Source organism: Lates calcarifer, linkage group LG10 (genome assembly GCF_001640805.2).
Source record: "Lates calcarifer isolate ASB-BC8 linkage group LG10, TLL_Latcal_v3, whole genome shotgun sequence".
In the NCBI taxonomy this organism is placed as follows: Eukaryota; Metazoa; Chordata; class Actinopteri; family Centropomidae; genus Lates; species Lates calcarifer.
The window spans coordinates 10,435,602-10,578,288 of NC_066842.1; the positions used below are offsets into that span (position 1 = coordinate 10,435,602).

The window sequence follows — 142,687 nt, forward strand, 5'->3', positions numbered from 1 at the left end:
GTGACATGGAAGGAAAAGCAGTTAGAAGCAGTTAGAGGTGAGGGCTGAGCAGCAGTGGCAGTAAACAGTTATAAAGTAGTGGGAAAATCCTACAAAACTCAAATAGCAGGTTTTGTCATAGAAACACAATCTTTTTAACAATATGTTACATGAAGACTCTCTGGCAAGAAGGTTTGTGGTTTGTGATAATAGTGGGGGAGAAAAAAAGAAAACAATTTCTGCTCTCTGCTGTGCTCCAGTTTGTTCCATAAGCAGATTTAGTTCAACTTGGATAGTCATGAAGATGATATCAGTTATAGGCCCAGAGGCTGCCTGTCTGCCATTTTACATTGTTACAGAAACAAATATGAAGAGACCAAATATGATTTAAAAGATACAATCCATGATTTATTACAGAAAAGAGTGATATCCAAATTATTTTATGTTATATTGTTTTTATACATTTCAATATGTTTTTTACATGTAAACAGGAACGAAGTAAACAATGTTATTGATACACTTCATGTCACGACTGATACCATCCTATTGTACAGTTAAATCTATGGTCTAATGCCACTGCGCTTCCACGTCAAGTACATCACTTGCTCAAAGCACAATCCTATTAGGAGGCATAGCATAGAACAGAAAGCTTAATCCCCTCTAGACTGCTATGTTTTCGGAGATGTGCAAGGTCATGCCATTATTACTTATTATACAATACCCATATTGTGCTATTGCCAACAGTAGAAGGCATGAGAAACACCTTTCCACCACTGTGCAACATTTGTATTAGTGAGAAGATAACAGGAGAGAGATCCATCCGGACACGATTACTAGCTGGGCAAGTCAAACATCCAAGGTCATGTAATTATTCATAAAATTATCCCTATCCCATTAGGTTAAACACTAAAGCTGCTAGAGGATAAACATAATTCAAATTCCAAATTCAAATTGAGTGTTTAAACAAAACAAGTCTGAGTTTTGTTTTATCAGACTCTCCTTGAAATTCAGTCCAGGACAGATTATATTAATCAGTCTGGAGTCTAAGCTATTATTTAGAAAATACTCTAACAGTAGAAAATTCTGCCACATCAAGAAACATATGTCTTGTCCCGACCTGCAAAAATGATCAACACTGAAAAAGGGAGGTGATATGTTTAAGACGCCGTTAACAACTTTACAGACGTTAGCACTGCCCAAAGCAGGTTTTAGGTCATGCATACTCTACAGTACAAATGTACCAGTACGTTTACATCTGCATCTGCTCAAAAGAAATGTAGCACTCGAGGATAACAACATGCATAGATTTTTCAATGTTCACATAGCAGGGAAGATATTCTGAAAACCTGGACTTGTTTTCTTAACATTGGAATGAGATTCAAAAACAACAATCTTTCTCTCATGAATGAAATGATTATGAATCACTGGGTTGAACATTATGACCTGAAAGCATCAGTATGTTTTAGCCAACAGCCTGCATCATCAACAACTGTATGATTGTATTCCATCATCTCCAATCTGCTCTACTGTGATTATGCAAAAAGAAAACCAAACATGCTTTTAATCGTGAGTGTGCATCATAGTCATGCAATGCACTGCAGTGCAAAAATATATATCTAAAAAAGCTGGGTACCTTTGATCGCATCTTATAAAATATGATAAAAAGTTGATCATCTGCAAACATTCAGAGGACACCTGAGAAATGTGGACGTTACTTTGTCTATCTGGGGGTGGAAACAGGTGAACTCATACTGGTAGCTCAAAATAAATAGTATAAAAACATTACATACATCATAAAATGTATATACAAAGAACAGCAAATTAAATAAATGAACAAATCTGAATCATGTATAGTTCTAGCAAAATGAGGAATAAGTTTCTCAGTGTTGTACAATGCATTCAGGGTAGTGATATTATTTACTTTCAGCTGTTACACTGGTGTAACTTTCACTCTTCCTGTGCATAATGTGGTTAACTCTCAATCTTTACCATCACTTTTACCACCACATGATCAACATGGCCTATATTGGGTCAGTGTTTGGGCCAAGCTTTCACCACCAACCAAGTACAACTCCTTCATTAATACTTCACTTTACACACTCCATAACTTTCCATCTCAGCATGAATGAAGCAGGAAATGATTATGATTCTGACTCAGCCTCACAGACGGATGTGTCGCTCATGCTGCCTATTTTCCTGAGTTCCCGTTGGGTGAAAAACATGCTGCTCTAATCCATGACATCAGAACTCACCACAATAAAAGGCAGTGTCATGACTCTGCATTTAACAAAACACTAATTTCTCAGTTTCATGTTGATTAAGGTCAGAGATCAGCTGAAACCGCTTCCGACCGTGTGCTTGATAAAAGATTAGGAGTGGAGCATGTTAGCATACTTTGTGAGTGAGGAGTGGACGGATGTTCTTTGCAAACCGAACATCCAAGCCACAGGTATGCCTAAGAAATCCAAGTTTCAACCACGCTTCAGGGTTTCCAACAGCAAATGAAAAACAGGCTGTGAGCGCAGGACGGAAGAGCAGATTTGTAGCTCCTGCATGCGAGTGTATACATTGTTCATGGTGGGAGTCGTGTTACAACGTACACCATCGATGCATCTCGGGGCCATTAGCTGAGACCCCAAGTAGGTACTGTGGTGTGACTCACATCCAAAACAAATCCTTACAGGAGAGTTCAGAGAGTTTACAGCAGATCAGACGACAGAATGTGGAGAGAGAATATTTCTTGCACTTGAAAAAGCACGTGCAGCACAAACAGGCACACGTGATGTTGGTGACACAATTGTGGTGCGCACAACTGTAGGCACAATCAAATCGCACGAAGTTCACATTTCCTCAACTCAGGACAGTCAAGCTCAGCGGTTGCACAGACAGAGATTAACACACCGAGTACAGACACATGTGAACCAGGCATCAAGACAGGGACTTCGTCTATCAAAAAGGTACAAAACAATATTACCATGCACTTTATATGATTTCATAGAGAATTCTTTGTCAAATGTACTGAATGGATGTTAACATTCTCAATTATGAGTGCTGTTGCTTTTAGGTTTGTTATTTTTTCCTTTGCAGTTTAACAAAATGGCAGCAAATATTAATCAGCATGCTTCAAGGGCAATATACAGTCGCTTTGCAAGAACAGTGTCTGTTTTATTTGGTAGCCACATCACCAGAATCACTTTTGCAACAAGAAAATGCTTAGTGCCACAGTAACTCTGTCACATAACTGGTAGAGGAGTGGCTCTGCTGACGCTCATGGGAGGAGTATACGGCCAAGCTGCGGGCTGCACCGCACTGCAGAGTTGAAGCGAAGTGCTAGCTGCCACACAGAGAGAGTGCAGGACGGAAGCCAAAAGTGAACAGTAGTGATCTGCAGCCCTTGATCTGCATAGTAAACATTACAATTGCACAGGTTTTCCCAGTGAAGCCATGACACAGCACAGACCCAAGGGCGACCTGCTGGATGAAACCAGGTGAGGGATCGGGGGCGGGGCTGGGCGGAGGCAGGAGCAGAGGGGGGTCAGAGCCAGAAACCAAGAGCTGCGCCAAACACTGGACGTGGAGCAGATGGCGAGGGAAGGGTCAGGATCGGAGCTCGGCTTGAAGCCAAACAGGCTCGGAGGGGAGGATCTGGTCACTGAAGAGGGCGTCTTTGGTGTACAGAATCAGCTGAGTGAAGCTAGACTCTAAAAGCTAAAATACATAAATAAGCAGGCAGGGAGGGGGGAGAGGTTGTGCCTGTGAGTTGAGGGCAGTGTGGCGTGTAGTGGAGACGTGGGGGTAAAGCTAAGGCCACTCGTGGTGATAACGCCGTCCATTCTTCTTCCTCTCCTTCTGCAGGTGCTCCAGTTCTGCTTCGTACATCATCTCCTGCATCAGGTACTTTTCCCTCCTCATGCGGTCGCAGAGATCCTTCGGCATGTCCGGAATGAGGTATGCTATGAAGGACTTGATCCCAAACACCAGGTGCTGAGGGAAGCATTAATCATTTATGAGTTACCTTCCACAGAACTCATACACTTTAGTTGCCAGTATTTGCTGAATAATTCATGGAGCATGCCAAGGTAAACACGGGTGGACCACAATAAAGAATTTTACATGCCCTATAATGGTTTATACGAGTATAACATGCCACTTTTTCCTCTGCAGAAATCAAAGCACAGGGCAACATTGTCAGAAGACAATCTTGTCAACCTTGTCAAAGAGGAAGAAACATGGTGCTTTTCTTTTAGCTGCTCCACCTTGTAATTTAGGTTTTACTCTATGGGTTTTCAGTGAAATTTCTCAAACTACTGCAGCAGCAAGATTAAATTAAAGCATGGAAATTGCCTAATGTGGGCCTGTGAGGTTTTCATTTTACAGTGATAGCACATAAATGAATAAAAGTAAAAAATAAAAAAAAACAAATCTACAAAAAATTCTGCAGTTACACAAACCTGTGGAGACATAAGGGGATTTAGTTTTAGTTGTCTGCCCTGCTGGTAGACAGACAAAAAAGAAACAGGGAGTGCTGACAGACCTCGAAGACGATGATGAAGGCCAGCCTGGCAGCCAAGACGTGCCAGAACTGCAGGGTGAATTCGTACGGCACTGGGCTCCAGGGCGGCGCTCTGTAGTCTCTGTACCTGCAGTATCTAGGCTGGCTGCTGTTCTTCAGCTCACTCATGTCAAACACAGACAGGCTGCTGTTCATGTAGCCTCGCAAACACCTGAGAGCAAAAAGTAGAAGCTATCATACCTTAAGAGAAGTCACTCCACGGGATGCGTATTTGCCTATGTGTTATTTTGAAAGCTTACTCGTCCTCGTGGTGGTGTCCCTTGTCCATGCATGGGCCATATTTGAAGGCGTAAACAAAGCGGGGGATGTAGTCTGAGGTGATGGCAATGACGAAGGCGTTGGTGATGACTGCCAGCACGCCGATACCTTCGAGAATCCCATGCCAGATACCTGACAGACAAGTCAGAGGCGAAAAAAAAAACATTTTCTAATAATGTTTCCAGCGTAAAGAAAGAGTTAGGAAAATGGCTGATCCATATGGTGATCTGAGTAAGTGAGAAATTATAAATAACAACAGAAAAGGAAAGTCATTTTCATACATCTACGAACCACTCATTTGTGAAGTCTTGTAATTTAACCTCTATGTACACTTTCCTTCATCATGCTTCATTTACTTCTCCCCAGTTAATAATATACAAGAGTGAGATTCTACAGCCTTCTGAGATGGTTCAAGGACAAAACTGTTTTCTATAAACATGTCCAGGTATGTGATCAAATAGTGTGTGAATTGTGTTACTCAAAATACAGCATTTTTCTTGGTGGCATTACAATTAAGTCTATAAAGGCTACTGTCAGTGGAGGAAAATCATCTGTCTGTCATTTTCTTGTCAGCTTAAACCTACAAAGGAGCTTTGCTCTTTGATTCTGTGTGACTGACACATAATGTGTTTATTATAGCGGAGGAATTTCTAAATGTTTCAGGGTGAATTCTTCCTTTAATTACAGGGCAATGTGCCACAAGAAGCATTTGGTCATTTATTATATGCCAGTTGGAGGGTGGTGTTTGTAATTCTATCGGGGGGGTTTGGTTGGTGGGAGGGCATGTGCAGCGTATGGCAGTACAGACACAGGATATGGAAACATATCTATCTCCATTAGATGGAAAATATTTGGTTCCCACAATGTTCTACTGTTGAAGAAAATGCCTCAGATCCAAAAATAAAACAGAGTCTGTGTGAGAAACACTGTGTGGGTGAAGGGTGAGGACAGTCTGAGATCACGCTGACCTATGTCAGTGGCTCGGGCGGGCATGGGTCTCCTCCACTGAGTGACAAACTTGTAGGCGTCAAGACGAATCTCAATGATGTTGTTGAGCAGGGCCAGGAGAGGAGCCAGCGGGAACGCCGCTACAAAGATGGTGGTGAAGCCAAACTGGAGAACTGCAGAGGAAAGAACCGTTTGGATGAACTTCTGAGGATGTCTGTCTCAACACTGGCATAGGCACATTTTGCATGGATTCCTTCCCTCTTTAGACAAAGTCTAATTTAACACTTCAAAAGGACTGTAACGTTTTACCCATTTCAAGGTACTCATCGACCAGTCCATGGGCGTTCATCGGCTGTAGATTCCAGTCTTTGTCCCACTGCGGAAGCTGGGCTTTATTCTCTACATTCTGCCTTCCTCCACCTCCTTTCTTTATCTTCCTACGAGACCACCAGTTCTGCAGCAAGCTGAAAATGTAGCAAGTAGCTAACTGTCAACTCAAAGCAATTATTTCTGACAATGCACCAAGCACTGCAGGAACCCTTTTACTAAGCCCCACACAAGAGGATTTGATGTGTTTCTGCAGGAGAAAAGCCTTTTCATATGCTAATGAGCTCAAGGATAAAGAAATCTATACAGAAATTACATAAGGTGTGTCACTTGAGGATTAAATATGGCATTTTTAATGGTTCATAGAGAGAGGCACGTGATTATAATAACACATTACTTACGGATAACCGAGCTCCATGAAGTTGTTCCAGATTTGTTTGAAGAACATGATGACTCCCATTTGCAGGCACAGATCAATCAAACAGCCGCTCGGGTGACACTGAGAAAAACACATTTGAATAAAAAACTGTGACATCCATATTTCATGCCAGATAATTCAAAGCCGTGAGTGAATCCTGGGACACACTTCATCCCATTCTGTTTTTTGATTGTCTGAATTGAAAATCCCAGTAATTACGTGGGAGCTTAATGGTTCACATAGTATTATATAGACGGATCATTAGAAAGATTAATTACTTGAAAATTCTAAATATATCCTTAAACAGAAGGCAATAATCAGCCCAGTCACTGCTGAAATAATCACCCACTTATGGTGATGCCTAATTGCGCTCACCTCCTCCAGTCTCCATCGATTAAAGAGTTTATTGTATTTTCCGGGTCTGCCAGCAAACCTGAACAGAATGAAATTGAGATTGGCAATATTAGCTGCGAAATTCAATCAGAGAAAAACCCGGAGCAGAAAAAAAGACACTTAAAGCTGCTTATTATGTTTGATAAACCACAGCTTAGTCATGTTTCTAGGCAGGGCAGTGTTTTGCAAATGCTGAAATAAGGTCCAGAAGAAACTATACAGTGAAGAGGGAAAGGGAGGGAGTCTTGGCAGATGTCATGACATGGGAGTTTGAAACAAACCATCTTTGCACAATTACTCATTAAATTCACCGATAAACAGGAACTGTAGATTTTCATGGTAGCCGGCCTACCTTCCAAGGAAGAAAGCAATGTAAAACGTGGAGCTGTTCAAATTTACAAACTGGAACAGAAACATCTTCAGAGCGAAACTGTTCTCCCACTCAGACTCTGTTCGTGGGTGCTCTACAGTGGGGAGAAACAGAGGTTGTGGGGTGGACAGGGGGGGGAGAAAAATCAATGCCTGCCAACCTTCTGGGGAGTGAGAGATAATGAAGGTATAAATGCATGCAGCATGTGGACAACACTCACCTAAATTAGTCAGCAGATAGGCCACCTTTTCATATACCTGACAAGATGATAATACTCATAAGCATCAACAGGAAAAGGGGTGAGGAGGGTAAAGATCATGAGAAAGAGGAATCTCAGCAAAGAAAAAGGAAAAAAGAAAAAGAAAAAAAAGGAAAACATCTTTCTGGCTGTGGATGTGATAGTTCCTGGAACAAAGTTCTAAATAAATGTTTCATGAAACATTTGTTGGACAGGATATAAACGTGCCAGATGAAGCTTGTCCAGACACCCACCACATTGAGAGACATGATGATCATAAAGTTGATGCAGACTCCGGTGCCAGAGGTGGCAAACTGCCAGTTCTTTTTCACAAACTTCCAGTTGAAGGAAGCAAACTTCTCCATCACAATCAGACGGAAAACCACCACGGCAAACACGGCTGTCAGAACCAGGGAAATCTGAGCAGAGAGGAGGCAGAGATGAGGGTATGATGAATGAGTTTGCTTCAGCCGAGATGAACACTTTAGTTGGGCTTTATTATAAGAAAACCTACTGATTAAGAAACAATTAACTATTCAGATACAACATCACCATTCATATGTAATGAGTAAACAAGAGAAATTAGGCCATCAGAAAGGCTAAATCCACAATTTCCTCTAGATACATTCTTTGTCCAGCAGGGGGAGATGTTATGCCACTACCGGCACATCACACTGCTCCAAAGGTGGCACACAAAATAATGGTGAGCTCATTTTGAGCCTGAATCCCAGAAGGGCAGATTATTCAAAGATCAAAGGGTTTACCATGAAGAATATTCCGGACACAGACACCATGAGCCGGCTGAGTTTGTCTGAGAAGGGCTGGAAAGGCTCGGGCTTGCCAGAAATGGGGTTGACTCTCTCCACCCTGGAGTACTTGGCTTCGAACTGAGGCCTCAGCTCCTCCTGATTAATGACAAATATTCCAGAATGAACTACTGAACTGCAGCTGTATCTCGCTCTTCTCATCATATCATGTAAGCAGTGTCAAATTTAGATAGAAGATATACTGCGTGATCGCAGGCTAAAAATTGTGAGGTAATCAAATGATATTGGACCCTTTGAGGATATTGCTGACGTACCTCTTCCTCCTCCCAATCAATGAGATCCCAGTCATAAGTCAGCTCTGCCCTCCTCCTTTTCCAGAACTCCAGAAATACTGTGGCTGCAGAGGGGACCAGGAATCAATCACATTATCGGTCAACTCTGATATGTAACATAGGGTATAATTGATAATCATGTGGGCCATTCACTGTGGAGACAATGCAGAATCAAACACCAGATACCCTGAGTGAAACATGGGCTGCAGTGACGTATGTGGCCCATTATGGAAATTGATTACAGCCATCAGTTCACACGCTGCTTCGTTTTGTGGTGAACTTAAGGAAAAGTGGCAACGGCAAATAGGCTTTACTTGTACAATGTTTCACCCCCACATCGTGGCTTTGTCAGGCGAGATCCATTTTATCTTGAAAGACTTCAAAAGTAAAGCCTCTGTGGGCAGAATTCAGTCTAGAGGCATTGTTTCCTTTGTGTCAGACTCCATTGTGACTTGAGCTGCTACACACAACACCAGATATGATGTTAGCAATCTTTTCTCTGTCAAGCCTTTTCATGTATTCTGGTTTATTACAGATACATAACACTAGAAAACAAGGCTTTTATAAAGGCTGCATGGCATGCACACTTCAGAATCAATTTTTATTTGGTTCAGTACATGTGGAAGAATTTGTATTAGTGCAAAAAGAGTGATGAATGGACCTCAGAGTCAGTGGAAAAGAACAGTGCATTTGTGTATTATCTATGATGGACAGCACGTGTAACACAAAACTACCTGACTCAGCTCACTTGTCAGCTTTCATTAGACATACGTACATATAACGCACGCAGAGGGATGGACTTCTAATGAGAACTGATGAGGATTTGATCAGTGCTATGTAGCCTTAACATAGCTCTTATTTTTCCATTGTGAATGTTTTATACATTTGAACATAATACATACAGAGGAAGTCAAGATTAGTCGATTAATCAATAAATCAATATCAATCAAATACATTCCTTAGATCCAGTTACTCAAGTATAAGAACTGGCTGCTTTTCTTCATCAGAGTATGAAACCAAATATTTTCGTTTAGTTCTGACAAAACGAGTGATTCAATGACATGACCTTCTCTTTTCAGCAATGGTGATGGACATTTTTTTCCTACTTTCTTGCATTTTTAGATAAAAAGATTGATAAAGAAAGTAATCATTTTGCATTTGCAGTTTTATGCTAATATGTTGAAAGAAAAACAATACACTGCTGGTGGTAAAGAAGAAATGAATTGTGGCCTTAAAAAGCATCAGCACTTGAATCCTCAGTCAGAACAAGTTTGACTGCTGTTAAAGATGTTGAAGTTTATTATAGCATGACCCACTTTTGTTTAAAGAAAGAGAAAAGCAGCCTTTTCAGATGCCTACATCTTGTCCCTTGGGCGAACCAATTTTTCATCTCTATCTTGTGCACACACACACTCACATACTAGACCTGGAGTGCACTCACTCAGTGGCGCAGTGCTGCTACTTTGGTCCACATTGCCAAAAGACTTCATGCAGGATTCAGAGCTACAGACCTCAGTCAGCGAGGCTGCCTGGACCTCCCTCGGCTCTCCAGCTCTCCTTGGCCTTCATTTAGCCCAAACACAGAACACAATGTGCCAAGTGTTCCCTCAGGGCACAGGTGATTATTTACCACGATGGCAGATAGATGGATCTGGGCCAGATGCTGAACAGTAACGCTCACACTCAACATTACAATGATATTATAGCTGTGGGTAACATAGCCACAATATATGGCTATTATGGTGCAATTCTACAATCCTGACAGCCAAATGATACCATCTCCCTCTGGAGAAATGTTTAATTATCCGACTAATTACATCAGGACAGCACTATAAGTGTAAGTGCAGACACCCAGTCAGAGAAACCTGACCATGATTTATTGACTGACAAATGTATTACAGAGTGAAGATCTCCTGTATTTGCACTGCAAAGTGTTTATATATTGAATTCTCAGTTGAAAAGCTTAATGTGTTTGGAGGAGTTGAGTGGAGAGTGGAAGCATGAGCACTGACACACTACTGTATAAATAGATTTGAATTCCAGAGGGGTTTGTATCAAGCAGAGAGCACAGTTGGTGTAAAACAATAAGATTTCTCAAAATCAGGAAAATGGACCAAAACAAAACAAACAAACAAACAAACAAAAAAAACAGCCTCCACCTACCCCAAATAGCCATGAAGATAGCAAAGAACACAGTGCCGCCATTGTCAAACAGATGGGTCACCTAGAAACACAAGCACATGAAGGGCTGCTCTGAGAAGAAGAGGACTGCTTTCTGAAACAAGGGATTTACCCGTTAAACACAATTATGACTGATATATTTTCAGTTTCAGCAGCTTTATGAAAATCTGCAGTTTACTTCCTTGAGTTCAGTGCCTCACATGGGAAGGTTTTTAAAAGAATTGTTGACAATTTGGGAAACATGCTCATTTGCTCTTGTCTAGAGATGGATGAGAGGACTGATATCACTCTCATATCCAGCTGTTAAATATGAAGCAATGCCAAGATGCCTGGTTCTGCCAAAAGTGTAAAAATGGTTTTACCTTTGGACAGAGCCAGGCTAGCTGTTTCCTTCTGTTTCCAGTGTTTGTGCTAAGCTAAGCTAACAGGTTGCTGGTTGTAGCTTCATATTTAATACACAGGCATGAGAGTGGTGTTGATCTTCTCATCTATGGCAAAAATTTCCAGAAATGGCAAACCAACCCCTTGAAACATTGATTTTTATTTATGTGTCTTCTACAAAACCTGAATTCAACAGACCTTAAAAACATAATTATTCCAAGAGATTTGCAGTTCCCTTGGAACAAAAATGATACAGAAGGCTAAGGAACTCAAACATCCTGAAATATTGTGATGAATATCAAAGCTGCACTGACCTTTGCATAGACGCAACTGTCACTCAGTGTCCACGGATCACAGGTCTCCTCACACATGGGACACATGATGGTAGTGTTGGCTTCACATATCTCTTTACTGGTGAGACAATGAATTAACAATGAAAATTATACATGTTTTAAATGACGATCTACATTAATGAACTCTGAGTAGGTGCAGAATCTTAAATGGTACACTAGCTGTGTAAACTGACCTGACTTGGCTGGAGTCCATAGTGAACAGACCATAGAGGAAGACAAAAACACCAACCAGGGCGGCAGGAATTAACATGCCGGTGTACCAGCCCAACCACGCAAAATAAAGGCCGATTTTCTCACCAAAGTAACGCCTGGGAGAGAGACAGAGAAACAGAGTGGTCAAAACTCACCACAAAACTGTGCTGACTGTTAATTAAAGCTGGCAGTGTTCATTTATGGTGCAGATGTGGGTGGACCGTGACGTGGTTGCAGAGGCCTAATGGATAGAGAGGCTGCTGGACTTAACAGTCACACAGTACAACACTGTGGTGAGAAACAAATCAGAAACTGTATCTGCTTCCCAAACCACAGCTGTTAAGGTGCCGTTGAGCAAGACACTGATTTCACAACTACTCCAGCAAAGCAGCTCAGTGGTAATTAACTGTATCAAGGTTTTAAGGTAAACGGTGATTTGAAAAAGTAAAGATTTCAAACCACTAATATTTTCCGTCATACCGTTCCTGCAATATAAGTGTTGTTTTTCTTACCAGGCATTTCAAAATAACTCATTTTAATCACAATACCACTAAACTCTGATATTTTTGCTTAACGTTATCATACTGTCAGAATCTCATACCGACCCATGCCTAGTTGTATCTCGGCCCATGCCTAGTTGTATCTCATTTGTATAATCCTCACAAAACCAGAAATGTAAAAATGACTTATTCTGGTGTAACCACCTCTCCCTGCTTCCAGTCTTTATGCTAAGATGCAAGAAGCAGTATTGATCTTCTTATCTAACTCTTGGCAAGAAAGTGAATATATTTCCCAAAATGTCTAAAGTGGGTTTCATCCTCAGCTCCTCAACAACTCCATCAGTTCGGATCAGACATACTAGGATGTCGGAGACTGATAAACAAGTGCGCTGAGACAGCAGACGGGGTAACTTAATAAACATGCAGTGTACGCATCAAGATAAACAACTGGGTGTCTTTTGTTCTATTCAAGCATCCTGGAAGAGGTTCATAATCAGGGCACTAGAGGTCAGGTAAATGTCCAAACACAGCTCATGATGCTGTGTCATCTGCTTCAAAGCTGATTACCTGATGAGGTCCAGAGGCTGGTATTTGTACCAGATGCCCCAACGGGCCCAGCGCTCATATAGAAGATGCCTGTGGTTCTGGGCGCCATGTGTCTTAATTGGATGTCTGCTCTTGTAACCACCCTGATGAGACAAAGAGGAAGAAAATCCACATTGCAAGAGGAATTTCCCAGTTTGACAATTTGTGAACCTCTTCAGCAAAAATAAAAGTTGTCTCACCTCATGAGGAGGAAATGCAGCCTCATATGTGTTGTTGCCCAATAACCGGTTGATCCCTACATATATAATAAAACATGTCATGTCAAAGAATAACACAAGGACACCACATGAAAAATTCAGTACCAGACATAACTGAGAGAGGGGTCCAGTGAGAGATTTTATTTAAACTCACTCTTCCACGGTCACAACAATTTACTCTATTATGTAACGGACAAGCTGCATTAGACAAGCACATTAGAGGCTTAAAACACTCAGGTTGGAATTTCAAATAGCTGCAAGCACTTCAAAACAACATTTTTCATTGTTGCTGAGCCATAAGCACTTGGTGTCAATACCATCATTGACGGAGGTTGTAAAATACTGTCTCAATCACAGTAAACTAACTGAACTGCATAAATCATGTGCATTGTCATCCCCTGACTGAAAGTGTAGATAGTGAGAGCAGCAGCAGGAAGGGGTGGATTTGAAAAGGATTTTCCACTCTTATGGTGGAGCTGATCTTATTTGTTGGAAAGTAGAGTGGTCAACGGTATTACAATATTAATGTGAAATCCGTTTCCAGCCCTTCAAGGCCAAACTTTAATCAGCTAAACATGTCAGCAGTAGTAAGACAAGATAGTAGAGTAGGAGTCAACGGACAGTTTAGTAACTGCAGATACCAAAAAAGAAAAACAACAGCCAGAAGGAGAGGAGGGATCAGCCACAAGTGGGATGATACCAGCAGCTCAGCAGCAGCAGCAGCAGCAGCCCACATTTTAATCATCCCACAGCAAAACAACAAACAGGCATAACTCCCTCCCCCACACTCTCTGAAGTCAAATTAGCGGCAAAAATCTGAACTAACGTAAAAAAAAAAACGCAAAGACAGAAATGAAGACAGGATTGTCGTGTTTTAGTGGATTTCCTGTTTGTCTTTTGTTCCTTTGCCAGTAATTAGAAATAATTATCTATGAATGAATGAATGAACTTTAATTATATAGCACCTTTCATACGCAGAATGCAGCTCACAGTGTTTTACAGCTCAGCAGGAAAAACAACAACACAACAAGTTTAAAAGCATACTCAAGGAGGCTTTGTGTGTGTGCATGGTACTATTTATAAAAGAGCATTACTATTTATAAAACACCATTGACACAGTTTCTTTAGGGGGATTAAAACAGACAGATGTTTGTTATAGGCTATATTAATATCCTATAATGCCTGATTCTAAGTCCAATCCTACATTTTCAGATGAACAAAGCTGCAAATTCAACAGGGAGGGAGGAAAAAAGAAAAACTTTTCCCCTTGAATATTTAGACTCTGCCCAGGTCTATATGTATATTATTCTATATAAGTAAGCATTAGAAGCCACTAATGTGACACTGTGAGTAATACATATTGTTCAGTATGTGAGGGGTAAGAAGAGAAAGAGGGGAGTGTGGTGTCTTACCCATCTTCGATTTTCCATCCTCGTACTTGGTGCGCTGCAGGACATGATGGACTATTCTGCTCCTGGTGGAATTGGAGAAGAAGGTCTCTCTGTTGTTGATAGTGAAGCTGGCAGGAAAATGAAAGCACATTCGTTTAGTTATTCATCATGTAACAGTATATCAATATCATCCAGGCAACGTCTTTAATGAAAGCTGAGGCAACAACAATGGCAAGTTCATCAAAACTCAATACGTGCTGTAAAGTTTATGCTCACTTCAGCATCATTATTTCCCAAAAAATGTCAAGGCTGACAAGCAAAGGAAAAGTGGAGATGATTCACTGACAACTGAGATTAGATGATGCCTTTCATCAAACAGAAGCTTTGAGAATAAAAAATAAATAAATAGAAAGAAATGAGGAGAAATCTAATCATGTCATGGACATCTACTGCTGTATTTCGATATCTTATATTTATAATCAAACCGATATTATCGTTCTGGCTTGTTGGTTCGTGCTTAAACTTCTTAGTACAAACTTCATCTCCTGGTTTCTAAATTTAACATCCAGAGCTCAGGATGTGAATGAATGTGAAGGATGAGAGAGAAACTGGGGATACAGAGCATGACTAACACCCCTGATACAGACACTGCTATTATGCGACACTTTGATCATGAGCGTGAGTTGCTCTGGTGCCATGGTACAACTTAATATGTACAGATCCTAGCCTACTTACTGATGCATGCGTGCTCTGCTGAAGGGAGCTGTGTAGCAGTCGGTCTCCTCTAGGTCAGGCAAGGCCTCTTTGTCCAGCTTCATGGGATTTCTGGGAAGCCAGCTTTTTATCTGACGACATCTCAGATGAAACCTGCTGCGCCGACACAGAGAGAGAGAGAGAGAGAAACGGGATTAACGGCACAGATTAACATGAAGATTGTTTTCTTTGATGTGGCTCTTAACCTTTTCCCTTAACGCAACCCTGACAACCTCGCACCACCTCCTCCTCACTAAAGACACATAAACACACACATATTAGCAGGCATCACAATATTTTTTTCATTTTCACTTTGCTTATGACTTACGAATCTACGAGTCACTGATCCTGGATAACAGCTTGCTGAAATTAATAATGTTAGATGCTCTGTGAGGCTGTATTCAGCACAGCTGGACTTTTAGCTAAATTATAACACATGCTGACATTTGCTAATTAGCATGAAACATAAAGTAAAGCTGAGGCTGACGGTAATGTACTGGCATTAATCTGCAGGTATTTGGACATGAACCAATATATGGGATAAACTGAAATTTTGATCTCATGGCGGTGCTACATGAAATGTTAAGGGATCAGCAAAGATATTACAAATCATTCTCTGGGTACCATAGATGTCTGTACCAAATGTCCTGGCTCTCCATCCAATAGTTTTTGAGAGATTTCAGTCTGGACCAAAGTGTTGGACCCAATGACAAACTGTCACTTTCATCCCCAGAGCCATGCTGCTAGCATGGCTAAAAATCAATTGGCTTGGTAATATTTATTTATTGCTCACTGCTTCTCCAGATTTCCTGGAGAGGTCTTTGACTAAATTGTGAGGCTCCTTCTCTGATATGGATAGAATGAACATAAATGTGGATTCTAGGGTGGAAACACACACTCACACAGAAATAATACCAGAGAGCATGTTATGAATGTTGTTGTGAAGAGGACAGGTACTGTACAGAAAGTAATGATATCAAAACAGCAAGCTGTCACCACCTGCACACGGCCCATTTGTTCAGCTTTACAGGGACATGAGTTAGTGACAGAGCATTAGCAAACACATAAAGCCTTATTTACTACTTGGGTAGATTTTTCTTTTAAAACAACAACAGCTTAGTGAAAGACTGCAGGGGCTCTGAGGAAAAGATAATGGTCCTCATTCTTCACAATGACTAAGATCACTCTCACATTAGATTTAAAAGTGCTTTGTTCTCAGTTGGACAGGTGGGCGAGTGATTGTTGTTGCATGATGTTGTCTGCTCTGTGTGTGTAGGTGTGTGTGTGTGTGCCCTCCAAGCATGACCATTAATGTGGTCCTAGTATGTCATTTGTAAAATGTAACAAAATAAACCTTCAATACGGTCAGCTCCCTCAATAGATCTACTATTGATTTCAGTATGTTTATGAATAATGTATTTATTGACACAGTAAATCAATCTCTGTGGTATCATAAAAGACTAAAACAGACACATTTTTTGCAGTTAGTCTGTCAGGTCTCACTTATCCTGGCTGACTGTGTCGATAAGCTCTGTCTGAGTCAGAGCCAGACGATGGAAGCAACAAGAGTCGTATCGTGTTTGCAGTTAAATGGATTGAAACCAGCAATCCTTCAAAACCAGTAATATCACACTTCACTGACTGTTGTATATTGAAAGTTTTACAAGGGCTCATTCAAAGATTATATGCAAACTTCTGCCATTTTTGCTGTGGTTTAAACATCATTTCAAATAGCTGTCATCAGCAGAAATTTATGAACATCAGACATAAAAACTATGTATTTATCTATAGCAATAAAATTAATGTCTAAAAAAAGCAACACTTGTAAAAAAGTTTGTAAAAAAATCATCTTTTGAAGTTAAGCAGTCAAAAACTCATCTGTGTGGGTGTGGTTTTGTTAGACTTGATTGTTAGTGGATTGGTGACATAAAAAACAACTGTCATCAGATTTGGATTCAAATGTTGCTAAATCCTGACTGGTGCATGGAAATACATGACATCACCTTTTTCCTGCCCACTTCAAGCTTGTAAGAAAGCAAATGAAAAACCAAAAATTCAGACATTTGTATTGTAGAAAATGGAATATTCTATGACAGAAAATGTTGAAGTCGTGTGTCATGGATGAGACAGACAATATCTCACTTGAGAATATAGGTTTAAAGTCTTTAACCAAAAGAGGGTTTGCAGACTTTATAGAATTAAAATGTACATGTCTTCAAAACAAAAGATGCTGATGTACATTTATTTCAGTGAATGTTCGTTGGGCTGTTTCTATCTGCCCTCCAGTGAGATGAAGAGATGGAAATTTGGAGTCCTATGCAGAGCATGGACAACACTTGAACATCACATCAAAGCACAAGTGTATCTCTCTAAAAATAGTATGCAAATAAGCCAATGCAGCTCCATTTATTTGACTGAAAAATTACAAGTATTTTGGAGAAGAGCTCTGTCAGTGCTGGATGCTGCACTTTTTGAAAAGGCTGGAAAGTTTAAATAAATATGGTCATTTTAACGGACATAACAATGCTCACACTTGTAAATCCTGGCAAAATTAAGTACTGCACTTAATCACTGACTTTCAGAAACCTTCCTTTCCAATGATTTAAATTAGTGCGACTTATCCTTAGCTGTACACAGGGGTTGGTTTTCCAATTTAAAATTCTAATCCCAGACTTTGTAAACACTGTATATTTACACACAGTCTGTAGATAGACACGTCATTAATTCTGGAAATTTTCTCTGTCTTTGTTCTTCACCGAGGTGACTCATATCTTAATTCTTAAAACACCATCCACAGCTCAAATTTCTGCTGAAACCTTGCAGCGGTGCCGCTCATGAATTTCATCAGAAACACTGAAGCATCTAGTATCCTGCCTCCAGACAGCAACAGAGGAAAAATAATCCCATACTTTAAATCTTCTTACCTGCCCAAGGTTTTGCTCTTCCAGTCCGTGAAGTAACATTTTTTCCTTAAAAAGAAAAAATATATATAAGTTAGAGAAACTGGATGAAGCTGCCAACCAATGAAAAAACTGACCATCACTTTCCAGAGTTAAAGGTTCAATCTTTTCCTCTAACTAGAGTTACCTGAAAGGCATTCGGATATTCATCTGCTCTGCGTATTTGCAAAGAGTATCCCAAGGAGCATGGACCTTCACAAACATGATATCGTTGTTTGTCAAGGAGGGCTTTGAGGGTAAAAAGAAATACAGATATGTGAGAAATATGTTGAGAAATTGAGGTACTCTAAGTTATCCTCTATTCTAAAAACCAGTGACAGACATTTGTACCTCTTTCTCCAGCATCAGGCCTTCAGCACGCAAATTCTTCTCAAATGTGCACCTCTTCTCCACCTGTGGACTGGACTTCTTGTACACCAGGATGTAGTCAATGCGCTTTTTCCCATCTCGGAAAAAGAGCCCAGAGGAGTCAGCTCGATTCTTTCCCTGTGGGAACAATGATTCACCTCTGAGTTTTAGATATGCCAAATGCAAAACTGCTAAAGCCTGAAGCTTCCCAGGGTTCAGTGACAAAATAACAACAGTGCAACACTGTGAACATTCATGGCAGTAATTGTGGATTCCTGGGAGTGTGGTACCTGAAGTGAATCTGTGCGGGCCTCTAATTTAGCACGAGTGGCAGGCTTTTGTAGCAGAAATGACTCGTCTGCCCTTGTTTCACATGTAGTCACCTCTGACTCCTCCACGTAATGATCCTTGCCATCCTCTGCTGCACACAGACACAGCACAATCAAAGAGACAGTCATTGAGCCGGTAGGAAACCACAAGAACAACCCTATCTGCATTACGTCTTTTGCTGTTGTTCAAGTCAATATTTTCCTTAATCTGATAGCCAACACTGAAATTAGATCTGAGCTAAATATAAATCCAAGTTATTTGAACGTGGTGCAGCTGAGAGCAACGCTTCGATGCAATTTAACAGATCCATACACCAATGTTGAATGAATGCCAAGCATCTTTCCTTCCTTCCGTCTCATCCCACTGATGTGCACAAACAAAATAAAGTTTTGTTAAACCCACACTGTGAAGAAAGACAAGCACTGCAGATTCTACCAAGAATTCTAACAGTTCCAGAGGCTCAGTGCTTTGAAACTTCTTACCTCTCCTTGCCTTCCTCCATGTAAGAAATTAGTATTATTTTTTAATTATCTTTATTATTTGGAAATACACATGGGACAAAAACAAACTGCATTTTGGAGCCAACCAAAAAACTCTTTCTAAAGCACTTCATTTAAATCTTCATGGCATCAAGACTTAACAACTTCATTAAGTAACTGAAGTTAAATTAGAGTCTCTAGCTGCCAATGTGTTTTACTGTGTGTTAGCACATTATTGGGCCGTGGGTTGGAAGAAGTTAGTCTTAATGCAGAATCACTAGCTGTGACAGTTTTCCCCCTGTGTTTCCTTTGTATTTTAATCAGTCTCCTCCCTGATCCCGTCTGGGACTGTGGAGAAAACTGTCCTCTCTATTTAACTCTTCTTTGGTTCATTTTAAGATCAAACTGAGCAGCATGATGATTTTTAGAATCACTACATCTCTGGAGAACAGTGAAAAAGAAGTCATAGCTGCTTGTTATTGATTTCACTGGAGTAATAAGTGGAAGAATATATCTATTACTCACCACAACATTCTTAAATATCACAATGAACAGTAAAAACTATCACATTCCCTATATGTAATTATATTAGTAGAGTAGACAGAGAGTAGACACATCTAGTCCAGAAAGTTGCAGTGATATGTTGGCTTTCTGTACAGACATTACTATTTTACATTACTATACTATTACTGAAATTCCTTCACACTGAAAGACAATACAGTTCTATTCGATTTGGAGATGAAAGTGTTAACTGTGCTGAGAAATGACTCACAAGTGCTGAAAAGCAAAAGCATACTGAATTTATTCTGGACCATGTTGTATTATACACACGTGAAGTATAAAAGGGATAACAACAAGAAAGAAGTCCTAAATCCCAGGAGGAAAAAAAACAAAAAAAAAAGTAAAAAAAAACTAGAAAAAAATTTAATAATGAAGCTGAGCATTTACACAGTAACCTTAAGAGGCCTGCATGAGTAAGGTTAGTTACTCTCTTTACCATTACGGTGTTTCTAACAAGAGTCTTTTCAATTTAAGGTGCTGCATTACTCCATTTATCATCATTCTGTATGAAACTTGTCATCGTTTGATCCTCACGTCATGTTTTTGGTGCATAATTCAAGTAATAACTATAATGTGCAATAAACAACAATAGTAAAACATTAACGTGTGTAATATCCAACTTGACCTGAGTGAACACATCTGACAGTGTTCACAGGTGGGAAGCTGGTGTGGGGTCGTGTCCTTGTTCATCAACCTCTGCTGGTTATTCTGCCTTCCCTCTCTCCTGCTGTCTACACCCTCCTCGGGTTCAGAGAAGACAGACCTGTTCCTCAGATGTCTATTCTCAGCACAACGTCAAAGAGACAGTTCTCACCAAAATAGCAACACCTCACCTTGTGCTGGCTCATCTGCATTAAACTCCCATTTCTCCTCCTGCTTTTGCCCACAGCGCTTAGCACCGAAATACCAAAGGGTCGAGAAAAGGGTGTTTCAAGGTCAGGAGAATACCAAGTGCTGCATGAGTTAGTCATTGTGCTGTGACAAAAATAGACTTGTCGCTGTCAATGGCCTCTGAATATTCTTGAAGATGTTAATAGAATGAAATAATTTCCCCCTCCAACAGGCATTTTCATTTTACCAGTCCATACAATGATGTATTGTTTTCATTGCAACAGCATTTTCCCACAGTATCTCGCTCCCTCTGAAAAGCAAACCAGATGCATCTGACTGTTTCTAAATGTCCTGCAGCATTAACACAATCTGCACAATCAATTTCATGCACATGCCTTAAATGTCACCGACGTTTTAAAACTCTGTATATCGACTAACTCTGCTCCTGCTGAGCATAACATAAGATATACAGAAAGAAACTTAATTGTACTAGAAAACCTTCACAGAATAACAGTAATAGTTCACGTCACAGACATGATGTGGATTTGCTGTGACAGGCTTCCTTGTGGGTATTTAGAGAGAGTAGAAAAATAACAAACACATCATGAAGAAGAATTTCAACCACATGAATGCTCATATGAAGTTCAATGATATTACGCCATAAGATGCCATATTGACCAAATCTGTGCAAAACTTGCAGGTAAGTAGGGTGAAAAACCGCTGCAAAATAACTTACTTTTAAATTTTTGTACTAAGCTGTGTCAAATCTTTACACCTGCAACTAAACTTTGAAACCAATATACATCAGTGGTGCCACTCTGTCGTGACTCAAGCACCACATTCACTAATGGGTTTAGGAGAACATCTGTTAAGTTCCTCCCAGGAGACTGACCTGTCTGCGGGGGGAGGAGGCTGCAGGAGGTGCTGATGCTCTGACTCAGACCCTCGACTTCTGGTTTGGGCTCTGGGCTCAGAGGCACAGACAGGAAGTGGTTGAGGTTGATTGGATGAGTCTGACTCTGGGCCAGACAGGGCAGGCTGCGGCGAGACGGCTTCAGGCTCTTCTCCTTCAGGATCTCGCTGATGCTGGTGTGCATGCCTGAGGACAAGACGGACAGAGGAAGAGAGGATTCTTCTTACATATTTATTCATTTATTTCATGTTTACATATGCATGCTTACACTGATAAATAAAATATATGTTTTAATCAGAGACACATGCAGTAAAGGGTGGATTGGATTAGGTTGTTCATTGATGAAGCGCTAAAAGAAACTGAGTAGCCACAACAAAGATTCTTCTGGGCGAACACACACATCACATTTTATCTTACAGAGGGAGACAATACTAAAGATGAGGAGGAGGTTGGGCTGGTAACACGAGCCACAGAATCAAATGGCATTGCAATGTAGTCAGGGAGACATAACTGTTAATAATCAATTTCTTTGGATTTATTTACACATTAGGGTCTATTTGACTTGACACTGCTAAGCAGTAGCATGTTTTTATAAAATTATTATGTCATGTTTTATTATGTCATTTATTTGTTGGCTATTTTTCACCTTGACATTTCTATATAATATCTTGTCTTGCAAAATATAACAACAAACAGCAGTCACTGCCTTGCATGAACGTCCAACGACAAAAAGAAACCAAACCCAACAGGGTAAGAAAAATCTATTTACAGTACTTAACAGATCTAGTGCACTAACTGAAATCAGGGGAGTGAGTGGAAAAAAGGGAGGGAGGGAGACATCATCAGTCATGAGCTCGTCCATCCTTTTATGGGCTACAGTGGTGGTGATGATAATGTCCGTCCTTCAGAGAGGAGTGCATTAAAAACCATCAGCACTCCCCCTCCATCAAAGCTCCTGACATATTTATTCGTGAAATGAAGGTGCTCTCTCTCCCTTTCAAATGAGAACGTGACTTACTTTTCCCCACAGTAAGGAATTCTCTCAGCGACCCTCCTGAAACGTTCATATGCATTGATAATTCAAACTCCCTCCATCCTGAGGGCGACGCGCTGCAAGCTGCGCAATAACTCATTCTCATGACATCGATCTCAGTGGGATCTCCCAGTGCTGTTGGGTGAGAATGGAGCCAGTTAAAGATGTGAGCTTGTGGGCCCAAGGGAGCCACTAATCATGCAGTTTATTCCTTGTGCAGCCCCACAGATATGAAATGAATGAAAGCTGTGAGCTTAAACTAAAAGCTAAACAATGAATAATTGAGAAAGTATTACACAGAAAATTTGGATGTGCATTAAAGCAAAGTTCAGCCCGAAGCTAGATTTCACTCTACTCAAGAGACAGATTTTTTGAAATAGTTTAAAATAAGTCATTCAAATATAAAAGTGTGATTACTCAGCACAAAATACAACACAAGTTAATTTTAAACAAATCTATTTGTCCTTGTCAGAAAGTTAATTTCTTTTCAAGCTAATAACAAAGCTTGATTTCCCACTGCTTTAATTATGTCTACAGTGAACACCAACATTCGTTTTCAAATCAATACGGAGCTGCAGGTTGTTAAGCTAAGTTATTCTGTAAAGAGATCATATTGTGCCAATTATATCTGCAATGACATTTTAGAATCCAGAAATTTTATGGTCCAGCAAGCAATAAGGTTTGTTTCTCTAAGCGGCAAACGCAGCAACAACACACTTTATGGTTAGACCGTAAATTTAGTGTGAGCTGTGAGCTTCCACTCAAGAACCAAAGGCCTAAACTGCCATTATTTCCCAGTCTCTGTGGATCAGTGTAAAGACTGGATGCATTCTTAGTCAATATAACTGCCAGTTAGAAGACCCTGCCCATTCTCTCTCTGTTATAATGATCCATAGACAGAAAATGTTTACTACGTAGAGGCTGCATACATATTGTCAAAAAGGTACATTTACTGGACTCTAGGTGCTCTGGATAAAAACGTTGACAAGGCTCAACATGTCTGAGATGATACGTCAGAACAGAGTGAGCTAATGGGCCTGTAAGGGTGAGGCTCTGTGGTCCCAAAGGACTCTCAAAGTTTAAAATAGACCCACAAATTGGACAGGGCTGGTGTTGTGTGAAATTGCCTCCATGGAAATTTCAGAGCATGTGTAGATGGAAAAAAAAAAAATAGTTGGTCAAATCTCTCAGCCTCCGTGGATATTAAAGATATAATAATGATAATTTGACAGCCATTGCCCCGTTCCAAAGCATTGGCTTCATTTTCCCATTGCGGGCAGACTCTGAGAACTCTGTCCCACTGTCAGAGCAGTTGTGGAGTACATTCTGAAGACAGTGCATTGTGTAAGTCTATATAAATATATAAAGGGTTCATCTAATGTGAAATCCTGTGTTTAATCTCGCTGTGCACTGGCTAAAACTGGTTTATCAGGAGAAAGTTAATCCTGTGTGTGTGTGCATGGACTGTACATGCGTGTGTGTGCATGAGAGTTTGTGGGTTGTAACTGAGTGTCTGTGAGTCCCGCACTAGGAGGAGGAATGACAACAGAGGAGTAACAAATAAAAAAGAAGGATCAAGAGGCCCGGGGAGCGGACGCTCGCTGTCAGATGACACAGGGGGAAAAGAAAAACATCTCCAAACTTTCTTTGAACCAGTGTGACACAGGGCCTTGATGACAATCCTGTGTGAGCTCTCACAAACATCCACTCAGGCTCAGCCGGGGGGGGGGGGGGGGGGGGGCTGGATGGGCTGGACGAGCTTCAGGCAAGGTCGTGATCCAGGATTTGGATCTCTCCTGTGCAGCTTGTCCATGACGGTCTTGCAATGTGAGATTAAAAGGATTTTTTTTGTTCTGAGCATGTGTATTGGTATGATATTGTGTATATACCATTGTGACTGTATACCTCTCCTGATATTTCTGCTTATGACAAACATAAAAATCAAGAATTAAGGTTGTGTTTAGCGGTTTGCTATGCTCCTCTTGATTATTTCTGTGTGTCTGTTTGCTTCTCCAGCCAATCCTCTCTGAGCCAGCTGGAAGAACATTTAATTTGAAAAATGTCAAGGATTTTATGATCAATTACAAGCTGTCAGATAGCAGAAGAAGCAAAACAATGCTGTGAAAATGAGCTAAAACCATCCAAGATGTGTAAGAAGAAATATGAGTTACATTTTTCCAACGATCATTGTGAGAGACCTTAGCAGAAACTGAAGCATCCGTCATTACATTATCTGCAAGGATGTTGCACAAAGTACCAAACAGAGAATTCAGGTCAGTGGGCTGTTTTCCATCATGCCTCTATGTTTTCTCATTCTATACCTTCAATTATTCATCCATGTTCAGCCCATAGCACTTTGAGCTTCACAGCTTTTCACTGAGGAACATTCTGCATCAAGACGTTTTTAAGCACAACACACATCATTATAGCTTTCTCCTTGAAGAGTGCATGTTAGGGGATCCCTGCTTTAAAACAGTAGGCAAAGAAGTTAAAAATAACACACACGCTCAGAGTTCAAAACACTACTGCGGCGCGTTTAAAAAAATTATCACGTGGAGGCAGGACTGAGGCGAGGCCGGCAGCCTCTCCTACAGAAACGTTCTCCAAGCAATTAGTGTGTGTTTCATCCTCCGCCTGGCACCATATCAAAGAACACATAGACAGAGCCGAGTTCACGGAGAGGATTTAGAATGGTATCATTATCAGCCACTGAATATTCACTCATATCTTATGTTGGAAGTGGTTAGTACTCGAGGGACACCAACAATTCCTGCTGACCAAGGACAAATATGAGTACGAAGTGATGATCTCAGGTATGGATTGCACCAGCGTTTCTCTAAATAATTTTGAATTTTCTAATTAATCCTGGCAATAAAGTCTGAATGTAAACCACAGAATGTTAAAAATTGAAGCACTGTGTTCATCTGACAAAATCTTACTTGGACTGATTCAAACAGATGATGAATTAAATATGTTCACTAATATTGTGACTGTAGGTTTGTATGGAGCATATCAAGAATCTTGAGTTTCTCTTTACAGCAGGAAAAAGTAAAGAATCGGTTCTTCCTGTATGTAGAAGTTTCACGCTACACATTAATATTTAAAGCCGCTACACTTAAAATTTGAGGATGTCTGACTTTTGCACAGCCAGCAGTTGTGTTAAAAAAAGATACCGTGCCAGACACGTTGACTGCACCAAATTTTCACATTGATTGTCTCACTGTTCAAACAAAAACTACAAAACTTATGAAATCAAACAAATAAGCAATAAAAACTAGATATTGTTACATAGTGGTTCAAAAATGTTCTTTTCACTCTCCCAATATTTCAGGATGTTGTTGATGGAATATTTGATAGAAACAGTTTATTCACTCAAATACAAATAACTGATATAAGTAAGTAATGGCTGCTCATTCATTCATGTAAATCAAATAAATTATGGTTAGCTATTCAAATCTGATATATTCTGTAGATTGTAGACTGACTTTGTTACAGAAGCTATTGACTTAACTGACTATAATGACTTACAGTATATTGCAGCTAATGAATGCAGTGCTCATTTCTCACAAACCAGCTTACTGACTTATATAAATATATGCATGATTAATACATGAAGCATCTAATTACAGTGTATAGGAGATGACAATTTGTAATCTCCAGTGAAGAAAATGTGCAGTGATTACAATAAAAACTGCCCATTTAGATCCTCATGTTTTGTTTTAAACAACACTGAATCACATGAGATATAATTCCAAATTTTGGACACTGATCAACTAAAAAAAAAAAATACTGTCAAAGTAGTCTAAAAAAGAAAATTTGCTCCACAGACACTGTCTGTTGTTGTCTGTCTGTCTGTCGGTCTGTCACGTGCGGCCAAGCCTGTCAGCCTGACCGTGAACACACCTCAGAGCAGATGGCATTTTTTACCCACGGTTTAAACCGTTCAGGACGCTGTTATACAATCCTGGCACAACCTCTGTGTTGCATCATTTGAGCAGATTAAACATCTTCCTTTTCTCTCAATCCCTATATTTGCCCTTCCCCTTAACGTCACACTATCTTCTTATGCCCCCTGATTGCTTGTGATTTCTACTACGTCACGGGATTTTCTCCAAAGCCTCTGCTGTGTCCGTTGGTACACACCTCATGTGGGAATGCCTGTGAACTGCACTGTCCTCAGTAAACAACACTGAGTGTAAATTTCACAGAGGAACATTTTGGTTCCATAATGCCGCCTTTGTCACCAGAATCTGTGGGCTTTGTAGACGTGATCAAACTGCAGAACAAGTTTGGGCTCCAGCAGAACTTCTGCCTGTAATGTTCTTATAACCTAGCAACAAAACAACCACTGACTATTTAAAGACTGTGAAAGTGTTAAAGCTGCTAACTGCCAGACTATACACACACATGCAGAACAAAACAGCCTCTTTGTTTTGTGTTACTGTGAACTGTTTGTCTACCTTGCATGCCACAAATTGATAAAAGGCACTTTTTAAACTAATCTTACATAAAACTAATGTTTGTCTAATATTCTACAGTAGCCTGTTTAACTCTGAGATGATGCTGCATACTTTATGTGCTTTCCCCAAATCTGCCCTGAAATTAATGTCTGTATCTATAAAACCATCTGCCTGATTGCATAAGAAGACAGGTGGCCTGCTTAGGAGTGTGCAACCAAAGGTTTACACATGAACACACACACACACACAGAGTTAACACGTATTTACAGTATATGCACAGTTAAAAAGTGTAGTGTGACAGAAGACAGTAGTCCCAGTCCTTCAGCAGCCACTGAACCAACCCATCGACAAAACAACACACTCACTTTTCATTAGAAAAAAAAAAAGAATCATAAATCCATAAACTATTTCCATGAGGAAGAGCAGGATATTGCTTGATATAGAATATTGATTCTTTTGTAAGAGAAGTTGGTTGTTAGTACTACAAACACTTCTCATAATACAATATAGGGCTGTTATTAACAATTGTTGCCATTACCAAGTATTCTGGCAATTATTTTCTCCATTAATCAATTAATTGTTTGTTCTATAAAACACAAGAAAACAGTGACCAGTGCCAGTCACTGTTTCTACAGCACAGTCCAACACCCAAATATTCAGTCACTATCACGTAAGACAAGAAGTGAATTCTCAGATTTGAGATGGATCAACTTAATTTAATTAATTTAAACAAAGAACCGGGTTACATTTAAATCCTAACATGCTTTAAGCAAATACATCCTGGTAGATATTGAGTCAATAAGTTTCATCAACATGCTGCTGATAAATCAGAGATTACAGTTCGTCTGCCAAAAAATTTGAAATCACTCAAATCCTGGAAAGTAATATTAGACGGCTGTGAATCATTTTTATTTAGAAGTCCAAATGTAGCCATGTTTTCTAGTTTCTATCAAATGAGTGATTAAGGCTGGAAGAAAAAAGCTAATTTTCTCTTGTTTATTTTCATAATCAATCCCTTTTTCTAACTTCTAACTCTATGTCTTTGATCAAGAATATTTTCTCACCTGAAACACAGCTGAGAACTTTCTATGGGAAACTTGGAGAGAGATTTATAAACCACCTCCTATTGGCTTCCAATTGATTCAGAATCAGTTTCCAGATTGTACTGATTACCTATAAAGCAGTAACGACTTGGCCCCAGAAACACTAAGAAAGCTTTTCACCTCAAACACACAGCTCCATTCGGCTTCCAAATGGTGAACAAGCATTTTCAGCTCAAAGCTCTTTTATGCTCTCACACAGTGTTGATGATTGTGTTTGAGGAAGTGAAGTATAATTTCTGAATATTGCTTAGCAAGACTTTGCGAGCAAACAATTCACCCTCTTTCGCCTTCAATTTAATGGTGCACTTAGCAGTCACTGACATACTGAGTGGGCCCTCAAGCCTGTAGTCAGATTTTTACATAAATCAGAAATCATCTTGCGCTTCCTGTTGGCTGGATTGAAGCCAGGAAGTGGTTCAGTCTGTACTAAAATAGGATTTTCTCTGAAACAGCAACATAGGAAGAAATAATGGAACACAATTCATATGATAAAACAGAATCTAATAGGTAGATTTAGATCATCATAAAATTTACAAACAAACCCTAAACCCATGATGGACTCAAATACCCTGCTTTTTCCAGTTATATCTTTTTGTTATCACACTCAGACCCATCAAATGGGAGCTGGAGCAGATAAGCTAACCCCTTCTTCAGCGGGGCATCCCTCAGTTATGAGATCTCTGACTGCTCAGCTCAGCATCCTCTCGTCAGAAGCCAGGGGACAGACCCTTTCATCCTCCTGAGCCATGTATACAACCACAGAGGGTTGTCTCTTCTCATTTATGAGCCTGTGTCAGCATGAAAACAAGAACTTTCTTTGCTGTTTTTCTAAATTTAGACAGGCGGCGCATGTATAATTAACACTAAGTGTTAAAGAACCACTAATGTTCTCCAAAGAGTCCTACTTAGGGTCTAAAAATCAATACTGCTGCACCGGTGTAATCTAGTTGAAATGGAAGACACAGATTAATGACTTGATAGATATTTACTTATAGATTTGATGAAATTTACTCCAACGTTTGGAGACTGATTATCTCTCTTTCACTGTACAGTCTGTTACATTATCTATGTTGAGTTACTGCTGGTCCAGAAGGCAAAGATGCCAAATGGACTGCAAGATCAGCTGGCGTCTGATGTCTCAGATTACTTTTTCAATAACTTGCTGAGTGGAGATGTATTTTCCACCTGACTGCATGGCAGGAACTTTTAACAGCCTCAAATCATTTTTTTATTACTTTCAAAACCACAAAGCCTGAGTGCAGCTATTCTTGACAGGTGTGGGACTCAAAGAAGCTACTTTGCCTTCAGTACAAACTATTCTGCATGATCCTGAACAGATCAGAGTGGAGCAGCTTGTATCTTTCCTCAAAGCATACACCCAATAATATAACATTATTGATGCCTAGACTAGCCTGTATTCTACTGTTGTTGTACTGTGAATGACTGAATGTCATAAGGACATGACTGAGTGCAGTTCAAATCACTAGATGACCAAAACAGCCTTTCAAAGATCTGCATTGCTTGAATCATGTGGAAAGGTCATTTCTCCATGCAGCATTACAACTGGCCTTCCACTGTATTATAACAAATGTCATTTAAATAGCCTAGTGTTTCTAAATATGAACAATCCCTGATAAATGTAGTCATGTGTGAGGTGTTCCTTAGATACATCTGCTGTTATCTTGTCTCTGTAGCCTACTTCGAAACAATAACGACTTATTACAGTCACTGTAACACAAAGAAGTGGATAAATATCAAAGCGCACGAGATTCAAAAACAGGCTTCATCCCTGGAGGAGGAAGAGGATGCAAGACCCCCAACTCTGCGTCCCTCTTAGAGCAAGTGGGGAGTCCGATACCTGTGAGTACCATTACACCTCACCAAACTATTAAACTAGAGAGGAAAGTCACCACACATCCCGCTCAGCCCAAAAATACATCACTACCGGACGCGGAATTCTCACATTAGCGACCAACCTTTCTGCTGCTTGAAGGACTGGATTGAGCCCGAGTGGTGCACCATTGCGACGTTCAGTTGGTTTCCAGCGGTAACAATTAAATCCCGTATTTCGAAAAGCAAAATTGCAGAATACATGGGAAACTGTGTTGGGGTTGCGTAGGTGTTCTCTCGGCTCCCATGCTGCCAAACGATCTCACGGGCGATGCGCAAACCCCCAGCAACACCTGTCTAAGCTCCGCATGCTCCCCCCACCACCACTCCACCCGCTCCGCTTCCCCAACCACCACCATCCACGGCTGTTGTCATGGTGACGGGCGGTAGGGGAGGTCCTGCGATGGACACGTCCCCCCCCCGCTCCGGCCTGATTTACTGAGTCCAAATAAACTGCGGGAAATTACCGGACCGACAAGGGCATGTATTGATTCATTCATCAATCATCTGGTTTTTACCCGCGCTGAAAGCTACTCGTGAGCTACCCTTGGGCATCTCATAGTATAATAAACTATTATGTACGAAATATAGCCAATCAAAATATGAGGCAGTCGGTGTTGATTGAAAAAAAAATCTGAAAATTATGTAACAGCACCTTCAATTAGCGTATTTTTAGGTCACATAATTTCAAACCTAAGACATTAAGACAAGCACCTTTGGGGTATTTCTCTCAGGCCATTTTGCTGCCTTTAAGTAGAAACTGAAACTTCACTAATGGATGCATGAATTACTACAGAATATCAAGATAGGATTTCACATTCACAAGGGCCATCAGATTGTCTAAACCCACTGAACATCAGGTAATCCTCAGGTGACAATACCTATTCAGTTTGTTGGCCAACAGTGACACTCAGGTGTAAATGATACTTTATTCTAAACAAAAATGAGACCAAAACATCAATAAAAGGAATATGAGCCATGTGGCCTTTTTTTTTAAGGCAGAACAGTTGGCTTTGGCAGGCAAAGGCTGTGAGAAAAACTCAGACAAATCAATACTATAGTATAGTTTACTGCTACAGGGCTCACAGAATCAGCTGTGCAGACACACACACACACACACACACACACACACACTGCTGCAGTAGAGGCAGGGGATCCCTTGTTTGAGAGCAAATGTAAAATCAGTCATGAAAACTGGGCAAGGTGGTAAAAATGACCACAGTATAGTTTAACAGCCTGACATTAAAACTGGCAGTGTATTTATTCTGCTGGATTTACTGGCACTCAGCTAAAATGATGAAGAAACTGAACTGAAACTGAGAGTTTTGTGTGAGGTGCAGAATACAGTGCATTTCATTTCATTATTAATATTCATTGCTTATTGAAAATAAGATATTTCTATGTTGCTGTACTACTCTGCATTGTGACCTTGTTTTCATTTGTCAGTTTGACTTTATGGTTTCTTTGTTATTTTATTGATGTTGTTAACTCTAGCACCTTGATGTGCTTCTGTTATCACAGGCACATTTTATTGTGTTTTTGACAGCTTTTAACAATTTATATGTGGCATGAAAAATTGAACAGGAGAAATGTTATCAATCACATAGTCAATTTATGTGATGGAAAGACCTGTATCTTTGAATGAATATGAGGACAAACTATACAATATTGTCTCTGTATCACTTTGCCTTAGATCTTCAACTGCATATATGAACCAGATGGAGACCTTATTGTGGTTTATCTACAAGGTCACTGGTCACATCTCAATGTCAGCCACACTGAGCAGCCCGGCAGACCTCCAATCAGGATCTGAAACCCATGGGGGTGAAACCCTGTGTTGCTCATGCTGTTTCTATGTGAGCACACAATGTACTGACTACTGTGATGTGGGCCGTCTTCACTGGGTCACAATAACACAGGTTGCAGTTTGGTCTGTGGTCCTACTTTTGTGTATCAATCTGTCTGCGATGGTATTCTGTCGGGTAGTCTGGCATCTGTCATAGATGCAAATACCATCTGCTTTCTTGCGGCTCAGCAAGCCTCTCCTACTCCCACTGTTCTGCTGTTTACTGAGCACCCATGGTGGAGCTGTGCATGTCAAGTCCTATAACATGCTATCGAACTACCTGGCTTCCTTCCATCAAGCCAGTAAATAAATAAATAAATAAATAAGCAGCTCTTTATAGGGTCAGTGCCATTTAAAAATTTTACCTCTTCCATTCCTGCCTTTTAGTTTAGAGATGTAGGTCAGATGACAGCTCTGCAGAGGCAACAAGGTTTTAGACACATGAAATGCTGCCACCCTGTGGTTAAAACTAACTGAGTTGTCAGCATTATGCTCCAAGACCCACAAAGGGTTTTTGCTTTATTCACTGCAGGGTTTACATGTAAAAATACAATCATAGAGTGTCTCACTGACAAAATGGCACCGAAAATAATTGATATGCATTCGATTTGAGGAAGCAAAATGAAAACATTTTTTTTGTCCATCAGTAAGAAGTGGTCAAAATTATATTACTGCAAAATAAGTGCAGTTAGTTTATAGTGGTAAAAGGCTTCTTTAAATTAGCAACAGCAGCATGTCCCTTAATATTCAACACATCTGTGTTGTCATAATGTTCAAAGAATTCTCTCCACTTGCTCACCCTGAATGACAATGACATCTAACATCAAGACACCCGACTAAATTACTACTGAGGGATCTGCTGATGAAGCTATTATGAAAGGTCAGAGCAGATAATTCGACTGAGGGTTTGAATTTTTCCTCTTCACACTGTTGTAAACACAGCCAGTCATGACTGTGTGGTTGAGTGTATTTGATGTCCAGTGGCCACAGTACAAAGACTACAGTGATTGATGGCCTCTTTAAAACTCATGACACCAGAATCAGTAAGCTATCCAAAGGGTAAGGCACGTCCATTGTTATTCAGGAGGCAGCTTTAATTTTATATTAATCTAATATTTTATATGGACATTAAGCTATGCAGCAATACACCCAACAAGCAGGAGCAGTGTTTTCAGCTTGATTCACAAGTGCTGTTGGCAAACTCACTGGAGTGCTGGTCGGTCTCTGTCTCTGTGCCTCCAGAGTGGAAACTGTTGGCAAGCGAGGAGCTCCAGGATGCTGAGTGGCTGATGGTGGGATTGATGGGAACATGCCTGTCGCCTCCAGAGGATCTGGACGTCTGACTCTCCAGCAGGGGCACGAACATACAGTTGTCCTGATGACATGATTCTGCAAAACACAGACACAACAGATGATCAGAGTATGTTAATAAAGTATTGCTATTGTTACTTTTAATCTTATATACAAAACATTAATACCAGTTGCTTGAGATATATCAGTGGGACAGTGTAACAGTTTGTATGTTCCAGTCTGTAAAATTTCTAGGTGATGACAGCAGTCCAGCTGTCTACTTATTATCCCTCTCCTGTTACTGCATTCATACATTTTTAAACAGTTTTTTAGAAGGCCTTTTAGCCTCTGTGACTTGACACCAATGGGGAACATTAAGACTTTCCAAAACCAACTGTGTAACTCATCTGATCAGCTTAGATAAAACCATTAAAATGCTTAAACTGACAGATATGTCTCATAATGTCAGAGTACAAACTAATTACACATAATTGACTTACTGAGTTAAGCTGCTGAGGGATCAATGATTTCTGGAATAAACATTTGTCTAAATTATAGCCTTGTTACCATGGAGTTCGTCTTCCATCAAAATGTAAACTGTTTTTCTTCTTCTTTTTTTTTTATTTTTTTTTAGTAAAAGTAGAATGATGAAAATTGTCACAGAGACTTAACTGACTCAATAATGTCTTACACACTGAGGCCTACATGATTATGTAACATTACTCTCTTCAACTACACATATCTGATATGAATTCATGTCAATTATCAGAACTATATTAATAAACTGTTCATTCTCTAAATCATTTCTGTACGTGTCAACATGTCATCCAACACAGTATTATATAATAAATGTCAGCTCTTCTGAGAATGTGGATGTTTAGAGGGGGATTAATCAGCACAATAAGACTAGAAATGGCTAAATGCACATTATATGTCAAAGTTCAGCCTTTTTGCATGTAGCTACTGAGCCATTATTTTGTAGTGACTGTCTTATTACATAATGCAGAAGCGACCACTCTGAATCCCACATAGGTCACCGCTGAGGTTAGTACACAATAATGCATTTTAATTTGTTTACAATGGACAAACAACATACATATTCTACAGTCAGAGATTTTCATTCATTGTGTGCTCATGTGTGCTCACTCCCTCATTTGCGCATTCAGCTTCACTAAGACCAATAGGAAGAGCCGCGGGGGTGCATTCGGAGTCCAAACAACATGACTCACCATCATTCAGAGGTACTTTTACATCTCAGAAATTATTCTCTACTATAGGTTCAACAGCGACATCTCCCTTCAGCATCTCTTCACAAAGGAGGAGACGAGAGAACAACACATGGCTGCCAGACATGCTGGTGCGTGCATTATGTTATTGTGATGCTAAATATCAAAAGGGCTTTTATACTCCAAACCCACAAGAATGGAGGAGTGGTGTACAGTTGAAAATACAGGAGTAGGTGTTTGAGTGATTCCACAGTAGAGCAACTTCTCATCTCCCAGTGGTGTTTCACTGACAGACACAAAGACTGCCATTAAAAAGTTTCCTTGAAGGGAAGATCAAGATCATGATACCGAGATGGAAACTGCTGCATCTAGGTCACCAGAACTCAGGACAACTGGTCAGAGAAGAAAATCACTTTCCCTTAAAATGAGCTTTGTCCATTAAAGCTGTGTAGTCTAAGCGCAGTAATATACTGTCCTTAAGTTTTCAAAAGTATAGAGACATTAGATAGATCGATTGATGAGCAGGTACTTCCTGTATGAACTTCCTGGCACATTGATTATTTATTTAAACAAATACATTTCAAAGCTGAGGGTCACTAGACTCCACTCTCAAGTAACCGTGAATCTATGATGAGATGTTGAGGAAAGTGTGACTCCATTAACCATGTAGGAGTATAACCTATCCAAACATTTTAGCACCACAGCCAGTCCATCTGGCAAATACTATTACTATGACTACTTTGCATTAAATATCACAAACTCATCTTAGGCTTACTGATAAGCATGGCATAACATAATTAGTGTGTGTGCAAAAACACTTTATAACATGGAAATGTCAGCTGCTGATAAAACAAATATAATTTAGTCTGAGTGCAGCCTGCAGGTGGATGTCTTTGCCAGCAACTTGTTAATTGAATAAAAGGACATCAGTGTTTATGACCTTAATACCTTTAAGCTGAAGGGGGTATATATCACGTCTGGTGGGCATTTATACAGCAGTATTTCCATTACATGATGGCAATTCCAAGCTGGTCTGTTTGTCTTATGTCTTTTAAACAGCTTACATTAGTCAGTAGTGATCACTTAAGGCAACAAATATTTCCGTAAAATCATAACACTACTGAGCTGCCTCCATACTTCCAGTGAGTGCAGATAAAACACTGGGCTCCCTCAGATGAAGCATTAAGTAACAACAATTAGAGCCTGTAAACATTTTAAAGAATGAACATGGTTGTAAATAAAATGTAAACTAAAAGAAACCCTCTGAAATAGGATCTTGATGTTCAGCAGAGTGATGCAGATTCCCCTGGCTCTGGCAAATAAGTGAAACCTATGGTAGCGATTTAGTGTGGAATATAAGACCATAGAAGTTACCCGTGAACACAGCTAATACATTTCACTTTGTTTTTTAGTTCTATAATATTATTCCATGAGCCATCAATGCTCAGAAAGTAGACAAATACAATATTCTGCAAATTTGCTCATAAAAAGACTGATGTAGAATTTTTAAAATCTGATTTTAATAATTTTCCTCCATGGGAGTTTTTTTTTTTTTTTTGCACACAACTCCCCTATTAGTCCTGGGGAGAAGCACTCTCTCTTTGAAAAAGGCAGACATTCGACATTTCCGCTCTGTGTACACAAGTCATTAGTGAGGGGTGACCAAAAACATGAGGTGAGGGGGGTACACACTGAAGGACCTGAACCAGCTTCAAACGCTTGATGATTTATACAGTGGTAAACACTTCACCCAGCTTCCAGCAGAACCACCACGTCACAATTTGCCCCCGTGCCCCCCTCAGAGTCTCTGCACACCCATGAACATTATCCACATGGCTCAACACAGATGAAAACACTGTCCTATTAGCTATTAGGAAATAAATAACAGTTTTGCCATTTTCATCTTTGCCTGGGGCAGCGATGATTCAGAACTACTAATAAAAGCCACAGCATTCATGCAGTAGATAGCTCATTAAACTGAATGACACAGGGCATGTTTGCTAGATTTCCCTAGAAGACAGTCACGCTCTCCTTGTCTCCAGACTGTGGCTGACCACAGATGTTTCAGCTTTCCTGAGTGCTGTCCAAACATGTAAGCAATAAAAATGAACATCATACACCAAAGTTCTCTACATAATCATTATTATATTTAATGTACAGAAATGAGAATTTAATCTATTTCTCATTAACTGAAAATGACAGATCATCCATGTGCACTCATCCACATGCACTCTTCTTAGAAAACAATCATTGGGTAATGTGCCTTCACTAACTTCCCTGTTCATTCATTCATTCATTCATTCAATATCCCACTTCATAAATAAATCAGCCCTAAAGCATCAGATTTCATCATATAGTTTCAGCTACACCCACCACTACATAGTTGTTTTTGTTGCAACAATCTTTACAATAACAGACGAAGCATTGTAATGGTTAACTGTTAAACATCAGTGCAGTTTTACTCCACTCTACTGCATGACAGAAGAAGTCAGAGAGCCAACACGTAAGGTGAATATTTTCACAAGAGTCTAAACAGCTTATTGAAATATCGTATTTCAATAAATGTGTATGAACATTTAGTAACAAACCATTTAACACATGCATCTGGGCAAATAAGATATCAAATTCAGTATTCAATACCTGTGGAATCATTTTTAGTTTTACTATAACTCAGTGTGCCTGCTTCAGAAGTGAGTCAAACCTACCTGAGGAGATGCCAAGAGCCTGTGACACCTTCACTTCCATTGCATGCACTTGTGCCTTCAGTAGAAATCCCCCATCAATAATTCCCTGACTGACAACTTGTCTACAACTACAAAAGCTGTGGAGTCTCATGAACCTGTCATTCCCACAGTGCAGTACCTTTGAGCTGTGAAATAGCCCGAGCGGTGCAGCGAAGATGGATGGGTGGAGTTTAAAGTGTTGTCGGGTTATACAACATTAAACTCCCAGGCTATTGATTGTAGAATATTGATTGGACGGAACTGCTGTATAGAGCATCACTCACTTCACGAGGGGCTTTTCTCATTAGTCTCCGTGACTGACAACAAATTATGACAAGAGGATATCCACTCTGGTAAAAGGAGGTTTGACTTAAATTTGAAGGCTTACACAGGTGTAATCTGTCACCATGTAGGTAAATTACACATGTGACAGATTCGCTTTTTCTAATTGTTATTATTTTAAATACATAAATAAAAAATACACACCAAAAAAAAAGCAAACAAAAAAATAAAACAAACAAAAAAAACAAAAAGCTACAATAAGACAACACGAGCGCGATATTAGTATATTCACAAATAAATGGACAAATCATCAACGCCATCGTAATGTCTTCCAGAGCAACCATTTCCTGTCATTTGAAATCATAAATACAGAGACATTTCCCCAATTATGTTATCTTGTTATTATGTGTGATAGATTTTCGGGGATTTACATTTACAAAAGCAGTCATAAACAAAGTTAATGAGGGTTTTGAGCCTTTCCACCGTGATATAAATATGGCATTTGCCTATAATGCTAAGTAGATTAACCAAATCAGATATATGGGATGGGAGAGAAGTTCCCAAAAAAAAGTTACTTGTACAACATGTAGGGGAGAAAAATAAGTTCTAAGGCTGCTGTTTCTAATGTACTAAAAGAGCACATTTCATATTCAGTATGTTTTTGTAACATAATCGTCGTGGGGTAAATGGATACTAGAACGTGCGAGTCCGGATTTTAGCCTTAGGCTATATTAAGAGAAATGTTCTACCTGATCAGTCTATTATCATTTATAGCATATCATTTTCTCTGGACCCCGAAGGCAGGTGAGGAATTGGGTCTGTCATAATACTTTAAAGTGTTCTGTATTAAACGTAGAGGAACGAGAGGAATGGCTCCCATATTATACCTTATTATAGTCTATTTTTGAAGATTTAACAGTCACATCCAATAAACCTGTTGTAAAGTTGTATGACTGCAGTTGTATACAGTAGCCATGGACGTATTATTACTATTATTACTAATAGTAGTTGTAGTAGTAGTTGCAATAGTAGTAGTAGGAATAGTAGTATTAGCATTATGACTACCATGGTGATTTTTATGTTGGTTTCGTCCCTGGCCACACGGTGGCGCTGTTGGACCAGCTAGCAGATGTGTTGTATCCACCCTTAACACTGAGCTATGTTCAAAATAACACAACACAAACTAGAACTACAATGAACAGATTTTAACGCAGTGAGGCTAGTCACACTACTACTTACGATTCATTAATTGTGGGGGGACGATCAGGAGGATCAGTAGTGGCCTCGTATTGTTCTGAATGGTGACATGGCAGGTTACTACTAGGTTACTTTTGTGTCTCCAGCAAGCTAGCAGAAACCGTCGAGGTTGTTCATTAATTTTAACGCTATTGAACACACCCTGGCCAGATTTGTCAGCCAGTTGAACTCAGACCAAAACAAACTCAGAGGGAAAAATATTTGGCCCAGACGTCTGACTCTCAAACAGCTATTTTCCAAATGCCGATGCGATTAAACAAGAGGTGTGAGGAGAAACAGTTTATTAGGCGGCTTGCAGTAGAAGCTGTGCTTGTGGTTTAGCGGTTACTAGCTGTTAGCTAGGATGCTAACGTTACCGTAGCCAAGAGAGGCTACCGTTAGCTAACGGTAACGTAATGCTAGACGACCCAACAATAGCCATAGGGAGTAGAAGCCGCTGCTTCTGTTGCCTTAACTATCAGCCCAGCAGTTTTAAACGGGCTTACCACCTAGTCAGGTAGCTGTCTAGGCTAAAACAAGACACTTATAACTCTTTCAAACGTTGCCTTTTTTGCTGCCTGGGATAACAACTGAAGTATGGGGATGTGCTTACCGTGCCTTGGCGGAGCGGCGGACGACGTTGTTGTCACTCCAGATCCTGTGAGTTAATTTACTACAGCTTTTATAATCAGGTGTGTCACTAAAAGAGTTATAATGCTTCGCTTGTAACCAGTCTCACATTTAAAACCACGCACATTATTGGCACCTGCTTGAATTTGGTCAGTCACCAGTGGGTCAACAATAGGCCGTACTTGGTAATGTTTAGGAGGTGTTGACTGTGTTTAGCCTCGGTAAATATTGGCATGTCAAGTATGCTCCAGGCCCAACACGTTTAACTGAGCGAGGGCAGCCTGCACACAGTGTTAGCTTAAGTTCTCTATGTTTCTAACAGGAGACGAGGAGGCAACAATTAGCTGAGGCCGCTGAGAAGAGACAAAAAGAGGTAAGTTTTAAATGGTTGGTTTGTCTGTGTGTCTATGTGTGAAGTGCTCAATACTTTCATGTAGCTAAAACTAATGTATTCAAGCACGGGAGCCATAAATCCTATCGTTATAAAGATTGTATTTATTGCAGGCTGTAGTTTATGATGTTGTTGAATTGTATTGTGTTATAAATTAATTAAACACACTTCTCAGCACAACACAATACAACATCAGGACACATAACAATAGTCTAAAAATGACCAAAAAATCTCAACGCTTTCATCAAAGACTGAACATTATAATCTTTATAAAGATAGGATTTTTTGTGGGGTTGTTGTTCTAGACTACATTAGTTTTATCTAGATGTATCTAATACTCTGGTAACTGAGTGTAGTGTAACTACAATAAATACATACACCCCATTCAAGGTAGATGCACTTGACAGTGTGGTGAGTAACTTTTTATTGTACAGAAAAGCCACTTGCACACCCGTAAGAGCCATGCTAAAGTTGTATCAAGGTAAGTAGATACAGACCAGAATGAATCCTCTTCTTGGCCAGGAGACACTTTTGGATTAACCACCACATATTTCTGCTCTAAGTCACAGTTTTTTTTTGTCTTTAAATTGACACCCTGACAGTTCACCCCTTTACTACCACAGATGAAAGTCCTGAGCCCTAATACACAGTCACGGTACCAGTGTAGCACCACCCAAGCAGCAGTTGAATGCTCTTTTACTAGTTGCCTTGTGCTTTCTGAAAAGGTTGTGGTAATACAATTTATTAAAAAATGCTTTTGAAACACATGCATGTATTTAAAAGGCTGCTTGTATAGAATTTAAACATACAAACAATGAATAAACCTGTTTTTAATGAAGCTATTGCCTTTTAGCATTTACTCATTCTCCACTGTGTTTTCAGACAGCATACAGGGGTGTTAAAAATCCAGAAGCTGTCGAAAGGAAAAGGAAAAAACAGGAAGAGACAGAGAAACAGGAGATGAGCACCTCTGTGTCCGGTGGCGGCGGGTTGAAGGTAGGCTTTGTGTGTGTGTGTGTGTGTGTGTGTGTGTGTGTGTGTGTGTGTGTGTGTGTGAGAAAACTTCATTTCTTGAAAACTGAACATTTGTGTTTCCTGTAGTGGCAGGTAGGATGAGGGTAAAAAGCCCGAAGTCTTGACCCTGGAGTCCAAAATAACATGAAGTATTGCCGCAAGATGACTTGAAAGATGTCCGAACTGCTGTCCATTGTTCAGCTTTTTTTTTTTCTTTTTTGCTTATTTTGTTGTAATGTAAAAACAGCTACAGTTGTTCATCTTTGTGCAGAACAATCTGAAGTGCATACAGACAGAACAGCAGGATTAACCCATTTTGTTGCCAAGTTACACAAACCTGTTTGGACCTTTAGACAAGGATAGTAAACAGTAATGTGCAAACAAGTATATACTGCATTAGTTTTATCGGACAGTTGATTAGACAAAGTCTTAAAGTGACTTACACTACATAACATTAATATAATAGTAAAGTTAAGTTGTATCTCTGGTGACTGTTGTCATATCAAGACGAGCTGTTGTTAGCACACTAGTAACTTAAGCTTCATTACTGCACTTTTCTTGTTGGTTTCCACAGTCAAGAATTAATATTCACTGTATATCCGTCAATGGCCACATTACTTTTTGTATGACTTCTTTAAAAACCCATTATGCAAAATGACACATTTCACAAGTTGAACACAGTTAATGTTTACGAAGAAATTTAAGTGTGCTTATCGTAGTATTAGTGTACAGTAATAAACATCCAGTTACCACCTATTTCACCTTGTTCAGGGCTCTATTTGTTGGAAACACAAAGGCTAGTGCAAACAGTGCTACAGTGCTTCATTTTCACCTGTTTCTGGGGCCTTGTCTTGTGCATCTCACACAGGAGTCCCTTGTTGACATTGTGCTGAGAATATATGTTTGATAACTGGGTGGGCACAGTGTTGTTTAGTTGCTAATTTGGTGATTCATTCAGTAAGCACAAACTACAGGCTAATGCAGCAGCTACAAGATAATGCAAAATAATGTAAAACAACACATTCTTCAGTCAGTAAAAGTCAAAATTAGTAAATGCACCTTTAATGACCACCGCACATGACCTATTACACTTTGCACTGACCTTTGACATTGCTCCTTTAATAGAGCCTTTTTTGTTTTTTCTCTGCACAATTTAAGTTTGTTGTATTGAATTCTAATGTATGCAAAACACTAATGTATTGCCTGCTTAATTTAAATGAGATATGAAATGCGTTTAAGACTTGCCATATGACAAACAGAAGCTTTTGTTAGAGATCTATTTGCACAGGGTTTGTCAACATTTGGTAAACAGCGAAAAGGCTTGCTTACATTCTATGTTGGGAGAGCTTCATGTCAACCACAATGGAAATGTGAAGAAACTGAAGGAAAGAATAAGTGAAGTGTGTATGTTGTGAGATCTATACTTTGACTTGCTTAATTGAGTGCATTTCTTATAGCCTTCACTTGATCCTTAAATGCTTCCGGTGCTCTCGCCGTTTTGTAGAACAGGAAAGCCAATGTTATTTGCTACAATAAATCACGTTTCTGCTACTCTTTGTGTGTGGGTTTCATGTGTGGAATTACAGTTTAATGGAAAGATGATCCAAGTTTAGGTAAGATTTTGATTTGCTTAAAATGATCAGTGATAACATTTGCAACAACCTGAAACAACTGAAGACTGTAAATGTGTAAATATATATTAGTAAACTTTAATTTTAACTGCAGTGTGTTGCAAATTTTATCAAGTATATAAAACAGAATGGGTACATACATGTGATGTCTTTGTATTTAAACTAATTTTTTGGTAAAGGCAAGATAAAAAGCTGAGCCAGTTTATAATATCATGAAAAGAAAAATGTATTTCAAGTTTTAAAGATTCAAGTTTTGAGAATTTATTTAAATTTTACATCTTAAAAAAGAGAACTGGACTCATTTACTGCACATACAAGCCTGTGGGTTACATTGCATAGCTACTGATCTCAGAACAGTCCCACATTCATTTCCCAAAGAAGAAGTTGGAGAAATTAACATACTGAATGATAATATTGTGAATTACGTCTCTTCGATGCAAGAAACTAAACCTTAGGAAACATATTGCTCCTCAGATTTCAGCTACTGTACTGCCTCTAGAGGTCAGTAACATACAACCGATTAAAGAACTGCAGAGCCTCAAATGAGTATATCTACTGTACTATTATCAGTGAGGTTAAATATAACTATATACTGCATTTTGTACAGGTGATTGTCCATGTTCTTACAATAGAAATTATACAAAACAGAAGCTACGCTACTGATGAATAACTATTAAAAGTGAAAATAGTATAAAAATGCATTGCATAGAATAGTTATTCAACATGTAAACAATCTAAGCACTGCATCATTGTGTTAGCCTAATAGGAAATACTGTATAAAGAAAAAAGCTATAACATTTTATATGAGCAATGTTTGGTTTCTAGGAGAGTTTTTTTCCACAAGAATACAGTGGACTATCATGTAAATATTAGATTAATTGCATTATATTGGATTGTAAGAGTTCCACTTCTAATAGTTAATGATGAACTTCCCATTAGAACCACCCATATATTCAATGTACTGTGCTGTAAGGCATTTAGAACAACAATATGACAACCAATTGACAAGTTTAAAAAAGAAGGAGAAACAACACAAAACCTTGATGGAAAATGTCCACTTTCTGTCCACCATCACACACACACACACACACACACACACACACACACACACACACACACAAATCAAGGAATCCAATCCAGGTTGCCAAGGAATACTTGCTTCCTGAAGCTCCTAAAACATCCACCACTTACTTAACTTCATTCAGAAAAGTTCTGTTTTTAACGTATGCAAATGCAGACAGGTACCATAAGCCTGTGAACTAAAACGGTAAATATTCTACCTACTGATACTGGATATCACTTAAAATACAATAAGTGACCAAAGAAAAAAAAAAAAACTCTCAACAAAAATGTACAGCACTACTTGTACCCAGTTAACTCATTATATTGTAATGATTAACATGTTTCAAACCTTTAGTGTTGCAGTGCTGTAAAACTAAATAAGACACCATGTTAAGGGCCTACTTGTGTGACTCTATAGGCTTTGTCTGATCACAAACATCCATCTGATTGAATTCTCTTTAACCGAGAAAACAAAACCAAGCATCACTATTACACAAGTGAGCTTTCTGTGAATGCAGTTGTGTCTGTAGCCACAATATTTATGAAAAGAGGCATATGTTAGGATGCCATGTCCGTTACGTACGGAGGAAACAACAGGGAGAAGTCATCCTCTGTGTCCTTTTAATAATGGCACTGTTCATTCTCCTATCTTCACTTTTTGCTGCGGTAGTGTGCTGCCACCACTAGGTAGCTGTCAGGGGTGAGGTCCTTGATATTGGGGGACTTGGTGCTGACAGGGGACGTCTTGCCCTCCACGCGGGAGATTTGGAGCATGCGGCACGGGTCGTGTTTCAGCAGGTAGCTCTCAAAGGTCTCCCAGCCTCCACCGACACGCACCATCACATGCTTGTTGTGCAGCATCTGCAGGGAGAAATAGGATTACAGTGTCTCTTCTGATGTCAGAGTGTGTCAAAGGAGAGCTTTAAAACTGTTGTAGCTGAGCCATCTCCTCTGCAGGACTTATGTCATTTCCCTAATTGAGGCTTTAGGTTAAAGTTGAATCAACAGTTGAGTGTGGCTTTGATGCCAAAGCTTGCTGATTGATGAGAAGGCCCTCGGATTGGATGATGTCCCTGGAGGTCGGGGTCCCTGGAGGGAGGCTTTCTCCACCTCCCACTGGCCTAATGCCTTGTTGAGCAGGCTACTGACAAACACGAGACCTCAGATATCACTGATATCTGGAATTACATAATAAACAATGATCTGATCTGATGATGGTGAGATTAATGAATCAACAAATTTATTCTAGTTCATCCTGAGAGGGATGTGAATGTTTGTACCAAATGTTATGGCAATACATCCAGAAGTTCTCATGGTAGTGCTGGAAACAAAGTCAGGGGATTGCCAAAGTCATTATGTGTGAGTGAATGAAGACTTTTGACTGAGAAACAAAAATGTCTAAATCAGGAGGGTTCATCTGGGAACCATGAATGTCTCTACAAAATGTTATGACAGTCCAGCCAGTAGTTATTGAAATAACACTCAGCCAATGGCAATTTCATCACTAAAAAGCCCAAAAATGAAATGCTGCGCTCTGCTTAACTAAGGAATTATATGCAGTATTTTTTTTCATTGTTAAATCTGCCATATTTGCTTCATGATGATGCCACCTGCCGCACCAGGGCACATTCTCAAGGTTGGCTGCCATGGCAACATCAGCCGTTATAATAAAGAGAAGAAGAAATAAAAGGCTCTGGTATATTGGATGCTCAGACGCTTGCATTCCCCAGAGGCCGTGCACATAAAACATGTCCACCTCACTGTGGAGCCTTATCACCCCCTACCTCATTAACACATCATTACACCTCTACTAAAACAAGCTTGTTTACCGAACACCTTTCCTAGAAGCAGAGTACATAAAGAGGTTATTATAAAGGATGCTAGGATGTTGTATTTGTCTTTAAAAACACAATCAGTAGGATGATGATTCAGACAAATACCAAACTGAATCATCTGATAAAAGGGGTAAACTACTTCATGAGATTGTCACCTCCACCTCACTCTGGCCAGATATGAGGCGTCCTGCCCTCCAGCACCATAACATGCAACATTTATAAGCCTCTTAAAAGAATCAATCTACAGGGCAGTGGTGGGGGCAGTGCTTCCAATCACCAGGACCAGGCCTTCAGGCTTTGTGACTGTGGATTTAATGGACCTGTGCGGCGCAGAGCGGTTTCAATCACGCTGCTCTGGGATGAGGGCCCTTGCTGGAGCCGAGTCTCTCCTCAGCAAACCCAGGGAAGTGCAGAGGCCCGCGGGCTGAGCTGGGACAGGCACTTTTGACAAACACTGAGACGTTACTCTGCCCCCTTGTTGATGCTACAACCACCATTTATTCCAGGACCTGAGAAGGTCAGCCTCTCAGGCTGTTCAGATTATTGTGAAGGAGAGTCTCAGTTGTGCTGCATGCCACTGTTGTCCTCACTCTGCGGCTGCCTACAGATGGTGACTGGCCTTCGTGTATTCATGGCTTTTCAGTGGAAGCAGCTGCTGGAGGGAGGGTAAAACGATTTGAGGAATTTTAATTAAAGAATCTTCTCCATGAAGAGTGCTGGCTGGGAGACAGAGGAATGGAGGTTTAACACTTGCTTAGGCTTGATCAAATGATGTATGTACATGTGATGACATCTGGTAATACACATAATTCTCTGCATATGACATTTATTGCGTGTCTGTCCCTAATCTGCCGCTCCTCTTTATGTTTCCTCCCTTTTTTGGGGGGGGTTTCTAATTTAGGGTCATATCAAGTTTTTTCCTTGTCTGAAATGGAGGGTGTACAGCCCTTTATAGCTTCATAGCATTTGTGATTTTGTTCTATATAAATAAAACTGACTTGACATGCTAAAGTAGTGTAGCCTACACACTGTACAACAGACTGCACTGGACCAGCACTGTGAGCTTCTCACCATTTGTCCTTGGTTGCTCAGCAACACAATAAAGACTGAAGCGTTCAGTTATTAAAAAGGCACAAATAATGATAAATATTCAGAATTACAAAGTTTATCATGTTAGTCTAGCAGGAAATACTTTTATCTTACAAATTAGAGTCTTGTTATCCTCACTAATATTTCAAAACAGCTTCGTTCATCCAAATCTCACAGCGACTGAAATTTGGTTTGGTTGAAATTTAACATTAGCAGCTGCAATATAATGTGCTGACAGCAGAGGACATCCAAGAGTAAACTCCCGTTTGCACGTCTGCACATCCTAAACATACCATCGGCATGAATCACATTCTTAAAGGTGTGAATCCTGGTTGCAGGTTGCCAAGTAACCAAGATCCCACGAGGACCTATGCGACTTCTCTAATCCGTGTTAGTCCTTCATTCATCTCTCTGCAATACCCTTTTCATCCCCCCACTCCAAAGTCGAGTAACATTTCCTGGGCTGATAGATTCACTGTGATTATAAGATGTAATTAAAAGCAACAGCCAGTATCAGGCGATACAGCTTATAAATATTTTCCTAGTAATAACTCGGTCATCAGATCATATGGAAATGTGTGGCTTTTATTTCCCCCTTTATAGCCAGTGAGCCACATTATGTTTGGCTGAGGATGGACATTGTCGGAATACCATTACCAGTAAATGAGACCTCCCAGCGAAGGCGGGCTCTTCAGACACAATGGATGACTTTCATCCCAGAGCCAGCCCCAAGTATCAACATACTGCCATATGCTGTGTGAATGGAGAGGAGTTTGCACTGCAGTGTGAGACCTTTTTGTTATCAGCCTTAAAATGATATGAAGAACTGATGAAATCAGATGAGGAAAAATCAAACTTTAGATTTTCTGTGTCCCTATGATCTGCAAAAATCTACTAATTCTGTAAAGCAATTGGAGTAATTCTCCACAGTTAATGTAGACTCTTATTATGATATTTTCACTCCCTGCCCTGACATGTTTATAGAATAGACTTGTAGTAGAAGCAGATTTTATCATACACTTCAGTTAACAGATACTGGGACTTTTGATTCTTTTTAGACTTTGTATGTTTTTATTTGACTACATTTATGCTGCATTTACTCACCCGGATAAAGAGCATCTTCTCCCCAACACGGTATCGACCCTGCGATTGTCTCTCTACGCAGAATTTATTGGGACACCTGCAGGGGGGGTCATCAGCGATATGTCTCACCTGCAACACACAAAAAGATAAAGTCATTATACATGTTTCCTCTCTGATGTTAAAAATAAAAACCCAACCAGGAGCTTGAAATACGCTGACTTACAGCGTCATCCAACAGCTTCCCTGTACTTTTCTTGCTGGAAGTCACTTTGGGAGGAGTTGGGGATGGGGTGGGAGATGGGGAAGGAGACGAAGCAGGAGATGGAGGGAGGGGCTGAGCTGGAGATACAGGTGATATAGGAGGTAGAGGTGCTTTCTCTTCTTGTTCGATCTCTTTCTCCAGTTTTATAAGGCCAGGAGGCTCCACATTGTACCTGTACGCCAAGGAAACAAAGAGTAATATCATTCCATATGTCTGTCTGAAATAGATGAAGAAAAAATATGAAACGGTAAGACCGTACCGTGACGCTATCCGTCCCAGCTCTAACAAACAGAGGCACACTTCTCGTGGCTGCTTGTGAAGAACTACAGGAAGAGATAGAGTTTTAACATTGGGTATTTACAGTATATAGATACTGTATGGCATCTCTCACAAGGCAATGAATGAGAATGAGTGGCTGTGTGATGGAAAAGACAATGGTAAAATGCAGAAAAAACAAGCTCATGAACTTCATGCATTCAAATGTTCATCTCCTCTGCAGTCCTGTTTATCCCAAATCAAATGAAAATAGGTATTGTTCAAGCTCTGGATGTATGCACGACCTTTAGGTGTTTACTTTAACCTCAGTGAGTGTAAGACCAGACTGTGAGAGTGGACACAAGATGTAAAGATAACATGTGACACACCATACCATGCATCATAGACAGAATATCCACTGCATGACAGCAAACCTGGTGTTGTTACATCTACTGCTGAACTGATAAATCCACCCAGAGAAAGAAAGGAAGGAAGAGAGACAAAGAAAGATACCAGATGTCAGCTGTTACTGTCTCCTAGTGTTTTCACAACATTTTTATATGAGAATTACATGTCCACTGCATTTGGAGGAGCAGTCTTGAGAAATTACTTCGTGTATCCTTCAGAAATGATTTGCATAGTTTAAATTGCTTAGCCATGGTCGAACAGTCATTAGTCAGAACACACAGGAATGTATGAATATTTCAGGTATTTCTGTTGCAGGCAGGATCACATATTGTGCGTCTGATTATCAGCCCAGACATATCTTAACTCCAAATGTATTTCAGTGACATAACATGTGAGAAATCCTTGCAATAGCTTAGAGAGACACAGATAACATACTGAGTGCATGAATGAGGAAGAGAGCAAAATACCCCTACAACTGTATGAGCTGAGGAAAACATTTGCATAGTGTTGGCCTACTTTCCCACTAACTCACACCCTTCTGTCTGTGCTGCCTTTGTTTTACTCCAGACATTTTGTGCATGAGCACAGTACTCAGGATCCGCATGTCCCTATCGTCAGGTAGAGCTGCTCCCGTCACTGCGCTCCCAGTAGACTGTGGCCCCCGTGAGCTTTGTGTGGATGTCAATGGAGTCGAAGCCGAGCCTGGAGATGTGGGTCCACAGAGGGGAGGAGAGGGAAGCAGCTCGACCTGTGTGATACTCTACCTGCACAATCAGGCCATTCACAGGAGATAGAAATCTGAGTCTAATGCCCAGGCAGTGCCAGTGACAAAAGTGCAAAAGTGTTGTGTCTCAATGAGAACTGAAGTCTGTTTATGGATCCTGTTTGTCCTACATTCTCATTTTGTAGTGTTCTCAGGTTTATGGCAGTAAAAAGCAAACTCACCTAAATCCTCTGACTCAAACAGACATGTTTCTCCAACTCCAACCTCACGACACCAGGTCAGGAAGTTAGCTGTGTTGTCCCGGGCAAAGAAAGAGCCGGAGGGAGCGCTCTGCCGACATGGTATCCTCCGATAGGGAACACTCCGCTACAGACAGAGAGGTTAGAAGATGTGCTCATGTATGTTACTCAAAAACGGACCTAAGATGGAGAGTGTCCCCTAACATTCATTGATGAATAGTGCTTGGACTCTGAACTGGACATGAGCTTTTACTTTGTGTTTGACAAAGAGAAAACAAAGGTCCACCAGGGTGACTTGTCCGGCCCAACCCCCAGAGTTTCCATCAAAACATAGAGCCACACACTCTCTATCTGCGCCGATTTCTTCTCCATCTGCTGAGGCTCTGGTTTCAGATCAGGATGAAGGACCTTTTTTTTCAACACAGATCAATATGGGAGTTGGCAGGTTAAAAAACCAGGGCTACTTCACCAGGCCCTCTATGATTTGGGATCAAATGACATGCTTATGGGTTTCAGCCCCCACACGGTCTGTTCGGAGAGATTTATGCGCCTTCCTGTGGTTTTATACAGGATATGTGCGTCTGTGCTATGAGAAAGGTGCAATGAGCTCATGCTGGAAATATGCAGGCTTTTGTGGGTATTTTTCTTTTCTTTCCAGGCTCTCCTTTTGACTTTTTCTGGGATCCTTTCTGTTGTTAAATTGCTTCGCATTCCTGGAGAAATAATCTCGACCACATTGGCAGTGCCGTTTGATCTAACATTCAGAAGGACATGTTATTATTTCTGGGGTGGCTCGCCGAATTATCTGCACCTTTACATGTCTAATAATTGTAAAGAACTTTTGGAGGACATTATGTTTAAATGGATGGGAACTAATAATGAGGATAAAGAAGTACTTTGCTTGAAAGTTAGTAAGTTAGTCATGTTATTTTCTTTCACTCAGAAAGATTATTATCATCTATGTACACCTGCAGCATGTTCTCATCACCTCAGCTGTGCCTGCACACTTTAAAGGAATAGTACAACATTTTGGGAAATATTAGGTGGATTTTTAAACCATCTGGACAGAACCAGGCTAGCTTTCCCCCCTGTATCCATTCTTAGTGCTAAACTAGGCTAACTGCTTTGCTAGCTGTAGCTTCACATTTAGAGAGTGGTATCAATCTTCTCATCTAACTCTCTGCCTGAAAGCAAATAAGTGTAATAATGCTTCAAACTTTTGTAGGATGGCAATAAATTTCAGCTAACGAGATAGTTGTATTGAACTTCCCACATGGTAGTAATATGACAAGAAAGAAATGTCATCCTCATTCATCTGTAGCTGATATTGATTGATGTAAACACATGGGAAGATGTGCAAGAGACAGCATCTATGTGATTTATTGTTTCTCTCGGCTGGAATCACTTAGTCCCACTCTGCACACCACATCAACTTATAATGGGACTTGGACACAGATGGAAGTTCTCTTTTAAAGTGGTAAAATGTAACAGTAAACAATTACAGCCAGTAAGGGCCGCCATAAAGCTGATAAAGCAACAGTTATTTTACAAAAAAATGTAAACCTGACATGTCATGTGATGAGATACAATGAATGAGAACATTATTAATCTTTCATAGCTCATTAAAGTGAAAGCACTTAATGTGAGTTCTATAAAGCTATAACATGGGCAAACAGCGATAAATCACACCCACTATAAAACATCATAACGCCGCTTTGTTTGATTTCAAAGCCTAAGTTGCCTGTCTGTCTCAGGACTCCTCTGCTCTCTGTCGAGTCTCTACAATCAATAGGATCCTCTATTTCAGTAGCTCCTCTGTCGTCCCACAGTCATTGACCTCAAGTATTTCCTCACATCTGTGCTGCTGCGCTCACACTGAGATCAGGAGACCCGCCGTCATCAGCGCAGTAATGCCTCAGTGCAAACATCAACAACTCTCGCTGATGAGCCAACAAAAGAGTCTTTTGCTTCTTCTCCTGAACAGAAACATGATCTAATCAAACATATAATCCTGCTGAGCACCAGACGTCAGCTCAATGCGTAAGTAAGTAGTTGTCTATAGTAACTGCTGATATTTGTGTCTGCGACAGATATTAAGACAATGTAAAGTCAAAGTCAAACAAACACAAGTAGAAATATATGAAAATTTTTTCCTTTGATTGGTCAGTAATTTGCTGTAGACCTCAAAATTGTTTTGCAGTAGCCCTAAAGCTGATAAAGTCTAAAGGTTTGCACGGCAATTGTTTGTTTTCTTGGCCACTGACCCAGTAAAATATAGGTTTGCACTGATTACTTGGGTTAAATTACAGATAACCACTTGCAAAGTTATCCTTTTAATCTTTTCAATTCAATAAACCCTCACTCAACATTTAACGTAGCTCTGCCAATTCTCACAGGGAATGTGGGGCCCCATTGGTTAATGTTGTCCTTGCCAGCCCTTATTTTTTCATTTTTACCCTGCTGAAGGCTGCCGGCCCCCATCCCCCCATCCCCCACTTTTGTGCGCCTACTCTCTGAAAATTGTGGAGGTCCTTGCAAAGCAGGGATTTACGGTCGCTGCTGGACTGACAAAACCAATCAATGAGTAAGATGTGAGACACAGGGTGGAAAACAAAATGCTGTTTTTTTTTACTGTGAGGTTATGTTATTGACATTTCTTTAAGATGAGTATAGCTTTTATTGATGTTGTTGATGGAAACCTAGGGTATATCTGTTTCCTGGCTCAGTGACAGTCAATAAAACTTCAATACTGTTGCCCTTAAGCCTTCCAGCCCCAATAAGTAATGCAAAAAAACAAGATTTCAAGGGTTCACTTATGTGGCAGTACAAAAAAATGATTCTAAATATGGATTTGAGTTCACAACAGTCACAAAAACTGTATTACTTAGTATGTCTGGATTTCACATTTTTTATAATCAGGCAGGGGAGTTGTTAAAATAGCTGAGACTAAAGTGATTGTCAGTCTGATCCAATCTTTCAATGCTGCCTGACTGATGTTTCCCCTCTCAGAAACAATTTTCTGTCAAATCATTCAAGCTGAAAGTTAGTTTAGGAAATCTTTCAGCCAAGATTTGGCTCCCAGATTAGTGTTTTCACTGTATCTGTTATCGTGCCAGACTACTGTAATCCTCAGGTTTCTCTGTACCTTACTGTTGCCAAGGGCAGGCAGGTCCCCATTACTTTGCCTGAACTTCTCCTGTAGCGTCTCAGCCAGCTGGCACAACAGGAAGCCATTGTCTAAGCGATCCATGAAGCTCTCAGCGGTGATTTCCAGACCTGACCAGGGGACACATAAAGAGAGCAGAGTCCGGCACCATAAATTCAACATAAAAGTGCTCATTTAAGAATATATACTGTATAAGGAAATAAAATCTAATCTCCAGTCCATTCCTGGCTGAAGCTCAATCTGATGCGATGTTGTTGACTCTCAGAAACCGCTCGGGCTGATTGAGTTTGGCCCGCACCACGAGATTTAGGCAGCTCTGCAGAAGCCAAATGTTCAAATATTACAACATGATTTGGGGGAATCTGGGGGGGTGGGGTGGGGGTTGTCTACGAAAACACCAGCGGGGTGGCGTTGACAGCTTCATATGAAAAGGTAGCATCTGATTGTACATAGCAGTGCTTCATTACCCTGCACAGTTGCAGAGATAGATTGGTGATCAACATGTGGTGTCCAGTTGACTGACTTCCAGAGGACCATTCTTTCTTAGTTAGATCATTGTGAAATAGGAGGTGGTGGCAGGGGGGTGTCTGTGGAAAGAAACTGGAGAGATTTTTTTTTTTTATCCCTTTTCTGTTTCTTATAGGAGGAGGGGTCTGAGAGGGGGTTCGATGTTTAATGAGTTCCAAATGTTGTAATTGAGCCCAGAAAAGAGAGATTGAAATCTTGAGAAATACTCAGTGAGCTCCCGTCTTAAATGCTCATTCTCTCCCTCGCTCCTCGCTGTTAGAGAAAAATATATTCCAGAAGGCTCTCAGGGAAATATTTAAACTCATATACTCAGTCCTATAAATTGCTCAGTTCCTCCAACTTCTCTTCTCAACAACAATATGACTCATCAGTATAACCGAGCATCCACCTCCCACTCAACCAGTGGACTCATCCTTATACCACGCCGCTCCTCCCACCTGAATCTGTGAACCCTGCTCAGCATATCAGCGCCTTTTCCCTCAGATTTTAAGGGTACTGAGCCAACCCGACACAGTTAAACCAACAAACTGGTTCAACACTGTGTATTTACTGGTAACACACAGATGCCTGTGCTTCTGAAGCCTTGATATCTTTGATTCCTCACCACAGCAGACCAGAGGTTTCTAGCTCAGCTGGTTCCAGTGCAAACACGCTGACCGCCAGAGATAACAGTGAAGACACTCATGTTGTTTTAAGCTGTTCGCACATAGGCAGGAGTCAGTTTCAGGAACTTAGCTGGCTTCGAGTCAGTCTGACAAATGTCTGTTGGACCACATAAAGTCTGCAGGATGTCCAATAACTCACAGTCATATGGTGAACCTTTTCAAACCATATTAAATACAGCCATACATAGGTCGAATTTTGGAGAAAAACCTCAAATAATGAGGTAGTAGCACTGCCTCCCCCCGTGACGTCTACACAGTCTTTAACAAATCTTAAAATGCTGACAAAATATTGTCACTTTACCTCTTGGAAATTCAGCAAACAATTGCTTAATTCTTACATTGTAACCTACTCTGTTGGAGGAATCCCAAGAATTTTTGTTTTGCTAACAAGAACATTTTTGTGTTGACAGTGGTGGGTCTGTGGTGCCACAGTTAAACCTGCCAATCAGCATCTTTTAGAGCAGTGGATTGTTAGGAAGCAAAGACTACTTCTTACCCCCAGTCACAGGGTGGATCCCTATGAGTTGTAAGTGGTTCAGTCAAAGAGTTGTGTTAAACTAGACTTTCTAAATTCAGATCAGATCCACAGACTGCTCCATGCATTTGTTTTCTGACTACACAGGCTGAAGAAATACACTACACAGGGTGATTTATTATGCAGTAGCAACCTTGCACAAAGTGTCTACTGATGCTCCCTCCGCTGCTTATTCTCCACCACTGGCTGTGCATTATATCAGAGCTGTTAATGATCCCCATTATTCAATTAAGGCAAATTTATGGGTGAACATGGCAGCAGGCTCACACATTCTGGTGCTTTAACACAGTTTGTAATGAGGTTCAGATTCTGATTCCAGTCCCCTGCAGAGGTGTTTACATCAGCAGTACCAGTTCAATTACTGTTAAAGATAAGGAAATTTGCAGGATTTTTAAAAGCCAAGCTATTTTTAAGACAGTGTTTCAAATAAATCAGCAACAACACCAGCAAAATTAAAGCAAAAATATGAACTTAATCTACTTGATTTGTTTGTGTATTTGTTAATTTCTTCAAATCCAGCTGATTGTGTTTAACTATAACAAATAGCAACAGATTAAAGTTAACATTTCAACAACATGTAGACCCAGTTTGGCTCAGTAAATTAGCTCTGTATTACTAAGTGGACGACACAGACAAAAAATGTCTCATAAACTACCACATAACCCTGATGCTGACCTATCCTCAGAAATATAATGAGCCTGGTGTTGGTTTTATGTGCTGGAGCATCGTTTACCGAGAATATTAGTGAGCCACAGGGCGAGGTCCTCCTTCATGGGCAGCAGGCTGGCTTCGTGCCGACTGGCCAGCCACTGGTGATACTGTTGCATGTCTGTGAGGCCAGGGCCACTGGGCTGTTTGGGGCTCAGGGAGCTGCACATGGTTCCCTATGGACGGCCTGAGGAAGGAGAGGAGGAAGACACAGAGTCTGCTTAGACAGTTGCACAATGTAAACCCTCAGTACATTTACTCAAGTACCGCATATAAGTACAGTGTTCAAGTACTTTACTATACTTTATACTTCCACTCCTATATATTTCATCCATATATTGTACTTTTCACTTCACTACATTAATTTGCAGACTCAGATTGTTCATACAAAACCTTTAATTAGCTCATAAAACATGATGTATTGTTATAGATAAAACTATACAACAGTGTGTAAAGTTAGCTCAACTTCAAGCAGCTATGACATTAGCATTGTTCATTGTTTACACAATGATGCTTGGGAATGCTGATAAATTAATATATGATGAAATAAACATGTCTCAATAAAATATCACTGACATATCAGTCATTTTACTGCACAACAAGTGCCTTCTCTTTTAATACTGTAAGGACATTTAGCCAATAATACTTATGTGCCTTCTCTTAAGTAAGGTTCTGAATGCAGGTGTTGTAGTATTTGTTATAGAATACTTATATACTAAAAAGACTTCTACTCTAATTAACAATCTAAATTAATCTACATGACAATATTCTTCAATAACGGCTGACATTCAGGCCCGTTATTCCCAAAAAGAGCAGAGGAGGATCAAATGAATATAAGAGAAGAGAGATCTGTGTGCTTTTGTCCTCTTGGCCAAATCCTGGTGTGGTTTACAGTCCACCTGATGACATGAGACGTTCTCATGGGCCCTGACAGCACAGTTCCTGTCTGCCTCTTCACCTGGACAAGAGAAACCTTTTATACCAGCCAGACTCACACAGCAAGACTCTTATTCAACAAACACCAGATACAAACAAAGAGCTCCTTCAGATTTACTCTGACATCTATGATGCAGACTATCATACAGTCTAAATCAATCTGCTGCAGAAGGAGGTCTTACATTATGGCCTGATGGAGAGACTGCGACTGACATCAATATTCTGAGCAAGATGTAACAGCTACTCACCGCCTCTAGAGTGAAGTCATTGAATAAGTGAAACATTTCTCGCTGTCTTTTCCAATACCATGCTACAGTATGGCAAGCATGAGCTTTAACGTGAAAATCTATTACATTTCAGTCCAGCATCACTCCATTAATGGATTTGCCGCCGAGACAAGAGTGTTTGATTGGCAACTGGGCACCACATGTTAGACCTGAGCAGGGTAACAACACACATCAACAGCTCAGCGGTTAATATTCACAGACTGAAAGTAGGGGTGCTGTGATGACTGTGTCCACACTCATGGTATTGAAGGACTATGTGATGCAGACGGAAGAGACCACTTCAAGGCTTAGGGATGGTGGCATCATAAGGATACTGAGGACTTTTTTCCTCAAGGCTTGCATTACTTCTAGTCTGGCTGGTGTAATCGTGTACTGAAGGGACTCAAAAGATTAAGGAGAAGAAAAGGTGTAAAATGGGCAAAGACCATTTCAGAGGTTTCAAATATATGGTTCTTCTAAAAAGAAAAAAAGCACCAGACTGCAGCCTTAACTTTCCTATTATCAAACATCATTTAAGAATGACTAATGCATTTATGTTCTACTGCTTCCATCCTGAATGTTTGTCATTGCCACATTCTGTGTTTACGCTGCATTAAAAAAACAGGGGGGAATGAATTTTAGCTTTTGCATTTAAACATTGTAACCCCCAGCCTGGACACAAGCACAAACACCTTATATTCCCAATGGTAGGCAAATAGCAACAGGATGTTCGATGCAAATAATAAGAAGAGCTTATTCAAACAAGGAAGCGAAGCTGCCATGAACAATTAGTCCATAGTGTGTGATGGCTAAATTTTTTCCTTTGGATACCGAGGGAGTGTAACACAATGTGAGGAATCTGACCTTTAAAAACTGTGTAACATTTCAAGGTCCCACTGGAGTTGGCTGTAACCAAATCACACAGTGGTGTGACACTGGACATCAGGGACCTTGATGTCCGACCAAGGTCATCTTATCTTCCTGAAGACAAGAGGTCCTCGTTGCACAAACACACACTAAACTCTGGAGCTCAGCACTCACACACAGGTGCTACATTCCCATGTCCACTGTGGTGGAGGCTGACAGACAGAACAAGGGCACTGGGACAAATTCTCATGTCTCAGAGTACAAGACCCATTCATACAAGCCCTCTCACAGGTGTTATGTGTGAATAAAAACATGGGTATTTGTCATAATATACTGTATATTTTAAAGCACCAGCACTGTCTTTTCAAGTTCTACTTTCTGGGTTGAAGAAATTCTCCCACATTTTAAGCTTAACAAATAAGTTAAAAACCATTTGAATTAGCTGAAAAATCACAAGTCACAAATCTGAAAACAGAACTTTTTTTAATCATCTGTCAATACTTTGACTTTCTAGCATGGTGAAAATGGAATCTGAAGTATTTTCATTCATTGTTTTAATATACATTTTACATATCTACATATTATCTTCTGCTGAGCTGACTAACTTTTAGGGATTTTATCATTTATCTTGGTATAAATGTAAATCTTAGTTCAAAAGATGTATTCTTCTCGACACGACCCTGATCAAACTTCCTGCTGTGATTCCCCTACATTTTCCCAGGAAAGAGAAACAACCAGCTGTTATTAAACATACCTGGTTCCTCTCACCACACTGTAGCCTGACCTCTTTAACTTCAGGCCAAAAACACAGCTAGCGTCACCGCTCTGCCTGGCTTTATGTTGCATATACCATCTGCTGAACTTGCTGCTTCATTTCCTTATGTTATTTTCAGATTCAGACTCATAATCTGACTTTAAAGTCTGGATTAGAATCAGAAGCAGATAACCCTCGCAGCTCAAAGATATGCAAATATACAGAGATATCCAAATATACATTCTCTCAGTCTGAGAGGCCTCATGACTTCAGTAAATCCACCATAACGTGCAACAGTTGGCTGCAGATTGCTCCAGGAAAGGCATATGGATGGGAATTTTGCCTGCTGAATCACATCAATTAGAAAAAAACAAGAGTGGCTCTGTCCTCCTAACCCTCGCCGCCCTTCATGCCTTTCGCCTCTACAACAGTAAACTGATCTGGAGGCTGATTTGTCAATTTAAAAAAGGGGATCTCAGCATGTTTCTACAGCAGATAAGAACTGGATGTGTTGTGAGTGAGTGTTGCGTTCGGGTATCAGAGTGTATCAGCAGCTGTGCAGTGTCTCCAGCAGTGAATGTCTACAAAGGCAGAATACTATCCTCACACAAATATAAATACAAAACCGACTACAAACCTACAGCAGAAATCTTGTTTATATGTATATATTATAATATTATATATCCACAATATCACACATTCCAATAACCCCACTCTTGTGTTTATCAATTCCCCACATATATGACTGTCATGAGTATCATAAATCCTCAGCTGTGATATTACACTGATTTATTCAAGATTTAATCATTTTCAATTTTTTCATCTAATAGGCTGCCTCAGGCCATCATTTAAAGGCCCCTGTGTTGCAAATCTTTGCACCATCAACAAACAGCATTTCAGGCAGACGTTTTGTCAGGAGAACTGATATAGATATACAGGCTTATTCGTGTGATATGCACACATTTTGTCGCTATGTCTGAACTTAGTGCCATAACATGACTTTGTTGCCTCTGAAAAACACTCAGCAACACATTTCATTTACAGCTGCAATAAGATTTTAAAGCTGTCTCCTCCTTTACAAGTGTCACAAATAAAAAAAGCCACAACAGACATTTCAACACTCTGGAAATAGGATCAAGGGAGGATGCCTGATGAGTTATGACTGAAATCCAGCTGAGCACACACTAATTAAAACCAGTGAAATGAGCTGCAACTGAAGGAAATATGTTAGAGTCTTGGTAATTAAAGATGCTTTGAATTAATTTTGAAATACAAAAAACAAGAGTTAACAGCTTTAACTGTCAAGAAGCAAGAATTCACTGAGCCCTAACTTTTAAACAAGCTACAGAGGATGACATTATTCTGAACCCTCCTCTGGTAGAAAAGGTAATGGATATAAAGTAAAAGTTACACCCCCAAACCTAGAATTCAATATGCATTAAGACATTCAAAACTCTGGTATTCATTTGGCAGTGAGAAAGCAGCGAAAATGTGTTGCATGAGTCCACAAAAAGCTTCATATCTGTGCTCACCCTGAGGTTTCAGCTCGTTGGTGCGCACCTTCCTCTCACTCGTCCTCTGAACTGCTGGATCCCACTTTTCATGCTTTTCACAGCGGTGCATCGACCCACAGGTTAGGCTCCAAAACACTGAAGCAGTGTGGACCGGGGAGGTCTCTCTCACTGCGCATTTGCACAAGGATTGACCGCACGCACGCACGCACACATATACACTCACAGCACAGCACAGCACAGCACGCTGCTGCTGTTGCTGCTGATGGGAGGGAAGTTTGATCCTGCTGGCAGTGCCTCCCTCCTCTCTACTCTTTGTGTTGCCTCAATGTGACATTTCTGGACTGAATTCAGCAGGTCAGCCCGAGAAATTCTACTCACTTTGATTTAATGGATTTCTTTTTTCTTCTACTTCTTTGTATGCCCGTGTAATCTGATCCAACTGGCAGACCTTAACTGTGTCAAATCTGGTACACTTATACTTGCTGCTGTGATAAATTTGAATGGCACCGTTTTGTAGTTGTAAATAAATGTAAATAAATAAAGTAATTCATGATCATCATTATTATTATCATGAATTGCTCTGTTTACAGAAAATCACGGATGGATGTTTTTTTTAAATACAAATTAAAAATCTGTATATGAGCCAGAGAATAAATGTAAAAACAAATTTAGACATTAAGTGTGTGTATACTGAGTTAGTTTAGCTTCATACCTCAGTTGTGCGGTGTGGTAATAACTTACCCGCTGGCTTTTATTTTGAAGGAAAATAGCTAGTCAGTTTTGCATTCATGAGCGCATGCGCAGTAGTAAGCGCGGCATGCATTGCAGCTGGACAAGAGAAAATCAAGATAAAAGACAACAGTAAGTGAGTTTGCTCAACAACAGCAGCTATGTTTGTTTCCACTAAATGTTATAAACATGTCATGTATTCACATTGGTGTGTAACGCTTGCTAATCGCCGGGTTTTGTTTTGAAACGTGCAACAGGAAGTCTTTTTTAACGTTAGCTACAGTTTGTTTTGCTAACGGACCTGTAGCTAACTCGCTAGCTCCATAAAGTTAGTTACACCAGTTCTTCGGTGGCAGGCTGTAGTTTGGGTGAGAGTTTAGGCTGTATCTGTCTTCCACAGTGGTTGTCCACGGCTCAGAGGCTGAACTGTGAACGCAGAGAGCGCCACATGGAGGCGGTGCTGAAAAACTTGGCGAGCACGGCGGAGCTGCTGGCGGCGGCGGCGCAGACCGGTGTGGTGGAGCACTGGGATAAACAAACTCTGTCCAGAGCTTTTCACTGGGCCCAGTACTGCGAACACCTCTTCTCCAGGTTTCACGATAACCCCCCGGTAAGGAGAGCTATGGAGAAGCAGCTCCAGCTCACAAATCAAAGTTTGCAGGCCGCCCTCCCTGGATACTCAGGAGTCTCCTTCTCGGACCTCTCCCGGTGCCAGCACCAGTTGCTCGTTGGGCTGTTGAACAACCCTAATCTTCCCACCTCCGTCATGAAAATACTCTTTGACAGCAGTCCTGTGGACACCCAGCACAGTAAGTATCAGAATGTCACTGGTCTCTGCAGCCACAGTCATTCAGTGCAGATCTGTGTGTAAAGTCCTGAGTCCTCTCACAGACTCGTCAGCTGTTGGTGCTGATGCTGAGGTGCAGGGGGTCATGCTGATGGAGAGGCTTGGTGCTGTAATGAGCCAGGACAGTGAAGCTTGCAGGGCAGAGCACTTTTTAGACTCTGTCCTCCAGGGATGTGAAGGAGAAGCAAAACATTTCTGTCTGGTCATCGCTGCAGCTCTGCTGACAATGGAAAACGCAGCTGCAGAAACTGCTTCACAGGATTTTCTCTTGGAATGGCTGCAGAAAAAACACAGCGTGCTGGAGCACATGTGCTCTGCACTACCTACTGCACTTCTTATGGACCTGGCCAAAGAACATGTGAAATTTAGAGATGCATACTGTGACGTACTGAAAAACTGGGCCTCTGATATGGAGTACAGCATAAATGACGGTGAATGGGTTCAAACCAGCACAAACCCCACAGTGTCCTTCCAGAAACTGACTGAGCACTTTCTGGCCTTGTTTGAGGCTTGTCCCTCTCTGAGGGACGATGTAGAAAAAGAGCTAAATGCTTTGAAGATTTCTGATGGAGACTTTGATGTCAGAGGTCTGAGTGTGTGGGGAGACCTCTTGTCAGCATTAAACAAGTGACTGTCAGTCTTGGAGTTTCTTTTGAGCTGGAAAAGCCAAAATAAAGCCAAATGTATACGTCTAGTTATATCTTGATGCAGTGTTTGACTAGGGCTGGGTATTAAACCTCAGTGTGTCCATAGCACTGATGATTGAAAGCTGTCAGTGACTGCCTAAATTTGTGTTCCTCCTTACCTCTGACCAGACAATAGCTATCATAATTTTATGCATAAGTTTAGCAGCTACAGCTTTTTTGTTTAGACAGCATTTAATATTTAGGAACATTTGGTTTCTTTTATTAAATGAAAAAATGTTCTTGTAGAAAAACATGTTAATATTCTAACAGGGAAAGGTTAGAATAAAAAAAATCAAATGCTTTTGAGGATCTGATGGACCTGAAAGTACATAACACTAGCCTGATTCTCACATTCTAAATTTTAACCATGTGCCTTGTGATAATCAAAGTAATTGATTTTCTTTTCTTAGTCAATACAATTGAATATTCAATTTCACAGGGTTTGGACAGATGGTAGCATCGCATGCTGCCTTGTAATCAGCAGCAGCATGTGACTGAATTAAATTGAAAGTAATTGTCAGGCATAAATAGTTTACACTTTATAAACTGGTCTCTGGAGATTCAAGGCCACGTCGAGCATCATAAAATCCACCTTACTACCAAATAAATATAGATGTGCTGTTTTAAACACAGTGTACAGACCTACTGAGAGAGATTTTAAAGGACAACAGGCTATATAAATGGCAATAAGGCAGGCAAAGGCATTGTGTAATTTACCCTTTTCTGTTTGTACACACCTAAAATGATTTTCAGTTTCTCACACACCATCTGTCAGTGTCGCCTCCTCGCCACAGAGCTGCATTTGGTCTGAATCAAAAAATTTTGATTGGCTTGATGCCAGTCATGTGACCAGACTGCCTATTCGCACATCTCCGCCGCGGCCCATGTGTCAGAGCACCTCTGCGGCGAGGGATCAATTAGTCAGATCGGGCGTCCTCAATCAAACCCTGCACAATGGCTGGTGTGTGACATAACTCTGGCAGACAGCGGATTAGAGCCCCGGCCACAGTGCGGAGGGAAACACCAACACGGCCACGGCTCGTTTAACACACCATGAAAGCAATTCACGTAGAGACAGACAAGGGTCACTGAGTCAGGGGCAGCATGTACACAACCAATTTATTTCCAACCAATGAAGAACATATGCATCTGGCTGGATGGAAACCAACTGTGATTGCAGGGATCTCATCTGCTCCCATGTTGTAAACACATGCAAATTCATTCATTCACCATATTTAATGTGGATCACATTTCAGCCAGTCAGGTATTTTAAGAAAATAATTCAGTGCTGTTTTATTTAAGAACTAACACAGAGACATTTTTAAAAGTTTTATTCAGCAAAGTAACGAGAATCTTCGACCTCAGTGTCTTTATCAGACATACATTATCATTTAGCCTCTGGGATTTGACAGATTTCTTTTTAGATTTTGTGTTTCTCACTCTTTCTTCACAGCCTTACACATTTGTGGCAGAGCCAGTGAGCAGCCATGGTGATGATTCAGACGTCTGACTCCAAATGAGACAAGCTTTAAAGAAGAGTAAACCACAATTTAGTGTGACGCCTGTATCTATCTGTCTTTACTGAAAATCTGTTAGCAATTATTTTTATAGGATAAGTACCCACATGTGTGACAGTTGATAATAAAAAAGGGAAACCCCATTATTGTCAGTCTTGCCCCCTGCTCTTAACCTGCAGGTAAAATTACAGGCTTGTGTTGTTGTGTCACTTCAAACAGCAGGAGGTTGATGTGGCCCCTTAATATCTGTAAACCAGCCCATCTAAATGTGTGACACTGTTCATTGAATTAGAGGCTACATTACAAAACAGAATTTAGTGTTTGTGGGAACATAGTGTGCAGCATTTCTGTTCTCTTTTATAAAAAACACTCCTACAATAAAAGAAAAAAGGCAGATGTGAATTTACAACTGGCACATGCTGTATTTCCTCCTCTCACATCTCATCTATCCACTCGTGTTTATTCTGTCCCGTGTAATATTGTAGCACCGGGCAGCAAACTGCAGCGAGACGTGCTGAGGGCGACTGTTGTTCTGCAGCTTCTAAAGAGGCCTGAAGGATAGCATTCATTAAAACTCACATCCAGCCCCCATCTGGTGGTGTGAATAGGGAGTCCTCGGAGGGGCGGGGTGGTGGTGGAGGAGGGAGGGAGAGGGTGAGGTGGGGGGTGGTAGAGCCCTCCCTCGGCACGTGCCTATAAGCCGATCCAGGCTGGTCCCCCCTTGTCTGGCCCTCTGTTTGACAGGATCACACGGAGGAGCAGCAGGAGGAGGGCCTCCGCCACACACCTGTGTCCCACTCTGAGGATGCTGATGATGATGATCAGTGGCCACCATCATCAGGCACGTACCGAGGCACGGGCAGCATAATTTAATTTCATCTTGTGTGTATGAAGCTGTGAGGGAAAGATTGCTTTAACGTGTGTGTGTCAATTTTTTTTACAGAGAAATATCAAGTATGGGTGCAGCTTGTGAAGAAAAAGATGGCAGATATTCACCTTGACCTCTGCCTGAAAAAACTGCACTGTCAGACACTCCAGTGAGGTGCTGTGGCTGCAGAAACATTTCTGTATTTTGGCACAGGAGAGGAAGGACAGCCAGCGACTACATGTTGGTAAAACTACAAAGAGCAAAAGAAAGTAGAGCCATAACAGTTAAAAAACAAGATGCTTGTTTTGTTCATCCTTGGGCTCTAGGAAGTTGTGATGAGCATTTTCTGATGTTATACAGGCCAAACGATTATTGATTAATTGAGAAAATAATCAGCAGACTGCTTGATTATGAAAACAATCATTAGTTGCAGCCCTGACAAAAAGGTTACAGTTAGTTTTAAATAATTTATGGTCACCGAAATGTCAGTTTATCTGCTTATTCTGTCATCATTTTATCCAGATTCCTCTTAGTGCTGGCAGCACTTTGCCAGCACTTAGAATATCATGTGAAATCTTATCAGCCTCTCATCCTTTGTCTGCGTGTGATACTATATGAGCGTGCTGTAGACAGGAGGCTATGAAGCCGTCAACATAATGTGATATGGGGGGAGGGGAGCTGGAAGGACCTGTGATAGATCACCTCACATGCAACTGTAGGAAAACCAGTTCTGTGGAGGAAAAACAATTGGATGTAGCAATCTCCCTCCTCTGATGGTGGAAGATGCAATTCTCACTCCACAGATGGCAGGTCTGAAAATATTACCCTTTCTATGGCGTCACCGTTTTCCCTGCCTGATATAAAATTTAGTTTGCTGCTAATAAATGCTTCAGTGCAAGTAGGAAGTATAAGCACAGATGAAACTAATGATTGTAGCTCTTGTTGAGAGGTTTTACAGTGGACGCCATTTGCATATCACAAAAGGCGGGGATTATTTTCTGTGCTCACACTGAGCATTTTAAGCAGAAGCTCAATGCAAAAACGAGAGATTTAAAAATTGTTTAGGGAAGGTTCGGAAATCAGTTTGGAAACACAGCAATCATTTCTAGAATATGCGTTGCAGTGGGTGGAGAGCAGAGACATATAACATGTTATTTCATGTGAGACAGACTGATCTGGGGAGGGAGGGGGGCAAGCTCTCCATTAGTAAAGCAATTAGCAAGAGAGGAAAGGGAGGTGTGTGGAAATTCAGTTGCCTGAGGTGGTGTAATGTCGTGCTGGAGGGTGTCATAAAAGAGTAATTACTTCAATACTGCTTTGAGATTTTTGGTTATAATTACTGGATCTTTTAGCATCTGAGGGAGTTGATTTCTAGATTGTAAATGAAAGGATATTCAGACAGCAGTGTGGAGAGAGAGTGCTGTGTCCATTCTGGGGGGCAGACTAGCGAGGAAAGAAGGGATCAGGAGGATAATTGCATGCAGGCAGAGTCCCAGGGGAGGAGTGCAACCCCGTCATCAAACACTCATTCTGGCTGGCCCTCATCCCATTACAGTCCCCCAGGAGCCAAACTGCACCTGCCCCACAGACTGACAACTACTCAGTCCCCCTTCACTCACCCCTCAGCACCAACAACATCACAATGACTAAGCATTCAAAAATATGGTTAGTCAAGGTTACAGTCAGGTGAATGCTGGGAGAGTTTTCCACCTGTGAATGAAATGTTGACATCAGATTTTGTCCAATTACCATGCGCCCAAACAAGCACATCACCCGGTGCAACAGCCATGACCACTCTGGCTGGTTAGGCATGAGAAAACATGTTCCACATGGCTGGCAACACAATTGTGTTTTCTGTCAAATTAACGTGAGCTGAGGAGCAGGCAGCGGCGAGCGTTAATGGTTTCCCTTCTCAGTTGGGCAGATAATCGGAGGATAAACTGAGATTTATTGTAATTGCTGCCACTGCTGCTGCTGGAAGCGTTTCGGACATGGGGCTGCTTCCTGTGATCGAAGCATCAGTCAAGACGACTGTAGTCTCATCGCTACCACTGCACTGTTCATCATGTGTTAACAGCTTAACCCCCGCCCCCCACAGACTTCATACCTGTCTATCATTTCCTCTCAGGTGAGATGGGTGAGTTTCAAAGGCTTCATTTGCAAGAGGCCACAGAGGTTTTTCCTGCACACATTCACCCTGTACAGTCAGAGGGAGGAGGAAAAGCTTGAAAAAGCTGATCACACCTCTGATGATGGACTCACACATTAGAAAATGTTGCTTTGATATTTTTTATCGGCTTCCCACCTGCAGAGGCTGAGAGTGATTCAGACATGGTTAGAATCAGGGTGTTTGATATATCCAGAGTCTTACACACCATCGAGCCCTACCTGCTCTAGGGAGAGACTCAGAGTGATGCATGTGAATGTGCGGACGCCATGTTTTCTTGAATTATTAACCACCTCGCTGATGAGCTACACTTTGTCGGCCTTCAGAGCCGTGTGTTGGACATACTGCAGAGCGGCATAGAGGTGCCACAGAAAGTGATATCGCCTTTCGTGTTCACTCTCCACACCTCTAACTTATGATGTAACTGAATGTGAGATAAAACAGTGATGTGTATCTAGAACTTTGGAAACAATCAAAGCTCTCTTCAACAGAACTAACATACTATAACTGTGTGTAAACTACGGCTACAAGTAATGATTATTATCATAATCGATTAATGGTTTTATCTAATCAAAAGTCAGAATACAATCAGAATATCCTGAAGCCCAAGCTGAAATATTCAGTTTGTTTTGTCCAACAAAGCCAGAAATCCAGTAATCCATCTTAAATATTCACATTTGTGTTTAAAAATGACTTAAACAATTGATCAGTACTTTTAAAAATGTTCTTTTGTACTTTTCTGTCAATAGGCCAATTGATTTGTCGACTAATCATTTCAGCTCTGGTTCAAACTAATATACAGTGTCCTCTGTACATATGGGATGGAGATCAATATCACACCATAATATATGGAAATGTATGTTTCTATAAAGATTCACATTTCATACTGCAGTTGTTTTCATATTGCACTATTATATCATATACTATAAAGCACTATTTGCTTTGTTTTCGGTGTCAGTACATAGTTCTTGTCAGAATCTGTTCTTGTCTTTCTGTCCAAGTCAGGTCAAAGTCAAAAGATTATTTTTTATTTTTATTTATTTTTTCTAACTTTTGTGCAGTCAGAAAAGCTAAACAAAGTGACCCTTTGCATTTCTTGCTAATGGTTGCTGTTGCCCTCATTATAAGTTACTTAAAGTATTTGATTAAAATGTGAATTAACTGTGTGCTCAGTCTAATGATCTTTGATTTCTTATATGCTATGTGTTATAATTCAGTGTTCATTTCTTTTCTAGTGAATATAAAATACTAATAACCATAAAGGCAGTGTGACCCTTCTTGTCACCAATATTAATTCTGAATTCAAACTTTCATCAGAAGCATTTTAGAGTTTAACAGTATTGATTTGTCACGTGATTAGATTTAATGCAGGAGCCAGGTCAATACTTGAATGCGTCAACACATACAACACCATTGACCTCAGGTGTGTAAAAACAGAGGAGAACACACTGAGCGAAAGCAGTGTGTATTGTAAGTATAATACACCACATTATGCACTTTACATTCTCACAATGTGTTTTCTTTTCAGTTAACCCCCTTAGGATATTTCCTCTCACCTGCACAAGTCAGAGAAGTGTGAGATGCTGCTGAGAGATTTAATGGGTTCATCACATTTTTCCCTGCACCTACATGACACCTCAGCGGCAGATTTTTTTACACTGCATATTAAAGTCAGGACTCTTCGGGAAGACAGACAGTAGTACTGGTTGTGTAGGGATGTAAGCTCTTGTAATAACGTTAACATTGCTTGTCCCTCTCTCTTTTTTACCAATTACCAGGCTACAGTGTCCAATACTCTCCCCTGGACTCCAGAGACCTCCACCATTGATTTACTAATGAGAAACATGGAGAGAATAGGTGATGCACGACACTGATTGGAGAAGGTGGGTAACTTGTTAGGTAGTCTGCCTCTAGTCTCTGAGGACCTCTAACCTTCAGGATATAATTGGAGAAAACATTTCCTTGTGTACCACAGCGTAACACATCAACACACACGATGAAACAATGACCACAAAAACATGACTTTTGGTTGTTTTGTTTTTTTTTTTTATAAAATGATATGATCATTTTTATAACACTTTTTGACATCAACATACCTCTTCATTAAACACAATATTAGAAGCCATAAAATCACATTTATCTGTTTAAATGTTTAAACTTCAGGCACAAAGCCGTTAGAGCATCTTTTGGTCATCTTAAACATTCTTAAATATTCATATATTTTTAACATCCTTGCAGATTTCCATACAGCAAATGAAGAAAAGTGTTCAAAGAGCAAATAAAGTCAGGTGGAAGAGCCATCTATTAATTCATGTGGTCCACTCAAACGCGACAATATCAAAGTGTCCATGAAAGTACTTTTGGTGACAAATGAGAACAACCAAGAAAACACCAAGAGATCACAAAACCTGGTTGTTCATATACAGTACTGCATTCCTCGCTGTCAAAATGCAACAACATGTCCTGCATCATGAGCACTAAAGCTGGATTCTCCAGACACTAGTAATTTGTTAAAACACACACCTTAGTGTTGATCATCACATGACTCCAAAACAATTACAGTTAGATACAGCAAGCCAAGTGTCACATTACAAAACAGGATGTGATGGGGTGGCGGCTGGTACACAGAATTTATTGCAGTGCACACCGAACATCAATAAACAATGTCTTCTGAGCAGTCGCCCCTCGAAAAAACTTTTTTGATTTGTCTCACACCACGGCCAGAACCTGATCATGAAAAGTTTGTTTTTATTATTCATTATGGCAGAAGACACTTAATCTAAGAACAAAGCAGGAGGCTGAATGAGGACTATCGGTGACTGTGAGGCGGCTGCATCTGAGAACATTGATCTGAGCAAAATTCATGCAACAAACACACACTAAAACTCTACGGTTCAACTTCACTCACGCTATTTTTGTCTTATAGTGTATTATAGGCCTCGCTCAAGAAGAAGAAGACCTTTTTTGCAAGCAGACATCTCCCTGAAAAGGTTACTGTCCATGAAAAATATGGCCTTTTATAGTAATGTTAAACACAGATCAACGACCCAAAATCCACAAGTCTCACAGAAACAGTATACAGGTATATACAGTACATAAAACACATTTGAGAAACAGAATAAGAGTCTTGTTTTTAGAATACTTATAGTTTCAGTGCAATTGGAGTGGTATTTCAGAGAAAGACCCTATATGATGGTCAACTGCAGTGTCATCTGGCTCATGTTGTTCAAGTAGATTGATGAGGTTTGGATGCCTAAGAAGAAGTACAACATAGGCCTGCAGTTTTCTTTGCAACCTCTATTGGTATAGTGAAGCTCTACAGTGATGAGAAACATGAGAATCTAATGAGGATTGTTCTGCATTGCAATTAACTATTTCTTTACATTGGCTTTTTGAAACTAGAAGTAACCATTTTACTTGAATACACGGAATGGATTTAAATATCTAATATAATGCTTATTTGTGCAATCTGCGATGGAGAGTCTGTTTTTCTGCAAGCAGACTCACCACAGCTGTCTGGTTTTTAAGAGTAGCCGCGCTCTGAGTACATCTTCCCCGCCGGCTCCTGCACGTACTCCTCCGTCTTGTCCCAGTCCTGCACCCAGCCTCCATTGAGCTGCGCTGTGGCCCCGTAGCTCTTGGCTGGGCCGCCCATGGCGCCGTAACCCTGCGTGATGTCGCCCGTCTCCTCAGCCAACTCATCCTCGTCGATGAAGCCGCACTTCTCCTCGCTGGTCTCCTCGGGGTCAGCCCACGGCTGTTTCTCCCCAGAGGCGAAGATCCCGTAGAACACCACCCCACCATAATGCACAAGGGAGGCGATGAGGAAGACGTACTGCCACTCTTCCCGGGTCTATGGACAGAAAAGAGATGCAGCCAGGATGAGTCACTTCTTAAAGGCCCTCATTAGTGATCACATCAGTCAGCTTCTCACTCAGAGCAGTGGGGTCCTACACGACCTCCACATGAACTCCTGTATTTCTGTTTTTGTCTTTGCTCTGCTTTGATATTAGCAGAGATGGGTGATGAGAGGATTTAGAAACGTTGCCAGGCCACTGTCAATCAAATCTGATCAAACCACACCCACACAGTCTTGATGAAGCAGACTAGACTTTAGGATTAATATTAATACCTGACAATTTTTTCAGGGGCTTTAAAGGTTATCTTCTCTGCACCACTCTCTTCTAACAGTGACACCGCCATATGAATAGAAATGACTCACCTTGTTCTTTGTCATTGCTCCCACTATTAGAGGGCAGACCATCCCAGACAGGGTACCCACACCGTTGGAAATGCCCATGAGGATGCTGGCATAGCGAGGAGCGATGTCTAAATGGTTGACATTGAATCCTGGAGCAAAAAGAGTGAGTATTCTTACTGTGGTGTTTTGTTTGAATCGAGACAGGGTAGAATGTAAATAAGAATACATTCTGTTTTAGCACTCACCTGATATTGCAAAACCACTAAAACCCACCGCCAGGACTAAGAAAGAGATGGCCACCCCCTTGCTGTGAGAATAACCAACCACTAATAAGAGAGTGGCCTCCATACCAAACCCTGAAAACAACAGGACAAGGAGTTAACTGATGACAAAGATTTCTGTAATATCACGGTAACAAAGACCTGGTTGTTAAAGCCTCACCTCCACAGTTCATGATTTTCCGGACCGTAGTGGTGGACATGATGTTGTGGGTCCGCAGGTAGTCCGCTAACTGGCCTCCTAAGGGCACGATGATGGTCATGACCAAGTGAGGCAGAGCCGACAGGATCCCAACCTGAGGAACCATCAAAGGCTTGTCACGACGAGTGATCTCTCAGTCTCAGAACAAATCTTTTGTCTGTGTTTGTGCCTCTGACTCCAGCTGCTGTAATCACAGCGCGCCTACAGGCTCATCCTGAAGCTGAATTACAGCTGCCAAACCAGCTTGATTCATGCTTTACACTTTCACAGCAGGGCAAAGATTATTCAATTTTCAAGAGTAGCTGGATTCTGTCATCATGGTGAGACATTCACTCATGAGGGCGGACAGAGCGCAACACAAAACATCAAACACTGTAGAGCAGGAATAAGATAATTCCACTTAGATAAATTGTGACAAGGCACACAGATTTTTTTTCTTAGCTTTAAAAAATGCTTTAAAAAATGAGGTAATGGTTTATTTATTTTTTTAATACGTCAACATAATTCAATTCATCTGACTGAAACAGATGTTTCTGTGTCAAAACAAACCATTTAACAGATTTACTTTTTATTGACACCAACTCTTGTTTAACGGCTTAAACACTCTTGAGCCCTGAGTCACTTCACCAGATGCATTGATACTGAGGAGCTTGTCACCAGCTGTGCACACAACACTCACACTCTTACTACGTTTTGCTCTTAATAATAAACTAGAACAACAATGGATTTGTGGAGATAATGTAGAGCATAACGTAAAACCCAATAATCAACCCTTTCACCTAGAAATTCCATCTGTATACAACTAAAGAGGTGGTTTGACTGGATGAAAGGCAAAGCACACAACTCTTACAGTCAGTGTAAATAAACACATTGTGTCTGAGGTCTGTTAAACCAGACCATGATCTTTCCCTAACCTGTGCTTTGAGTGCCAAACCATAATCATAAAAACGTTTACTGATGCTGTAGTGACTTTAAGTGGATATTTTACTGCAGGATATCTTAGTGATATTTTACTGATCTGTATCCATGTATTTTTGACATTACATTAAAAGAAGACCGAATCCAGTCACAGTCACATTTCCCTCATATTTGCTGTTGCAGTTTAGATGCATATAAATGGAATTTCAAAGAGACTACCAGGAGTCTGTTGCACTGGTGCATGCTGGGAAGTTAACCTCCACTCCTACTTGAGGGTGCTACAATATAAGCTCATATAAGTTGTTAGTTTTAGGTTTAATCCATTAAGAATTTTAATATTTGTCCTAAATCACCTATGTAATGTTATCCAAGTAAGAAATAACACTAAAATTAACATCTTAGACCACAAAATAAATACTTTTGCAATCACAATGAATGAATTTCATTTTTCAAAATGCTAGTATCTCCTCTTATACCATTTAAAATTTCACTGAGCATCATTAGGGATTTATTTACCTTGCTGATTTCAAAGCCAAACACCTCCTCAAAGTATGCAGGCTGGCTGATGAGGAGCAGATAAAAAGTCCAGCTCCTGCAGAAGTTGGCCACAATGATTGCATAGACAGGCATGGAGGAGAAAAACTTCCTCCAGGGGGTCTTGAATTTCTGTTAAAACAAACAGACGTCAGCTGGATGCACAGTAACGGACGCAGTGTTACAAATCAAGGGACACAGATTGACAACTCACCTCCATTGCGCCCATCAGCTGGGCACTTTCACCAATGCTCTCCTCGATGTAACGCCGCTCCTCGTCTGTGATGGTCGGGTGCTCTGCTGGGCTCTCGTAGGACACCAAGATCCAGAACATGTACCAAACAATCCCAAAGGATCCTGAACAGATCGTGACAGTTAGGATGTCAAGAATCAAACACAGGTCAGTCAAACAAACTTATGGTGTGCAGCCAAATGTTGCTCAGACCCACAAAACTTTAAATTATAGTGTATGTCCCAGAGTCTGTCTGATGTCTGAGGAAATGTGCACAAAAGACATAAAGGATGTTTGGTAAAGCCAATCATGAAGTCTTGGGTTTGAATATTTCACTCCTTATAAACATCATAAAGAGCTGAAGAGCTGGAACAAGTTGATACAGAATACAATGTAGATGATACTGTTAGACAGAGTGGAAGTTTTCCGACCTTAAAGATACTTTAGGGAAATTAAAAGGAGAAACTCTGTAACTTTTGCTGAACAGCAGCCCACAAGTGACAATTATGGGATAATGTTCAAATGCAGTGTGACAGACCATGAGAGGCTGAGTGTGATTCATTACTTATGAGCCCAACTTTTCATCTGTAAGAAAGACACTGTGTTATGTCTTTTTTTAAAAGTTGCAAGGTCTCTCTTAAAGGTTTTTAAATTACATCCATGAAGGCAACACTCACCGTACACATAGAAGACAGAGGACCATCCTGTGTACTGCACCAGGATCCCGGCCAGAGGCATGGCTATCACTGCACCAGCATAGGATCCTGAACAAGACAAAAATATTATGACTGAGCAGAATCTGATCCTGGCTGCTGATTCAGTGTGTGTATGTAGGCCCAGTGTTTGCACATTTACACACGTTAAAGGAGAAATATTTTGTAATTCTAAACCTTCATTTCAGTGTATGAAGTAACATGATGTCAATATTGACACTAAAGAGCCAATCTTTCATTTTCACAGGAACATTACGACGGTATGTGTGCAGATTTTGTACCACAGAAGGAGATGGTTGCCAGACGACTTCTCTCCAACGGTGGAGCCCATTTACTCCAGATCCCATGGCAAGCCGGGTAAGTCACTCCCTGCACGGTGACAAATGACAGACAGTCACACTATGATCTCATCAGCTGATCTCAACAAAACTTAAAGATTATTTTCAACCAACTCAACTCAACATATTTTTTCTCAGATTCACGGCTGATAATTGTCCCACAATCGCACAAGTTATTTGATTTTGTAAATCCATCAATAAAACTCACATCTATTCTCCCTCTTTCAATCAACACAGTTGACATAATGTGAAGATATTCTGCCTGATTGATGTAGTCTGTCCTTATTTGCCAAAGACAAACAAGACAAATTGCCGTTAATAACAAACAAACCGATATGCATTGTAGCTGACCTTTTCTAATAGAGACTAATGGATTAGGTGTGACTCAGTGCAAATTCAAGCTGACTACCCACTTCATGCAGGAAAAAACGGAATTGTTCCCATTAAATCTTCATTACACACTAAGTGGCATACAATCAACTATTGATAGACACAAATTGCTGGGGCTTGCAGTGGGAGACACCCTGAAATGCTAATGTTTAATTTGCAGTAATAAGTCGACGGCTGCTGAGCACAGGCGACTCGCTCTCTCGCTCCCTCTCTGTCTCGATGGTCATGAGCTGCTATTGAAAAGACAGTACGCGGCTAAACAGAATAACAAAAGAGGATGACCTTCATTCTGATAATAGCATCTCTCTCTGAAATCGTGTTCTTTCTCTTGAGCTGTGGGAGCCGCCTGTATCAAGTGGTTTTTATCCCCTTTGTTCTGTGTGTTTCTATGTGAACATGAGGCTGCTTGGGCCAGGTAAACCAATACACAAAATCCCTGCTATTCAGGGTTTTGTGTTGTTTGCTGTTTGTGCACTAATCTGGCAGTTGTGTGCCAGTATAATGAATGGAGTTTCTTCATAATGGGCTCCATTTTCCAGTGCAAATTCAGAACAGGGAGCCCGGGGAGAGTTCAGCATGAGCAGAGGATTTGCTGTAAAACGTGGTTAAATATTGAATGTCAGGACAATTTCATCAGGGGTCGAGTTCAGCTCTCGGCTTGATAATGAGGCATCATTTTTGAGTCTTTTAAAGGTCGAGATCTGACGTTCAAACTGTGCATCAGTACCTCCACCAGGCCTTGTAATATCCTCACAAAGATGACACATCCGTAGTGCACCCGGGCGGCCGAGGGAATGAACATGTTCAGGGTGGATGTCAGCACGATGGCAGCCCCAAAAACTCTGGATAAACAGTGTGTTGGGATTATTTGTCAGAATATTATTGAAACAAGATCAACATCTTATTCAGGAAGAAGAATAGAAGCAGTATTGACCAATTTCAAGCAGTTGAAAAAGATTTAAACATTAATTTGCTGTAAAATAGTCTACAGAATGCTATGTTGTAGAATCATTTACCACATATTGGAGTAATAAACATGGATAGGGAAGATAAATCAGTGCTAATTGGATGCTACACACACATACAACAGGCAGTTATTCGGTTTCCAGGGGAGTGAGGACAGGAGGTGTTTGCAGCAGAAGGCGTCAGTGGGCTCAGCTGACTTGGCATGATGAAGCTCTTCATCTTGCATCTTATTTAGGCTCCATTTCCCTCATGAAAAATCCCTTTAACAATCTTATAATGTTAATGTACAAGGACTTATACTGTGACCTTATCCCACTCTGTCTCTTCTTGTAGTCTCACTATCATACATTCTTTCCTAAAAGGGACTTTTGTTGTAATCATTTCTTTTTCTTCTACAGTTTTTTACAGACTCATTGTTCTCTTTGCTCTATTTCTTTTAGTCTAATTGTAGCTGACTAATCAGTTGTTAGTGACTTAATGTGCTATAGATGCGGTGTGGCTATTGAAATCACACTACAGTCATTACTCAGAACCGCATTTCACACCGGGCTGTGGGCTGGTGTGGTTGCCATGCCTCTGAACATAAAGGATTAGACATGGTCGTCCCGCGGGAGCTCATTAACATGAGGAGGCACGCCTGGCGGGCATCAGCCAAATCCCCAGTTTATCTGCTGTAAGGTCAGACTCCTTTCTTCAAGCCCGACATCCATATGACTGACGAGCACGAATATTACACCCAAATTTTATAATGATATTACACCCAAACGTCTACAACGGGGAAACTCATATTTAGGGACCGTTTTTTTCCTCCTCCCTCACTAATTGTTTGTAGATTATTTCGAAAAATAATCGAGTGATTTTTACCTGTTTGCAGCCAGTCTTGAGGAGATATACCCTCCTGGAATCTGAGTAATTATGTAGCCCCAGAAGAAAGATCCGTGAATCATTCCCACAGTCTCTGGGTCCCAGTTGAATTTCGCTTTCTTTCAGACACAGTAAAATGAAGACACATTTTAATTCCATTTTCCTGCGCTAAAAAATAGAAAATAGGTGTAAAATATTAATATGCATAGGCCAAAAGCCTTTTTATATTGTCAGTGGACAACTACCTTTAATTTGATGCTTTAATACTTTGCAGTTGTACTTATATAAGATAACTGATCAACTAATAAAAGCAAAAAAAAAAAAAAAAAAAAAGCAGATTTTCAGGAAAAATTATGAGTAAAAACAAAACTATTTGCTCCTTCTTACATGTCCACCACCGGAAATACAATTAAAAAGTACATATACGCTCAGCCGGGGGGGTCCAGGTGGGTTTAACCACTAAAACTCTATTGGCTCTGGCCCACATCACCTATCAAACATGAGGGGTGGTGGTTGGTGGTGGGGGTGGGGGGTATCCTATAACAGGCGGGGCGGAGTTTACATGCACCTCTTTGATGATGATCTTGCCGTTCTGATGGATCGTGCTGTTATTGACCATGCTGACGATGGCCACACCCAAGTTACACCGGATACCGAAGGAGATGCAGAAGCCGAGCCCGCTCAGCATGGCGATGATGTATCTGCGCGGGAGCCCGAAGCATGTGCAGTCACACAGGGGCGCCTTCCGCTCCTGGTCCTCCCTGGGTCTCCCATCCTCCGTCAGCTCGATCGCCTCACCTGTTTGCTGCCGCTTTTCAAGCTTCCTGCGCGACAAGCCGATTATATATATGCGCTTTTTTAGGTTCACATAGTGGAGTGGGATTTATTGAAAAATAATTACACATGCAGGCAGGTTTAGGTGCTTTTAAAGGAAGAAACCGAAACTACCATTGGAAAATATAATAATCTGTGATTTCCTTGATTTTCTGCAAAAACAGCAGAGATGAATCTCCTCTGTGTGCTTTATATTTATTCACATATATCCCTCACGCTGTTCTGCTACATAGAAAATTATCTCCCATCTTCACATTGTGCTCTTTCAACCACAGGCCTTAACAATGTCCACATTTTTGCTCTTTTAATGTGGCACAGGCCTTTTAAAGCCTGCACCGTTTCAGCTGAAGTCAAAAACTGTGCTTTTATTTTTTCACCCTCTGCTGAAATTCTTCTCCACGTCTCCATAAAAGAAAAGGCTGCTCGGCAAACGAAAAGAAAATGACCTTCATACCGCATTGCAGCAACATCAGCATCATCGTTGTTTAGAGTTACATTTTTTGCTGCTTTTTAATTTTTGATTCGCTCTCCTGATCGAGGCGTCGGTATTTTTATTTGCTCACACTCGTAATTCGTTCACAGAAATTTCAGGTTTCATTGATTTTTTTTTCTTTTTAATCAAACAGTGAAATGTGAAGGCCTCATCCGGTAAAACATCAGGGCCTGCTACAGCTTAAATGAAACCAACAGATGTTTTTTTTTTTCTCTCTGTCACAGCTTTGAGTCACGTTTCTGTGCTGCAGCTTGGAATCAAGTTCAACAACTAAAAGACATTTCAGCACCAAAAAAAAATGGAACAAAAAAGACGCGTGCCTGCAGAAACGATCATCTAAAACGTGTGATTTGAAAGTGCTTCGTATTTTCATTTTTCCCGGTTTAGCACTCAACCAATTTATTTGCAGAATTAAAACAATTCAGTTTTATAGATCTGAAAACCTGCTTCTCTGCACCCAGCTTCCTCTGCTCTGGGGTTAAAATGTGTTTGCTTGTGCAGTCAGTTCTCAGATTTCACTCAGGTTCCTGTGCCAATATAAAGAATATAGGGAGTCAATTGATATGAAGTCCATCGATCTAGAATTAATACAGATGGATACATAAGGTAATAGATATCCTCCGACCTTGTGTCACGACTCGTTCTGTTTCATTAATTATTAAAAAACACCCACAGCTGCTGGTGGAGGGGGATCATCCTCCAGGGAAATATCTGATCCTTAAATATTCGGGCCACACGACTCTCTTGCTTTCAGCATCCTGCCCCGTGATTCATCTCATAAAGACAAAGATTTCCCTCTTGATTTCATTTCTTTAAAATTCAGAAATAAGCGCATTTAAACGCAGTGCACGTTTCGGCCTATGTGTGAGCTTCACATCTGGATGTTTTCTGTGATTAGTTTCTCGCACCAGATTTAAATCAGTGATTAAAATACATGCAGAAATGTTCATTTCTCCTCCTTACCTGTACAGATTCCCGAGGGCCTTTCCTGCGATTTGTTTTAGTCCCTCTTTAGAGGTAGGGAGAGCTTTCTCCTGGCCAGGCTCCATATCCAAATTATCTTTTAAAAAATCTATAATACTATAACAAATGGAAGTGCGGCATTAATGAGCATATTGTTAAGATATTAATCCAAATAACGCGCCTCTGTCTTCAAAACAGAAAACGTCTCGATGTCCTGAAAAGGTGAGCCAGAAAATGGAGAAAGAGGAGAAACACGTTCAGTCTGAAAGGGCTGGTTTCACAGTCACAAAACAGCAGTCAAATAAGTCCGCTTTTGCCTTGCGCAATGTTAATCCATGCAGAGCCATCTTAAGATCCAGCCAGCGATAAGAAAACAGACAAAGTGAAAGTAAAAAGTGAAGGATTTTGGTGAAATTCTGCAGGAAATCGAGGTTGGAATTGTGGCGGGGGGAAATAAAAAGCTTCAGCCGGTGCAGAGGTTTTAGCGGAGCTCCGGTCTAATCTGAGGTGAGGATCTCCAGCGAGGCAGCGCGGCGGAGCAGCAGCTTCAGCACCACGGACAGCGCACAGCTCATCTACTTGTCAGCAGCTCCGTGCAGCGCCCCTCCTTCCTCCGCTCCCACCGCTCCTCTCCTCTAATTCAATTACCGCTTTAAAAATTTGTTAACGGCGACAATTGTCCACTGCATAACCCCTGTCCTTCACTTTTATCTGACTGAGCTGAAAGTGATTTTAGGATGAGCTCCGGCCACTTATAAATCACTTGCTGTAGCGAGCACAAAGCAGTGAACCCCCTCCTTTTACACCCTCCCTTCACATCCGGTTATTTTTCGGGTTTAGTTTGCGTTTACACTGTGCGTTAAAACGTCAAGGACAAAATTTCAGAAACAGTGAATCAGATGTTTTAAGGAATAGAATAAAGGTGGGATGTTCACACATGTGGAAAGTGTAAAGTACAGTACGCAGTCAACCACGCAGAGGCAGTGTTGTGTAAGTTACGGAGATGAAATGAGATAAAGGAGACTGGAAACCATTGTTATATACAGTGTATTTATCTGACACCAATCAGAGAAAACTGGTGATTAAACAATGGACATACAAAGCTTTTCTACACAGTGTCATGATACACTGGAATTAGACAAATAACATCATTCATTTACATTTCCACAGGTGCAGGTAGTGCGCACACAGGTGTAACAGTGGAAATCCTCTGCCTTTTCCTCACCGTCATCCGGGTCCTCTTGGAGATCAGAGAGGCCACCTGCATGCCTGGGCAGTGGGAAAACACGACCGCAAAAGAGCCGTGGAACTCCTCTCTGAACTGGCGGCCTATGAAGCAGCTGAACAGAGGGTTGACGCAGGTGATGAGGCTGCAGAAGCACATCTCCAGGGCAAAGGCCACGTCCGGGGCCCGCCACGAGGCGGGGTCGTCCGGGTAGACCGCCCGCATCGCGATGGCGGCGTTGCGGCTCATGTGGTAAGGTAGGTAAAACAGGGCGAAGAGAACCAGCGCCGCGCTCAGCACCCGCCGCAGCCGCCGCTGCTTGTTGTGCGGGTCGGGCCGGCGGCGCAACTCCCTGACGCTGCGCAGGCCGCAGTAGCAGATGGAGAGCAGCGGGAAGAGAAAGCCGATGATGGAGAGGAGGAGGGAGTAGGGGAGGGTCTCCCTGGTCTCACTGAAGAGTATGTACAGGGTACAGACGGTGCGGTTGCTCCCGGGGCAAGTCTGGATTAGACTCAAGGTGGCAACAGGTATGCTGAGGACCATAGAGGCCACCCAGACCGCCACGCACAGCAGGCAGGTCTTCCTCCGGCCCAGCAGCACCAGAGAGCGCAGCGGGTGCACGATGGCCAGGTACCGATCCACGCTGATGCAGGCGACGAAAAAGATGCTGAGGTAGAAGTAGTTGTGGTAGAGCGTCCTGACAGCCGTGCAGAGCGGCAGCCCAAGCCGCCAGTACAACCGGTTCAGGTGGTAGTGGATGAGGAAAGGCAGGGCCAGCAGCCACGAGGTGTCAGCCAGGGTCAGGTTGAAGAGGAACACCGTGCTGCGGGTCCAGCGCCGCAGGCGTTGGAAGAAAACCCAGAGGGAGAGCAGGTTGAGGGGAAGCCCGAAGATCAGCACCACCAGGAAGAAGGAGGGCATCACGTAGAGTTGGACCACCGGTAAAACACGACGCGTGTCCAGGTCACAGAAGGCTTCCTCTGGAGGCTGAATGGGCACAGATGTTCAGCTTAGAGCTTTGACACGCAGTGACATTTAAAGACAGTTTGTATCCTGTCTGATGCTACAAAATAAGTGTTTTCTTCATTTAAAGCCTCATTTGATTGTAAACTGACTGACAGGGCTTTGGTACACAAGATATAAAAATTAGTGACACATATTTACCCCCAAAGAAGAACATACTAAACATCCTTTGCCTTTACTACAACATTCTGTTAGAAAATACTTCTTCTCTCTAAATCTTTGCCTTACAGACAATATTTTAAATCTCCTTGAACCTCTCCAACCTACCTGAACCTGAGTGTTGCCCATGTCTTTGTTATAGTGCCAAGCGAGACAACTATGCCAACATATTTTGGTGTAAAACACACCCACCAGTGTGAACAAACACTGAATAGTTATCAGTGTTCTCTCAGGCCATCTGTTATGTGAACAGCAACTTTCGTGTCCTCAGCAGAGGAGCTGCCAGACTACAGCATTAAAGACTGATCCAAACATGGCCAACAACTTCTCAAGTTGAACTGGTTCTTTATTTTGGAGAACTACATATTTTGGATATAGGACAATTAGAAAAATTACATGGCATAAATGAATGAAAACATGACATTGTAACTTTAAGCATACAGTAAACAGGTTCACCTTTTTTCATGTATTTAACAGTATAAAATAAAATATTACTAAAGCACGACAAAAGAAGACAAATGTAAGATAAACGTTAATTTGAAGGGGATGTACGGAGAAATAAAATAGAAAATAAAAAAAGTTATCAAATGTATTAAGGCATTAACAGGCATTAGTTTAGCTAAGCGCAGGGGCATGAAAAGTAGAACAGTCCAACATTGCTCTCAGCTAAAGTGATCACATCTACATGCAACTCAAACAAACATATAATGTAGTTGCCTCAGTTTGAAGCGCAGCCAGTCAGTTTTTTAAAAGATGAAATTCAAATACTTTAATACTTTTCACATATTTGTATGTATGCAGCCTAATAAATGTGAAACGTCCTTCATATAATTTCAAAACAAAAAGCTACATCTTTCTCTTTCTTGGCATTTAAGCTTAATATAAACATCAACATCAGAACAGGGAACTCCATTACTACAGCACAGCTCTTGCTCCTTTTAAATGAGCAAAGATTATCACACACTGCTGCGTCAAAACACTCATAATGAATACATAGTTTCAGAACAAATGGATCAACATGTTTATGTCTTGGTGGTCAGGTTTCATTAAGTGCTTTGTGCAAAATTAAAAAAAAAAAAAAGAAAGAAAGAATGAGAGAAGAGTGTGTATCTTTCCTTCTCTACACAGACACAGCTGAGGAAACCAGAAGCACCACAACTAGGCGATGGCTGATGTGCTTTGTGTAATGGAGCAAACATAGTTGAGTAGGTGGGGGCAGGCTTTCATTAGCTCCAATGTGTTGGTAAACAGAGGCACATTAAAAAGGGATCTCTTCACTCTCTCGGCTTTTCGCTTCCCATCTCCAGGAACAGGCCTCACTGTCAACAGTCAACATGCACCAGCTGGTGCTGCTGCTGCGGCTGCTGCTCAACAACTGGCCATTGCGGGACAAAAACCTGCCCTTTACTCACAGTAGTAACAGCAGCACAGGCTTCTCTTCATAAAAACCTACTTCAAGTGCCAGGTTTTGTCTTGGAGCAACTGTTGGGCTGTTATGAGATCATAGCAAAATGTCAACAGGCCTCCTAACAGCCAGAGGAGTGAGGAAAATAATTTGGTAAAAGTGTGTTACATCTGTGCCATGATCTCAATGCTGTCAAATAAAAAATGCTCACATTTGCTGCAGTAAAAACAAAACAAATAAAAACAAAAAAAAATAGTGTTGAATGTAAACTTACAGTAAATGACATTGGAACCCTTCAAATCACCGTACATACAAACAAAAACATAATCAAACCCGAAAGTAAACAAGATTTCAGTTTCCAAATCATATTGTTATTCTACTAGCAGATAGATAATATCAGTGGTATGTGTGATATATTAAGGCATCTAGTCTTTGGTTACTTATAGTGGCACTTAAATAAATAGTCTTGTATTAAAACCAGACTAAGTTGTCTGGATTAGACACAGTGTATAAGATTTTCTCCTTCTTTTCTTACAGCAAATGTTGATTATCCTCAGCACTATAACAACATAGAGAGTGAAAAGCCATAAATATGACATTTAAATTCAAATGCCTCAACATTCAGCATGCATGGAGACTTGGTCTTTCACCTGTGTGCACTTCCACTATCAGCAGATTAGTAGAAGGATGGCTGTGAGTTAAGGAAAGCTCTAACTCTTGAATAAAAGTTGTCTGTGTGTGTACTGCACAGACAACACAGGCACTACAGCAAAGTGATGGTCAGTATCATGATACACAAGCAGGGCAATCTACATCACCGTGTCATCCCATCGTGTCCAGCTGATTGACCAGCAGCTCGCTGGGCTAGAGACACTCTGACAGCACCTCATGTTTGGGTAAAGATGGATAGATCATGGGTGTACAGGTGCACTCATTGTTGCCGTTCTGGCTGAGTTGGATCTTCAGCTTCTCCACTTCGTAGTTGTGGAGATACTCCTGGACCAGGTAGCGCTCTCTCTTCACTCGAGCCCTCACGTCAGAGGGAACATCTGGGATCATCCAGGCGACAAAGAACTTGACCACGAACACGACGTGCTGTGGAGGAACAGAGCACAACAGGGTAGTATTAAATACTCACTTTAAACTGGAGTCAGCAGAAGAAACTGTGCAATGAATGAACAATGTGTGTGAAGGAGGGTGGCGGTAACTGTTAATGTAACAATCAGCTACAGCCCAGGGTAAGAATCTGAGGCTCAGTTCATGCAGTCAGTAAGTGTTGGAGGTGCTGGTGGAAGCTCTGAGGCCTGGCTTTACCTCCATGATAATAATGAAAGCCATCTTGGCAGCCAAAATATGCCAGAACTGCATGGTGTGGGCGTACTGCTTCTCGTGTCCAGGAGGGTAGCGGTAATCACGATACCTACAAAGAAAGGAACACCAGAGCTGTGAATTTCCTGCAGATTTTTACACTTCTTTGATTCAACATTCAGGATAGTTTAATTTCATTCTTCAGTCCACTGTGCAAGAGGATGAAATAATATTTGCTCCAGTACCATCCTGGCAACTACAAAATAATATCTATAAACATTTAATGAAAACAGTTAAGTACATACACAGTATCAACCACACAACATTTAAATCTGAAGTTAAATTGTGATTTATGAAAAGTTAAACAGTACATCTAACAGTACATCTACACTGTATCTGTGATTTTATTATGCTGAACTTCTTAGCTAAAAATCTCTGATGGAGACAATAAATCTTAAATCCATGACCACACATTTCATGTATCAGTGGTGAAAAATAACAAAGCACATTATTCAAATACTGTTCTCAAGTATAGGTTACTTTATACCTCTGCTCCACTACACTTTGGAGGGAGACATTGTGCTTTTTCCTCTACTATATTTATTCAACAGCTTAAGTTACCAGTTACTTTGATTTTACATACAATATATTCACATAAAATATATTTGTGCAAAGCTATAAAATAGTTAAAATTTGCGGAATTCAACAATTCTTTATGATGAATACTGACATTAAAATACATTTTACTTGTGACAGAGTATTTCAACACTGGCATCTCTTTTACTTGAGTAAAGTATGTGTGCACTTCTTCCCCCATAGTCATATATTAACACAGAGGAAAAAACATATCCATAGTCTCGCTTTTCTCTCACACAGAGCTTTACATCCCCCCTACCCCACACACACCTGCAGGTAGTGATGGAGGCATTGAACCAAGCAGGATTCTCTCCTTCCTCAGGCCTGCTGGTCTGTGGGATCTCAGATATATTAAACACAGACAGGCTGTTGTTTATGTACCCTTTCATACTCATCTCACCCTCTGAGTGGTAGGCATACATATACACCAGTCGAGGGATCATATCAGAGGTGAAGGCCACAATGAATGCCTGAAGAGCAGGGAGAGAAACGGTGTAAGGAAATAATAAAACTGGGTAGATAATGAGAAGACACACAGCAGAAAAATATAGTCCAGCACTCACATTTGTGACAACGGAGAGGATGGCAATCCCACTGAGGATTTCTTCCCAGGCTCCGATGCTGTGGGCCTTGGCTGCCACTGGACGTCTGAACTGAGTGGTGAGCTTCCAGGCATCCACTCTAACCTCAATGACATTGTTGATAAGTGCCAGCAGGGGTGCCAGGGGGAAAGAGGCCACAAAAAGTGTGATGAAACCAAACTGGATCACTGGGATACAGAGAGGCGAGGTCAGTGACAGACAGTACAATGGAAACAGCACCATCTGCAGGATCTCAGAGGACACTGCATTTATCTAAAAAACCTGCATCATCTCTAAAAAAAAACACACAAATTGAACTTTTAGGATTTCACTTAGAAATCTGCATATGTGTATATTTCGTCAGTGTGATGCAGTATTTTTGTCTTGGTTTAGCTCTGGTCTTGGTCCTGACTCAAATTCAACTCAGCTTAGTCTCGGTAGTAATTTGAACTCCACTCAAGTGGTCTTGATTGCCGCCCAAGTTTTAACCATGTCTCTAAATCTCTCCCTGTGTGTAATGGACTGACTGTGAAATGGATGTTTACCCATTTCCAGGTACTCATAGAAAAGACCCAGTTGTCCAAAGCCCTGCAGGTCGTGGTCCTGCTCCCAGCGGCTGTACAGACTCTCTGGGTGGTTCCGTGCCTTTCTGCTGCCCCACCAGTTCATCATCCAGCTGAAGGACACAGAGGGGTGATAGAGAGCTTTGACAGAAAATACCACGCCCTCTGACAGCCATATTACAGCTAGACTGAACTGTGGATATAAAGAGATGACTGTAGCACATTCAAATGGAGTACTCACGGGACCAGAGCCTCTTGGATGTTGCCCCACACCTGTTTACCAGTCATCACTATCACCAGCTGGGTGGTCAGCTCAATCAGACAGCCACCAGGATCACACTGAATGTCAACAAGTTGAGAGAGAAAAGAAACATTAGCTCAAATTCAGGCTCAAGTTGAATAACCAATCTTGATCTTACAAAATGTAATGTAGTAATATTTGGTACCTCTTCATTCCTCAGTTTGCTCCACTCGCCAAACATATAAGCATATTTTCCTGGATAGCCGACAAATTTGCCCTTAAAGAAAGCCACGTAGAAGCAGGAGGAGTAGTAGTTGACAAACTGGAAGAGGAACATCTTCACTGTCAGTTTGTTCTCATACTCCAGGTGGGTCTTTGGAATTTCTGTCACATAGTAAAAAGGTAAAGAAAAATTGATTTTAAATACATAAACCAAACGAGAGCACATCTTCACAGCTTCAAGGATTGATATGTCTGATGTGTGGAAACATAAAGACACAGAAATGCACACATGTTGGAGACGTTCTCTCACTCCGGCCCTCACCCATATCAGTGATCCAAACAGCCACTCTCTCATACATAAGGTTGAGGATCATGATGATGACAAAGTTGATACAGGAGGCAGTGACAGAGGTGGCCAGCTGAGGGGTGATGTAGGGGCCAACCACCTGCAGTTTGTTGGTGGGACTGTCCTTCATGATGCTGGCGAAGGCTGCGTATACTGCCAGGCGGTATGCTATTACCCCAATGATGCAGGCAATAATCAATGAGATCTTCAGGACAGAGACAACAGTGACAACATGAAAGACAACTACAAAGCAGATCACAAAACAAAAGTACACTGAGAACACCACAGCAAAGCACATATAGATATATGCATAAACAAGGTGAATTAGGGCTGACATAAATGTTAGAAGTCACTGTGAGGCTTGAAGTGTGCACACATGCCCTGTGAAAAAACAGCTGACATAATCTCCCATTAGTTCATTCACATGCTCCAGGTTTTTACAAACAAGAAAGAAGAATAAACAGTTATACATTCTGGGCTGTATGTATAAAACCTTTGTCTTAAATGGTTCACACTTGTGAGAGCAGCATAATTTTGTCATCATTGTTAGAATACATATCATGTATAAACATTTCTGTCTTAAGTGTGACTTGATCCAAAATTATTTAAGAGAGCTCCATGTCTGAGACATTTTACACATACTGGCCCTGGTCACATGTTACTGTTAATGATGATGATGATGAATAGTATGATGGGAAAGACAAATGACACAGAGAGGAGGAACAGATAGAAGATGAAAGAGATTTTAATTGACCAAGTGTATCAAAGATACTATGCTCACCCAGAACAGGACAGTGGCTCCAGATAGACATGTGCGTGCACACTTGTTTGTTATGGGTAAGTATGGCTCCATTTCCTACATCATAGGCAAGCAAAGCATAGACACAGGAGTCAGTAACCCTTTGTTATATCCTGAAAAGACAGCTCCAAAAGGCCAGGTTCCTTTATCACCACTAGCCTCAGATAAGACGCAGAACTAGTTTGCCCAATTTGAGTCCTTTGTATGTAGGCATTTCAGCCTGAGTCCAATTCTTTCTTCTAATGGTCTTCTAGTGAAGCCATGCTTTTATAAAAACCTTGCTCAAGATATGGATCCATCAGACAAACAATAATGCAGTAGAGTAGGAAACTTGTGCCTCCAAGTCTTTCCAGAAATGTCTGTTATCCACACAAACGACACCACACCAAAACCTCTCCCTCACTAACAGCGGCATTCCATTAAGTGCCACCCTTACCCAGAGGATCACGGTGGCCCAGCACAGAAACAATTTCCCCATTAGATCTGTAGCAGTCCTTTCAAGAACCCACTCCGGTTCCTAAAGACGGGTGGGATGTGGTCACAGCAAATTACAGCACCCTGTTTCTATCCATTTCAAGTGTGCGTGCGCCAGTATCACTACCCATTCATGGGCAAATTAATTGAGTAATATTGCTCTTAATCAAAGAGTCTCTATTCTAACCTGCTTTTTAGTCCAGAAACTTGCGTAATGAATGACTTCAACCAACTCAGTGTGTAGAACCTGTGTCCCCTAACTACGGGTAACAGATACTGTAATCTGTAATTATTCCAAGTCCTAACATACAGTACATCTGTCCAGTAAAGTCTTCTGAAAGCTATACATACAGCTTCACATTAGAACAGTATCATACAGTGTATTAGTATTTCATGAGCACACAAACACCTGAGTGATGCGGTTCAGCTTGCGGTTGGTGCACTTGGTCTCATACTCTGGCCGAAGCTGCAGCTGCTGCTGCTCCTCCTCAAAGTCGACCAGATCCCACTCATACTCAAGACGGGCCTGCCGCCTCTTCCAGAACTCCAGGAACAGCGTCACTGAAGAGGAATTCAACCCATTACACCAAGTCTGTTATGGCAAAATAATAACCTTGTTCTGTTAGTTTTACTGAATCTCTAACAAGATGTTTGCCTGGCTTAGAAAGGCATATTATAGAGTTTTTCAAGTCTGAATTGTCAGAGCTTTGACCCCATTCAACTCCAAATGAAACCAAAACTAAAAGTGAGAATTGAGAAAATGTGTTTTTCTTTTGTGACTGGAGGAACCAGCCCTTTAAATACAGAGTGAGCAACAGTGATTAGAAATGACGACCAATCTTTTAACAGCTCCCACTAGGTGGTGCACTGGGTTAGAAAATACAAAATGCAAAGAGCAGACATTTTTACTCACCCCAAATTCCCATGAATATGGCAAAAAACACTGTTGCCACATTGTCAAATAAGTGTGATTGCTGAAAGAAGAGCATGTTTGAGAAACTGTGAGATGATGAAAAATTTATTTGCTGATATTTACTTCCAACCATCCTTTAATTGCTACATATGGGAGTAGAACATGAATCATGAATAAAAACAAAGTTAGGATGTCTCACCCATGAGGAGTTGCATGTTGTGTTGAGTTTCCAGTAGCCACATTTCAAGTCACACAGCGGACACATGACAATGCTGCCTCCGACTTCTTCACTGCATATTTCTTTGCTGTTGGGGAATAGTTCAATAGGAATAATAATTTTAAAAAAGTTCAAAGGAACAATGACATTGGTAATAAAAATAATACAATGACACAAGAGGCTGGCATTCTTGGCAAAACTCACCTCCACTGGTTGTCGTCGTAAGTGAGGAATCCGTAGATGAAACAAATTGTCCCTACTACCGCAGCAAACAGCAACATCTCAGTGTAGAAACCCAGCCATGCAAAATAAATACCTATCTTCTCCCCATAATACTTCCTGTTGAAGGGGAAAAACAAATTTCTTTGTGTAAATTCTTCTGCTACCGGACTAATGTTAAATAAATACATAAAAATTAGGTTTTGCCTTATAAGGTTGAGGGGCTGCTCCTTGAAGAAACAGAGGAATCTGGCCCAGTATTTGTAGAGGCTGTATCTCTCGCTTTCGCAGTTAGCATCCCTTGATCTTTTCCAGTATCTAGACTGCATATGAAGAAGAACACAGTTCAGTACCACATTCATTGTGTTATTCACTCCTGCACTGCAAAATCCAACACTGCCTCCCACAGGCTGTTACTGTTGGAAATCAAGTGCACATTCCACTGAAGACAACATGTTTTTTTTTTTTTCCAGTAATAAAAAAGTGCCAAAAGTTCACCAAAGGAGGCTCACATCATGCAGGGGGAAGGCAGCAGTGTAGGTGCCATTGTTGAGTAATCTCTTGATTCCCTTCTTATCACCACATTCATCCTTGAAGTACGAACAGCGGGACAGGATATAATAGACCTGGGCAGACAAACAGCATAGTGGTGTTTTGTTGCTCAGAGGACCAAAAATTGTATGAATAAAACCTTTATTGTGGAGAAACTAAATTATAAGGTTGCCTCTGTGTTCACGTGTTTTGAGATAATGGATATTCAATTCTTCACAATGCACATGACTAAATTTGAAGGTTAGTGACCTTAATAAGCTTTTTCCAAAATGTTACTTCAGGCCTGCATACTGCAGTATTTGTAGCAAATTCAGTTTTGATTGGGAGTATTATAATTTAAAGGTCACAAACAAGATAAGAAAGCCATGGTCAAAGCATCCTTACTATCCTGTTGCGAGTGGATGGGGGGAAGAATGTGTCTTTGTCATCGATAAGGAAGAAGTCAGACTTGCTCTTGTTGAAAGGAGCTGTGAAATAGTCTGGCTCAGGGTGCATGACGTGCTCTGGCAGACGAAAGGGGGTGGACAGCCAGTTCATGGGTATGTCGTTGTTTTCTGGGATGTCATTGGCCTTGAATGGAACTTTGATTTTCAGTACGTCTGCATAGGTGGCCAACACTTCCCACGGAGCATGGATCTTCACAAAATAAGTCTTCCCATCTTCTGACTCCTGATGATGATGACAGTGAAATAATGTCATAGTAAAATGAGTGGGGGACTAATGATTCACAAACTAGAAAACTACTTCAGTGACAATAGAGCATTTCTTCAGGTTTATGTAAAACTCATAGTTCATTGACTAAATAACATAAAAGCAAAGTAAAGAAAAAAGATATGTGATATGATGCTTACAGTATGTCTTTAGAGGCCACTGCATTCCATTTTTACACGATTAGACATAATGAAAATCAGAGTCCTGGGGCTCTTACCGATTTATCCTCCGTCTCCAGCTCCAGGCCAACTTTCTCCAAATTGGCTTCATACACCTTCCTCCTCTCCTATAAAAGAAATAATAATAAGTAATGAGTATAAATATATATTATATATTAATATATATAATATATATTTTTATCACTCTGATTTCAACTGAATTCTGCCTTTGTACAATAATGACAATGATTTTTTTGTGCAACAAATTAATTACACATATTTTGATTATGAGACATAACCTATAAAACTGCATAAAATGTGTTAATAATGAAATCAGAATGAAAAACTGATGTAAGTATATCAATTTAAATGTGTGAGGTAAATATTTCAAAACTTGCTGACAACTGAAGAAATCTTAAAAAGTCAATATGAGATTATGTGAAGACTGCACATTTGCCAATGCACAAATTAAACATAAAACCAAAGTGAACATAGAGTCAGTGAGTGCAGCAAGTATTCCAGTGGTAAAAAACACAACTTAAGTACTGCATTAAACAGTATGGACAAGGCAGTGTTGGTTATTTTTAATATCAGCAGTCAAAGCAGTGTAAACAGGTAGTGGAACTAACTTGTAGTAGTGCAGTAGTATGACATAAATTGCTGTTTGGCATTTGGAATTAGGTTTAATGTTTTCAAAAAAGGACACAGTAAGGAATTGTCCATATCATTGCAGTAAAAACTGACAACAAAAAGCCTCCTTGTTAGAGCTGAAATTTACAGCCACATGGATAATACACAGGAAGTGGCCTCCTCACTGGCCTTCCTCTCATACAGTGGAAAAAATTAGCGAGTTGTTGACCAGGCCAGAGGCCTGAGCGTTGACTCACTGACGAGGCTGTGAGCACTAAGTGAGTCGGCTGTGACAAACTGCCTCATACCCGCAAAGTGGTAACATCCACATGTGAAGACTAACAGCTCAGTATCAAACACTGAAAGTCTTTCAGCACTCCACAGCTGATACAGAGTTGACCACAAAATGATAGTATGGAAATACCCTAAGTTGATTTACCTAAGAAAATAGGGTTGTGAATCTATTTCAGTGTAGAAGTGACCTTTGCAGAAAATTCCTTGAGAAGATTTACTGATACAAACTGAGAAGAAGTTATTATCATTATCAGTGTTGTGAACTCTGTGAACTCTGAGAATATCCTGTGAGAACCAGCTCTTACTGTTCAAATCAAGAAGTGCAAAAGAGATATCACACAAAAAACAGCCAATGTTAAGATATAGTGTGGCCACAGTGAATAATATTAACTGCTGTTCTGTACAATAGCAACACTGAAAAACATACATTGAGAAACAAAACATGACGTAGGGAAATGTAACTTGTACCTAGAAGTTGTTTCTTACCTGTTTTCTCTCACTATCTTTATCATCAACATAGGACAGGACAAAATCAATCCTGCGCACTCCATCCCGGAAGAACACTGAATCTTTACTGTGCTGTTGTTTGTCAATCTATAACGAGATAGAACAGAGGTCACAACATTTAAAATATACTTTGGTACAGTATCAGCTCAACAGGTCTCGGATGCATTCACCACAGCAGACCAGAGAGTAAGACAATGTGTCAGTGGCTAACAGCAAAACCCCAAGAGCAAAGCCTCCACATCACACTCGACTGTTTCTCTATAACAACAAAAAATAGTGATTATCACATTTTCATTCCAAACACAAATACCGTGCTACATGGAGGGCATCTGCTATGACTAAGATGTTTCATGTTTCATGTTGCTCACATTCCCAGGATTTACTGAGAAGACTAGGCTTTTAAAGAAACCTATGTTGTGACACAGAATTAAATCCAGATATATATCCAGACTCCTACGAATGCTTTGATATCAGGCAATCTACATATTCATTAATACCAAATCTCTGCACAACAGCGACATCCAGTAGCCACATTATTGTACTTTATTTGCCCATGCTTCTCTGTAGGTCCTGGGATCCACAGTGGCTGAGACTTGGCTGAATCTTATTGGTGGCTAAAGAAGTTCCAAGCATGTGTATCAGCTAATGCTAGCCCTGCAGTGGCTGTGTCTTCAGCAGTTTCAGGGCTGAAGAGAAATGAACTGCACAGGAATGCTTTGCGGGAGGAAAGGAAGGCATAACTGTCTACTGTCAGTGCTGCCTCAGCTGTTCAGAAAGCTAAAAATAACCATGTACCATGTACAACTGTCATCACAACACATCACTATGGTAGCTACCTACACAGGACTGCTGACAATTCAGAGAACTCAGACATGTAGCACAGCAAAAACTACAACATCCCACTATGTCACATCTATGACTGCTGTACTGTAGTTCTGACAGAGTTTGCCCTGTCGGTCAGCCCAACACTGTGGGGGTAGGGAGGAAACAAAAGCACTTTACCTCCATGGCCAACTCCCTTTATGGTTATGATGCATCAACGGAAAGGCCGCTGCCTGGGCAAAATTGCCTATCTCCAGGGAGCAGAGTCCAGCCCTGAAAGCACTGCTTCTCTCACTCTCACTCCACTGATCCCCCAGTCAGAGGAGCTCCTGCCAGTCCCCTCACCTCCCACAACAAGCCCCCACTTGCTCAGACATTCAGATAAGGGAGAGGGAGAGGAGGAGAGAATACAGGGGAGAAATAGAGGAGACTGCTAGAGATGACATAAGCATGTTGGTAGCATAGCTGCTGCTGCACGGTTAGCTAATGTAAAATGAGGACAACTGCGGGAAGGGGGAGATGACATCACTGTACTGTACAACTCTGACCGTAAAAGCAACAGTGCCTGAAAAAGGCTGTGTAATATTCAGATAACCATTAAAACCTCAGCTGAAAAGCCAAATGACCACATGAAGACATGCTGCTCTGATAAGACTGATGAGGATGACAGACAACTGATGACTGGTGCAAAATCCTCCTCTATCTGACCTGACCACTTAAAACTAATCAATTAAACAATCTGGAGACCTCACTACAATGGTGTACAAAGTGCAAGTGTCACATCAATTGAAAATGTGCGTACATTGTCTCAGCCATGTTGCACACATTGTCTACAACAGCAGCAATATAGCTGAGTCTACCACCCTGAGCCTTACTGTACTGATTTGTAGAAGCAGTTGTGTCTACACATTCAACCTTTTCATGGTTTTCTTAGCCCAAATTATGCATATGTTTAAATGACTGGTCTGCATTACCTCCCAGTCTAGATGGGACCATGTTGACCATGGCAGGTTGGGTGCTTTCTTTAACCGGGATGTTGCTGTGGAAACTCTGTAATTTGCTGTAATTACAGATCAGCCATATGGAATCAGTGCATCAGCAGGGACCTGCCTCTGCTAAGTAAAGATGGTAGAGGCCACAGAGTTCTTTACATTTACCAACTAACCCCTAACTACTGGGTGTTTAGGCATATGTACTTCTTTTATCTTAATTAAGGAGGGTAAACGTAGAACATGGTCTAACATAAGTAGGCTTCCAGTTTCGGGGGGGGGGGGGTTGTTAAATATTACTTTCAAGGCATTTCTTTTTTGGGAGTGAAGGATTTTGACAAAGAACTTTCATTAAACTAGTTACTTCTGAGAATAACTCGAGAATAACTAGCTTATATTTGCTTCCAAATCCTCATAAGTCTCCAGTGCACTCTGATCTTAGTGCTACAAAATCTAACAGCAAGGGTGCATGCAACTCTCTTCAGTGCTTATACTATATTATTTCAGAAGCAAATGAAAGTAAATGGTAGCCACTGTATCACTCCAAAATGTCTTTACTGCACTGCAATAAATCATTGCAATCCTGAAATTTGTTCTAAACACAGAGAAGATTTTGTGCTTTTCTCCAGAGCCAAAAAGGAAAACTGGACACTCCTATCTCAAAATTTGCAGAAAATTATATCTGGTTCAGCAACACTCTCTAAAAATACATGTTAAAAAACCTTGTTTGAATGTTCTCATGTTTTTTCAGAGGAGGGCTATATAGTCAGCTTTTGTTTCCATTCTGGATCATAGAGGCAATTTATAGATGTGCAGCTGCATACCCTTTAAACTCCTTGATGTGATCTTCCACTCAACTCAGTCTCACTCTGTCAGATGGGGGGAGCCAGATTACTAGAGAAAACCTGATTGCAGGTTTTTTCCCACAGATTCACTACTGTTAAAAAGGGGTAATGATCCCACTTGTCATTAAAATGGGTTACGCTCTGTTTAAGCAAGACCACATTTTTCAAAAAAACATAAGCCTGCAGTACACTATTTGGTTAGCCACAACAGAGTTCACACAGACACACACATACCCAAAAACAGCAAGGCAAATGACAATACGATATTCAGTGTGTGTGCAAGTCTGCGTGTGAGGGTGTGTATGTGTGAACGTTATAATTGGCCTGTAACAGCAACAGGCTGCTGCTTTCTCTTCAGGGAAGCAGACAATTATCACAGGTGAGAGCAAAGCAAGTGAAATGGCCTTTTCCATTTTTAATAACCTCATGATGCATCAACATATAGCTCATGCCAGTATGTTTCCATTCCTCTCTGCAGAAAACAAAATGCTCTCCAGAAGCCACTATCAGCTCCCTACCAAGATATGTGTATTGATTTCAACTCAAATGTCCAGGCCTTATTTTCCGAGTATGTAATGCTGCTGGAGAAAGTCAACACTGAGCAGACACTCTTCAAGAAGGAAATAAAGGCTGGCAGGCAGGCAGGCATATGCATAGTTGCATCACATCACAAGCCTGTTTTACCATGCCATACCCTGGCACGAAACTTCAGGAATAGAGCCCGCTTTCTCGAGAGCTGTGGAGGAATCGAGTGGACAGTGAGGGAAAGCCTAACAACACAACAAATTCAACACCATACAGCTAAAACTGTAGCAGCAACCTTACAGAGATGATAAAAGTGGATCAAAATGTCAGACACATCACACTTGTGTTATGTTTACACATCCTTACAGATCACAATCAGACACTTCAAAACACTCTGAAAACCAGTAAATGTTATGAGTGTTATTATAAGTCAAACACAGCCACAATCAGGTCTTACTCAGTTACAGGTCTGAGCTCAGAGATGATGCGAGATGAGACAAACACACAGACACTGACACAGCAGCATGCACCTGTGTCCTTGACTGGTGCCTTACCCCAGTCAAAGCATTGATTCGCTCTAAGGTCTGAGTCTCAAACTCTGGACTGTCGCTGTGGTCGGAGGGGGCCAGGGAAGCTAGGCTGGTGTTGAGAGACTCACAGGTCTCTACACACACATCAGGCGTTAAAGGAGACTTTAAGCAGAGTGTGAAAAGGGGAGAATAGACAGGAACGTTAGGGTTACATGACTCTCTCATGACATTCACTGGTTGTAAACCATTATCTGGACTGAAAAAACGAATGTATCTGTAACTATTAGTGGACTCAGTAAGAGCCACAAGCTGAACTATCTTTGCTTAGTGGATGGGGTTATGGTTTGACTATTATAAACTAGAGAGAAGGAAGAAAACGTAAACAGAGCATTTTATCTGTAGATAATGAACTTCTTGCTATCATGCTTAGAGGAGGGAGAGTGGAAGTGAGGATGCTGCTAAATAGAAGTCTTTTGTGCATCTGTCTTGAAAAGCTAAATACATTAGAGGGACTCGTTCTCATATATTAAAATAGCTGAAATATATTGAAATGATCTATAAATATGCAGGCTATTCAGAGGCATGAAACTCCCTCCCAGACTATCACTGAGGCAAGAGAAATTGCTTTACAGAAATGTAATGTAAAATCTGTATGATGGTGCTGAGTGAATATAAGCATGTGGTGAGTTTGGTTTTTACCGCTGATTGTCCCTGCTGGAGAGATCCTGTGCTGGATGAGGCGTGTTGATGGTAGCCATTTATATCATCTGCAAGACAGTAACAGAAAACACACAATTATAAATGAAATCACCAATGTTAACAATAGTAGTATTCGAATATAGTAGTATTCTCTCACCACTGTAAAATAAGAATAGTCAAGCAGCATAGTCATTCTCAAACAGGCAAGTGGGTGGCAGCTACGTTAAGTTTCAGGCATATGAACAGCTGCCTGAGTGACAGCCAATGTTGTGGTCTATATTTGTACAGCATTTTGTGGCAGTGCTCCCATAGGGCCCGACAGCATGACTTAACAAGACCACTATGAGAGAAAACACACAGCCACGTTGCCATGCAGCGTTTCTACCACTACAGGAATGACTATGGGAAACGAGACTGAGAAGTCTGGTAACCCCCCTCAGTATGTCTGAAAGTAAAAACTGCCTGCATCATGAAACAAGGTTTTAACCACTGTAAAGTTCTACTTTTGCAAGTTCTCTCATTGCCTGTCAAATCAGACTCAATAAAAAAGATTTACATTGTAGATCATTGGAAGAGTTTCTGGGGGAGACCTGGTCTGGTTAGGAGAGACGGCATTCATCCCACTTTTGATGGAGCATCTCTCATATCTAGAAATCTGACAGAGTTTACTAGGAAGCCAAAGCCCTGACAATCCAGAGTTCAGGCCAGGAAACAGAGCTGCAGTCTTACACGCTTCTCTGTGCCTCCTTTAGAGCAGTCACCCCTCCATTACCCCATAGAGACTGTGTCTGCCCCCCGACCATTTAAATTAACTAAATCGAAGATCAACAAAAGAGGAGTTAGTCACAATAATCTAATAAAAATCAGCACATCCACCTCAAATGTACAGCAAAATAAAATAATTAAATGCGGATTACTCAATATCAGATCTCTCTCATCCAAAGCTGTACTAGTAAATGATTTGATATCAGATCACCATCTTGATCTAATCTGTCTGACTGAAACCTGGCTGTGTCAGGATGAGTATGTTAGCCTGAATGAATCAACCCCCCCCAGTCATATTAATACTCACATTCCCAGAGACACTGGCCGTGGAGGTGGAGTCGCAGCCATTTTCAACTCCACTTTATTAATTAACCCTAAACCTAAACTCAGTTATAATTCATTTGAAAGTCTTGTTCTTAGTCTGTCCCACCCAAGGTGGAAAACATTAAAGCCAATTCTATTTGTTGTAGTGTACCGTCCTCCTGGTCCATACTCTGATTTCTTATCTGAATTTTCAGAGTTCCTGTCGAGTTTGGTTCTTAAAATAGATAAAGTTATTATTGTAGGCGACTTCAATATTCATGTTGATGTCAACAATGACAGCCTTAGCTCTGCTTTTTCCTCTTTACTAGACTGTATTGGCTTCTCTCAGTGTGTAAATAAACCCACTCACTGTTTCAGTCACACTCTCGACCTTGTTTTAGCTTATGGTATTGACATTGAACATGTAACAGTCTTCCCACAGAATCCCATTCTATCAGACCACTTTTTAATCACTTTCGACTTCATATTGCTGGATTATGTATTATCAGCAAAAAACATCCTGACTAGAAATATTTCCGATAATGCAGTAGTTAAATTCAAGGAAATGATTCCCACTAACTTAGGTCCAGTGCCTCATCTTAATTTTGCAGAAGCTACTCCCTCCCAGCTTGATCATCTTGTAGACAGTGTTGCAGACTCATTACGTACCACTTTAGATTCCATCGTCCCCCTAAAAATGAAAACAATAAAGAGAAAGAGGCAAGCTCCATGGTTCAACTCCCAAACCCGTACACTGAAACAAACAGCACGTAGGCTTGAAAGAGTGTGGCGTTCCACCAAACTGGAAGAATCCCACTTAGCTTGGCAGGATAGTGTCAAAAGATATAAAAAGGCCCTCTGTAATGCAAGAAGTGCCTATTACTCATCATTAATAGAGGATAATAAGAACAACCCCAGGTTTCTCTTCAGCACTGTAGCCAGGCTGACAGAGAGTCACAGCTCTATAGATCCACGCATCCCTATAACCCTCAGTAGCAATGATTTTATGAACTTTTTTAATGATAAAATCTCTACCATTAGAGGTAAAATTAATCACATCCTGCCTTCAATCAGTACAGATTTATGCCATAACACAGGATCCATAGAGTCAGCTGCAAAACCTAACCTTGACTCCTTTTCTACCATCGACCTAGCCCCCACATCAATTATCTCAGCATCTAAACCTTCAACCTGTCTCTTAGACCCCATCCCAACTAGGCTGCTTAAGGAAGCTCTGCCCTTAATTTGCAGTCCTGTATTAGATATGTTAAATCTGTCCTTGTTAACAGGTTATGTTCCGCAGTCGTATAAAACAGCTGTAATCAAACCTCTTCTAAAAAAGCCCACTCTAGATCCAGATGTATTAACCAACTACAGACCTATATCTAACCTCCCCTTTCTTTCTAAGATCCTGGAGAAAGCAGTTGCAAAACAGTTGTGCGACTTTCTACAGGACAATAGTTTATTTGAGGTTTTTCAGTCAGGATTTAGGTTGTATCACAGCACAGAGACGGCACTTGTAAAAGTTACGAACGACCTTCTGATAGCATCAGACAACGGACTTGTTTCTGTACTTGTCTTGTTAGATCTCAGTGCTGCTTTTGATACAATTGACCATCACATCCTTTTACAGAGACTGGAGCATTTTATTGGCATTAAAGGAACGGCACTAAACTGGTTTAAGTCCTATCTATCTGATAGGCTTCACTTTGTACATGTTAACAACTACTCCTCCATGTACACAAAAGTTAGACATGGAGTTCCACAAGGGTCAGTGCTTGGACCAATCCTCTTCACTCTGTATATGCTTCCCTTGGGCAATATTATCAGGAAACACTCCATAAATTTCCATTGTTATGCAGATGATACACAGCTTTATCTGTCAATGGAACCTAATGAAACCAATCATCTAGCCAAACTCCAAGCTTGTCTTAGGGACATTAAAATCTGGATGACAAGCAACTTCTTACTACTAAACTCAGATAAAACTGAAATCATTATAATTGGTCCTGAACACATCAGAAACAAACTTTCTAATGATGTAGCTCCACTAGACGGCATTGCCCTGGCTCCCAGCTCCACTGTAAAGAATCTGGGAGTCACCTTTGATCAGGATTTGTCCTTTAACTCACACATAAAACAAACTTCTAGGACTGCCTTTTTTCATCTGCGTAACATCTCCAAAATTAGACATTTTCTGTCCCAAAAAGATGCAGACAAACTAGTCCATGCATTTGTTACTTCTAGGCTGGACTACTGTAATTCATTATTATCAGGCTGCCCCAACAAGTCTCTAAAGACTCTGCAGCTGATTCAAAATGCTGCAGCACGACTACTGACAGGAACTAGGAAAAGAGATCACATTTCTCCTGTGTTAGCCTCTCTACATTGGCTCCCAGTCAAATCTAGAGTAGAATTCAAAATCCTCCTCCTCACATACAAAGCCCTTAATGGTCAGGCTCCATCTTACCTTAAAGATCTCATAGTCCCCTACAATCCCACCAGGACTCTGCGCTCCCAAAATGCTGGTTTACTGGTGGTTCCCAGAGTTTCCAAGAGTAGAATGGGAGGCAGAGCCTTCAGTTATCAGGCTCCTCTACTGTGGAACCTTCTCCCAGTTTCGGTCCGGGAGGCAGACACCCTCTGTACCTTTAAGAGTAGGCTTAAAACTTTCCTCTTTGATAAAGCTTATAGTTAGGGTTGGCTCAGGCTTGAACCATCCCTTAGTTATGCTGCTATAGGCCTAGACTGCCGGGAGATCTCCCATGATGCACTGAGCTCCTCTCTCTCTCTCTCTCTCTCTCTCTCTCTCTCTCCACCTCTCTCCACTCAATATGGATTCATATCCCATGTTACATGTTACTAACTCAGTATCTCCCCTTTCCTGTAGTATTGTGCTCTTCCGTCTCTCTCTCCTCTTCTGTCTCTTTCTGCAGGTATTTCTTCCTCTGGAGCTGTAGAGTCTGATCTGTGATGACAAGTCTCCTGCTGCTCCTACAACTCCACTCAACACCTGCTGCTAGAATTAGAAATTACTTATACTGCTATTAGTTGTATTGCTGTGTTAGCAGTTAATACTTTAATTATCACTACTATCACTACTACTGTTGTATTACTGGCCTCATCTTACATCTGATATGGAACCTGTGTTATGCTATGTTCTTCTTTCGCTATTCCCTACCCCCTCTCCCCCCTCTCCCCCTCTCTCTCCTTCTTAACCCAACCGGTCGAGGCAGATGGCCGCCCACCCTGAGTCCGGTTCTGCTCGAGGTTTCTGCCTCTTAAAAGGAAGTTTTTCCTTGCCACTGTCGCCTAGTGCTTGCTCTTGGTGGGATTTGTTGGGTCTCTCTCTGTAAATACCTATTTTAAAGAGTATGGTCTAGACCTGCTCTATATGAAAAGTGCCTTGAGATGACTGTTGTTGTGATATGGCGCTATATAAATAAAATTGAATTGAATTGAATTGAATTGAATAAACAAATGGTAGAGCAGATGGAAAAGCAAAACAATCAAATACTGTTGGCACCATTATCACTAAAAAAATAAAGCAAAGGCTGGTTTCAGTCTGTGTTTTTAAATAGAAATGCTACAGTCCTCTTAATTGATGGTCTCGCTGAGGTTATATTTAGTTTGGACTCAACACAGAGAATGTGCTTACACAGACCTGAAACAAGCATTCAAACCTTGTAATATGTAAAGTTTTTCTGTCTCTACGTTATTACATACCAACTCAACAAAGTATAACTTACTGGTTCAAAACTAAAATGAATATTTATTATAAAAGCTCTAGGCCAGAACTGGAACACAGCACAACCTCTGACACAACTTTCCTCACTGCAGATCTTTGCTTTTTATTTTGGACTAAACCTCTGTTTTTCATTTAACTCAAACTTTACGCTATTGATAATGTCTCACAGTAATAACGAAACAACTAAAAGTTTTGCAGCTGCATTCAGAAAATCAAACTTGCCGTTATCATATGCATACACAGCATGGTTCTTATTACCAATATATTTTGAGTAATGGCAGTGTTTTACAGGATTGCACTGGACTTAATTAATATGCACAGAAGGGGAAGCAATCAGCAGGTTCCACATGAAAGCATTTATTCTCTTTTTTCTTCAGTCAGTGAGGTATAGTTGAGTGGTTTCTTTTCTGCAATTGAAAGAAAGTACCGGTCAAATTATGTCACATTAGCTTGAATGCAGAAGTCAATGAACAACTGAATCTAAATCATATCAGTACATCAACACGCCCCAACTTTTAACAGATAAGATCGAAGACAGAGAAGACATTAGATGTACAACTTAAACAAACATGGAATAGACTACTTGGAATATTAAATACAATGGACTTAACTCCTAACTCAACATACTTAAGAACAAAGAACAATGTATAGAGGGAACAAGCTAAACTAAAGTGCAACAGTGAAAGACTTAGGGCCAAAAACCAAAACACTCAGTACACCTGCATCAGCTGCCCAATTAGCACTTCTGCCTGCTTCCAGGGAACAAGTGTCTGTGCTCATCAATACCACAGTCATGTGACCCTCACTTCCAACAGGCAATCAGTACTATATAATATAGTTTACAGCATGTTGGGACTTATCGTTGATACATGTAGCTGTCCTTTTACGCTGGACTGTCATAGTTTTTTAATAGCAACAAGAAAGACAACTTCTTGTTTCATCTTCCTTAACAACAAGTTGTGAAACTGACTTTGTTTTGGACTGCTCTGAGTAGTTCCAGAATACATTTCTTTCACAACATATGAGATTGCCTCTCAGAAAGTTGAGCATATTTTTGCACAGTTGGACCCAGTAACGGAGCACTCTGTATCAATTATGCCAAGAGTCTTTTCCCACCTAACTAAGTAGCCTCCACAGTTAAGGCTTTGTTCAAGAGAGAGCAGCTGATCACAGTGGAAATGCCACAAGGCTGCTTCTGTCTCTTTTTTTATTACCAAGTAACCCAACAGGCTAAAGAGGGCAAGCTTCATGTACATCATGTACATCTGTTATTTACACAAACAAAGTTACTTTACAGCTTAACTATACTGATAAGAAGATGCAAATTCTGCTCAATCATAAAACAGTGACAACAAATACAGCTGGTTTATTGAAGTAACAAAGATATTAACTCCAAACTACCACTACTCTTTAGTATCTGTATAGCTGCGTTCATTTTGTACCCATATTTTTTACTGTTATGACTGCCACACTGCAGGGAAATTCAGTGGCCGAACATCAAATATTTTGTATATAAACACAGTGGGTGGGTTTATCTGATTTCCTGTGACAGGAAGCAATTGGTCATGTCTCATGTTTAGAGTTGCAAGTTTCAGGTGCGCACACACACATACATATACACCTGCTTTATCTGACCAGTTCACATATAAAGACAGACCTAGATATATTTGATTTCAGTAAGGGTAAGGGTGAGCACAGATGCAACAATAAGCAATAATCCAAGTTGTTCTGGACCTGCATGGTCATACCACAACCACAAATACTTTGCAAATCTGTACCTACTGTATTTTCAATGTGGTTTGAATCTGTATTTAAATACAGAGTACAAGAGTTTGTACACAGACTGTGAGACCTTTAGTTGTCCACATGTTTTGACTGTAGACTCAGATTGTGTGTTTTTTATTCATTTAAACTCTGAATGTGTTGTCTGAAACTATTAGTAGTCTGAAGATATTTAACAGTGTAACAATAACATTAAGACTTTTTGTGTACATATTTACAGCCTGAAAAATTCATGTTTGCTGCTACTGTATTGAATAAATGTTATTCTTACAACAGGAATATTCAGCTCCAACAGGTTATTCAAGTTAGAAAGAGGCCATTCCCAATCAGCTGTTGGCACTGTACACACCTGTATTAAAATAATTGTGATTATTAGTGTGATTAATGTTGTGGAATTGTGAGTGTGATGTGTGGAAAATACTGTTACCTTAACACATCATAAGCACATAACACCAAGGTAACAGTAACTATAGTTCATGATCCTGCAGTGATCACTCATTTGCTCACTCAAATCTCTGCTAGACTGCTATAATATTATTCTCTCAATGCTGCAGATGAAACACTACACTTTAACATTGATTCCTGTTGATAAAGATTACTGGAGAGCGATTGTTTAAAATTCAAATTTAGCCAGGAGCAGAGAGGAATTTAGGGTTTGTGCTGGTGGATATAGTGGCTGCCTGTTAGTGACAGAGTGTTTCCAGTAAGCAGGCCAGCTGTCAGTGGCTGGCTGGCTGACTATAAGTCACTGCTGCCTCCATGAAAAGAAAGCCAGACTGTGACCTGGCTGTGCCGTTTAAGGGGGAATTGTGCAGTTTGGAACCTTACAAAATTGAAAATAGTTGTACAAATGTTACCTAAATTGATTTTAAAATCAACGTGTATAACTGAAGGTGTTACAAGTTATTGTTATTGGCACAGCAAAGGCATGCCAACGCCTAACTGTGACATATACAGCTTTAAATGTTGTTTACCTCAGCTGTTAAATGACAAATGTTATGATTATGGTGTGTTTATGTGGTTTTTAAGTTTCACTTCATGTATGCTGTGAGTACAGATAATTCCTGTAATGTGATTTTATTTAAATGGTTGTAGACTTGTTTAATATTTGTCGAAAACTCCAGCCTATTTTAGAGGTCTTCTCAAGGCCATACAGACTGGGGAATATCAACCTCAGTTAAGCCGTAATTGATTCCCAGTTGTATATTTCAACACTAATGAAGCTCAACACACTAACTTCATAGCGACATTTTTAGCGGATCCGCAGTTGGAAGCTGGCTCAGGTGGCATTTTGCTACTTACCGTTGAAAGACTCTGTGGGGCTCATCTCAATCAGACTGTCCCCTCCCGCTTTCCCCGTTATTCGGTGCATGTTGAGTCACACGTGTACCCACCGGTCCTCATCTACACCGTGAAATCCCGAGCCAGGCGATTTATGTCCCGCCTGAACTGAGAACCGTTCTCTTTCACAGTCGTCCTCCTCAGAGACGCCTCTGCTAACTCACGAGGATCCCGGCCAAGCAGCCCTCCTTCACCCACCGACCGCTGACTGCTGCATCAGTTCAGCACAGAGGGAGGTTCTTGAGGGGAGTGGCTCCACACCGCAGACCAATAGTATCGAGGTGAATGTGCTGTATAGAGTACAGAAGTGTCTGTTTTCTTTTTGTAAAACTCAGTAAGCACAGTTGGACAGTTGAAATATGTAACATATAATATGTCGCTGGCAAACATAAGCTAGCATTAGCTAGCGGACAAGTTGTAGGCGAACTTTCCTCCATGGAATTCATTACATTAAGACAACTGGGAGTGTGTTTTTTCCACGTAGGGTGTTCTACTTACCAAGAAAGAAGATGTGGTTTGGTTGTGTCCTCAAAGTCTCTTTTTAAGTTAGTTTCAAGTGAGGTTCATTTCTAACGGACTACTGTTCGTGGAGAAAATTGTTGTTACCATGGTCACCAGCAGTTTTAACGGTCGTAAAATTATGTTGGGACACCTGTCAGCCAATCAGAAACGAGTATTCTCCACGCTGTCATGTGGTGACCTGTCAGTAAAATGTAGTTAATGTTGGATGAAATGTAAAAGTGCTAAAACAAGTGCATTTATTTTTGTGACACTGGTTAATACATGAAGTTTTATTGTCATTCCATAGGTTGATAACCCTATTTTTGATGAGGCGCCATTTATAAAGGTTATTAAGCTGTAATCAGTTGCTTTATTGATGGTTAATAAATTGTTTACTAATCTTTATAGATCAATTATAAACCATTAATAACAACAACCTTTGGGTTATCAGGCTGTGGAAAATCGTCTTCCTGCATGACACTTGCATAAGTCTACAGTTGTAATATTAGTGAGTCATAAAGAAAAGTTAATGGTTCTCAGTTGTAATAAGCATCAGCAAAAGTTAGTCAGTCACTGTTAATATAATAATCATTAATAATGGTCTACAATAACCAACAAGTCTGCAGTTGTAAATGTAATAAGCTGTTTATAAATGATTTGTGCAATGTCCTGCAGCCTTCCTGAAGGTCAGAGGTCAAACGGTTCACTGGAGACCTAAGACACAAAAGTGTCATGTCATGCTGGAGGATGATTTGTCATCCTAATGCTACTGAATGTATTAATATACAAATAAGATGAGACAGACACCAAGGATTTGAGTTTCTTAGGTTTGATGCTCTGTCACTGTGTTCCCTTAGATAAGTCATTTGCTTAGGTTTAAATTCTATTTGTTTGCCAAATGCTCAGAGTGACATCTTCACACCAGCCACAGCAGCCCATCAACTCATGCCTTTTCCAAGACTGTTTCCCACAAGAAACTTATTCACTCTCACACCTGAGAAATGTTTAGACAGTTTAAAAGAAACATCCTTTCCCATTACAAGTGGTAAGGGAACCCTCAGGTGGTTATTTTTAAGCTCTTTGGTCATAATTCTCTCAGGAATTAAAAAAAAAAACCCACACACATACACACACAACAGACATTCAACTCTCTGCCGAAGAGCCACTTCAAGGCCACAGAGTGTGGACTCTTGGATGTTTACTTTAGTGTTTTGTGTTGTTTAAAGCAACGTTATCTTCATCTTTTTCTTCCCAGTCATTCAGACGTCTATAGGTCTGTTCCTCTATGACAGGGAGTTCAGGAAAGGGTCTATCAGCCGCTTCTCCCTACTCCTCCCAGCCACCTCTCTACTCTGTACTTCCAACTCTGGTCAAATTTAGTAGCAGTGGCCCCCTCTGTCGCCCTTCAAGTGGTTTACACAGCCCTGTACTGGTGTAATTATGTGATCCTCCTCTGTGGGGTGTGGCTGAGTACAGAAATATAGCTGCTTATTTTCGTGACCACTTTTTCTTCAGCCTCATATCGCCTCTCCTCCTTGACATGTAGGTCTTCCTGGGTGTGCACTCCTTTCCAAGGTTTCCAAGACTAATGGTCAAAATCATGTTTAATAACAGGGCATGGTGAGCCACTCGTCGAACATGTTAGTTTTTCTTTTTTTACTGTTAAAGAGAAAGGACAAGGAACAGAAATAGGTCTGCTTGACTGTGTAGCTGGATTTACATGTTACATATTCTTTTATAGAGAAGTGTCAGTATAATTTAAAACAGATCAAAACTAAAAATTATACTCTAGAAATATTGAAACCGTAAATACACAAGTGTAAAAACTGACTGTAAAAGCATCACTCCTGTTAAGATACTACTTTGTAAGTAAAAGTAGAATAAGTAAAATATTCTAAAAGTATTAAAAGTATAACTACTCATTATATAGAAGTAACTCTTTCAGAAAGTTTTACAGAGGGTAAATCTTTATAATTTTTCACTGATTAACTTGCATTATTGTTTTATGACTTTTGTTTTGGTGCTTCCCATTGCCGTGGACTTGATTTGTCGGTCATGAAAAAGGGGAACTTGGAGTACAAGTTAAACTGCTGAATCAGGAGCCTAGAAAGCCAGTGTCACACTGTGTTAACTTCATGGAAGAATAAGGCATATTCAATACATTAAGCTCCCAGCACCAAACATCTAAAAAGGTGAGTTTATTTTGAACAAGTGTAGATATTGATTCGGCTTGTGGTAGGTTATTTGCATTTAAAGTGCTGGTAGCTTAATGGCTACAAGGAATAACCAAACAAATGTCAACTGACAATGAACGTGCTTTATTTTCTTTGTTCACTCAAGACTTAATGGCCTATTTCTGCTGTGAATAGTAATGAGCCTGTTCAGCCTTTCCATTATGGAACTCAAAGTGTAGAGGTAAGAAATGTCACAGCCAGTGCTGATGACTGATGTGTGTAGGATGATTCAGTCGCAGCCAAGTGCCGTGATTTAACAGGCAGGTTGAAGTCAGCGCGTTTGCTGCCATCTAGCGGCGATTGACGGCACTCTGCATCAGTGAGGAGGAGGCAACAAAAATATGCCATTCCACTGCACCTGATAAGCCATCTCGAGGTTTATCTGGTTGTGAATGCAGCTGTTGAAACACACAGGAGGAGACTCTGTTTATTTCTCTATTTGTTCACCACATCGTTGAAACTGAGTGAAGGGAGAGGGTGAAAAAAAAGAAAGGTGGAAGCTAGAAAAGATAAATACTGTGACAGCCAGCAGCAACAGGTAGAGTCGCTTTTACATTCCTTAGCGAGTGAAACGACAACACGCTTGTTCCTGGGGGAAGTGCGGAAGTTACCGTTTGCCTGTTTCAGAGTCCTCATGTCATTTTATAGTTTGGCTTATCGGTGAGCTGAGCTGACCGAGCTGCTTTGGGATCAGTGAACAGTTTCCCCCCCCTTTTAATCCGAGAAGGCGCGTCTGCATTTTTCATCATGCCCGGCCACAAGAGGCAGGTAGGTGATTTTATTCATACATACTAATAAACAAATTATATCGATACACATTGGAGCTGTTCTGAGGCCAGCTCCTACTTTAAGAGCTTTTGTTGTGTTGCCGTAGGCCTGCTGTCTGTATCATGACTGCCAACAGACTAATCTCAGTGCTGTACAAGACCCACCCTTAGACAAATCAAGGCTACATATAAATATTTTTATCTGAAACTGGACTGAATTGGATGTATCAGTTTCATTCAAAGGCAATTCAAATATCTAGATCTGCCACACCTTCACTGTTTCTTGTGCCAGACTCTGTAACAATACATGGACTACTCTGTGCGTGAATGACATGGGTTGGCATGATTGTGTGCCCGCACATCAACATGGCATGCTGGTCAGTCAGGTTAGATTAAACCCTCTCTCCACTGACAGTCCTCCACGGTGAGTCAGGATCTTCAAGGGTTTTTGTCAGCACAGTGGCATTCACTGACACACCCCCACGTTATAGTTGGACAGGATTCTTTAGTAGATCATGACCTTTTGACACATTTTTTAAAAAGCCTCTAATGAAACCTACTTGTTTTTTATGATAACCTCATTACAGATAATTCAAGCTTTCTCCTTGTATTATTTTATTATTTTGTCTTATAGCCCAGTATTGAACTACTGGAATTAATGGGAGTGGTGAGAGAGAATGGCAATGACCAGGCATTACTTCCTCCTGTGGTAAGATGGTTTAATGTGCCCATTATGTCCACCTTAATTCACAGATGAAGGTTGATCCATAAAACATCTGTAAGTCTTAACCACGGCATTATCATTTTTGTCACACAGCACACTCCACTGTCATATGACTATGTCCTGGTAGCCAAAATAATTGAGAACAAGGAGAGAGAGGCTTTCAAGAAACAGACTGAGTACATTGAAGAATTGAAAAAAAAGAACATGAGAGTCACAGTAAGTCTCTGATAATAAGCAAAAGTGTGTCTTTTCCGTTGCAAAGATTACACGACTTGCTCATTCACCTTGTCCTTTTTTTGTTCCTGTTAGAAAATTCTAGATGATGATCTTGTCTTCTATGGGATTCAAGCACCTAAAGAAATTTTTGAGAAGTACAGGTATCTGCTCAAAGTGTCTGATGCCTGTAACTGGAGCTCGGATCAGAACATTGTGCCTCTCAGCACCAGGTAAACCAACCTTATAGTTTTAATGACCTCTTAGTCAAGCTGTTCTTTATTACTACTAAAAGAAATTTGAAAGGCTACATGAAATAATTGACTGAATTAATGAAGTACTTGTCTCTTGCTGCAAGTAGTTTTAAGCATGTAATACATGTCCTATTTCCAGGATAAGGATTGTCCACTTTATCTTGAATCACACCCCTATCTATTCAGGAGGTAAGAAACTCTTATTTACGTCTAATTCTGACCCTTTGTATTTATCCAGACTTCTAATCTTTTATATTATTCCTCTAATCTCTAATAAATGTCAATTGTCCCAGAGACTCTGCGGGATCTCATGAAGATTAAAGTTTTTGATGCAAAGTTCTGCTTACATGAGGTAAAATTCCTAAATCATCTTATGAACCTGTTTACTTTAAAGACTTTTACTTGTACAGCATCGGTTTACTGACCTGATCATTGTGTATTTACCAGGAACTGCAGGTTAAACCCTCATTTGATTTGCTCTACATAGCCTTTTGTCAACTTTTGCCTGAGAGACTATGAATAAAGACTGATAACAGCAGAAGAGTGAATGAATGTAGCTCTTGAATCAAAATTTACTAACATGAGATGTGAATGATTCAGTTGAACCAGTATCTGCCATTGTTTTCTCCATGGGACATCAACACATTCTTATGCTAAAGATAGTGACACCATTATCTACTTGATACATCTTTGCTTTTCACGTGCTGCTGCTGAAGTGTTTATGAAGTGAAACTTGGCAGTGGCTTTTCAAAACAATGCATTGGTGCCAAAAAAGTATTTGTTCACAGAGATGTTATGCGAGTCATATTAATTCAGTGAGTCATCCAACGCTGAGAGTAAGTGGGTTTATGTGTGAAAATGCACTATACATTGCTACATACTGTATGTACACATGTAAGCACTGTACATGCGTGCTCTTTATAATATCATGTGTTAGGTCATTTCGACAAAATCAAATGTGAAGCAAATAGAAATCTTAACAAGGATTTTTCAATGTTTTCAATAAGCTAATAAACTCTATTAAAATTGTCAGTAGATTATATTTTTATACTGTATGCATCCGTTTTCACAATCACTGTATGCTGGGTTTACCGGTTTGTATCAAAGCTCCTCACGTTGGTGTTTTCCTTTGATTTTTTTTGTGCTCCGGCTTTCAGAAAAAGAAACAGAGAGAGCTGAAGGAGAGCTGGGCACGATGGACGGCCTGTCTCCAAGGGCAACCCATAACTGCTGTCAGGTTTGGACTGCAACACAACAGCCTATTCATTATTCTGTTTTGTGTACAGTTGCAGATATTGCAGCTTTATTGTGTTCCATGTCATCTTACTGTGAAGTAGGTTCAAGGATTAACAAGACAACAGCAAACATGTCAGCCCCCCACGCATTATGCAGGCATTGTTTGGACCTATCATTTAGAATTATGTACAGCACTTAATGATGGCACTGACTGGAGCTGTCTTTGGCTTTAGATTTATTTGAATACTGGGCAAACAGCAGGACATGATGCAAACAGGCATCATTTTTTAATTTAAAAAAATGTATGTATGTAACAGTAATGTCAATATGTTAGCTGTGAGATAGAAACACATTGGTCCTATTAACACACCACAATGACAAGATACATAATCACTCCAAGTTTTGTCAAATCAGTCCAGTACCTGTTGCCCTCATCACTGTTAATATTTCAAAAAGTAGGAGAATATGCCCATTTTATGTTGTAAAATATAACATTTACAAACTTTATATATGAATATACAGTGTTTTTGTGGGATCTTATAAACGTCCATTTTATACAGATCTTATATATTCCTCTTTGAGATTTTGCAAATGTTGCTTTAGTACCACATTCTGTTCTGTAATTTATGCCATACTCAGCATGATATGTACTGTACATCATGTGTATATCAGACACATACATACAGTATATTGAAGTCATAGGATATCTGTATGATATGTGTGATATAAAATTGGCCATAAAATATTGTATGTTCATATACAATTTAAGAAATGCTGTGTGTTTTTGCTGTGTGTGTGTGTGTGTGTGTGTGTGTGTGTGTGTGTGTGTATACTCATGTCAGGAACTACTTTGGGGAGAAGGTGGCCTTGTACTACCTGTGGCTGGGATGGTACACATATCTGCTCATCCCTCCTGCTGTCATTGGGATCGTAGTCTTCCTCTACGGCCTTGCCTTCTTCAACAGCTCACCCCTCATGTAAGTTTCGTCACGACTCCACGGTATCTGTATTATTCCAGAGCATCTTCACTGTAATAACTAAAGTGCTCACTGTGTTGTAGAAAAGAGGTTTGTGAGGCTGACACAATTATGTGTCCGCTTTGTGACAAGGGATGCAAAGTTTGGCAGCTCTCCGACACCTGCACATACGCCAAGGTACATCAGTGCATTTATTATTATTACACAGCTGAATGGTACTTGTCTTTTGGTTCTCACTGCTGATAATGTCTCTCTATAGGTGAGCCAGCTGTTTGACAATAATGGGACAGTGTTCTTTGCGATGTTCATGGCAGTGTGGGGTGAGTTTTGTGTGTCTATATTATATACTTACTCTCATGTTGAAGTTATGATGTGTTTTCAATAATCAGACCCTTGCTTAACACAGACTGTGATTTATCTCAGCCATTAAAACCCATGCAACAGGCACTTTTAAAATAACTGAAAATCAGGCGTCCAGAACTCTTCTCCAACATTGTTGTTTATACGCCTAAATGTTTTTGGCTATACAGGACAACTTGCACAAAAAGCCTTTTATCTGAAATATATTTTATCCAACTGCCTGGATGTGTTTATGATCACTGAGACACATACTGCCAAGGAGATGCCACATCACTGAAAGAACCTACTCGTCCTGGCTACTCATATCTTAATCAGTCCGAGCCATCTGGCGGTGGGGGTGGTCGAGCAGTCATCTATAAGAACACATATAAGTGCTCAATCATTTTGTTGTTCAGCGTTTACTCTCTTGAGTACATCAGTGTTATGTGGATTTTCAAATGTTTGCAGCCTGTTTTCAAACCTATTCTCATGTCAGATTCATACCTCTTGTAAAAAAAAAAAAAGATTTAGGCAATGATGACTTCCTAGAGCAAAGTTTAGCAGTGGGAGGAATACAGTTAACTAGAACAGCCACCGCAGTTTTCAAAGAAAAAAGTGATTGCATGAGTGTATGAGAGGAAGCATGTAAGGGAGGGGTGAGATAAAGCACCAAGGACAGAAAAAAGGAGCGCTGATATTCCAGGACTGAATGTGCACAGATGAATGGAAGTCCCCTGAAATACCAGTATGTGTTGAAAAACAAGTAATACCCTACAATTTAGCATTAAACTTGAAAAAAAATCTACACCAGCCAGATCTGACATGATGCAATTCTTCCTCAAAGCAGCAGTTTACAGTCAGACCGCAGATGTAGGGATCAGTTCCTGACTTTTCTGCTGCCAGTCAAATTTCTATTTTTAACTAAATCCTTTACGCAAGAAAACCTAAACCAGGCTGTGACCAAACTTCCCAAAATGTAACCCTCATCTTTACTGTAAGCGTAGTTGCAGTTTTTTTGAGTGTTGCCATCAAATATCATAGAATATAGAGGTTTCTGTTATTTAACTTTTTGATATAAATGGGATAGACAAAATAACAGAAACACCTGTCAGTGTAACATAATACAACTCAGCAGCACCAAAATCTACATCCATCACAATGACCATAAGTTAAATTTACCTCATGAAGCTAGGTCATATTGCAGGGCTGCTGTCTTAGACTAGTTTTAGCCACGTGTACCCAATAATCTCATAACTGAGTGTAAGCCCATGTTTTTCACAGCAACACTGTTTATGGCATTTTGGAAGAGACATCGGGCCTCCTTTGTGTGTGAATGGAAAGTGTCTGATTGGTGTGAGGAGGAGGTATGACCAGTTTTATACATATCCCATTTCAGTAATACCAGGTTAGCACTCACTGTGGAATTCATGACTGTGTGTTTTTTTCTTTTCTTTTAATTTCAATTGTAGGAGGAACTAATTCTGGAAATTGTGAACAATGCAGACTGTGAACCCAAGATATATAGGCACTCCTACCTGCGCAGCACTTTGGTTTTGATCTGTGTCACAGTTATGGTGGGTGACTTGTGGTTTTGCCGCTCTTCACGTGTTTAAAGGACTTTTAGGACAAAGGACAATTAGTTGTTTCTGCATTTTCACAGATATTGGTGATCATTGGCCTGACACATGCCTTGGTGGTGTTCAGGGTGATCGCAGCAGTGCTCTTGGCTGAGGGATCATGGGAGTTCCTCAGCACTTATTCCAATGCAGGAGCAATGATGCTAGGGGCCGTCCTCCATTACCTCATCATCATTGTCATGACACGGGTACACAGGTCTTTAAATGTACATCTCTGTGTCCTTTCAGTACTATCCTCTATGACTCTGACTTTGTCTTTGTCTTTGCAGATTAACAGGATTGTAGCCATGAAGCTCTGTGAAATAGGTTTGTTTACATATTCAGTTTATTTCCAGATGCTGTTGAAATTGTGTTCAGGAAGATTTGCTCTAAAATATCCTCTTATGTTCAGCTTTTCTGATTTTATTTAAAAATATAATGTGTTTGGGATAGAAAATATTAAATGATTAGTCACTTAATGGCAATAACAGTTGTCAGTGGGTGGGCAGTAAGAGCAGGCAAACAAATCCAGGAGGGCTGCAGTGGGGAGGCAGGTAATGAGACAGGAAGCAGGTCAGATGCACAGATAACAGGCAGACTAGAAGCAGGTTCAAGTAGGAAAATAATGTCTATCACACTACATATAGCAGCTTGACAACATAAATTATGTGGCTAAGAAATGTTGAAAGCTGTCCTATATTCAGTGGACTGTATCCAATGTTACAGAATCACAGACTTTGATGCACATTTCTGGCAAGTTTGCCAGGGCTCTGGGCTGTCTGCTTAATGGATCTTTCTCTCTTTGATTTTTTTGAGCCCCTTTCAGCACAAAGCAAATTATTTTTTAAAAACAATGGCAGGGGAAGGCCAAAATCATTTAAATAAACGCTTTAAAAAAGAGCTGCAGGCAACATGTTTACACACATGGAGCAACAACCACGGTGTCTTGAAATCATCATTCATGAGCAAACAACAGGATTCAGGGGCATAGGGTGGACCTTGGAACTGGGTCACTGTATAAGAACAGTCGTAAAGATGTGTAATAGGTCAGGTGATATTCAGAGGAGAGAAACTCACTGAACTATTCCAGAGGATACACTAGAAACATGGAAAAAGTGTCTGAGGCTGAAGGCCATGAAAATATGGGGCCCTATATAATTAATTAGTCTCATAGCATTGTCATGTAGAATATATCTAAACTCCCCTGCATGGTATTTGGTTGTAGTGCATGGTATATATTTGAATGTGATGCATTAGTAATTAAATACACCAGTGTAGATGTAATAGATTTTGACTTGTGATGGCAGCATGATGATGCCATCGTTAAGGTTATCAGTTTCACCTGTGCTTTATCTTCTGTTACACATCAGTTGCATGTGTGAAATGTGTGACTTGAGTCAACTGGAGTTTATAAAAGCTTTTATTTATTTCAACACTCAAACATCTCAATAATTGTACATCAAATATACAATATTCAAGATCTATTAGATGTAAACTGAGGAACTAACATATCTGTGTTAAATTCTGTGTAATAGGGTTTTGACAAATTGTGTCATCTGTTGGCCAAATAGTGAAATGCAGGCACACTAACACACACACTGACATGAGGTCTGTCTCCCCCAGAGGAAACAAGATCATTTGCTGCCACAGAGAAGAGTTTCACTGTCAAGATGTTCACCTTCCAGTTCTTCACCTATTTCTCCTCGCTCTTCTACGTGGCCTTTTTTCTTGGCAGGTAAGACCTTGACTCAGACAGGACAGGCCGATGCGTCAATATTAGCATCTATTGGCATTCAGTAGTGAAATATATGATGATGTGATCAACAACAGACTAGTAATGGCTTGTTTTTGTAACGTACCTGACAGGATAAATGGTCATCCTGGCGGTTACGTACGAATTGCAGGGAAATGGAGGCTTGAGGAAGTGAGCATATTGCATTTCCACATTGCATTTTTGGACATAAATACATCTTATCTGCTTATATTTCAAGCATTTTCCTCTCTTTTGTGCAGTGTCACCCTAGTGGATGTCTCACAGACTTGTTCATCCAAATGGCGATCATAATGGTACTCAAGCAAACCATCAGCAATGTCTTCGAGTTCGCCGGCCCGTAAGTATAAAACAGAATTGTGATAATATAATGCACATCCAATATATAATCCACTTTCCCTAACATTAGATTCCAGGCTGGTGACAGCTGTCTCTTGTTTGTATCAGTTGGCTCTGCAGGTGGTTTAAGAGGAGAAGAACCCAGAAGCTGCAGAGGAAATGTGCCCACTGTTACCTGAAAGATGAATCAGAGGCCAAACAGGGAGCTGAGCTATGTGATAACTGCAAGCTTCGAGACTGGCTCAGCAACTACCGCCTCAATGATGTTGACTCCTTCAGCTTGTTCAATGAGTTCCTTGAAATGGGTATGTGCTCTGCAGGATCCATTAAGAACAAAAACAGTCGACTAGTTTTGACAAATAATATCTGTCTTTGCTCTCTCCTCAGTGATCCAGTTCAGCTTTACCACCATATTTGTGGCAGCATTTCCTCTCGCTCCTTTGCTAGCCCTTGTTAATAATATTATTGAGATACGCTTGGACGCCATTAAGATGGTCACTCTGGAGCGCAGACTGGTTCCAAAGAAAACCAATGATATTGGTGAGAGTAACTGATTTCTTGACAGTATGGCAGTAAATAACCTGTAGGTCTTGTTTGCACATTCGCTCTTCATATCAATGTTGCTTTTCCTCAGGTGTGTGGACAGACGTGTTGGAGGCCATTGGTGTCTTAGCTGTCATAGCAAATGGGCTGGTCATTGGCATATCCTCTGACTTCATCCCTCGACTGGTCTACCAGTATCGCTATGGCCCATGCGCCAATGGCACAGTGACAGATATTGAGTAAGAATTCCTCTAAAAAATTTTTATGTTTTGGCACATTGTATGCAGCAGTCTCTTTAAATAATCTCTCTTTTTTTCTTTTTCAAGCTGCATGGTTGGCTACATCAACAACACTCTCTCCATTGCACGAATGGATGACCAGAGCACAAAAAATGACTTTTCATCTTATCAGATGATGACTCCTCATGGCTGGAATGCCACCTACTGCAGGTTAGTGCTTATTTTTATCCTATTTGTCCTTTACAGCTGAGGAGTCAAAACTCAAGTCAAAACTATGTCATTTATAACTAACAACAGATTTGAAAGCAGTGCTTCCTCTGAGTGTCCACAGTGTTCTGTCATCATCCTGATGGTATTGCACTGTTACTGTTTCTGTGAGGACTGTGTAACCCTTGATGATAGAAGTTTAAATTCCTCCTAAAAGTGTGCAGTACTGCTGCTGATCCCCACAATCATCCATTGTGTGTTGATATTTAAAAAACAACTGATAAATGAGATAACATTGCCTTTCTGGTCTTTTCTTCTTCACAGCTATAAAGACTATAGGAGCCATGAGGACTACAGTCTTACTCCACAGTTCTGGCTAATATTAGCTGTGCGCTTTGCATTTGTCATTCTCTTTGAGGTATGCCACTTTTTCTTAGAGGGGTTTTTAAAGCCCCTAAACACAACCCCAAAGCCTCACAGCAGCCCAGGGGTCAGAGTTTCTATTTTTAAAATGTCAAAACAGTGATCTGGGCTATAACAAAATCAGGGAGTGTTATCTTTAATGAAACCATATTTTCACAGACAGAAAGAGAATTCGCATTCCTAACATTATCTCTCTGCTTGCAGCACATTGTCGTCATATTCAAATTCATTGCAGCCTGGTTTGTACCGAGTGCTCCCATGGTCGTCAAGAATGACAGACTCTTTGATAAACTCAACAGACTGAAAGAGGAACTCAGGTGAGTATCAGTATGTGGTTAGACTGGTGTGGCAGCTGGTTACTAAAATAACACGTACCTCTTGTAATTTTGTTTAAATGTCATAAAACAAAAACATAAGTTAATATAGTGGTCATGCCCTAACTACAGATTCACCCACCTTGACTAGAATTAGTTTCAATACTGACCTTATTAGGCGGATCGGCTATTCGCTAAATATAGTATATGCTAAATATAGTTTCCTTGTCAATATCATTATTAACATTCATTCAGTCACAGCGATCTGTGGCCCAGCTTACATTAAAAATGATCCCAGTGAGTTCCTCACAGTGACAGAACAGGACTGACACTAGGTATCAGAATCTGTATTAGGAGAGAAAAAAGTTGGATGTGTCCCCAGCCCAACCATGAACTCAATGTTTTATTTTCATGCACATTTCTTACTATTTTCAGCTGCTGAAAATGCAAATAAAAAAATCAAGTGAAAGTTTGGCTTTACTGCCAGATGTAACACACGAAAAACACAAGACACTTTTTCTATATTTGCAGTGATCTCAAGAGCAAGATAGGCTTACTCACATTTGACTGAATTTGACTGCTGTATTTAGTTGATTAGTAGAACTACTTTTCTAATTTGCCAGTCAAAAGACTTTTTGTCTTGTGCTTTACGTGTCATTTCGGTGGCTAAAAATACCTAGCAAGGCCCAGTCATTGGTTTCGATAGCCCTCCTAATACTGGAGCGTTTGTTTTTTTTTTTATTGTTCTCAGACAAAGATTCATTGAAGCGAAGCAGACTTTTCAGAGCAGGCACAGGTGGAACTAATAACATTAACGATGACTCAGTTATATCAGCTACTGCAATGCAATGCCACAAATTAGTGCTACTGTTAGTCACACCTGTGTTTAACAAGTCAAAATGTCTGCTATGAAAAAAAGTAATTTCAGCTTTAGTTTCTCTCCTTTGTCATCTCAGTTCTCTGTGATTGCTTTACTCCCCCCACCCCCATTACTCTAGAAAAATTAATACTTAATAGTTCTTTATCCTAATCGCCTAAATGATGACTCATAAATACCAATGTGGTATATGTAGCTTGAAGCTCTAATTATGTTTAATACATGACTGTGGCAGATACAGCATTCTGAAAAGTCTGTTTACTTTACTGGGTTCTTTGACCGAGATGTTGCAGCTTAACTAATCTTTGCTTTTATTTCTTGCAGGTCATTTGAAGCGTGATAGCACTCAGACACATTTTTTTCCCCTGAGAGCATGAATCCAGTGTTGCCTTGTGCAAGTGTCCAGACTATCACAGTGTTGAGTCAACTTGAAAGCCATTGATCAAGACTTCAGAAAAAGGCCTCTCGCTCTCTCTTATTGTTTACGTTCAGATGTTCAGTGCTGGCTATATGGATTCTCAACCATGAAGTGGACTTTGGAGACTAGTTTTTCTTGGACAGAACAAGTGTACAGAAACTGATTTTACTAACTTTCATGACATTATTCTTATTCTATTTTAAGAATGCACTCACAGCTTTCTGTTGGATCTCTATATTTGTGAGTTGTATGTGAGTGTTTTTATTGAAAGCCTAAAGATAATTTATACTGCTACTGCAAATACAGTACCGAGAGTGTGTTACGATGTTGCCTTATACTGTAAAAAGCTCTGTGATGATTGTTGCATTATTGCAGATGGAATTTGATGGTGTCTTTTGTAAATCAGACACAAGAGTGTTTTGCATTATGATATTTTATATTGATGAATAAAAGAGGAAACTTTTGTCCTCATGATATGTCTTTTAAACCCAAGTTTGTCAGTCAGATAGAGTGTTGTAGCTGACGTTTTGAAGAATTACAGATTTAAGAGATTTGTGCTGGAGTCATAGACTTTTCTCTGTCTAAGGTACATTATATTAATAATAGCTACTGGGGTTGTGGCTACTGAGGACACTGAGGTTATGTTCTCACTATTGTTTTAGGGAATTTGGAGGTTTTAATTTTACATTCTGTAACTACATAGAAATCATACAGGTATTTCTTGTATGAATTTTTATATTCCAATTCCAGTAACATTTATCCAACAGAAAATATTCCTGGTAGTGTTGAAAAGACTGTTATGTGGGTAAATAAATCTGAAAGAGAATATATTTTAACAGGTACCACTCTTCATAAATGTGTCGTAAGTTGTAACAAATGTGTGTACTGATGGTGAATAATAAGTTAAATTTATGCTTAATAGGTAAGTTATAACCATTAAGGACATCCTTTAGCCGGTAAAACCCTTTACTGATGACTTACTAACTTGTATATCTGCAACATGTATCATCAGAGGGTGAGAAAATCTTGGCCACTGTCAACAGATTACCGTCATTTTTAGCAGCATTTTTAACCAAATAGAATAAACTAATAAAGTCATGCCAATTAGATGTTTTAACAACCAGCAACCCATATTTTGTTGTTATTAATTACTACAGGTAGAACGGATCTATAAAGAATTAGAAAAAGACTATTTACAAAGCCATTACGTACTACGTAGAAATTGATCTCAACAACCACTTTCCAAAACAGTTTCACTCAGGTTTCGCTGTAACGCAGGTGAAAAGCCTCACAAACGTCACGTGACCACGGAGGGCCAATAGCCAGGAGAGTTTCAGGTCTTCAGGTGCAGTTGATCACACTGAAGGCGGACGTCAGCTCTGCGGCTCTCGACGATGTAACTAAAGTCTAAAAAACTCACACGTAGGTAGTGGTGTAGATATAGAAAAAAGAAATCTTGACTCGGTTTATTTTTCACCTGAGGACGGAGGAAGAGGAGACCTGCGGCTCATGGCTGTGATTGTAGTCGCTGTCATATTGTTGTGCATCGGGTCATGGGACAAGACTTTCGTCACTGTCGGTAAGGATGTGTTTGCTTTAATTTACTCAGACAGGAGAGGAGTACACTTTGTTAGAAGCTCCAGACTCAAGTTAATTGACAGCTGCTGGATTCACCTTTATTACTTTGGGCATGTTTGTCCATTATAACCTGTTAGTCACAGTTAGATTGACGGGATGCTAGATGGGTATGGGTTAGTGTACATATGGTCAGTGCGGACGGGATCACGGTATCTATCTGTCACTCAGTCACATGGTGTTGCCTGGCAACACGAGGACCAGACCTGGACTCTGGACCCGGACGTGTGTCCCTTTGTTTGACAAACGCTTGAAAAAAGAAAAGAAAAATAAAGTAAATGGAAAGTTAAAGAGGGAACCAGAGGGAGCAGTTGTTCAGGTTGGTAATGGGTTTTGGTCATATGGTCACAATGAACGCATGCGCTGAATATCTTGAAGAACAGGTCCAGACTCAATGGAGCAGGCGGTTCTCTCCGTTTTAATTCAAGAGAATGAGTGAACAGGGCTCTGTTGTTTCCATTCAACATGTCCCCGAACATTTTTTTAAAATCTAAGTCAGCATAACACTCATATGTTCAGAGTCTACCAGGGTGAAAGAGTAAACAAGATCACTTTCATGCTCCATTACACACTCACTCTTTACCTAAAGGCACACTAAAGCTGAACAGTCTTCTGTAGCTCCAGTGTATGCAAACTGTTTATATCTACAGGCTGTATGCAAAGTGTTTTCTCAAAAGGAAGCCATTTCTGGGAATTTGCATAGTGCATATTTGATCTCATAACATAAACTAGAAATACATTAGCCCTAATACTATCCTTATCAGCGATACGTTTTATGTTCTGTGTTTTGTCTATTAGTTGCATTCATTTAGTTGCTGACTCAGGCTTTAGTGTCACAGCAGTCCCTTGTCTCAGGTTATCTCACAGAAACATGATTCAGATGGCTGTCACACAGCTGGGTCTGTATGTATTTGTATATACTGTGAATAAGACTGTGTAAACTCCCTCTTTTCTCCATTTGCAGCTGAGACGTGTGTGGATGAGAGCAGGTTTAAGGAGCAGGTGGTCTATGTGGGGCTTCCATATCGGCTGAATTGCCCTTTGGAGTCTTTTCAGCCCCAGACCTCCCCACAGTCCCAGCTGACCTGGCAGAAAGACTGTCAGCAACTCCAGAATCAGGAGGGGAAGGCGTACCTGGAGTTTACCAGCCTCAACTTGGAAGACCAGGGGAATTACACCTGTGTGCAACAAGGCAACAGCACAGCCTCAATCACTGTGCGTCTCATAGTTAAGGGTAAGTGTTATTTATAGTATAGTATAATAGTGTAAGTGTAATGAAGTCACTCAAAACCTGATACTGTAATTGTGTGGCTCTGGCAGTAAGGTGTTATTTGTCCCTGCAGTAAATGTAGAGTTTGTGTGGGGAGTGAAGGGGCTAGCTGAACGGATCAGCTACACCTGCAAGGAGGCATTTTGTTTCAGCATGCCTTCCAGCAGCCGTCTCAGCTGTACCGACAGTGCACATGAAGGCCTCTATTGTCTTGCAGTGAACACAGATAACAGCGGTATGTCTTCACACAGAGTCCCAGTGCTCCAAACCACCAGAATTTAAACCCAGCAGAGGCCTGAGCAGACTGTGGGGGGATGTGGGATCCACCGCGAAACTGAACTGCACTGCTCTCCTCCCCTGGGACCAGAATGAGGAGCGATGTGACACCACACTGCAGTGGAGTAAAGATGGCCGACCCCTCACCAACCTTACACTTTACATGCAGAATACCTCCTCATGGTGATTTTTAACTTTTGGATTTCCATTATTTATCATGTTCATGCTTCAGTGAAAGTGTGTGAGAGTGAAGGTGAGATTGGGTTTTCTCTTCCTGGTTATCAGGTCTCCTGTTGCCGGTCAGCTGATGGTGAACAGTCTGTTGGTGATCACCCTCAGGGAGCTGGAGGATTTTGGGCTCTACAGCTGCACAGTGAGGAACGTTTCATCTGAGTTCAGCCTACAGAACTCAAGTAAGAAAACTTGGGATATATCCTGGGCAGACAGGAGAAAATGGGGAACAAAAAATCCATAAAAATGTCCTGTATTTACACCAAAAACCACATGAAACTGTACTTAAGACACGATCAGTGTATAATATCAAAACCTTTTCCACAACTTTGGAGACAGAGGCAGTCAGCCGGCTCCACACAGTGTGTCAGCTGTCTCACACTGAAAAGATCTAAGATAATTTTAAATAGGGACATACCTTTTTTTTTTATCATATACAGCATGTTTATTCAACACATAGATACATCCAGTCTGTCTGATCTTATAGTTCCATGTAATATGCCAGCACTAGTGGAAAAAGTTGAAAATCCTTGTAACAGAATCCATCTATTGGTCGATTATTTGATGTTTATTTATTTTTTCTTTCTGTGTTTGTGCTCAGACAGACCCAGCCACACAGCTGCTGTTATTGCAGCCATCATCCTCCTTCTCTTCCTGGGTGTAGCTGCCGTCGTGTACTCCAGGTGGCACCTGAACATCAAACTCTGGTACAAGAACTCCTACGGAGACTACGAGCTCAACGGTGAGACTGAGGTGACATACTATAAATGGCTACAAAAATGTGTAAGGATGGAGCAGTAAAGCCAATGGTATGTCTGTGTCTCTCTGTGTCTTCAGACGGGAAATTATATGATGCCTACATCTCCTTCGTGAACAATGACTATGACAGGAAGTTTGTCAACTTTATTCTCAAACCTCACCTGGAGAATAAAAATGGCTACAAGGTGCATCTCAATGACAATGACATCCTACCTGGTGGAGGTAAGTTCACATTATAATATTGCACTAGATGCACTGTTTTACATAAATACTCCTAATCACTTGCCTGTGTTGTTGCCCTCTGGCTGTTTGTTCTTATTTTTAATGATTACAGGGACATTTTGCAATAAATTTATGTATTTTATGCTGTTTCTATTGCTTCATAATCAGGATACTGGATTCTTTTGTCACATTTATTACCATTTATTTTAGGTTACTGATTTAAATCAGTTATATCAAGCAATACACAATGTGTCTGTCTCCAGAACCTTCTGCAGAGCTAATAATGAGCATGAGTCGTTCCCGGCGTCTTGTCGTGTTGCTCTCTTATGCATACCTTGAGCAGGACTGGTGCTGCACTAACTTCAGGTCAGACTCACACAAATGAATTGACTTTAGAAACAAACATGGTAACACTGAACACACTGTAGACAGTATAAACCGGAGTGAAATTAATGTGGCATCACTGCAACATACCACTTGAGGTCAGTGTTGCTGCCATATTCTCCAGTGTCTGTGTGTTTTCAGACAGGGCCTTCTGCACCTGTTGGAGTTGTGTCAGCGGCCCATCCTTATCATGTTGGAGGGTCAGTCCAAACGCATGAGGCCTGAGGTCAAGCAGCAGCTCAGTGAGCACCAGCACTGCCTCACTGTACTCACCTGGAGACACAACTCTGTGGTAAGATCAGCCGTAAAGCTTCCTGAGCACACCTATAACAAAATATAATGGGAGTCATTTTGAACACCTTTATGATTCTGTAGGATGAGTGGTATTTCAGACAACTCACATGGAAAGAATTTATTACTATGTAGATACATGTGTCATAATTATAAGATTTATAGGTGGCATCTGGCATCTGCCTTGCCTCTGGGAACATGTCGCATTTCTCTATAAGCTAGTAATACAGTAAAGTGACATGCATGATTTATATCTGCAGCAACAGTTTTGCAGTTAACTAAAATCTCCTGAACACTTTTTTTAAACATTCTGTTATGTTTTAATTTTCTTTCTTTTTCTTTTTCATTAAGTATTCACAACTAAGAAACAACAATCAAAGTTAAAGTTAAGAAAAAAAACATACACAGCAGTACTTATTAAGTGTTTAAGACTCAGCTAATCTGCTTCCTCAGTATTATGTGGACGTGATTTGATCAAATTTAATTTACCGGAAGGTGTGACTGTCATCACATTTTGATTCAAATGTTGCTAAATCCTGATTGGTGCACAAAAGTATGAGGCGTCATTGTTTTCCAACTGAGCCCAGCCCACTACAAAGCAGGGAGAAAACAGACAATAGAGTCTAGACAGTCAGTCAATGAAATAACCAAAACTGTTCCAACCTGGGCAGAAAAACCACATCATTCATAGAAAGAAACTGATTCAGAAAAAAAAATTTCAAAGCCTCAAAGCCAAAATGTGTATCATCAAAATATCTTTTTATTTATAGTGGTGACGATAATTTTCCAGCAGTTGGTTGAAAAAGATTGTCTGACTTACTGATAAATCAGCAACAAATCTACAGCAAATGTTATACTACATAATATGATACAAGCAAGTAAAGCTGTCTACAGTCGAAGCATATTTAATGCCTTAGTCTGACTCCTAACAGCGTGGTGTATTGTGTTGTGTTTGGTCCCTGTGTGTTCGGTATCCGCAGACTCCTTCCTCAGGCTTCTGGAAGGAGCTGGCCTTAGCGATGCCTCGCAGGATAGTCTTCCGCAGTGATCACGCGGGTGACCCACAGACTGTGCTGCAAGACGACAAAGACCCAATGCTGACCCTCGAACCCGACTACCTCGACTGCCGCTCGGACGTTGACCCTGCTGGAGATCTGGGTAAGAGCAGCTGTCACTGGACTAGCAAAATCCTTATGTACGAATGTCAGGTTCACTCCTCACTTAAAAATGAAAAAACTTTTGCAAACATTAAGATGCCATTTCCCTACATGTAAGTAAAAGTTTCACTACCTTTTATAAGTTACAGTGAAAGGCAACAGTTTTTAAGTTTGAAATCCTGCACCCAGAGAACAGACTGGGGCAAGTACAGTCACGTTTAACAGCGTTCTGACACTGACTGATTCAGAGATGTAAATGCTTTTCATCTGTTTGGAATTTATTATATTTTTTGTCACATGAGAATTAGAATATAAAAAAGTCTCAGCCTATGGGGCTACGCAAGTCTCAACTGAAAGAAACTCCTTTTCTCTTTTGAGCTTGGATTTGACCTAGTTTGAATAAGCAAACACAGATTTAACTACAGTTAATCTTTAACTTAAATTCTGCAAGACCATATCAAATAACTTGAACTTGTACATATCTACCACACCTGCACCAGCTATTTATGTCTATGGTGTTTTGTATCAAAACAAGCCAAACAGACATGTCAAAGTAACAGTTGAACATTTTAGGAAAAACTCTGATTCCCTGTCTTGCAGAGAGTTGAGTAGATTGATACAACATACATGAAGCTACAGTCAGGAGATCGTTAGCAAACGATAAAGACTGCAAATGGGGAAACAGCTAATCTGACTTTATCCAAAGATAATAAAACTGACCTGCCAGCACAGCTAGAGTTCACAACCAAAGAGTAAAAACAACAGGGTTTGGTTTTACATGGTGTTAGGTGCGGGACTATTTTTTGATGCAGTAACTTCTTGAAATCAGGGACAACCTGTTATCTGTTCATTTTGGTCATTTAATTTATTGAATGAACAAGACATTACATGATCATCAGTGATCAGGATTTTGGTATCTCCACCTGTTTTCCATATTTATGCTAAGCTAAGCTCAGCATCTCTTAGAGGCATGGTGTCTTCTCACTCTATAGTAAAAAGGTATTTTTAAGCCTCTGTGAATTTGTGTGTGTGTGTGACCAATGCCAGAATTTAAGTTGAAATTCAGATTTACATAAAAATAACAATACAGCTTAAACTGTGCAACACTGCAGAAAGTGTAAAAATATTTGCAGCCATTTAAGATTCCACCTCTTCTCTATGTGTTGCAGGGCTTCGCCTCCCTGTGTACAAGGCTATGGCCTGTAAAGCTCCCGTCCTCCCTGTTGCTCCTATCACAGCTGCAGAGCCCAAACCCTCGGACATCGATGTGTCGGACTTGGGATCGCGCAACTACGGGGCCCGCTCAGACTTCTACTGCCTGGTCACTGAGGAGGACATTTGAGCCACACTGCTGATCTCTAAAAATGACTACCCACGTGGAAATTCCCATTAGCACTGCTTTATATTTATCTGTGTTAAGGAGCTAAATATGTTTGTTTAGTCTTCTTTTACAATGTGTTGTTAAAATCAAAATGTCACCATTTTCTATTTCTGTTCACCAAAGACTGATTTTTGATGTTTTTTTTACTTGTAAGAAATTATTGGATTTTTTTTTTTGTTGAAATAACTTAATGTACAGTAGATAGAGATTTTGTTCTCACAGCCATGATGTCTCTGTGTGTCCCCCAGCAGAGGGCAGAGTAATGTCAGATAACATGAAGGAATCCTGTTTTCTAAGCGGTTTGCCTTCCAAAAAACCACTGACCGTACACAGATGGTTTGGAAAGACAGAGAAAACACATGACAAAGTCCTAAAGTCAGACTTGAACCTTGAAAAATTGTTTGCACTCCAGTCATCTGAAAGAGCGGGAAGAACTCAGTTACTGGCGTTTCTGCTTTGTGCATGATGTAAACTGAACCTGACAACAACATGGCAATCATGCTAATAAAGCACCCTGACAAAATACCAGACTTTTCTCTCTGCAAGGACTGATGATCTCTGTCCACAGTATTACCTGCAATGAAATAAGAGCCTAAATAAGGGCGCAGCAGGGAGGGTCTGATATTCTTCCTGTCTGAGCAGGAGCAAATATGTAAACAGGGAGTGGCCGACATTTCAGCATGCAAGTGTCAAGTCTGGTAGAGCAACACAACAACAAATACTGCAGCACACACACATGAGAAATGCTTATGACATTTTATTTCCAAATCTGTCTCTTTATTAGCTGAAAAATATCCAATGATACACCTGCCTGTACACAACAACAAAAGCAAATATGAAAAGTGAGTGTTTTTACACACCCACTCCGAAACACACAGTTACCATTTATGCCACAGAAGTAATTGTTGTAATTCAGTATTTATTAATTTTTTTAAATTGAACTTTAAACACACATAGATTCAAAAACATTCACCTTGCCAGTCTAAATAAGTTCAATCTGGTCACACTGAGCAGTGTTAACTTTTGCAGTTGGTCTCAAATACTAAACAAATATTGCATTTGTTCTGAAAACAAAGTTAGGACTGTATCCTTGCACCCCTGTGTTTCACTCTCACACTATTAATTACATTAGACAAATAGCAGTTACGATGGCATGTTAAAGAAAGAAGGAAAAAAATGGACGAAATGGCACTTTATGTTTGACAAACTGATTACAAAAGACTCAAATCAGCATTTTTTTTTAATGACGATAGAGTTCACGAGCTCATAACTAAGTATAAAAGTCAACTCTGGAGGCACAGTAATCATCCCCAGATTTCTAAATCAAAACTATTGACATGAAAATTTCTGTACTTCTAAATATTTCCTCTGGTGCACATTCAGTTATCACTACATGTTATAATTTTGACACACATATAAACACATACTCATCTATCCAAAAACTACAAAAGTACATAGCTACAGTATATAAAACATTTCATCTGATTTCTGTGTAAAATACAAAGCAATATTTACAAAAATGCCATGTGAGTACCAACTTTGTTGCATTCATGCTGAAAATTAAGCGCAACAGTGAGAAGATAAGGCACCAGTGTCCACCATATTGTCCATTAACAGTCTGACACTGTTGTGAAACAGTAGAAACACAAACAGCTGCAGTTTTCATCTGGATACATGTTGCTCTGACAGGAAAGAAAACCCTGATTCCACACTAAACACATACACGGTCCAAAACAAAGAGAGCAAATGGTTAAGGTGCACACATTTGCATCAGAGTCCATCACACCGGATCCATTTTCCTTGCACTGTTCTGATGTCCATCAAGTTTTTAAAATACACAGGAAGTCCTTTTTTTTCCCCATCGGGTAGATCCTCCATCACTTGCGTTACTGTTCTTATCACAAAGTATGGTAGATAGACACTGAGCCTAGGTTATCTTTGAATAGTATTAAGAGTTTATTTACTCCTGCACAAGAAAATATTTCTTCCATTGGGTGCTGGCAGAGTGCAGGTTCACTGCTTTAGGTATTACCTTTGTTTCAGATCGTCATATCTGCAAAATCCGGTCTTGTAAACCCTTTCTGTAAAGCACAGAAAGAAAGCAGAAAGTGTTATGACACTGTATGAACATGAAACACTGAAAAATGACAGTGTATAATTCTTTATTCATGTATTAACCACAGAGGTGTCTTTAAGTGTGAACAGCAGCCCACGCAATGTTATAATTTGAACTGGAGTTACCTCTGAGCTCACAGTACAATGTAATCCATTTCAGAGTTACACAATTCAGTGTTTAAACAGCTTAATTTTTGAATATATACATATTTTTTGTAACAAACAGAGTACCAATGTCATGCAGGTATCGCACGCATTCGGTTACAAAGTCTATGCAAGACAAGCAGTAACACATTTTTGGTTCTGTAGTGACTTGTTTATTAGGAAATAAGCTGAACACCACACCCCTGGGAGGGGCAAGTCGCAATCTGCAGATAGGCAGTAAACCCATCTAGTCCTGCCTGAGACATGGACCTGCCTGACTGGGTGTGTCGTGTGTGTACATGTGTTGAAAGAGCCGCAGTTTGAACAACAAGAGATATATGAGTCTTGAACATGTGCTGCCCCAACTGACGGGGGAACTGCAGAGAGTGAGGAATGTCATCCGTCACACATGCACGCAAACCCACACACACATACACGCACACGCCCTTTGTCACTCTCACTTTTTCATGCTTTAACACACACACAAATAGATATAAGGAATGAGGGTAGGGCGCCATGAGGAGAGAGCTTTTCCACTGAGCTTTGACTTTTGTGCAGCAGTCCAAAAGGCAGAATTTAACTCTCTGTACTCTTTGTCAGAGGTAAAAAAAAACACCAGGGGCACTGTCATTAAAAAGCTGCTGAATTAATCAAGAGACTGAGACAAGTCCCTTCATAAGAGAGTGGTTTTACATAAGTGCCCTCTGTGCTTTCTGAAGGTTCTCAGTGAGTTTCAACATACCTATTCAACATACCTCACCCTAACCCTTCATTTTCAAATATTCACCTCATATTATGGTTCAGCCTCTTACCTCTTTGTACTGTTTGTGCAGTTTCTTGTACTGGAACATGTTGCTGAGAACTGTGGCTGCTGCTTTGGATGCTTTCATCTTCCCAGGGCTAGAAAAAAAAAGATTAATCCAAGGTTAACACTTGGTACAAATTACTTAGTGTCATTTCACATAGTGACATAGTGAAATCTTTTGTAACATTCAGCATAACATTTAACTAGTACAGCACGTTTTATGAAGTGTCACTGTACAGACCACTCACCTGCTGTCACCTGAGTTCTTGATGGCGACCAGTTTTGTCAGGCCGTCAAAGAAGGTGATGTCTCTGGCAGCTAGAGAGCTGCTGGTCACCAAGTTATTGAGGATGCCACAGATGTTGACCACCACCTCACTGGAGGGCTCCTTCTGGTGTCCGTCGGCGGGCAGCTTAGACACCAAGTTGTTTACCGTCTTTGTAGCTGAATAAACCAACACATATTGTTACGATAATATATTTAAAGGCCCCTGATAACTTCTGGTCACAATCAGCTGATTACTATAAGCAATGGTATCCTATATGAACACACAAGGGATTTTCTGTCTCTCACTGGTTTGAAGTGGGCAAGACTCATTTGGAAAAAAGGTGGCACCAAAGATCTCTGTGCACTTTGATTGCCACACCTTCAGTAATAAAAATGTTATTGAATTTTAAAATCTAACCAACCCAGTTTGAGTAAACCAGTTTTTGTTTGTTTGTTTATTTGTTTTTTAATATATTTAAGTGCTATAAATTCAGTACAAAGTAGTGGTTAAATTTCAGATAGGTATTCAGTTTCTACTTTTAGTTTTAAATTATCATGGCTAATATTTGCGTCAATATAAAAGATAATAAAGGTCTCAAGTGTGATACAATAAAATTATAGGTATTCTGAATTAATCTGTAACTTGGAGACATCAGAGTTTTAATAAGGAAGGAAAAATGAAAGACTAACCCATGTCACCCTTGTCCCTTGCGTGGCGCGATAGATTTCGGAGGAAGCCTGTGAGGGAACGCAGCTCCAGGTCACTGTTGGTTCGCATGAGGTCCATCAGCACTGGCAACATGCGTTCCTGCTCCAGAGCCACCTGGCTCAGCACTGATGCCCACTGCAGCACAAAGAGACAAACATTTCATACATGAGATAAACTGAGATTACTGTATTTGAATTTTTTTTTTTTTTTTTTACAGGAGAACTGATGAATATTCCTTACCCTCTTGTCTCCAGCTGTGATGTTCTGCAGAGCTCCAGCAGCTGCCTCACGAGTGGTGGAGTTGATCTCACACTGATGCAGCACAGCGGTTGTACACCCCGATTATCTGAGGGTGCCACAGCCACTCCATGCCCTTTGGCACTCGGGCGACCTCAGTGAAAGTGGAGAGATCCTGGTTCTTCCTCTGTCAGGGGAAGGGACACAGAAGAAGACGGTGTTGAGACGGATGGTCTGGTCCGTGCGAACAAAATGGCGGATGATGGGTAAATCTAACATGTACATACGTTTTTGGCTTTCTTGCTCTGAGGTGTAAAGCAACCAATGGCTTCCCCTTTCCCTGTGTCCTGAGATCTGGTTGGTCCTTCCAGGCGCAGTATAGCAGATGGAGGCATCTCACTGTAGAGCTGGTAGGAGAGGTTCCTCAAGACACACACTGCATTTTCCACCCCCTAAGAACATACACAGAGACAGATTAATACACACAGTAAAAGTAAAAGACTTGGGTTGAAAAGATGCAGTTTTTATTAGGCTCAATCTCTTTTCATCTCACCTTATCTTCTGACTTGTTCTCCTCAAGGGAGGCCTTGATGTAGCCAACCAAAGAGTCCACCAGTCCGTGTGTTTCTCTCATCTGCTGACGGGCCTTTTCGCTTGCAGAGCTCAGATTCCTGAGCACACACAGAGCGAGTAAGAGGGTTATTTCAGGTAAAATTCAGTCAGGCAGGAGTCATGCATTTCATTAGTTTAAGCATGCGGTGCAAAAGGAGATGGCAGCACAGTTTGGCTTGGGGTTGTGTTCCCACTCACACTGGCACTGAACGATTAAAGCTTTGTTTTCACAATGACATGAAAAAAATCATGCTGAGAGCATTGCAAATATTCCCCAGCTGGTCATTTATTCAGAGATAAAAACCCTCCAGTGTGCGCACCATCAGAGCAGAACCAAAGCAACAGGAAGCTGGAGTGATGCAGGCTTTTGCAAACAACAGTGAAAAGTGATGGGTGTGGTAAGAAGCTCCAGTAGCTGTCAGCTGACACATGAAGGCTCCTACCAGGACAAGTTCACCAAAAGCAAATATGATTATGGGTGAAAAGGCAGCCACGGATGAACCAGCCAGGAATACAGTTCAAGTTGCAAGCACAGAGATAAAACATGAGGTACACCTGAGGCATCCTGTGGTGTTGTAGAAGATTTCTGCCTCAGAGGGCGACTGACAGATTTCGTCAGCGTCTCCGCTGCCCGACAGGGGGATGAGGATCCTCTCAGTCAGCTCAGGAAGTGTCTCCCTGGTTAGTTTCTCTTTCAGGTTGTCTTTGGATGAAAGGTTCCACAGGATACCTGCACGCACAAACAGCAGGGAGGAGTTAGTCAAAATGAACCTTCAGACATCTTAACTTAAATCTTGGTGACTGTGATGTATTACAGCAACCTCAGTTAAAAAATGCAGTTCAGCATTTTGGGGAATTCATTTATTGTTCTTCTTGCCAAGAGTCAGATGAGAAGATTGATACTTCTCTCATATCTGTTTACTCATTCTGAATTCTCATACAGGCATGGGAACATTTGGACCAATAAATCACATCAAAACCTATGAGAAAAACTCAAAGGGGTGCTAAAAAAAACAGGAGTTGGCACTTCATGAGATCTCTGTGTCACATTTAAACTACCCTGAAAAAGTGACTCGGGCGCATTTTTGTTCTCTCATTTCGCTCTTTCCCAAGGTTTCTCCCCAAACATGTGACACTGACGTGAGTTTCTTAATGATTCAGCAGATACAAATCAAGGTGAAACGGCTGAAATGAAACAGTGACAAGGCCTTCACTCATAAAAGGGAGTGGCAGATACACTGTTGGCCCACAGGCCCAGACAACTCCCTCGCACTCCTTTATCCCCCCTCTTCACACACCCTATAGAAAAGACTGCAGCTCCACTTCCCGCTCTTTGAGGACTCAGACACACTAAATGCCTTGCAGGTCTCCTACTATGGAGTTGGGGGTTGCAACATCCATTTTTTGAATTTCCAATTAAATTAAGAGCATGACTGTCAGTTCTGCTGACAAAAGATAATCATGTAGAATAATGCCAGATGAATTTCTGAGACTGTGCTGAAGGCTGAGCCGAACAGAAAAGAAACTTTTTAGACTAGATATGATAGCACACTGATAGAAGAATACTGTTTCTGTCCATTCCCTCATTAAAAAATAACTCAAACTATAATTGAATTCTAGTAAATACTAACAGTCTGGATTATGTTGCCATTCTCTTGGTTACAGCTTACCATCCTCCTCCTGTTTGTTTGTTGGAATAATATCAATTTCAAAGGCTACTATTCACTCCAAGAATCTAAAGGACAACACTGCCAAGATCATACTGGCATCGAAAACTGAGTAATCTTGAGGCAAAAGTCCAGAACAAGCAGTCTGAGCTCAGCTGGGCTTGTTGTGTCTTGTTTTTTATTTTAATGACTAAGATCGGGATTTTCCTACCTGAGATATTTTTGTGGAGCTCGTCGTCTTGGTCCTTGAGTGCATCAACCAGCTGTGGGATGCCGCCTTCCTCGATCAGGGCCACTTTGTTGTCCATATTCTCGTAGATGAGGTTGCGTGTGGCGCCAGTGGCGTAACGCTGCACTTCCTGGTTCTCACTGTTGAACAGCTTCACCAGCTCACCGATGCCCTTCAAGCGACGCACCTACAGAAAAAAGTTAGTTAGCCTTTTACAGAAACTGAACACAAAGAGTGTTTTCACGGATTAAAGCCCCTATGAGTAGAATTTTTATGTGACTACAGCTCCTTTCAAATTATTCTAACTTTAAGCTTTTGTTTGTAGAAAAATTGGTAGAGTTCCAGTTTCATCCCTTTAATCTTAGTGTGCCTGGGCCGAATCCATGGTGCATTGCTTACATGCTTAAAGGAAGATGAAAAGATTAACCATCACTCTAATTTCCATACAGAAAATATTTCTGAAGTGCTGAGAAGATTCTTGTACCTTTGGCTAGTCGTTTCCCCCATTTCCAGTCTTAATGCTATGCTAACCTACCCAGCTCCTGACTGTACCTTCACATTTACCATACAGATGTGAAAGTTTCCTGTAACATCTGCATGATCTAACTCCCAGCAAGAAAGTGAATAAGTCTATTTTACAAAATGCCTAACCATTCTTCACTGAACTAGATCACAATTAACATCAGATAAGATTTTTAATCTCTTCTCTATGACTGCCATTCAACGTCTATACAGGGCAGAGTCTTGATACGTTCACTGATAAAAATGCAGCACCATGTAGAATAACTGGAGCACACCAGAACAAGCAAAGCTGTTGCTACTTTATGTCACCAGAGATGGAGAAACATCCATTAATAGATGCTTACACTCGAAGGAAAACAATTTTGACGACTGAATTTCTCAATAGAGATTGCAAAGAGAAAAGACTCCGACCACAAGTTTAAGTACCTCATTTTTGGCATTGCTGTCATTGTAACACTCATGTTGAATGTAGGCAGCACCCAGGACCTGCAAATCATGATCGGGCTCTCTCAGGTTTTGCACTGCAGTGGGCATGTCCAAGGAGGTGATCCTACCAAAGGAGCAAATTAACAAATTTAAGCAAAGAATGTAAAACATTCAATTAAGTCATTACCCTGCTGTTTTGTATGGTAGCACAAAATATGTCTTTTGGCTGTTTGAATGAAAAGCAACAGAGTAGCCACAGTAATTACAGTAATTATTCATAGATGATTTGTTACTTGTCTGAAAAAATTCAGCTTGCTGAAATTCTTCCAAATCACACAGTGGTCTGCATATCCGCTCAGCTAACCACACGCTGTGGGATGTGTGAAATGCGAGGACTGAAACTAAGCTGCCACACCCAAAACCAGTCCTGCCACTATGGAGCCACCTCCCAATCCACAGTTCTTATGAAAAACTACTCACATCACACACTACCTCACTAAAACCTCCTGACGCATGGAGGTGGTGACACCATATGTCATTTAATTCACCTGAATGTCTGTGTTTGAGGAAAATACAACAAACTGAATCACCACTATGACTAAAGCTGTCATCTCTGTCACTGAATATTATAACCCAATTAAAAGGCTGACATTATTCTGTATTTCTCTAATAGTCAGTAACTCCCTTTGAAAAGACCATAATCAATGATTCATTAGTCTGTCTCTCACTACTTTGTCTGTGGTTCTCCACCCTAAACCGTTCCCCTCTTAGCACTGATGACATTAAGCTAAGCTAATATCAAGCGGACCAATACACATTTGGTGCACTAGTAAGTATTTGTGGCAGCAGGATGGCGTCTTGGCTACACAGACACTTTGTTAGTTGGATCGGTTGACTCTTGGTTTTGGCCTTTGCCTGGGTCTTTATGACAGCATCAGTCAACATCAGGTTGGTTGTTGAGGTAATAGTATGAGAACATGCAATATACCAGTGCTTCAAATAGAAAAAAAAAATCACATTGTCATTTGTTAATGTGAGCAGAAATAATAGGTGAGTATGTGAGCCTCTCACCCGCTGAGGTTGCCCATGCTGGCTCCCATCTCCATCTGCCCAGTGCAGATGTCCATGCCCCTGCCAACACTGTGCATGCTTTTGATTGACATGGCACGGGACAGGTTGCCCTGACGCTGGATTAACAGGTTCCCCTGGGAACCAGAGGACACCCCGGATGCGATGAACCCCCTGTCCACTGTGTCCCCTCCTCTACCAAAGGTTCCCCCGGACATGGAGCCCATGCTCATCCTGTTGTTTCGGTTCGCAATCCTGCTGATGGTGCGGTGGGCTGGGCCTCTGAAGGAAGGCTGCTGGACGATCTCTACCTCTCCTCCTGCCATGCCTCCGCCGCGGGAAAGAGTACCGCTAAGAGATCGGCGCATGGAGGTCATGGAGGCACCTCCTGCTTGCCTCATCTGGGTGGTGTAGCCGTTGAGTGCGCTCTGAGCATACTGGTTGCCGTAGGTGGCGTCCCGTTCGGAGATTAAGCTGCCAGCATCACTGCTGTCAACCATCCAGGGACTCACGAGCGGTACTGGTTGCCGCATTGAATGCACAGAGATGGTCTCTGAGTCCATTCTGCCCTGTTGTCTGACGTTCCCTTGGTAGTTACCCATGCGCATGTCTTCTCTGTAAAAACTGCTGCCGCCGCCACCACCACCAGCTCCTCCACCTCCAACACTCATCCTGTTGAACTGGGCCAGGTCTGGGCCAGCAGACTGGCAGCTGAAACCTGTCCTCTGGGATACACGTGGACCCTGAGGATGAAAAGAGGAGTAACTTACCATCAAATGTGGAAGCAGAGTTACTCATTTTGTTCTGGTGAACTGTGTGTGTGAGTCACTTCATATCAACAATAATGGTTTCTAAATTTGATCACAGGATTGCAACTACCATGATGGGAGACAAAGGTTGTGACACCAGTACATTTCTTATTAATTTCTCATACAAAAATGCAATTCATTTAGGGATTTATTATTGAGTCAGCATTTAGAAGCCTACAGTGTAACTTCTTACATTCAGAGCTCAAACATCTGTGGCATAAAGCCAGCGTCTTCCTGTTGAATCACTAAAATGGAGGAATCTAGAGGGTGGACTTGAAAACCCTAAGCTGATTTCATCACAAGTTCCTGTGAAATACCACACATGCTGAGTCCTGGGTGAAACACCGTAACACCAGCAGAGGGGTCAGTGACGATGTTTCCATCATATGTGCGAATAAACGCTGAAACAGTGAGATAATGCTGCTGCACTCACCATTGTTCTGGAGCCTGTGTAGATATAGGATGATTTAGAGCTGAAACTTGCAGGGTTATAGGTTTGATATTTCATTGTGGAAGAGCCGCCATAGTCTGAAATAAAGCAACAAAACAGGATTACTACATGTGAGTGTCAGTGATATAACTAATTTCAAACCATCTATTCTGCAAAAATACATTCAATGTCTTTATAAATGAACACAAAACATGGAAGAATGGCTCAGCAGCAAACAAAACAGTGAGCTGTAAAATCTGTAAAACTTAACATTCCAAACTGACAGATTGTTTCTTCTGTGTAAAACTGCGGATGTCAGCTGGATAAAAAAAGAGGAGTAGCATGTCTGCCCTCAATTCTTTCAATGACCTCCTGAACTTTCAGTTCAACACTCCTAACTCAAGTTATTAAACAATGTGAAAAAAGGAGCAACAAGTTTCCTGTTGATTTAAAATGTTTGGATGCCATTCATCTAAAAAGCTACTTAATTAATCAGAACTTTGTGGGGGATTTATGAACTACAACCTCAAGAGAAAGTTTACTGTATTTGTGTAATCTTTAAGGAGTGGTATCAATGTGAGAAACAGTGGGGAGGTGGGCGGAGGCTTGGGCTTGAATATGTTTCCCTACATACCTTCATGTTATGTTACAGCCCCATCATCTCTTGTTCTGGGTGAACTTTTGTGGAAATGTGCGTATCAGAGGCGTTAATATTTTCACTTTTTGCAAGCAAGGACTTCCCAGTTTTCATTCTGAAAGCAGACTGACTCAGCAGCTGACTTATGTTCCTAAACCGACCACTGAAAGGTCAAGAGTGGAAGGAAAGAGTGACCAGCGCTGTTTTTCTTTTCTTGTTGTGAGGTCAACAGCCAGTAATGACAAATATAGGGACTTTTTTTTGGTCATTTTTATCCATTGATTCATTTCCTTTTTGATTTTCTGTAAAGACAGAATAATGCTGACTGTCCTGGAAATGCCTTGGTCAAGAGAATAAACTGTTGTGACAACCGATCATTGAGCTCTGCCACATACATAAATAATACAACATAGAGTCAGCCCTGACCTTTGTTGGTGTTACTGCGCAATACAATACAATCATGGGAACAATTAAAATTTAATCCTGTTTACTTTTGCAAGCTCATGCGTAAAAATTAACACATCAGTTTTTTCTTATTCAAATAAGTCCTGGATATAACCAACAGACGTTCTGCTGAAAAATTTGAAGTCACAAAAATATACAAAATGATCAAGAACATTCTCAGGCTCTGTAAAGGATTTAACCGCAGCTCGGCGCCCATAACAAGGTGTCACACCTCTTTAATTTACAATAATGATTTGCATGAAAGACATACAGTTTGAATAGCAGGTGTCCTGTTGCACTTGACGACTGTAGGTTGGATTGCACCACACAGAAGGACCTGACCAGTCACTGGGTCTGATGTCTCTGGTTACTGTTCACTTGGAGTCACAGTTCACATCTGACCCACAAATCGCATTCACCCATCTCTCTCGGCACAGAGAGCGTGTGAATGTTTCTCCTCTCGCTCCAGATTAGAGCCATCTGACAGGTGAGTGGTGAGTGTGATAGCAGGCATGCAATGAAATGTTCACTGTGTACTAGCCTTCAGTGACACCTCGTTGACTCAAGTATCTGGGTCAGCTGACGGCAGAATACTTCACTGACAAAACCCATTAAACCATATATATCTACCAAGTGTGTAATTATATTTACGTCATTTCTAATCATGTGGCAAAAGATTCTTTTAGACAGTGAGTGTACATACCGTCAGTAAGGCAGTAATGTACATAAGCATTGCACAATAATCTGTGAGGCTGTACTGCCAACTTGTCACAGTTTAGCGTGTTAGCATGACAACATGTTAATCAGCACTAAACACAAAACACAGACGAGGCTGATGGGAATGTCAGTAGTTTTGTAGTACTGGGCAAAATAAAGTCTTGATCTGATGATGGTGGTGGATGAAAAGTAAAGAGATCACTAAAGTTATTACAAATCATACCTACGGTTCACAGAATAATAAAAGGAAGAGTCAGGGGATCACCAGAGTCAGTAGACGCCATCCTCTAGGGAACATTAATATCAGTGAAAAGATTTCTTGGCAGCGCATCAAAGAGTTTTATAGCTATTTCCATCTGGGCCAAAGCAGTTGACTGAACAACACTGCCCTTCCTAGACCCACACTGATGGCAAACAGGTTATCTGCAGCCAGTGTTTGAAGATCTGTGAGATCCTAAAAGCACCAGGGCCGGTGATCAGAACTTAAACCAGTTCAAAACTAATTAATCTCTTGCCTTAAGGAGGCTCGAACACCCAATGAAGTTAAACAGTAACTGAAAGTGCCACGAAAAGAAAACACCAAAATGATTTGAGGATTTTTTTATATTAAAAAATAACAGGATAGTGTGTATATTTATAGTCATGTTTGTGTGTGAGTGTTCTGCACATGCGTTGAGCCTTGTGAGCCGAAGGGAGAGTTTTCTTGACATGCTTGATTTCTACAGAGCACGGACACACACCAAACCAGTTGGTATAGAGGAGAGTGACTGACACATCCCTTTGGCCCTGTTCCAGCCCCGGCCCCGGCAACGCCCAACACACCTGAGAGCCAAAGCCTTTGCAGCGCGTAGGGGAAACACACCCTGAAAACTCCCTGAGCGAGGGAACTGAACTTTTTTCTCTTCCCCCTGTTGTCTTTTGAAAAGCAAACTTTGGTCGTAAAGCCAACACAACCACACACACCTTGTAGGCCTACTCTTTTTTCTGCCCTCTGCTGAGGCTTGTCCACCTATGATTAGTCATTAATGCACAGTTGCTGCAGCATTTAGATACAGAGGGAGGAGGAGGAGGAGGAGGAGGCAGAATCCTCTGGTTGTTTTTCCTCATGTGTGAAGGCTCCTGCACTCATAATGAACTTCTCCAAAGCCACAAACCACTGAAATGGCAGCAATCCCCTATTGTGCTGTCAGGAATTCTCCTCTTCCTCTTGTGCAGGTTTCAAAAGAGGACAGACACGATGCAACAACATTTTATGACTGTATATTTTCTCCCCAGCAAAGCCCAGGGCAAAGGACGAGCAGAGATAAGGAGTGTAAGCCCAGTTTTTCATACAGTGTGGCCATGTTTGACTAATGTGTTTGACAAGCATAATGCGGGTAAAAACACAGTAAATGTCCGTCTGCGTTCCAGGCGTTTTTAAAAAAGGCATGAATAGTATGTTTGTCTGTTGAGGCAGGTAGCGTCAGCGCCCCAGGGAGAAGCTCAAACTAGAAGAGTGAGAAAAAGACTCTTCTCCTGCCACCACCACACAACCCAGAATTTAGAGGTCACACAAACAAGGCCTCAGACGTCGAGCCGCTCGGCCAGCTCCCTGTAGTTTGGTTTAACACACTGAATTATGGGACATGAAGGAATGTCCTTGTGCATCACGCAGGCAGGTGCATGAGTTTTAGTCACCAGAGCTCTAAAACAACACATTTTGACACTCACTCAGCTCCTTAACCCCATCAAATCATCGAATGTGAACAAATTCCCAACTCTCATGGAAACCTTTGATTCCTCCCAGTGGGGTGTCTCACTGCTGCTTACATAACAATCCCACTCTCTTTGTCTGTGTGCCAGGATGACAGCAAGACAAGACACCTTTTAACAATGTGACGTCTTTGAACAGATGAGACAACAGCTGGTTCTCACGACGCTCCTGTCATCTCCCAGGTATCTCTTGAACCCTCGCCTCTTAAAGCGGAGTAGAAATCCGATCCCACAGAGGGAGGCTTTCACCTTAGTCTGCTAACGGGGAGGCTCATGAAAGCAGCGCTTGTTTGGGCCTGTTACACATTAACCCTTTCTCACGGGCGACATATTGTGAGATCGTTGGCACATGAGGCTCTGGGCTCTGGTTCATCTGATGCCAGCCAGGCAGAGCAAACACACCTACTCACATAGAGCAGGCACATTAATGCACTGCATCTCCTGAAGTTGAAAGTAAAAGCTACGCTACTGACTCCAGCAAAACAAATGACAAGAGAAAGTAACTTCTGGTAACCTCTGGAGCTGAAATGATTAAAGAGTCAACAGAAAATGCATTTATCCTTCAACTCTCTTGGATAAAGAATCTGAGTATTTTTAAAGCAAAAATATCAAAAATGAACTGGTTCCAGCCTCTTAAATGTGACTATTTTCTCATATCCTTATATATAAATATATAGATATTGAAAATAATCATTCATTTTAGCCCAAATAATCAAATAATGTACACAAACAGTGAATGTGTCTGTAAGCTGCGACTCAAAAAGGGGGAAACCAATTTTGAAAGGATCACAATAGTTTTGACCACATGTGGTGTCCAGTATTTAAAGCTCAATATTACAGCCAATACAGCCAATAGCTCAATATTGACTCATCAGAGTCAAATCCAAATGAGCAGAGATTAGAAAAGCTCAGTTTTATTCCAGTTATTTGGAGTAAGGTCAGAGGAAACAGGGTTTCAGGGCTGACTGGTCCGCTCAGTTCCCCGCCTATAGCACAGATCTGCTGTGTTGGGCTATATGCTCAGCACTGTTGTCAGAGGATACCACCTGCACTTGCACCTGCGATTGTGTGGTGACTTTTCTTTCTTTTCTTTTCTTTTCTTTTTTTTTTTTTAACCTTCAAATTCCCCCACTTGTCCACCTGATCTGAACCCAGACCAGCGGGTCACGGCGCTCAGACATACGGAAATGTTACAAAGCAGGACATGAATCCGGCGAACACTCGTTGTGTTGTGACAATGAGTTAAGAGACTCGTAGATGTTTACCTGACATGGCGTAGTGCGAAGCTGAGCCATTCTGCCGCGGGAGTGTGGACTTAGACTCGGCCAGTCTCATCTGGACCTGCTGCTGGACGCGCCGCGCTCTGGACGCCGTGTCCGACACGGAGCTCCCATTCTCCAGCTGGGTCTCGGACGGGAGCCCGTAGGTGGTGACCGAGGTGTTGGGCTGTAAAGCGGACAAAAACACGGTCTCTGAGGCCATGACACTCATGGTGGACAAGTTGAAGAAGCGAGACGCTGGCTATGGCGTCCGGACAGAGAAACAGTGCGGGTCGGTTGTTTGCGTCGTGGCAGCTGAAAGTGTGTGGAGAGACCTGAGAGAGGCGCTCAGGGCGAGCAGAGCTGCACATCAGCAGGAGGTGGAGCCTCAGTGAGCTGAGACCACCTGACCTACAGGTGAGCTGTCTGCTTTCTGATAACATATCACATTGCGTTGGGCTGACTCACTTCTGACTGCCAAACGTGTTATAACAGTTTATTGAGCTCTCCCGGATCCAGTGTCGAACTGAGAAGACCGGCCAGTCATAACAGGACCAGTCAGTCCTGAATGAATGAAGTGTAAAATGTTTATGAAGTTTGATTTTATCAGAAAAGCTCCTGGGGATTTCTAGAAAACACGTTTTCTCACTCAAATTCAAACTTTTATGCATAAAGTATTAATCTGAATAGTGGGCAACAACTGCAGCTATGACAAAAAATATAGAAATATTTCCCTCTTAACTGTTATGGAGTAGAAGTACAAAGTAACAGAACATGGAAATACTCAAGTAAAGTACAAATACCACAACATTGTACTTAAGTACAGAACTTGAGTAAATGTATTTACTTTCACTTTAAACCACTGATTTCATGCTACTTATATTTCACTACAGTTCAGAGGGAAATATTATTCTTTTTACTCCACTACCTTCATTTGACAACTTTAGTCACTGTCTTGTTTGTATTTTTCCACAGTATAAGTACTTTTAATTTTGATACTAAAGCACTAAAATACTTTTCATACTGTCATACTTTTTACTTTTAGCTTAAGTCACATTTTCAAAGCAGATACGTCTCTATATTGATGTATTTCTACTTTTACTTCAGTAAAGGATCTGTCTACCTCCTGCAACACTGTTTGGAGATGATATGTATGTATTTAAGAGGTTTATGAAATAAATTATTTTTGTATGTTTCTTTTTGGATGGATCACTGCCACAGCTCCTAAACATTAAATAAAGTGGACCCTGGACCCATGTGTTATTTGTTTTCAAATGTAAATCATATGGATTACAATTATATTATACAAGCAAAGGTCCATCTTATAACAGTGTTGAAGAGAAAGTGACTTTGGACAAACCAGGTTAAACAGCTGTCAATCATTATCATCATTAATAATAGGGTCGAAAGTGATAGGGCTGAGGTGTTTGTCTGAAGTTACACATGACGCTCTGGTTCATTAACACCACAACACCACATGTTCTCCAGTGTGTCAGAAAATATCTAGCATGTTACATATTGTTTAATTTTACATTAAGTTACATGTATTTGTGTGATGCACTGGGTCTGAAAAATCCATTGTGCTAATACGGTAAATTAAGATGTGCATGTTGTTTTTTTCTCTGTGACTCACCACACGCACGCACACAGAGAGAATGAGATAAAAAAAAACAATGCTGTTTGTCTAGTGAAACAATGCTGTCTGAATCAAGCTGAATCAACAGCTCTGAGACACACTGAGCACTGAGCGCTCCTTAAAGATAATAACACAGCAGGGCTACTGTATTGTATTGCATTAGCTTTCACTCCACTGGATGTAGTGACTTCAAGTTAAAGAAAGTCCTAAACATATTTTCACTAAACCGTAATTAGAATTTGTTTTGCTCAATAGAGCAATGGGAGCACAGATTTCTTCTACAGTACATGTGCTGACACCTATTCTGCTCAGTGTCTGTCTTGTTTAAACATATCTAATTATTCCAATGTATGCTGTGTGTGAAATTATTTTGTATATTATCACAGTTACCTCATCATACAGCTGTTCTTTTTGTAAATGTAATACATGTATATCCCATAAACGTCATACTTCCACAGCAGAGTAGGCATTTTAGCTCTAAGCAGTTAAAGAGTTTTGTTTGTGAGGGCTTCACAAATTGGCACCATGTTAAGTTCAATTTTGCATATGAAGCTGAGTGTGAATGGAGGACTGTTACAAGGTGTGGCAGAGCCGCACTCTATTATTAAGTAAGAGCCACACCTAAGTTTTTATCTCAGTTTGTTTTACATGAGCTTAGCAACTGTGAGTCACTGTAGTCAACACAAAAGTGAAATAAAGTGTGGGAGGAATACATGTTACATGCTGCATGTCTGTATCTACCTGTATGGATTGCACACTAAAAGATTTAAAAATCAGTTGGAGCAACATAAACATCTTCATCCGGCTGGAACAAAGAATTATAAATAAACATCTACTCTCATCGCCTTGTTTCCTGGATGCTTGACTGCCGTCCTTTGTTTAAATGCATTTGAGAGGAAGAACGAGAGGTGAATCACAGCCTGTGTAAAGGTTATTCAATCAGCCAATAATTTCACCTTTAAGAAGAGCTGAGGTTTTCATTTTCCCAAAGCAGATCAAAGTCAATAAATTTACACTGAACTGGGCGCAGAAGGAGATCTGTAGAAACATGACCTTTGTCCTCAGCTTGTAACAAAGTCTCACAGAATATTTGTGTATAGAA

The 142,687-nt window shown here is 40.7% G+C and overlaps 10 protein-coding genes across 21 annotated transcripts; 4 read left to right on the plus strand and 6 right to left on the minus strand.

Annotated features, from left to right (window-relative positions):
* Positions 1–362: 362 nt before the first annotated feature.
* Positions 363–33,296, minus strand: ano3 (anoctamin 3). 4 transcript variants are annotated; one of them, XM_018666434.2, is made up of 25 exons: positions 33,118–33,296; positions 21,559–21,765; positions 18,756–18,886; positions 18,448–18,603; positions 18,245–18,345; positions 18,082–18,126; positions 15,140–15,271; positions 14,426–14,532; positions 12,996–13,051; positions 12,778–12,899; positions 11,692–11,826; positions 11,480–11,576; positions 10,767–10,827; positions 8,586–8,668; positions 8,269–8,409; positions 7,759–7,923; positions 7,487–7,523; positions 7,249–7,360; positions 6,879–6,936; positions 6,487–6,584; positions 6,068–6,222; positions 5,779–5,931; positions 4,792–4,942; positions 4,514–4,703; positions 363–3,963 (listed from the first exon to the last, which is right to left on the minus strand). In XM_018666434.2, the coding sequence occupies exons 1-25, from the start codon at positions 33,275–33,277 to the stop codon at positions 3,781–3,783; spliced, it is 3,036 nt and encodes a 1,011-aa protein (XP_018521950.1). In that variant the 5' UTR covers positions 33,278–33,296; the 3' UTR covers positions 363–3,780. The 4 variants fall into 4 exon arrangements, with proteins under 4 accessions (XP_018521950.1, XP_018521949.1, XP_018521955.1 ...); XM_018666433.2 differs by having other exon boundaries at positions 15,140–15,274; XM_018666439.1 differs by lacking the exon at positions 33,118–33,296 and adding an exon at positions 30,152–30,436.
* Positions 33,297–38,654: 5,358 nt separating this feature from the next.
* On the plus strand, positions 38,655–42,254 carry svip (small VCP interacting protein). Of its 2 annotated transcripts, none has more exons than XM_051073328.1 (4): positions 38,655–39,328; positions 39,621–39,671; positions 40,124–40,170; positions 40,572–40,685. In XM_051073328.1, the coding sequence occupies exons 1-4, from the start codon at positions 39,266–39,268 to the stop codon at positions 40,651–40,653; spliced, it is 243 nt and encodes an 80-aa protein (XP_050929285.1). In that variant the 5' UTR covers positions 38,655–39,265; the 3' UTR covers positions 40,654–40,685. The 2 variants fall into 2 exon arrangements, with proteins under 2 accessions (XP_050929285.1, XP_018521933.1); XM_018666417.2 differs by lacking the exon at positions 40,124–40,170 and adding an exon at positions 40,791–42,254 and having other exon boundaries at positions 38,801–39,328.
* A 316-nt stretch (positions 42,255–42,570) lies between these two features.
* LOC108876723 (growth arrest-specific protein 2) lies at positions 42,571–59,691 on the minus strand. Of its 2 annotated transcripts, none has more exons than XM_018666415.2 (8): positions 59,249–59,686; positions 54,919–55,080; positions 52,437–52,567; positions 49,274–49,418; positions 47,925–47,988; positions 47,627–47,837; positions 47,425–47,532; positions 42,571–44,257 (listed from the first exon to the last, which is right to left on the minus strand). In XM_018666415.2, exons 2-8 carry the CDS (start codon positions 55,061–55,063, stop codon positions 44,048–44,050), a joined length of 1,014 nt encoding a protein of 337 aa, XP_018521931.1. In that variant the 5' UTR covers positions 55,064–55,080; positions 59,249–59,686; the 3' UTR covers positions 42,571–44,047. The 2 variants fall into 2 exon arrangements, with proteins under 2 accessions (XP_018521931.1, XP_050929283.1); XM_051073326.1 differs by lacking the exon at positions 42,571–44,257 and adding an exon at positions 44,264–47,073 and having other exon boundaries at positions 59,249–59,691.
* Positions 59,692–59,924: 233 nt separating this feature from the next.
* fancf (FA complementation group F) lies at positions 59,925–61,506 on the plus strand. The gene is made up of 3 exons (XM_018666416.2): positions 59,925–60,091; positions 60,360–60,768; positions 60,851–61,506. The coding sequence occupies exons 2-3, from the start codon at positions 60,408–60,410 to the stop codon at positions 61,435–61,437; spliced, it is 948 nt and encodes a 315-aa protein (XP_018521932.1). The 5' UTR covers positions 59,925–60,091; positions 60,360–60,407; the 3' UTR covers positions 61,438–61,506.
* Positions 61,507–68,076: 6,570 nt separating this feature from the next.
* Positions 68,077–78,754, minus strand: slc17a6a (solute carrier family 17 member 6a). The gene is made up of 12 exons (XM_018666406.2): positions 77,971–78,754; positions 76,249–76,504; positions 75,681–75,799; positions 74,578–74,692; positions 73,404–73,491; positions 73,087–73,173; positions 72,392–72,534; positions 72,160–72,309; positions 70,687–70,819; positions 70,491–70,601; positions 70,267–70,394; positions 68,077–69,897 (listed from the first exon to the last, which is right to left on the minus strand). Exons 1-12 carry the CDS (start codon positions 78,054–78,056, stop codon positions 69,568–69,570), a joined length of 1,746 nt encoding a protein of 581 aa, XP_018521922.1. The 5' UTR covers positions 78,057–78,754; the 3' UTR covers positions 68,077–69,567.
* Positions 78,755–79,021: 267 nt separating this feature from the next.
* On the minus strand, positions 79,022–80,197 carry LOC108876717 (succinate receptor 1; the record flags this gene model as incomplete). The annotated part of the gene is made up of 1 exon (XM_018666407.2): positions 79,022–80,197. A coding segment is annotated over one exon (1,071 nt), but the record flags the coding sequence as incomplete, so codon positions are not given.
* Positions 80,198–80,702: 505 nt separating this feature from the next.
* On the minus strand, positions 80,703–104,133 carry ano5a (anoctamin 5a). 5 transcript variants are annotated; one of them, XM_051073306.1, is made up of 23 exons: positions 104,001–104,133; positions 103,464–103,792; positions 95,564–95,631; positions 94,889–95,026; positions 94,504–94,545; positions 91,133–91,240; positions 89,782–89,850; positions 89,238–89,522; positions 88,814–88,927; positions 88,509–88,624; positions 88,287–88,421; positions 88,065–88,170; positions 87,866–87,926; positions 87,362–87,513; positions 86,915–86,995; positions 85,656–85,884; positions 85,317–85,495; positions 85,112–85,209; positions 84,853–84,983; positions 84,290–84,495; positions 83,997–84,196; positions 83,097–83,202; positions 80,703–82,877 (listed from the first exon to the last, which is right to left on the minus strand). In XM_051073306.1, the coding sequence occupies exons 2-23, from the start codon at positions 103,531–103,533 to the stop codon at positions 82,647–82,649; spliced, it is 2,925 nt and encodes a 974-aa protein (XP_050929263.1). In that variant the 5' UTR covers positions 103,534–103,792; positions 104,001–104,133; the 3' UTR covers positions 80,703–82,646. The 5 variants fall into 5 exon arrangements, with proteins under 5 accessions (XP_050929263.1, XP_050929264.1, XP_018521920.1 ...); XM_051073307.1 differs by lacking the exon at positions 94,504–94,545; XM_018666404.2 differs by lacking the exons at positions 86,915–86,995; positions 94,504–94,545; positions 94,889–95,026 and adding an exon at positions 86,461–86,535 and having other exon boundaries at positions 104,001–104,132.
* Positions 104,134–106,092: 1,959 nt separating this feature from the next.
* LOC108876741 (anoctamin-9) lies at positions 106,093–117,981 on the plus strand. 3 transcript variants are annotated; one of them, XM_018666445.2, is made up of 25 exons: positions 106,093–106,195; positions 106,886–107,005; positions 107,639–107,713; positions 107,822–107,944; positions 108,038–108,174; positions 108,335–108,384; positions 108,489–108,547; positions 109,353–109,432; positions 110,274–110,408; positions 110,492–110,585; positions 110,668–110,728; positions 112,029–112,111; positions 112,217–112,321; positions 112,408–112,572; positions 112,654–112,690; positions 113,987–114,098; positions 114,230–114,287; positions 114,377–114,474; positions 114,582–114,778; positions 114,861–115,013; positions 115,108–115,255; positions 115,343–115,465; positions 115,787–115,880; positions 116,090–116,202; positions 117,401–117,981. In XM_018666445.2, exons 2-25 carry the CDS (start codon positions 106,985–106,987, stop codon positions 117,414–117,416), a joined length of 2,337 nt encoding a protein of 778 aa, XP_018521961.1. In that variant the 5' UTR covers positions 106,093–106,195; positions 106,886–106,984; the 3' UTR covers positions 117,417–117,981. The 3 variants fall into 3 exon arrangements, with proteins under 3 accessions (XP_018521961.1, XP_018521962.1, XP_018521964.1); XM_018666446.2 differs by lacking the exon at positions 106,093–106,195 and adding an exon at positions 106,556–106,775; XM_018666448.2 differs by lacking the exon at positions 106,093–106,195 and having other exon boundaries at positions 106,556–107,001.
* Positions 117,982–118,818: 837 nt separating this feature from the next.
* Positions 118,819–125,630, plus strand: sigirr (single immunoglobulin and toll-interleukin 1 receptor (TIR) domain). Its single transcript, XM_018666410.2, has 10 exons — positions 118,819–119,073; positions 120,094–120,363; positions 120,651–120,858; positions 120,961–121,088; positions 121,508–121,648; positions 121,744–121,887; positions 122,151–122,253; positions 122,413–122,563; positions 123,543–123,720; positions 124,889–125,630. Exons 1-10 carry the CDS (start codon positions 119,004–119,006, stop codon positions 125,059–125,061), a joined length of 1,566 nt encoding a protein of 521 aa, XP_018521926.1. The 5' UTR covers positions 118,819–119,003; the 3' UTR covers positions 125,062–125,630.
* Positions 125,631–125,999: 369 nt separating this feature from the next.
* On the minus strand, positions 126,000–140,514 carry pkp3a (plakophilin 3a). Its single transcript, XM_018666408.2, is given in 14 exon segments — positions 126,000–127,181; positions 128,172–128,259; positions 128,413–128,608; positions 129,122–129,275; positions 129,381–129,464; positions 129,466–129,564; positions 129,665–129,829; positions 129,931–130,048; positions 130,545–130,719; positions 131,868–132,072; positions 132,834–132,957; positions 133,905–134,644; positions 135,144–135,238; positions 139,956–140,514. Coding segments are annotated over 14 exon segments (2,511 nt in total). The 5' UTR covers positions 140,182–140,514; the 3' UTR covers positions 126,000–127,139.
* Between the last annotated feature and the right edge of the window lie 2,173 nt (positions 140,515–142,687).

Excerpts from the sequence above, each read along its gene's own strand:
- ano3 (XM_018666433.2), bottom strand. The coding sequence starts at position 33,277 with ATGTTCGTGCCCCTGCTGGAGAGTCAGACGTCCAGATCCTCTGGAGGC. Across the intron at positions 18,127-18,244 it reads AATATCCGAATGCCTTTCAG|GAAAAAATGTTACTTCACGG; the intron begins GTAACTCTAGTT and ends TTTCTTTTTAAG. Across the intron at positions 13,052-14,425 it reads GGATGGAAAATCGAAGATGG|GGATCAACCGGTTATTGGGC; the intron begins GTAAGACACCAC and ends TTATATATGTAG.
- svip (XM_051073328.1), top strand. The coding sequence starts at position 39,266 with ATGGGGATGTGCTTACCGTGCCTTGGCGGAGCGGCGGACGACGTTGTT. Across the intron at positions 39,672-40,123 it reads CTGAGAAGAGACAAAAAGAG|AAAAGCCACTTGCACACCCG; the intron begins GTAAGTTTTAAA and ends TTTATTGTACAG. Across the intron at positions 40,171-40,571 it reads CATGCTAAAGTTGTATCAAG|ACAGCATACAGGGGTGTTAA; the intron begins GTAAGTAGATAC and ends CTGTGTTTTCAG.
- LOC108876723 (XM_018666415.2), bottom strand. The coding sequence starts at position 55,063 with ATGTGCAGCTCCCTGAGCCCCAAACAGCCCAGTGGCCCTGGCCTCACA. Across the intron at positions 47,989-49,273 it reads GTTTGAGTCAGAGGATTTAG|TTCTTCACAAGCAGCCACGA; the intron begins GTGAGTTTGCTT and ends CTCTTCCTGTAG. Across the intron at positions 47,838-47,924 it reads CTGGGACGGATAGCGTCACG|GTACAATGTGGAGCCTCCTG; the intron begins GTACGGTCTTAC and ends CTTGGCGTACAG.
- fancf (XM_018666416.2), top strand. The coding sequence starts at position 60,408 with ATGGAGGCGGTGCTGAAAAACTTGGCGAGCACGGCGGAGCTGCTGGCG. Across the intron at positions 60,769-60,850 it reads TCCTGTGGACACCCAGCACA|ACTCGTCAGCTGTTGGTGCT; the intron begins GTAAGTATCAGA and ends GTCCTCTCACAG.
- slc17a6a (XM_018666406.2), bottom strand. The coding sequence starts at position 78,056 with ATGGAGCCTGGCCAGGAGAAAGCTCTCCCTACCTCTAAAGAGGGACTA. Across the intron at positions 70,820-72,159 it reads TTGGCTTTGAAATCAGCAAG|GTTGGGATCCTGTCGGCTCT; the intron begins GTAAATAAATCC and ends ATGGTTCCTCAG. Across the intron at positions 69,898-70,266 it reads GAGCAATGACAAAGAACAAG|ACCCGGGAAGAGTGGCAGTA; the intron begins GTGAGTCATTTC and ends TTCTGTCCATAG.
- ano5a (XM_051073306.1), bottom strand. The coding sequence starts at position 103,533 with ATGCACCGAATAACGGGGAAAGCGGGAGGGGACAGTCTGATTGAGATG. Across the intron at positions 94,546-94,888 it reads GAATCAATGCTTTGACTGGG|CTCTCGAGAAAGCGGGCTCT; the intron begins GTAAGGCACCAG and ends ATTCCTCCACAG. Across the intron at positions 84,984-85,111 it reads ATCCAAGAGGCTCTGGTCCC|CTGGATGATGAACTGGTGGG; the intron begins GTGAGTACTCCA and ends TGTGTCCTTCAG.
- LOC108876741 (XM_018666445.2), top strand. The coding sequence starts at position 106,985 with ATGCCCGGCCACAAGAGGCAG. Across the intron at positions 108,548-109,352 it reads CAAAGTTCTGCTTACATGAG|AAAAAGAAACAGAGAGAGCT; the intron begins GTAAAATTCCTA and ends TCCGGCTTTCAG. Across the intron at positions 112,322-112,407 it reads TGATCTGTGTCACAGTTATG|ATATTGGTGATCATTGGCCT; the intron begins GTGGGTGACTTG and ends GCATTTTCACAG.
- sigirr (XM_018666410.2), top strand. The coding sequence starts at position 119,004 with ATGGCTGTGATTGTAGTCGCTGTCATATTGTTGTGCATCGGGTCATGG. Across the intron at positions 121,089-121,507 it reads GTTCAGCCTACAGAACTCAA|ACAGACCCAGCCACACAGCT; the intron begins GTAAGAAAACTT and ends GTTTGTGCTCAG. Across the intron at positions 123,721-124,888 it reads TGACCCTGCTGGAGATCTGG|GGCTTCGCCTCCCTGTGTAC; the intron begins GTAAGAGCAGCT and ends TATGTGTTGCAG.